At 34.0% G+C, this 116,595-nt stretch overlaps 7 protein-coding genes and 1 pseudogene across 8 annotated transcripts; 2 read left to right on the forward strand and 6 right to left on the reverse strand.

Moving 5' to 3' along the window:
• Window positions 1-1,329: 1,329 nt before the first annotated feature.
• Window positions 1,330-14,591, reverse strand: LOC138333443 (uncharacterized). Its single transcript, XM_069281821.1, has 2 exons — window positions 14,337-14,591; window positions 1,330-10,344 (listed from the first exon to the last, which is right to left on the reverse strand). The coding sequence occupies exon 2, from the start codon at window positions 9,870-9,872 to the stop codon at window positions 8,679-8,681; it is 1,194 nt and encodes a 397-aa protein (XP_069137922.1). The 5' UTR covers window positions 9,873-10,344; window positions 14,337-14,591; the 3' UTR covers window positions 1,330-8,678.
• Window positions 14,592-17,565: 2,974 nt separating this feature from the next.
• LOC138333444 (uncharacterized oxidoreductase MexAM1_META1p0182-like) lies at window positions 17,566-23,741 on the reverse strand. Its single transcript, XM_069281822.1, has 9 exons — window positions 23,585-23,741; window positions 21,885-22,024; window positions 21,151-21,243; window positions 20,526-20,664; window positions 20,213-20,253; window positions 19,837-19,906; window positions 19,260-19,296; window positions 18,579-18,630; window positions 17,566-17,925 (listed from the first exon to the last, which is right to left on the reverse strand). The coding sequence occupies exons 1-9, from the start codon at window positions 23,619-23,621 to the stop codon at window positions 17,728-17,730; spliced, it is 807 nt and encodes a 268-aa protein (XP_069137923.1). The 5' UTR covers window positions 23,622-23,741; the 3' UTR covers window positions 17,566-17,727.
• A 2,254-nt stretch (window positions 23,742-25,995) lies between these two features.
• LOC138333445 (3-oxoacyl-[acyl-carrier-protein] reductase FabG-like) lies at window positions 25,996-31,900 on the reverse strand. The gene is made up of 9 exons (XM_069281823.1): window positions 31,780-31,900; window positions 30,073-30,212; window positions 29,404-29,496; window positions 28,519-28,657; window positions 28,191-28,231; window positions 27,953-28,022; window positions 27,609-27,645; window positions 27,441-27,495; window positions 25,996-26,447 (listed from the first exon to the last, which is right to left on the reverse strand). Exons 1-9 carry the CDS (start codon window positions 31,814-31,816, stop codon window positions 26,250-26,252), a joined length of 810 nt encoding a protein of 269 aa, XP_069137924.1. The 5' UTR covers window positions 31,817-31,900; the 3' UTR covers window positions 25,996-26,249.
• An 11,345-nt stretch (window positions 31,901-43,245) lies between these two features.
• On the reverse strand, window positions 43,246-49,325 carry LOC138333446 (3-oxoacyl-[acyl-carrier-protein] reductase FabG-like). The gene is made up of 9 exons (XM_069281824.1): window positions 48,889-49,325; window positions 46,784-46,917; window positions 46,329-46,421; window positions 45,923-46,061; window positions 45,530-45,570; window positions 45,120-45,189; window positions 44,839-44,875; window positions 44,681-44,735; window positions 43,246-44,180 (listed from the first exon to the last, which is right to left on the reverse strand). The coding sequence occupies exons 1-9, from the start codon at window positions 48,923-48,925 to the stop codon at window positions 43,983-43,985; spliced, it is 804 nt and encodes a 267-aa protein (XP_069137925.1). The 5' UTR covers window positions 48,926-49,325; the 3' UTR covers window positions 43,246-43,982.
• A 1,114-nt stretch (window positions 49,326-50,439) lies between these two features.
• On the reverse strand, window positions 50,440-57,288 carry LOC138333447 (3-oxoacyl-[acyl-carrier-protein] reductase FabG-like). The gene is made up of 9 exons (XM_069281825.1): window positions 57,125-57,288; window positions 55,214-55,353; window positions 53,863-53,955; window positions 53,164-53,302; window positions 52,664-52,704; window positions 52,330-52,399; window positions 52,068-52,104; window positions 51,706-51,760; window positions 50,440-50,818 (listed from the first exon to the last, which is right to left on the reverse strand). Exons 1-9 carry the CDS (start codon window positions 57,159-57,161, stop codon window positions 50,621-50,623), a joined length of 810 nt encoding a protein of 269 aa, XP_069137926.1. The 5' UTR covers window positions 57,162-57,288; the 3' UTR covers window positions 50,440-50,620.
• Window positions 57,289-58,506: 1,218 nt separating this feature from the next.
• Window positions 58,507-65,370, reverse strand: LOC138333448 (3-oxoacyl-[acyl-carrier-protein] reductase FabG-like). Its single transcript, XM_069281827.1, has 9 exons — window positions 65,132-65,370; window positions 63,876-64,015; window positions 62,646-62,738; window positions 61,598-61,736; window positions 61,221-61,261; window positions 59,846-59,915; window positions 59,491-59,527; window positions 59,098-59,152; window positions 58,507-58,881 (listed from the first exon to the last, which is right to left on the reverse strand). Exons 1-9 carry the CDS (start codon window positions 65,166-65,168, stop codon window positions 58,696-58,698), a joined length of 798 nt encoding a protein of 265 aa, XP_069137928.1. The 5' UTR covers window positions 65,169-65,370; the 3' UTR covers window positions 58,507-58,695.
• A 3,537-nt stretch (window positions 65,371-68,907) lies between these two features.
• On the forward strand, window positions 68,908-76,840 carry LOC138333450 (long-chain fatty acid transport protein 6-like). 2 transcript variants are annotated; one of them, XM_069281828.1, is made up of 11 exons: window positions 68,908-69,044; window positions 69,215-69,591; window positions 69,920-70,030; window positions 70,462-70,680; window positions 71,584-71,742; window positions 72,318-72,442; window positions 72,827-73,018; window positions 74,582-74,693; window positions 75,186-75,381; window positions 75,749-75,846; window positions 76,114-76,840. In XM_069281828.1, exons 2-11 carry the CDS (start codon window positions 69,222-69,224, stop codon window positions 76,422-76,424), a joined length of 1,893 nt encoding a protein of 630 aa, XP_069137929.1. In that variant the 5' UTR covers window positions 68,908-69,044; window positions 69,215-69,221; the 3' UTR covers window positions 76,425-76,840. The 2 variants fall into 2 exon arrangements, with proteins under 2 accessions (XP_069137929.1, XP_069137930.1); XM_069281829.1 differs by having other exon boundaries at window positions 68,917-69,044; window positions 69,262-69,591.
• A 3,703-nt stretch (window positions 76,841-80,543) lies between these two features.
• LOC138332615 (long-chain fatty acid transport protein 2-like) lies at window positions 80,544-109,121 on the forward strand (annotated as a pseudogene).
• The last annotated feature ends 7,474 nt before the right edge of the window (window positions 109,122-116,595 follow it).

Consider the following 116,595-nt stretch of genomic DNA (forward strand, 5'->3'; position numbering starts at 1 on the left):
TTTTAATATCAATGCTCTTATTAATGTAATTAAGGATAATTTTGTAGTTCAAAAATATATATATAATAGTCAATGTGACCACTTTAAAGCCAATTTGAATTAGGCTGGAGGAAATGGAAACCTTTATTGGACAAATGAGTTTAAACTTTTAAGTGCATTATTACTGCTAACTTACTTTGTTTTTCCTTTCTCTTTTTTTGTGTTTTTATAGCTGACAAGCTCAATGATTCTTCAGAGCAGTCTTATATTAATAATAATATTTATAAACTATATTATTTAAAAACATTTAAATACATCATAAAACTCATCTCAACCATTCTAAATCGTAATATTTTACCCGGGGAGACCCTCGGACTCTCTCAACACCCAAAATCTCGCGCCTTCAGTCGCTCGCAAATTCATCAAAATGCATCGTAAAACTCGTCTCAGCCATTTTAAATCGTAATATTTTTTTCCGTGAGAGACTCCAAAACCCCTAAAACCCCAAAATTTTCGAACCTTCTGCGCTCGCAAGTTCATCAAAATGCATCGTAAATCTCATCTCAGCCATTTTCAAAATCGTAATATTTTTCCATGGGGAGACCCCCGGACCCCCCCAAACACCAAAATCTCTCATCTTCGGCGTTCGCAAAATCAAAAAAATACATCGTAAACTCATCTCAGCCATTGTAAATCGGAACATTATTTCCAGGGGGAGACCACAGAACCCCAAATACAAAAATCTCGCGCCTTCGGCGCTCGCACGGCAAATTGCGTATTCTTTAATTTCCTTTTACCTACGCCACTGTCTGTAAATGTTTTATGATGTATGAAAAAAGTACATAAAGTATACATGGAATATATAAGAATTAATTTCCGCCTGTAGGTGCTGGGCGAGGAGGGGGTTACAAAATATTGAGGGCTTTTGCCCTCCTCCCCCCTTTCGTTTCATCTTCCTACGCCCGTGTTATTATCATATACTAAACTAAACTTGTATGAACTTTGTGAGCGACGACGAATCAGAATTTGTTTGGATTAAAAAACATATAAAGTAGGCCTATTGATAATTATGGCAAGTCAGCATGACATTTATATCAATGTCGATCCTAAATTCAATGGCTATTACTGTAGAACAATGTATATGATATTTTGATTGCGATAAAAGATATTTCATATAGTTTATGAGATAGCTCATATAATTTTCACGTCTGATATTCCTCGTTCCAGTTTCTATGTTTGTAGATCTTTGCTCGGCGACGTGTCCCTGGTCCGTCTGGCCCTGGCTTTTGGTAAATTGGTTTTAAATTAAGTAATTTTACTCAAAAGATAACCCAAGATCAGTCAGAATTTGTATTCTGATAATAAATTTTATTAAGGATTAGGATTAACACAATTTCACAGGGTAGAAACTACATATATATCTTATCTCTATAACATGGACACTGTTGGCGATTGTTGGCGAATATTGGCGAAATTTGGCGAAATTTCCAAATTAGATAATATCTATATATTTACCGACTCCGATGATATGAGAGTACCGTTTTTATAAAACTAATACTTATATTGTAAGAAAATACTATGAAACTTTGGGATTGGAGAATAAAAATGGCGATTTGATCTAAAGGTTTGTTTACAAAGTGAATTTTATTGATTATTATAATTGTTCTTTATACAAGAACTCTAATAATCACCTTTTCGTCTCGTTCCATCTTTGTATTATACGGGGGTATGATCCGCACAAGGTATTGAAGGCTAACTTGAGAGATTCAAGTTATCTCTTGAGAGGAGTAAATCGCTCTGCTCGAAAATACCGCGGGTCGCAACTTTTATAGTAAAATTTTCCCGCCCCTAATTCTGATTGGTCAATTACAGAAATTGATGACGTAATTAAATTCGGAACACTTTAATAGTGATATGGATAAAATCCGAGAGATCCAAATGTAAAGTAAACAATAAGGCAGAGCAGATGCTCGCAGAGTTGCATAGAGATGTACGATGTTGAATATTAAGTAAAATATGATAAATTAAGCTATATTATTGGATGCGATAGTTACCTGGTACTCTCTGTGTTTAAATCATTCACTCCTCAGAACCGGTAAGTAAATTATATTAGATAAACGAAACAATAATCGCAAGTTACTTAGCCTAGCTCAACATTTACTTCAGTAAAATAACCACATAATACAACTATTCTAGTGAAATAACATCCTAAATAACTTTGCAAGAATGATGTATTATATTGAAATATAATTAGAAATTCTGTTATATCTATGTAAATGATGGAAAGGCATAGCCGTTACATAAGATATTTTATATGTTGATATATGTTGATATAAGATATCTAATATAATATATGATAGATATTATTTAAGCTTTGATGTAAAAAAAATTAAATTTATTTTTATTGACTTCTTTTGTTCAAAAAATATACGCAACACAACATGTACAGAAGATACATGAAATACAAATACAATTGATGTTACATTTGAAGAATTATTTCAAATAACATTTTAACGTACTTATGTGGATGTGGCGCAGTGGTAGAAGGCACAGGTATGTTTGGCTAGGCGATTGGGTGCCGTAGATCGTGAGTTCGAGACCCGGATAGTGCACGAGTCAATAAATTGTTATGCTTTGTTAAATTGTGTTTCTTTGATATCAAATATCTTATTAACATAGCATAATACATACACATATTAAAATACTCATCAAAAGTTGTTTCCCTTCCTACAGAGACTACTCTTGATATATATGGCATAAAAAACCTAGGACAGAGATCTTTCAAGAAATTTTAAAATGTTACTGTTTATATATTACAACAATTTTGTACAAAGTGTTTGTGGTTTACGCTTTAAATTACTATTGGATATTATAATCTTGTGAGCTTTCAGTTATAAAAATAAAATTTAATATGATTTTTTAGACATTTTTTTTTTAGATATTTACGGTTGTTTTTACTTTAAGCGGTATCAAATTTTCAATATGAAATTAGTATGTGGACTTTCTTGTTTGCCGAAAATAAAATCATGTTTTTCACTTCTAAGACCTAAATTATTAATAATTATAGAAATTATTAATTGTTCAATCAAATTTGATACATTTTCATAGTCCCAAAATATATGAGTGATTGTTTCTGGATATGTTTTACAGGATGTACATAGTTTTTTGTTTGATTCCTAATAGAAATGTTTTGATAGTTAGTATTCTGTGATCTATTCGGAATTGCAACCATTGAAGCTTGGAGCTAGTAGTAGCATTAAAAGGTTGTTTATAAATATTTCCCAATTCATCTCGATCATTTCAAAATTTTGATTCCATTTATTTGGAGCAGTAGGTATAACTTCATTTTTAATTAGAACAGTATATACATATATACGATGTTGAACAACTTTTCTTAAATTAAATTGAGGTTTATTGGTATGTTGGGAAGAGTGATACCCTGCTATTCTACAAAATTGGTCTGTGTATTATATATTTAACGAAATTCTTCTAGATTATGGATTTGCCATTTTTGAAAATGTTATAGATAAAATGAACACCCTTTTCCTACCAAGATGTCACAATTTTTTAACTTCATCGGTGTTGCGGATTCTCACAAAAGTTTGCAAACAAATTTTGCGATCTTTTCTTTTTTCTTATACCTAACTGACCTAACGTATCCCTGATACCGCCTTACATTTGGATTGCCGATGTGTACTCATCTCTGTCCCCTATTCGAGACACGTCATAGTCTATAAAGGGGTTAGTTTCTACTCCTTCTTAGCGCTCAACAGTATAATGATAACGGGTGAAATGTGATTGGTAAATAGAATAATCTACTCAACCAACAAACCAATCGGTGTCTTCCCACTCAGCCAACATATCCTATTTTAACATTAGGAGGAGGAACAATAGAGAACAATAGGGGCTAATTACAGGTAAGTTATAGGCTGTTTTAGAAAATGACTTACCTGTATGTAAAGGTTATTGCATGGCTTTTTTCAGTCAGACTGTCTTTTTGTTCGAGGTTGAGAAGCATGCAGTAAGTCGGTTATTGCATGATTTCTTGTCACTCGGGACTTATTACCCCCTCGCTTCGCTCGGGTGTAATAAATCCCTTATTACTCGAAAGCCATGCAATAACCTTTACGTGCTACACCTGTACCATAAGGTCATGGAAAGATCTATTATTATACACAAAACTTACAGATAGTTTATTTTTCATATCTTGATGCCAATATAAAAATCATTTTGTAGATCTATTTATATATGCTTTCTGAGCATTTAAATATAAAATTATAGTTAAATTAACAAAGGTATCTTTTCTCCCTTTAATTAGATGATAGAAACTTTTTTTAATACTGCTGTAATATAGTTATTTTTCATTAGCCTATTCTTATATGTAGGTTTTCATGTAAATGCAGTTACTGAGAAATTGTATGTTAAATACTAGTAAAACAATGATTATCTTATATAGAATTATATATTTTAGCCTATTACCAAAATATGGAAGAAACAAAAATAAAAAATAATGCTAAATGGAATATAAAACGGGGAACATATATATACTGCACTTTACATGTACATATAATGTCAAGAATACACATGGGAATCAAGAATACACATGGGAAACAACTAAGCACATAGTTTGATAACACGACAGTAAAATATAATTTTCTGAATCGTTTTTGTTTGATCATCTGAAATCATAGACGAATCTCTTAGATGTCATAATACCATTGAAACTATTAATGTCTTTTTTTCTGAAATGAATGATATCCCTTTGGTATAAATACTTCTAGTCTTGAGATGTTAAACAAATCTCTGTTAAGTCTGTATTATTTCAATGATTATCTAATTTATCCCTCAGTCTGGTGTATGTCAAAAGATTGTTACACCATTATTTACTGTATTCTCAAAATTTAAAACAAATATAAAAAACGTCAACTTCCTTCAACATAACTGAAAATTGAGGCAAAGCAGCATATATATATAGTTGGAGTGACGTTGGGATATACATGATATCCAAATACTGATGAGCTAAAGGTGTACATTTCTTTGCAAATATACATTGTAAATGTGTAAATGTGATATGCAATGTATCTGAAAATGACAACAGGTTTCATAACTTGAATAAATCAAAACCAAAAATCTGTCCTAAATAGGAAAACAAAAGAAAGCATATGTGCTCAAATATATTTGGGATTAATTAAAATATTAAAAATAACACACAAAAAAACAATGTAAATTACCGATAAATTAAATAACACAGAAAAAAAAACTTCATAATTATGAAGAAAAAAACAATAATCGTTTAAAATATGCAATGCACATTAACCTGCATCCTTATTTTGAGACATAGATTAAAACAAATAATTTCATTTTAACAAAACATATTACTTTAACTATACAGGTATATCATTTGGTACAGCCAAATTCACGCACCATTTTTTTAATTTATAATATCATAAGAAATATATTTTAATTTGATACAGCTAAATTCTGCTTCCCTTTTTACCTTTTCACCTGTAATCCACATAATTGATACAGACTCTATCCAACTTTTACACAGGTAAACTCAGGTAAAATTTATGTAGCAAAAATAACATGTTGGCTGAGTGGGAATGAACCAACCAATCAATCAATCTAACCAAATATGATCATCACTACAAATAGGAACACAGTTCTGTTTTCGGTCATCTCTTCTTCGATTGTTATTATTGAATATAACATAAATTGGTCCTTTTTCTTTTCTGCATCTAGTAAAGTTATTTAGTTGTTGGGGTAAGATAATTGTCCTGTCCCAAGAATACTTCAGCTTCCTTATCATTTCTAGCAGACTATAAACTCCAGTCTGTTCTGTGCAAGTTACAATCTCCCATTATTAGAAGAGGCTATATCTAACAGGGGAAAACTAAGTCTGGGTTACAAAATAATCAAACTTTTCCCATTTACTTTTGCATCATAAATTGACAACACTAACGACTTAGACTTAAAATGGAATTGACATTAATAATAAATTTACTCATTACAGACCTCCTCTTACCATCTCATCTGTTATCCCCTCTTCTTGGTATACGCGTATACGGTACTAGTGGATAATAATTTTGCAACTGTCAAACACCACAAATCACTGTTCCGTAATAGTTTTATAACTGTCGAAAACCAGTGTACTGTAATATTTTTAAAACTATCATACACCACTGTATTGTAATAACTTTTACAACGTTCACACACCAATGTATTGTAATTGTTTTACAACTGTCACACATCAATATACTGTAATAGTTTTACATTTGTCACACACCACTGTACTGTAATAGCTTTACAATAATTTTACAACTGTTGCACGCCACTGTACTGTAATAGTTTAAAACTGTCACACGCCACTTAACTGTAATAGTTTAACAGATGCCACACACCACTGTACTGTAATAGTTTTACAGCTGTCACATACCAATGTACTGTTATAGTTTTACAACTGTCACACACAGCTGTACTAAAATAGTTTTACAGCTGTCACATACCAATGTACTGTAATAGTTTGACAACTTTCACACACAACACTGTACTGTAATAGTTTTAAAACTGTCACACACATCTTTTTACAGTAATAGTTTTACATTTGTCACACAACACTGTACTCTAATAGTTTTATAATTGTCACACAGCACTGTACTGTGATAGTTGTACAACTGTCACACATCACCGTACTCTAATAACTGTACAACTGTCAAACACCACTGTACAGTAACAGATTTACAACTGTCGCACACCAATGTACTGTAATAGCTTTACTGCTGCCACATACCACTGTCCTGTAATAGTTTTACAACTTTCACACACACACCTCTTATTACAGCTGTCACATACAACTGTAAAATACAAGTGTTTGACGTTCACACAGTTATATACTGTATGACAAATTTATATTGATAGTTACTGATCTTTTACACCAAGTTAATATGGATACTTCCCATGGATCCTTCTTTCCGGTGCCAATATGTAAAGGAGAAACACCGAAAATTGTAGATTAGTCTATATAATGGACAATGCGAGGCCCGAAGGCATGACACTAAAACCTGGCACTAAAACATGGCACTCTGATGTACAGTACTAAATATGGTTATTGTGTAACTAACAGCTCAAGGTAAGACATTCAACCACCTTTAACACTAAGCATTTCAACATAATTGTATAATGTCTACTTTGGTCATGCATGCATTGCATGGAATTTTCATGAAATTCCATACCAATGTTATTACAAGAGATTTTTTGTGAGTTTGAATTTTCTTCATTTTGAGTGGAGCAGTACAAGAGGCAACATGGCAGACAGTGCAAATCAGATCTGACTAAAGTCAAACTATCTAAAATGATTATCAATTTCCATTAAGGGATCTCATTTTGTGATATTTTAATTTAACTGCTGTTTATGTCAGACCATTCACTTGGATATAACTTGTCGGATATTCACAACATATCGAGGGTTACTATGAAACGTATTTTTGAATATACAGCTCTACATTATGAAATGAAGAATATGATTGGTTCGTTTAAAAATCATAATATCAAGATTTAGTGAATTCTAAAGGAAACTACATTGAAATTAAGTGAAAACGGAAAAGTGAACAAAAGTAACTTAAACTTAATTTTTCAAATTTGTTCATTAGGCTTTGTGTGATTCTTGGATAAGGAATTATACCGAAAGTATTAAATTCAAGAAATGTGAATTCATGTGTTACGCGTATGTATTCAAGAAATAAATCAATTTAAAAACAGTAGTATTGTTGGGACAAGAAATATAATGATAACATTCAATTTTCAAAGAAGGAAAGTGCATGTTTCTTCTATTCCAAATCAAAACATTTTTGTAGAAATGCCTGTGCTGTCGAAATACATGTACTAAGAGTTTGGATTTTCAACCCAAGGAGTAATTTTTAGCGTTGTCGGCGATGTGATTGGATTTATGCCGATGACCATGAGTCAATATATAAAACAGAAAATATGTTATATTATGTATTATTGAAGTGTTGTATTACATTTATGATGAATTTAATTTGATTTATTTGTTATTTATCGGTCCAATTTTTACAATGCTATATTTAGTGTTACTCTCTACCTTTTAATGTACATTAGTTTACCTGGACCTGTAGATTAGTTGAAACTAATCTATAGCTACAGGTAAACTAATGTACAGTGAAAGGTGTAATAATCTACAGACAGAACAAGTACTTGAACAATAGTCTAAATAAAGCACGGGTGACAACAAAAGATGACATCATAGCCATGTTTTAACTTTGAAGTACCGCTATGGCACCGTCATGGAAGACGGTAGACAAACTTAACTAAACCCAATATGATTAAAACAAGATCTTCGAGACCAGAGCGTAATATATGGGTTTAATCAGATTGCATTAAACCATAACAAACAGTTAAATAGTGCGCTTCAGCATCTCCAACCGTTCTGCTATGTTGTGATATCTATTTATGGGCGTGGTGTCCGAGAGCTGAAGATGGTGTGACATATTACCATAGGTTCCGAGTTCGATCCCTTACAGAGGCAGTGATCAAATTTATCATAAATCCTGCACCATGTCACAGAGCTGTAAGCGACCTGAGGGTATTCGGCTTTAAGCACTACGCAATGCATTGTTCCATGCAAATGTGGTAAAGTTACTTATCACAATTATTTGCATCACAAATATTGCACAGAAGTGGTTTTATTGACTGTACTGTACTTCAAGCAATTCCTTATCCGCAACCCAAACGATGTCATCTTTGTCTATGCATACGCTGGGTCTTTCATTACATTGTATATGCGAATCATGGTCATCTTTGTCAACCCATACGCTGGGTCTTTCATTACGTCGCATATGCGTACGTCGCATATGCGATTCATGATGTATGCCTATCCGGAAATTCCCACCTCCGTTAAAGAGGAGAATTCTGTATTGTCTGTGTAAAGGTTTTTTGTGAACAATGAGGAGGTTACCTTCGCTGTCATACATTACATCCTGAGGACATAGAGGGGAATTAAGGTCATTGATATAATGTAGGTACTTGGCTTCGTCAGGTTCACATTTGAGGAGTTCTAATTCTGTGTTTTCTAGAAAGGTGATGTCGTTTCTACACACGAATAGTTTTATGAAATCGGCATTTAAGACAACAACATGTTTGTGTGAGTCATCAGCATCATTGGAATCAATCACTGCCACATTGTGAGTTACTGGACATTCAGCAACCCGGTGCGGTGTGGACACTTCTGGTTTTATCAAACTTGCAGCCATTGTAGTGAGCACCTGTTCACCTTTTGTAGTGAATTTGGAGAGTTGATTGGTCATCCCCACAATCACGTGGTCACTGCCTGTAATGCACATACATCTGGGTTTCTTTTTGGTTCTGAACATTTGGGCAAAATGTCTAAGCTCTGGTTCTTCCTTGTGTTTTAATTTATTTGTTAGCTGTGTGAAAATGCGGCGCGGCAAAATGTCTAATCCCAGCTTCATGACGTTTTTCTTTTTATCACAGATCCACAGGCTGTGTGATGTTGGTGATATGCAGATGTCAATTATTTTAGCCGTGTGAACAATTTTCTGTATCTTTTGTCCAGTTTTGTCCATGAGAGTTAACACCGACCCTTCTCTGATCCACATTAGACCATCAATGGTAGGGCGTATATCATCAACGTTAGATACAAACTCACAATATTCAAATACCTTAGTGTCTGATAATAATGTTTTCCGCGTCGCAAGTGTTTGTCCTTCACTGGACGTAGTAGCTTTCCCAAAGGCCACCTCCAGAAGAACATGATAACTGTTGTTTGGAGTGAAGGTAGCAGTAGTCAGGAAAGGTCTCACAGGAAAGCTGGGTACAGAGACGATCTCACAAGATTCATTATACAATTCCAATTCCATGCCAAAACGTTCTTGTTTTGGCCAACGTTGCTGTTGTTCGAGATGCCGTTCGTACGTCTCCAGGTCCGTTTTGTATTTCTCTATAAGCTTTGCGTTGTCAGTTTTAATATTCTGATAAAGTGATAGCGTATCCCGTCTTAAATCGTTAAGTTTCTGTTTTAATTTTTCTGTATGTTTCTCCACTTCGTGCGTCAGTTCATCAAATGAACTGGAGTTGTTTCTGAGAAGAGTGTCAGCGGAGCTGAGTTTTGTCTTGATTTTTACCGGATCATCTCTTACAATTGTGTGAAAAATGCTTTTAATGCGTTCATGCTTATGTAACAAGACAATGGTTCTCCATGTTTAACACAGGTAACGTTGGCATTAATAGGTATTTGACATGCAGCAGTTGCCATCTTAAAGATCCTTTGACTTTCATAAGTCTTTGAAGGTATTTAAGCTGTCCCTCTTTGTCATCAGCTAATCGTGTCACCTAAAATTATAAATGATATTGTTTCACAGAATTATCAAATTCCAACCTCGTTTTGTTTATCTATATTTAACACCAGCAGGATTTAATTTTGTAAATTCTCAAATATCAACAATTCTTTATTCGAAGCTTTACATTCAAGACATATTAGAACGCAGTGCATGGAATAACGGTTACTTTTATTTTATACTTATTTCGCAAGATAAAATGTTGCTTCATGTTTCCCCCCGACTAAAATGTTAGCTTAATGATAATGTACAAAACAGCATGTAAGTATTTTTTATAAAGAAACAAGTCATTGTTTATACTTCTTCTCCATTTTATATGTAACCACACAAATCATTACCAAAATGATAATAAATGAACCTGTACATACATCTGAAGCGTAAACACGATGCACGCATATTAATAGTATGCCATATGCTTTTCGCTTTTAGAGATCTTTAGTGTGGTTATTGCCAACGGATTATTTTTCTAGAAATCGTCATATGATAGTGGAAATTAACATCATGGAGAAGCAATGCGTGTCGAGAAAAGAAACAAATACGCTTTAATAGCTCTAAAATTCGTTTTTCACATAAAAATGTTGAAGTTTTATTGTTGAATATTTTTCACTAACTAATATTGACCAGAATATACAGGGAAATTAATTGGCTTTTTATTTTAATTGGCTTTTTATTTTATTACCCCCCCCACACACACACACACACACAGGAACAATAACAGAAGCAATAGCAATACTAATACGTGCGTTATCAAGATTTACACTACAATACTCCAAACAAGTTTTGTCCTCAAAAAGTTTGTTGAAAGACAATAATATGGGTGTACCAGTGATTTCTGTAGCTATCCGTCAATGCAACATGCAACATAAAAAAAATCCATTAACAAATATTCTGAATTATATTTTCTCCCACAATTCACAGGGATATCCCGTGGTTGCTAGGGAAAAAATAACTCTGTCTTACAAAGGGACAACTCACACGCGCTAGACAATAACGTGACGTCATCAATTCATGCGGCGTAACTGCGGCGGTCATTGTAGATGACGTCATTAATTTTTGACTTATAACGACGTTCCTGCGATAATGGCGCGATGCAAAAGCTGGATACCAAGTGGAATTTAATCATTTTTCTTCTTAGTTTGGGAGAAAAAGACTCAAACATGGGTCTTTGAAGTGGACAGGGATATCTCAACCCTCGTGAAAGATTTTGGCCGTCAACAATCGGCAAGCCTCGGGTTGAATGGCCAAAATCTTTCACTCGGGTTGAGATATCGCTGACCACTTTACAGACCCATGTAAGATTCTTACGTCTCCCCCTGGGAAGGGGGTCAAATCTACTATAGTTTATTTTGATAAAAACCCACATTTATTTGCTCAATTTTCATAGGAAATGAGTCAAACTTGGTTAGAATTATTAACATAATATCTGTATTGGTCGTGACCGACCTCCAGGGGCAAAGGGGCTGGGCAAAAAGGAATCAAAATGGCTAAAATTTCAAATATCGTCTTCGGAATTAACAGATATGATGGAACTGTGAGATACTCTTCATAGAGGTATTAAGGCCCTTTTCAAAAATGGTGAATTTCAAGGTCATGGGATCTTAGATTTTCCCCTGGGGAGGGGGTCAAATTTACTTAAGTTTATATAAGAAAAACACATTTATGAGCATTATTTCCTCAATTTTCATAGTAAATGAGTCAAATTTGGTTAGAATTATTAGCCTCAGATATAAAATTTTAACATTCCCATATCGGTCTTCGCTGACCCCAAGGTACCATTGAGCAGGTAAACAAGGACACATAATTTAAGGATAGCTTTAGCTGTTTATAAAGAATTCATATTTACGTCTAGTATAGCTGAATTGTTTTGTTTTTAAATAAGACTCACAACTTCCGTTAGTACCTTTCAAATGTTACCAAAACTCAGAATTGGTAGGTCAATGCCATTGAATCTAGATACTAAGAGATACTTACCAGGCGCGGATCCAAGGGGGGGCGGACCCGGCGTACGCCCCCCCCCCCCCCTAAAATAGGAGAGGAAAAAAAGAAAAGGGATAAAGAAGGGGAAAAGAAAGAGGGGAAGGAAGGAAAAGAAGGAAGAAAGAGAAAAAAAACAGGGAGAAAGGAAAAGGGGAATAGATCAAGAGTGAGAATTAGACAGAAAGCTCCGTTTCCTACCTTTACCGTTTGATGTTATCATTTTAAAATCTAAATGTATTCGACTTTGTGGTACATACATGCATGAACATACTTGTATCCAGGCACAATTTAATAATTATATTTTTTTTCGTGTAAGTTAAGGTTTTATCTCCATCGCTTAAAAGGTACAATGTAAATCCCTTCAAGTATTTACTTTTTCCTAAAAAAACGATAAAATCCCAATATATTAGATAAATTATTGTCATTAATATTCAATATTGACAGGTTATATCTCGATATCCTTAGCAATAAAAGAAAAGGGGGAGGGGTGGGTGGAAGGAATTGTAGATGGCCATGAGTCTTCGCTGGTTGACTATATGTCATGCCCTTCGTTCTTCAGGTTGTAAATGATATATTACACATTTTTGAATCAGCATTAAAGTCCTGTATTAAATCCGACTATCAATTCACAAATGTGTGCGTACTTTCAAAACGCCAGTTACAAGATCACTATTGACGTCGAATGCTTCTAGAAGCCTTTTATTTGTCCTAAGAAAATGTGTGTAAAGAAAAAAGTGGAAAATCAAACCAAATAGAGAACCAAATGCGACAGAAAATGAGAGCTTCTAGGGTTCTGGGTGCACCCCATGGCCAGATGCCTTCCTTTTTTGTATCAACAAAAACACATCTTAACGATAATGTTATAAGATAGGACAAACGATGTTAAAAAATTAATGCACATGACAAAAGGCTCCCTATTAGAAAACAAGATGATAGTAATGATTCCTGGCAGCGTCTGGCCATAGACAAGACCACTAGCCTTCTTTTCTTTCATTGTCCAATACACGAATTATGAATATTGTGTATGTTAGGGAAAATGAATTATCTAATCTGACAGATAATGTATAAAAGTAAAAGTTTATATCGTTAAAAAAGTTCACATACATTTTTATTAGTCCTATAAAAACCTTCAATAGGCGATCCCTAGCTGCAATATTGTAGCTCAAAAGACTTTTAGACTGAAAATGGTGTCTTCTTTAGAGCTACAGTTGTTCCCTATTACTGCTAATGGAGCAAAGTGATGATTATGCAAACCATTATAAAACGTTTGTTTTACATTTTATCGTACTTGTTTGATATAGCTTACCTACTAGGCAATAAAACCGAACTACATAAAATATCAAATTCTCATCGAGGCATTATTTTGTTTACATTATACATATGAAGGTCTTTCAGAAGGGAATTTATACGGCAAGTTCACAAAATGTGATTTTGACGTCTTGTGAGCGGTACGGTAGATAGTAAGCATGGTATTCATGTTTGTTTTGGACAAAAATAATATGTAAATGCATTTATATGCATAAAATAATCGGAAACCTTCAAAAAGTATGAAAAACTGTTCCCGGGTGAACTCCACTACGATACATAGGGACCAATTCGTACCCGGCCTAAAGGCATAGTAGGCTGGGTACGTACATATATATTCGTTCTAGGCGGCCCCCAGACCCCCATCCTTTTCTTTGCTTCGTGCCTCTATAAATGTTCAGATTTTAGGCAGTGCAATTCTGTAACTTTATAGGCAGCCCCCAGACCCCCACCCTTCTTCGCTTTATGTCCATATAAATATTAAGATTTTGATATTGCAATTCTGTAAGTAAAAAAAATTAAATCAAAACTTCAAATAAAAAATATGACACGAAAACCATAAATTAACATCCTTAAATGGCTTCAATTATTTTCTGGAAAATGTGCTCATGAAATCCTCAGAATGCAGGATTTTACACCATTTATTCGAGAGCTTCCTCGCCTGATTTGCTTGGTCCCACGCCCCCTGAATCCGCCCCTGCTTACCTTGTTTACATATTTCTCAAGACTTATAAATCAATCCAAGGACAACACTGTTGTTGCCATCTGGATAATCTAGCAGCTTTCGTAGAACCATGCCATCGACTATTGGTCTGAAATCGAAGCAGCGTATTTTCTGGTATTTAAACATTTCATGTTGACGAATTCGACTACACACCTTTCTGGCGTGGTAAACAACATATAACAAAACTAGAGAGACGTAACTTCCTTGTTCATGCGTGTTACCCAATGTACTTCCTAGTTGTCTGAATTTAAAGAGACACACGATCATTGGAATAAAGGAGTATTGTTAAAGTTGTGTAGATATAAAAGACGATCACACAAGACAAGATCGTTCACTTGTGGTCTACAGAAAAGTTTATTATTTATAATTTAGCTTTCATAAAATACCATTTTCACCTATGGTTTGATAGAAACCCTTAAATCTCGATAATTAGCCACAGCTTATATTTTTCTCTGTAAGGAATCCATGGTTTTTTTTTCAAAGTGGGTTTTATTTTTTTCTATGTAATCGACGTTAAAGGTAAGAAAGTGGAACTATCGATAGGTCATTCGTTTACAACATTGCTGTGTCCTTTTAGTGAAGAAACATAGAAAAGCTATGAATTTGTGTCTACGCAAAGGTCACAAAAGGTGTAAAAGTTTTTTTTGTTTAGAATTAAAAGTAGAAAAATAAAATTAGAGGTACTGTTATATGTGCTATAACAATGCAGATAAACCTTGTATTTTAAACATTCAGTAGATGTATCTGTGTCTTTGGGTAGATCATACAATTAATGAACCTTTGTATTCATAGTAAGATAAAACTACACGGTATGTGGACACAAATGTATTGCATCAGAAAAATCTGTACTTTTGGTGTACATACCCGTGACATATCAATGAGTCATTCCTTTGTTTACAATGGAGACCTAAGTAGGATAATTACGTTAACATGCAGCGCAAGGACGGAATTACAAAGTAATTTTTAATCGAGGGAGCAAAAAAAAAAGACATTTTGTATTGCATGAATAGGAATTTGGTCTTGGCATTTGTCAAAAGAATTTCATTATTCCTTCAGTTGCTATAATAAGGGGTTTCGATATTAGCGTAACATCCTACCATAACATGAATCTGTACTATAATATTTAACAATAGTCACACACCACTGTACTGTAATAGTTTAACAACTGCCACATCACTGTACTGTAATAGTTTTTCAACTGCCGCACCATTGTGCTGTAATAGTTTTACAACTGCCACACACCACTGTACTGTAAAAGTTTTTCATCTGCCACACCACAGTACGGTAATTTTAACAGCTATCATATACCACTGTTCTGTAATAGTTTTACAACCTTCACACACCACTGTTCTGTAATAGTTTTACAACTGTCACACCACAGTACTGTAACAGTTTAACAAATGCTACACACCACTGTTCTGTAATAGTTAAACAACTGCCACACACCACTGTTCTTAAATAGTTTTACAACTGTCACACCACTGTACTGTAATAGTTTTACAACTGCCACACACCACTGTACTGTAATAGTTTTTTCAACTGCTCACCACAGTACTGTAATAGTTTTACAGCTGTCACATACCACTCTTCTGTAATAGTTTCACAACTGTCATACCACAGTACTGTAATAGTTAAACAAATCCCACACACCACTGTTCTGTAATAGTTTTACAACCGCCACACCACTGTACTGTAATAGTTTTATAACTGTCACACACCTCTGTATTGTAATAGGTTAACAACTGCCACACCACAGTACTGTGATAGTTTTACAACTCTCACACACCACTGTACTGCAATAGTATTAAAACTGTCACACACATCTGTACTGTAATAGGTTTTCAACGTTCACACATCACTAACTACAATAGTTTTACAACTGTCACACACCATTAATAGTTGTTAACCTTGCAGGTAGGGAGTTAGATTTGAAATTCTATACCTTTTTATAAAAATATCTAAAACGCTCTACTGTAGTTAAATCTTTGTCGCGCCGAATTATTATTTTTGCGAGATGTAATCGGTCGCCAAATACAAGAACATAAATCGCTTGCGAAATTAACTTAGTTAACAGTAATTGGAATTGTTTGTTAATGATAACCCGACCAGAGTAGAGATATTTTATGTAGCCATTACGATAATAATTTCCATGTCTTATAATACATATGTATATTACTTGGACAAAATAATGAAACGCAGAATTGATGTTTAATATTAAACTGAAAATATATCACTGGTTCTGAACAGGATTTCTTACATACTAATATCCTCATGCTGCCATCTTGATAAATTTAACAGTCCTATAGATCATACTCAATGGTGTAGGTTACTTACAGGTTTGTGGTCTGGAATTGAAGCCAGCAGCTTGCTAATATCGAAAAACCCTTACTTCGGTCGGTTGGTTAAGTTTGCTTAACATTCTATTAACTATTAAGGTCATTTAAGGATGTTTGCTCCTGTTTGTTATATGTATCCGGGATGAGTGGGAGAATGCCTTCGGAGGCTGCTTTATATTTTGATTAGGGCTCCTTGCAATAGTGGAACTTTCCCCACTGAATCATGCTGCGAACGACACTAAAAAACACAATCCACTCGCTCAGATACTGACGACTGGCAAATCAGTCGTCCCACTGTCCCAAAAGTATGATAGTCAATCAATTGTAGAAATTGTAAACCAAGGGAATATCATCTAAAACAATTCTGACTGAAGAAAATGTCCAAAAACAAGGTAAAACGTTAGATGATTTCGAGAAGACGTACGATATGAAAATATCCCAATTTAAGGCGCCTTGTACAATTATATAATGGGGACAGGCATACACAATAAAGTATACGTAATCTAATAATCTTATGAGGAGAGTAAACATTGTAAGCCATTCCCTTTTCCATTAAAGCTGAATATCAATAAGAAAAAAACCCATTGTAATCGTTTTAAGTGAACCGCATTGTTTGTTAGATAGTGTGTTAATTAATAGCAAGACGATTCAGCGGACCAATTTAGCTCACCTATATATCATACACAGAAAGAGCGTTTATGTTAAAATTGTTTTTGGAATTTAAAGTGTATTTACAATGTTCTTTCTATTTTGTTCCTTTCATCATTTCCTGGTCGTTATTAAAGTAGTAAAAATACTAAGCTGTCTGTGTTTGATTTTTTTTGAGACAATGAAATGATACAAAGAATTTGCAATAGATTTAACAAAGAATGAATTCAAACGTCTGAGCATTTATTACATTTTAGTTGCTTTCACCGTGCCACAATCTGATACAGTTTGTACTGTCTTCAGACAAGGTCACACGTCACTGTTGATTTTGTATATCTATGTTTGAACAACAAGTCATACACTAACCATGTGTTTAAAGTAAAGTTTATCACAGTTTTGACTTCCGTGTGAACGCGTACCCGGCCCCGACACAGTGACGTCCGCCGTCAACATAGATGGCGTTACCGGTGGTGTAGGACGCCATGTCCGACGCCAGAAAAGCTATGGCGTTCGCCACTTCTTCTGGTTGTACAAGCCTTCCCATCGGGTGTGTTATAACCTCTGCTGCCAACAACTTCCTTTCAGCCTAATTAACAGATGGTAGCAAGACGATCAATTTGTTTAAATGACGTAGCATTCTTAAGAAACGTTAATGCAATTGCAGTCAAAACCTGGTTCCAGTTTCATGAACATCAATCGAAGTCCTAAACTGAAAAATTCCCCATAAGAAAGTATTCAAGAAGTTAATGGAAAAATTTAAACTTACTGAACTTTCCGTAATGTCTTTTTTTTCTTTTTTTTTTCTTTCGGGAATTTGAAGTTAGGGACTTCATCACTTGTGTTCGTAAAATTATGCTATTATCCGTCAAATAGTGATGAGAGAGGGAGAGAGAGAGGGAAAGAGAAGGAAGAGAGAGAAAGGGTCCATGATGTAGGGGATAAGGGAACATGCCCTGGACGGACGGAAGTCCGAAGTTTAAGAGAACCGGGCATAAAAATGGGTAAGGATAGGAATATGAAAAATGTAAAAACAACGCGAAGTACGAAATAAACTGTCATAGATAAATTCCATGTGTAAATGATGTTGTGTTACAGTATATTAATCAATAGACAAAAGCTGGCTGGAAATTATAAAGTATCTCCACAACAGGCCGTCGTAACTCGACTATGACCATGGTCCTTAATGGTAAAGTATTGTTTCATGTCTTGGATTAAGTGGAGAGGTTGAATGTTAGTTACCTCTGAATTTCCACTCCCTGCAACATAGAAGTTTGTGTGCGCGACCCCAGGTCTGAAAACACGAAAAAATAATTAAATGAGAACTATGTGAATACATTGATATGTAAGTTACAGAAGGCACGTAAATAGATAATATAGCGTCAGTGTCTTAAATATAAGTTGTATTTTGGCGAGAGTTAAGAAAGACAAAAGTGGCGACCCTCGGAAGTAAGTCGTCGAATCGGCGCACGTGCTGAATTCTAAAATGCAGCTGTTGTTCGTCAGTGCCGAATAAAGCAAAATATATGTGGTAGGTGTGTTCCGACAACACTAATGCTTGGTGCAGAATGAATGGTTTTATTTATCAATAAAAAGTGTAAAAATGTGGGTCTTACCTTACTTCATTTACACGTACACCATACCTTGATATGTAAGTTACTGAAGGAACGTAAATAGAGAATATAGGGTCAGTGTCTTAAAATATAAGTTGTATTTTGGCGAGAGTTAAGAAAGACAAAAGTGGCGACCCTCGGAAGTAAGTCGTCGAATCGGCGCACGTGCTGAATTCTAAAATGCAGCTGTTGTTCGTCAGTGCCGAATAAAGCAAAATATATGTGGTAGGTGTGTTCCGACAACACTAATGCTTGGTGCAGAATGAATGGTTTTATTTATCAATAAAAAGTGTAAAAATGTGGGTCTTACCTTACTTCATTTACACGTACACCATACCTAGCCAGTTCTAAAATATAAAACGTCACTTCAGAATTATTAACAATTATTACAATTATCTGCGAACCACCATGTGTAAACCTTCTCACAATAACTCAAATAAATATGTATGCTTGAGAATCCTATTGCATACTTAAAAGTTATTAATTTTATTTATTTTTATATCGCGTTTACATGTCTAGCGAGTTTTTTGCGTCAACTTATTTTCACGATGTACAGCCGAAACACTTCACTTGACATGTACTTGAAATGCTCTCACGACGATTATTTTTTGCGAATTATAGTCGCTCGCACAGTGCGCGAAATCTAATATATCACAATAATGAATTTGTTTACAACACATTTACTACCACGATTGCTGTTTCATTTCAGCTCCCTTTTTGTTTTATTATCATAAATATGACAAAGAAATCTCATTTTGACATGGAACGTTTTTTTAAAGTGAGCAATAAAGGTGGGTGGAATGAAGATAAGGAATATCCATATTGCCATGAGCTACCCAATTAAAAACGTCAGGCATGCATGCCATCAATGCTATGAAATACTCTACCTAAAGCAAGCGTTTTAGTGAACATCGACATTGCAGCCTTAGTCATTCCGTATACTCCACAGACACTGATCTGAATAAGATAGAAATATATAATCCCAACCATAAACAGACATTCCTCCCAAAAATTCGAATAATGTGCGTTTAGGATGATTTACGGGTATATTTGAGTGATAATTATTCTGCTGTGTTGCTGATATGAAATATCTGCAAATGGATCTCCATTGTATTTACGCTATAAAAGTATGCTAAATATCAGTAATTCACTAATAATTTGAAGAATTAAAATACACTGTCATAAACTCTGACTTAAATTAGCTGTTGACAAATAATAATTACAAAAAAGTTATCGTCTGAAAACATTATGACGCCATCTTACCGCTTCCTCTGATGCAATACTGGACAAATTCACAACATTTCCTGAAAGGAAACAAAATCGGGGTAAACCCGTAAAAAGAAAGACATATATTTGTGATTACTATGTTTATTGCCTGCCGTTTCAAATATTTCCATACAAATCGTTTTTGCTGACATTAAGAATGATATGAGGCTAAGGGTTTATGCAGGTTTCCTCATATGTAATATACTATGTATGACCATTGTCCTTTATATTGAAATTATAGATATTTGAACAGGAATCCAAGCCATGTTGATAGGTTAGAATCAGCATACTAGAGATAAGATAAGCCTACCTTTAGTTGCCTTTAGATGGGGTACGGCGAGCTGTGTCATATATAGCTGGGCTTTTACATTGAGATCCATTAAAGCATCATACATATCTGGCGGTGTGTTTACCAGAGTAGCGAATAGCCCTATACCAGCATTATTGATCTACAATCAAACATTATCACTTGTTAAAAAATCAGTTCAACATTAATCAATGCAAAGGAAGTTTTAATGGTTGTTCAGCTTTGCTTTTTCATCAATTTCATCATAGTTACACTTAAAAAATAATGCTTTAGAAACAACAGTGTTGCTAGAATGGCAATAGTACTACCGTTACATCTGAACCAGGTACACTTCTATCTTTTATACATTTTGAATGTAAGGTGCGTCGATAGAAAATAGTGCCATTTGCCAACGTTTCAACCATATGGACAAGTGTATCAAATCAAGTTATTATCCTAGCACTCAAAAGAAAAACTATCCCTTTCTTTTTACCGACGATAAGGGCGATAACATCGACTAAAATATGTCACGCCAAATAGTACTCGACGTTTTCTTCTATCAATAGGATGAAAATTAGTAAAAAGGTCCTATGGAGCGGTTAAAATAAGTTTATACTATTAAATAATATCTAATGATTATTTTTATTACCAGAACGTCCAGTCTTCCAAACTTATTGATGCACTTATCGATTATTTTCTTTCGATCATTTGCATTCGTTAAGTTAGCTTCTACGGCGATAACCTGAAACAAAGAACATATAAACCACTGTTAAGGTGTTGGATTAATTAACTTCCAAACATACATTGTCTTGGGCATTGTCATAAAAACCAGCGATGTTTAATCGTATAAAATAATTTGGTAATATACACTCTACATAGATAAACAAAAATAGCTCAAAAAACTATATCATCTCAGTATTAGTATTGCTTTACACACTTTATCATTGGGCGTTCTAAATATTATACATCTTCGATATTCTAAGGGTTACTATCACTGTCGTTATATTCACCCCTGGCATATGTCATTGCAAAACTTAAGATGGTTTATGAAGAAAAAAGACCAATTATACACTCGCAAAGATTATTGAGACATCAAACTTCAAAAACAGTCAACCGAAGTGTATTTTAATGATATAAATCACAGGACCAAAGTAGCTGTCTCATCTGTTGTCGCACACACGTCCTTCAGTTTTGATACCACTGTTGTGACTCCGAAGGGAATCATAACAGTGATAATAACCCTTGGGGTATCGAGGAGGAACAAGTATCATGCGAAAGGTCTTTGGTAAGCTAAGCCTTTTTTGTTTTACTTCAGGAGAAATTCTATGTTAATTATAGATTTTCAAAGTATATATTATGTTAGTTGCACCATTATAATCTTACGTCGTCACCGCCAAGTCCTTTTGTTATACACTCCCCAGCTACAGCTACTGCCCCGGCGAGGTTAAGGTCAGCTATTACCAACTTTGCTCCATACTTAGCAAAAAAGAGTGCTGTCGCTCTTCCAAATCCACTTCCGCCACCTTTTGTTTACAAATAGGATATTCAGGATTAGATCAACAAGATGTATATATTATGCATGAATTACCTATCAGAAAAAAGAGAAGTTTGTTTTTGAAATAGCCCTATTAGGATACTGTACAGCAGTTACACTTCGAGTGTAATTTATTTAGCTATATCGTGTTTTTATTGAAATCCGAGAATATTAAACAACAGCGAAATACTCACAACTTCATTAACGTACCTAAGAACGATAGTTAGAAGTAGTATAAGGTCTGCACAATTTAACCTTCGCGAGTATGCTCCGTTTAGGAATCAACGAAAAATTGACTAACAGTATGGAGAGTGGGGAAGTAGCATTGCCTGCCCACATTATCGCTCTCTTTCACAATAATTGATATTTAGATTTCGTAAAATTGGCAAATGATGTGGTTGATATACTAGTTGAGGTTAAACATGATTTTTGCTTAACTTTTGGAACACAATTCAACACACTAGAGACTTGTATATAGGAATGCTTAGCGTACGTGATATTGAATAATTCATATTTGTCACCCCTAATCCCATACACATGCCTGTCTTAGAGAATTGAATGTAACCCGAGATATCGATATGATGATATTAATACAAAATTAAACAACTCTGATTATTAACACGATATTAATTGAAAATTGCGTTTCCTGCACGTTTAAGAACCATTGCAATCTATTAAAGTTACTTCCCTTTGTTTCACTCCGTTAACCACGAACTAAAAGAAAGGGAAGTAACTCTAATGAACTAGATAAATGCCGGTCACTTCAGTTATTTGTTACTGCGTCAGCTAACCTCGATCTATTTTCTGACTCATGCATGTATTATCACCTCGATTTTTGCCGACCTCATATTAAGATATCAATGTAGATCCAAATCGAAGAATGGTCATTTCCTTAAAGGCCCACTACCTTTCCGCAGTAAAACATAAAGGTTTCGTTAAAACATTTATAACATCAGAAAATATATATCGGTGGCATAAGATGAGGTAACAACACCAAAAATATGCATGGTTTCTCCCGTAACAGAGGAGAGCCATTTCGCTGTTTTGCCGTCTGGCGCAGCGATAGTCAACTACCGCGCAGTATTTAGGACAACGGCGGGAAAATTAAAACGATCCGCGTTATGAAAATTAACATTTTATTTATTTTAATAAAATTGTTTAGAAGGTGATGATACGTGTAGTATTAACAGTGAGTTAATAACTTTTGTGACTCTTCAAAATTATCAATCTCGTTTTACATTCCCATTTTAATAATTATAAGCCGTTTCGGAAAGGTAGTAGGCCTTTAATGTTCTTTATGATATAGACAACAAGCTAACAATGTCTGAATCACAATAACGTTGTGTTAGCAGATCTGTTTACATGTGTATGGTAAATTAAGCTTACGTTTAGGCTTAATATTATCAATATCAGTACTATACTGTATAGAAACGGGTGTTATCGAAAGCAGATTCCCTTTGAAATGATTAAATTCGTTTTATCTGACAGTTATATACTCACATATAACAGTATTTAATTTTAGTGTCAATGACGGTATACTCATTATTACCTGTTATGATAGCGACCTTGCCCTTGAGGGAGTCCATGTCCTGTTTTACCTCTTCAGTTATTACGTACAGTCTGCTATCTCCCGCATACAAGTAGCCCACTCATGATATATACCGGATAATAACTTAAAACCTCACCTTGTTATCTTTTTCAAGAGTAGAGTTATTCAATGGTTGACATCGTGTGCATATACATAAGCTCACAAAGGCACAATTCAAACAAACTAGATAATATAGGTAACATATTTTAAAGACATGTACACCTGTGCTTCAGTTGGCATGTTGACCAGTAACATTCTTTTTGATTGATAAAATTTGTTTGTTTGATTAATAAACGTTCTATTAACAGCCAGGGTCATGTAAAGACGGCCTCCCATATGCGGTGCGTATTTTGTTTGGGGGACTGCGCGCTGTGGTATATTCGTTTTGTGTTTTATTGTAGAATGGAATAGTTGCCCTTTTTATAGTGCTATATCACTGAAGCATGCTGCCGAAAACACTAAGCAACAAACCCCACCCCGTCACATTATACTGACAACGGGCGAGCCAGTCATCCTACTCTGTTGAGCGTTAAGCAGGAGCAGAGACTATCACTTTTATAGACTTTGGTATGTCTTGGCCAGGGGACAGAATCCAGAGCCTACCTCACAGGGGCGAGCGCTAAACAGAAGGCCAAAAATGAGGCAGTGTCAAGGGAGTACAGGCATCTTTTTGTAATCAAAATCAATTTTGTGTACACAACAAAATTGAATTCTGTCATAACGAAATCATTTCTGTCATTTTTGTGGACAAAACTGAGTTTTGTTAGAAAAAAGTGAAAATTGAACACAAAATTCAATTTTGTGACCGAATCCAAATACCCATGGATATATGCAAATGAACTGTCTCATCACAATTTTGCAACGTGGCGTCTCATTGGATATAGTGACCGTTGGTATGGCACGGTGTTAAACCAATTGTCATTACATAATGGATAGACTACAAGAGCTTTTGAATGAAGGTCTGCCAATCGGTTAGCAGCTTACAAGTAAAGGTCAAACATGGACTCATTTGCATACTTAACTGACGAAAATGAATTCTGTCGAGACGAAATTTAATTCTGTCGAGACGAAACTGAATTCTGTCCACAAAAATGAAATTTGTCTTTAAAAAATGATTTTTGTCCAGTGAAAGATGATTTTGTTTAACAAAATCAAGTTTTGTCATTACGGAAATGAAGTTATTATAAAAAAATTGTAAGACGAAAGTGATTTTGTTACGACAGAATTCAACTGAATTTCGTCTTGACTTTTGTCCACTGAAAGATTGTTTGTATAACAAAACATATTTTTGTAATATGTTATAAATTTTGTTAATCTGAACTCATTTTTGTTGAACAGAATTCGTTTTTGTCTATACAAAATTTGATTTTCGGTACAAAATCACATGTGTCCTATTTGACGCCACGTAGGGAGACGTTAGGAAGAAGAAAGTTACTTAGAAAGAAGAGAAAAGATAAGATCTTAAATTTAGTCGCCTTTTACTATCATACAATAGGTGTAGCAGGTAAATGTTAACGCCCTACCTGCTAACGTATGAATATGCTCATCGGGATGAGATAAAATGTCAGTGTGTTCCACGAATAATTCATTTATGTTTAGTTCCGAGGCGAAGACGAGACAGAGTAATATAGTTAATTAGGACTATATTTCTGTTTATATCGATATTTCCTTATGTTCTTTGATAGATCGGGAGATACATAGATACAGTATTCTAATTTCTTGTTACATACTTTCTGAACACTTCTTTACTCAGAGTGTAATTCAATAGGTTTAGTCCGAGAGATATTCCGATACGTTTGTTTTCGCGGAAAATTTGAATATTAAAACGTATCGGAATATCTCTGACTAAACCCATTAAATTACACTGCAGGGGAAGTCACTCTAATCGCTCTCCACTAGGACGTTGCTTTCGATGTCACAAGTTAGAAAGCGCCGGTGATTTTGGATTAAAATACTGCGTTCGACTATATAGACATCGTGCATATGCTTTTGCATGGTATGTGTGCGAGTATAGATTATCGGAGGACTGATGCATGACTATGACTCTAGGAAAAAAGGTATCATATTGTGAAAAAATCAACTTTAATCGACGTTGGGGGTAATTTCTCAAATCTCGTATTTTCTGAAAAAAAATCACATGACTGTCATATATGCTCATCAGTCCATCCACCAAATACAAAAAAAATGTATGACAGCATCCATTTTCATTGAGTTGGCCCCCTGTGCTATATAATGCAGAATGAGCTTCCCTAATTTTCCATTTTTCTTTTTAATTTTAGATTTGTATTTAAATTCAAACTATATCTCACAATTTTATTTGTATTTTTTCTTTTACCATCTCCGTTATAAAATACAAAAAAACCCACCTTGAATTACTTTAATAGTTTAATTTGATTTATTTAATGTTTTTCAGATCACGGTATGATATTCGGAAAAGATCTCCAGGTTTTAACAAAGAAGAAATCCAAATTCATGAACATTTATTACATTTTCAGTCGCTTTCACCGTGTCACATTCGGACACATATGCTACTATCTTCAGACAAAGTCAAACATTCATGCTCATTTACAATGTAGTTTGAAAAACAACTCATACACTAACCATGCTTTTATTAAAACGAAGTTTATCACAGTTTTGACTTCCGTGTGAACGCGTACCCGGCCCCGACACAGTGACGTCCACCGTCAACATAGATGGCGTTTCCGGTGGTGTAGGACGCCATGTCCGACGCCAGAAAAGCTATGGCATTCCCCACTTCCTCTGGCTGTACAAGCCTTCCCATCGGGTGTGTTATAACCTCTGCTGCAAGTAGCTTTCTTTCCATCTAATAAACAAATGGTAGCAGTATATTAAACCAAGCTGGTTTTATCATTGAAATGTTTGTGTGAGTAACACGATCGATTTGTTAAAATGACGTATAATTTTACAGTAACATTTCTTATACGACAGTCAAGCCCTAGCATCGATTTCTCGAAACAAAAGTGCAGACTTAAGTTAAAAATTAAGTTTTTCTCCATATGTAACTTATATAATAATTTAAGACTAATGTCAGTTTTTACTCAAGAGATCATCAACTGGTCCCAGTTTCACGAACATTACTGATGTCATCAACTGATAATTCTCCATAGGTCTATTTTTCAGGCCCAAGGATTGTGAAACAGCCTTAGCTGAAGTTATTGCTTAGCCAATCAAAAATTACGTGTTTTTCCCTACGTCATCTGTAATTGGCTAATTCTTAACTAAAGACTGTTTTTGACTTAAGACTGTTTCATGAACTGGGGACCAGAAGTAAAGGAAAAAAGTTATTAAGTTTATGAACTTTCCGTCATGTCTGAAATGGTTTTTTTTCCTTTGAGAATTGGAAGCTGATATCTTCACATAATTTAAGGAATGTTAAGGAACTGGCCACATTAGATCTAAATCCAAACATAATGCTACTATTCCATCAAATTAACTCATGCACCTGAAACCAATAAATAATCTTAGCCACCTAAACACTGATATTTTTGCCATTATGTTCTCTACCACCTTCACCAAGTTTTGATTAAAACCTTTAACTTATAATAAGTAAAGTAAAAATAACATTAATTGTAAGTTCAAACCAGAAAGTTGTTGAATGAAAAGGGCGGTTACATTGTAAATCGGAACGAAATACGGGTAGATTAAAAGTACTCCGATAAACAATAGAAAATAACCTACTGAAAATTCTGAATTATATCCAAAACGGGCATTCGTTACTAGACTGTGACTATGGTATTTTAACAGGAAATGTTGTTTGATGTCAAGGTTTGTGTGGATGATTTAAAATGTTGCTTACCTGTGAATCTCCATTCCCGCCTGCGATATATAAGTTTGTGTGCGCGACCCCAGGTCTGAAAACACGAATGGTAATTTAATGAAAACTGTGTGAATATATATTAATGTGTACAGCAGGCACGAAACTTGTTTTATTTATCAATAAGAAGTGTAAAAATGTGGGACTTACCTTACTTCATTTACACGTACACCATACCTAGCCAGTTCTAAAATAAAAACCAACACATTCCGTCGTCACTTCAGAATTATAAACAATCTTCTGCATATGTACACATTCTCACAATAACTCAAATAAATATGCATGCTTGAAAATCTTATTGTATACTTTAAAGTATTTATTTTCGCGACAGCTTAATATCGCGTTACCATGTCTGGCGAATTTTTCACTTCAATTTATTTTTGCGATTTACGGTTGGAAAAACTTCCTTTGACATGTACTTGAAATGCTCTCGCATGTATGACCGTCATCTATGCTATAAAAAGACTAAGGTTTTATGTTATGTAATACTCTACCTAAAGCAAGAGTTTTGGTGAACATCGACACTGCAGCCTTTGTCATTCCGTAAACTCCACCAGCACTGATCTGAGCAAGATAAAGATATATCATTTAAACCAAAGATAGGATTTCCTCCAAAAGATTGAAAATTTGAAATTAGCGCTCAAACAAAAGTGAAAAACCGAATTTGTTGACAAATAATAATTCCATGCAAGTTATCGTCTGAAAACATTATGACGTAAGAAGAATCAAGACCGCTTCTTCTGCTGCAATACTGGATAGATTTATAACATTTCCTAAAATGATACGAAACCGAAATAAAAAAAAAACGAAAAAAGAAAGACACATATTTGTGAAATCTAATGTCGCATTCATAATGATTAATGTAAAAAATGGGGAATGATAGATTTGAATGAAGTTATAGAAGGATTTTTGTAGATGGTTGTGTCTTTATTTACATAGAGGGACACATGCATATCCCATACGTATCTATTTTGATGACATTCAGAATGAAATGGGAATTAAGGATAATGGGTTATGCAATATGTTATGTAATAGAAGCCGAATACCAGATACAGCTTACTTTTTGTTGCCTTTAGATGGGGCACGGCCAGCTGTGTTATATATAGGTGGGCTTTTACATTGAGATCCATCATAGCATCATACATATCGGGTGATGTTTTCATTAGAGGCGCAAATAGCCCTATACCAGCATTATTAATCTACAAACAAACAATAACACTTGTTAACAAGCTTTTGGTTTAAACATTACTTTATCAGCCCATTCAGGAAAAAATGGCGTCACCGTTTAACGACACTTCAGATTTGCTTAAGCAACGGCGTAATGATTTCAGTGGGGAAAAAAGAGTCCCAAAATGAATTTGGAGTTCTACATATATTATATTCAGTAATTTGAGTTATAGGAATTAATTGAATATATCTTTATGTTGTGGAGATATAAAACACATATCTGAGTGTACTCTCGCCATAAATCACTTCGTGGTGTATTTAGAGTACATTGATATTTCTTTGTAATATCTCCAAAACATACAAATATATTCAAGTTTTAAATGGTTGTCAGCAATGTTAATTTCATTAATGTCATTAAAGTTACACTTATGTTATTAATGCTTTAGAACCAACAGTGTTACTAATATTACAATCTGACTCAGGAACACTTCTATCTTTTATATATTTGGAATATTCAGTAAGGTATAGTGGCACTTGTCGACGTTTCGACCCTATAGACAGAGAAATCAAGTTATTATTTTAACACTCAAAAGGAAATCTTTTTCTTCAAACAGTTTCTTCATTATGATTATAGACCGTACGGTAGACACCGTCGGCTTCAATCTATTCAGTCAAATTGTGTTCGACGTTATCAATCAATAGGATAAAAATCAGTAATAAGGTCTTATCGAGCGGTTATAACAATATAAATAGTATCTTATGAGTTGTTTCCAAATACCAGAACATCCAGTCTTCCAAACTTATTGATGCACTTGTCGATTATTTTCTTTCGGTCATTTGCATTCGTTAAGTTAGCTTCTACGGCGAGAACCTGAAACGAAGAACATATAAAGCACTATTAAGGTGTTGGATTACTTTCAAAACATACATTGTCTTAGGCATTGTAATAAAACCTAGCGATTTTAATCATTTAAAATGGTTTGATACACTACTTCTACATAGGTAAAGGTAAGATTCACCACAATAGCAAAATCTCAGTAAGTCTAGTATTGTTTAACATAGATTATCATTAAGCGTCCTAAATATTATACAACCTCGATATTCCAATCGCTATATCCATCTCTAGATATATCGTTGCAAAACTTAAGGCAGTTCAGGAGGAAAAAAGTTCAATCACAGGCGTGCAGATAACACAGCGACGCCTATAATAACCACAGTCAAAAGACCAAACTTCTGCTATCTCATCTGTCGCATACAGATCCTTCAGTTTTACAATGGCATATTCCATGGGGAATTACAACAGTAACTCTTATTGAGTATTGAGGATGAACACATATCATGCAAAAATGTCTTTGATAAGCGAAGTCCTTTTTTTTTTGTTTTACTTCAGGAGATCGAAACTATTCTATGTTAATAATAGATTTTCAAAGTATATATTATGTCTTACGTCATTTTCGCCAAGTCCTTTTGTTATACACTCCCCAGCTACAGCTACTGCCCCGGCCAGGTTAAGGTCAGCTATCACCAGCTTTGCTCCATACTTAGCGAAAACGAGTGCTGTCGCTCTTCCTAATCCACTTCCGCCACCTTTTGTTCAAAAAGATTTGATGATATTCATGACTTACCCATCAGAAAGAAAAACAAGAAAAGTCTTTTAATTAAATGGCTCTACTAGGGTAGTTTATTTTAGCTATAATCGCGTTTTCACTGAAATCCACGAATATTAAACACTAGCGAAATATTCACCACTTCATTAATGTACCTAAGAACAATATTATTAATGGTCAAATTAATGTGTATTTGTCTATGTTGTGCCGTAAAGTCCGTTTATGTGCGTTACTCTTTCTACATGTGTTTGTCTAAATATAGTGTGTCCAGTCTATAACCTGTTCGTCCAGTTATGTTCGAGTATGCAAGTGTGTGGATAGCATGCATGTGTCTGTGAGTGCGTATACAAGGTGTGACATACAGGTAGAGCGTGCTGTTAGCCAGGAAGGACGAGACATATAGTACCTTGCGAGGTCAGTCCTTTAAGACATATTTTTACCGGTACCGGACATTGTTTCACTCTATATGGAGACATTATAGAAGAAGGTATGTACCTATGATATTTATCTATCACGCACGGTGTACAATTCACTCTCTAGCTGTCTATATTTGGTATGCTATAATCTGGCTTGTTTATTTGTAGGTTTTTTTTTCCCTCTGTCCACTTATAACATGTAATGAAGCACAGTGCACTCCCTTAACGAATGAATAGTGGAAGAGACTTCCATGAGTTGTTGTATCTATCCGTGACATTAAGTAGATTGTAGTATAGGGTCCGCACAATTTAACCTTCGTGAATATACTCCGTTTAGGAAACCACGAAATTTTAACCCTGCGATTAATATTTAGATTTCGTAAAATTGGCAAGTGATGGGGTTGAAATACTGGTTAGGGTTGAATATGATTTTTGTTCTTGACACTTGTACCTCAATTCAATGCACAAGTGACTTGCAGGAATACTTAGGGTAGAATTAAGAAATTCATACATGTCACTCTTAATCCCATACCCAAGCCTTTCTTAAAAGATTGAATGTATCCCAAAATATTGATATGAAATGAATACAAAATTAAACATAATTATTAACATGTCGCCTTTCCGACACGTTTAAACGTCGTTGTGAACTATTAGAGTTACTTCCCATTGTTTCACTCCGTTAGCCACGAACTGAAGGGAAGTAAATCTGATGACTTAGACATACTGCGTCAGCTATCACTTCGATCTACTTTCTCACCTATGCAGGTATTATTATTTAGTTATTCGATTGCCGGCCTCAATTAAAGACATCAATGTAGTTCCAAATAAAAAAAAATATCATCTCCTTATGTTGTCTATTATATAGACAACAAGCTAACCACGTATAAATCACAATATTGTTGCGAAAGCAGATCTGTATATGGGGTAACTGACTAAATTTAGGTAACGTTTATGCTTACATTATCATCATCAGTACTTACTGTATATAAACGGGTGTTATCGAAAGCAGATTCCCATTGAAATGATGTCTACACTGATATATGTCAAATAACGTTTTATCTGACACTTATACATACACACAACAGTATGTTACTGGTGTTTTAGTGACAGTGACTATATACTCATTATTACCTGTTATAATAGTGACCTTGCCCTTGAGGGAGTCCATGTCCTGCTTTACCTCTTCAGTTATTATTACGTGCAGTCTGCTAACTCCCTCTTGTAGACGATACTCTCATGATACACCGGTATACCGGATGTTTAAAAAGCTAACCTTTGCTATCTTTGTAAGGGTAGACTTGTGCAAGTTTACAAGAAATAATATTAGATAATGATGATTGGATCATGGATGTGCAATCCGAAATGAATAAGCTAGGATTGGGGTAGCCCGAGATACTCTGGCCCTGACACCAGACTTAACCATTACGACAGATAGATGTCTAGGTCTATCTGTCATAATGTCTAATGATGTCAGGGCCAGAGTATCTCTGGCTAGGATCGGGGTATTTGTGGAATAGTACTTATGAGAGTAATACTGTATATAAACTAATTGAGCAAAATATTTATGATGTATGTTCTCAAGAAATTTTATACAGAATACAAGATTCCTCAAAAGGAACTTTATATCAACTTCTCGTAGACAATTTTGGTTTGCAATTTTATTTAAAGAAACCCATTGATCAAAAGGGTAAAACCAGTATTACAAGTATACGATTAAGTAGTCATAAGTTAAATATTGAAAGTGGTAGGTTTCAAAATGTGGCACGACCAAGTAGAATCTGTACAGTTTGTTATACCAATGATATAGAAGATGAGTTTCATTTCATACTTAAATGTCATTTTTAAACCCAACTACGAGTTAGATATCTGGAACTTTATTATTTTTATCATTCAAGTGTGTTCAAACTTGTTCAATTTCTCAGTGTCAATAATGTAAAAGGTTTAAATAATCTCCGAAAATTCTTAAAACTTGCATTCAAGAAACGTCCTTAGTCTCTTATTACACCGTAATTGTATAGTATCTGATGTATAATAAGTGTGTACCAAGGTTTATGTTAATTGTATACAATCACTCTCCTGTACATGTTTAAATTATTTGATATGTATTAAAATTGTACTTTGTATCTTATAAGCCGCATGGCTTACGAAAATAAACAATTTGAAAAAAATGACTGCCTTTATATATTTTTTCAATTCTTTTATTAACTTATTATGTTATAAACAAGCATATACATTTACACAATATTTCAAACTCTAAAGAATACAGTTGACAAAAAACTTAAGCGGTGCGTATTTTCCAAAAAGAGTTATAATAGGAATTAAATGCACACAGTACAAACAGAATAACCAATATATGATACTTTGAATTAGATACTGACCTAGAGTTACAATATGGAGTTATATGTACTTAAGTTACACCTGTACAAATGTCAAAAAAGGAACAAGCGGACGAACGGACAGATGGAAGGGCACGAAAAATATCGGATAGAGAGCAGCACGTTGAAGACAAAACATTACAGTAATCGTGTAATTGCACAGTTCTACGCTTCTGATATAAATCTTCCCATCAAGTTCAATTCTTTCAGACTCTTTGAGTTTAAGAATTCGATAACTTTGTGAATTGATGGCTTGTGACAATAATATTTCTTTATTTCATCCTAATATCAGAATAAAAGTGACAGACAAGAAGAAAATGATATTCATCTTCAATATCTAATGAATTACAATATGGACAGTATCTGTAACACCTTTCTACATTCCTGTATCTTCCGGATTCTACAGCTAAATTATGCGCAAAAAGACGATATTTCGTAATGATAATTCTTCGTTGATTTGGTAATGATTTAGTCAAATAGAATTGCAAAGTCACCTTATCAACCATATATGCTTATAAAATCACATTTACTTGAGGCTTGTTTTAAATTAAATAAATTTTGATTGGCCTGATCTTCAGTTCTCTGTTTAATTAATTAGAGGCACAATGTAGATATCGCCGGGAGTTTGTCTCGTCCAAACATAACCAAATCTAGCTAGCTCAAATCATTTATGCTTTAGGAATACTAGCCGATTTTGCTTACGATGTTCCTTCTCGGTTTCCATGAAAAGAAAGTGTTATATACCTCAGATAAGATAAAATTATCAGATTTTAATACTTTAAACCAATATTTTAGCATTCTATACAGTTGTGCATTAGCTAGCGATTGACAACCAAGTTCAATGTATACCATAAATGTAGATTTCTTTACACCAAGTTTTTTTTTTTTTTTTTTTTTGCAAAATTCCAAATTATTTTTTTCAACCTCAACCGATTTATTAATTCCCCATATTTCACAGACATAGAAAAAAACCCACTATAAACATATGATTCAAAAAGGTACAACATAGTTTTGATATTCAAAAGCATATTATAACCTTTGGAGCGAAGAGAAAATAGAGTTTTTCGTCCCTGTTCAGACACATGTTTAGACATAATACTAAGTTTATTGTTGAATCGGAAGAGGGTGCCTAAATAACAAAATTGATCAATTACAGAAAGCAGTTCCCCATTGAAGGTCCAAGTTTCGTTTGCTTTAACTATACCGCAATTACGAAAAACGACAATCTTAGTTTTTTCTGTATTTACTATTAGTTTCCATTTATTTGCATATGTATTCAAACTGGTTAAAAACCATTGCAACCCTTCAAATGATTCAGAAAACAACACCAGATCGTCAGCGTATAGAAGAAGGAATAAACTCAATGCTCCAAACTCGTAACTAGGAACACCATTTCAATAAAGTTATTCTCAAAAAGGTTTCCATTTACTAAAACACAAGATTTAACAGTAGTATAAAGAGATTTGACCGTTGTCAAAAACTTTCCCGGGATGCCTACATGTATGTTGGACAGCCTGTACCAGAGAATTACTCTATCTACAAAGTCAAAAGCTTTACGAAAATCTACAAAACAACAATAAAGACGGTTTTTTAGACAAAGTTTTTGCAATTATAGTTTGTAAAGCGAAAATAGCATCAATTGTCTGAATCCGAATTGAGCGTCCGTTAAAATGCACGCCAATCCCCATTGTTCTCCCTCTACCTATTGTGTCTGTGAGTACTTTTCAGTACCTGGGTTCTAGGCCCAGTAAAGGACTTACCTGTAGCTCTATACTTGTGAGTACTTTTCTGTGTTAGTCTGCCATTACCCATCGTAAGAAGTACAAGGATTTTTGTTATGGGAAAAGATAATATGACTGTATGACCAAATTGTTTCATTATGAAGCCCTGTTCAACGATTGGAAGTGTAAAAGGAGTCAGGGGGGGGGGGGGGTAAGCAAAGATGCAAGATTTTGTATTTTTTTTATTTTACTTACCACTACACCCACCTCATTGCCTCCATCCTACCCCCTGCCCCACCACCTCAGGCATAGCCACTCATTCCCCTTCATCAACACCCACAGTCATTCTATAGCTATAAGTATTATACTCCATACAACTTCGTGGCCGTAATGGGATAGGATTGAGGTGGTGGCGTGCAGTTTTTGCAGTTTTGTTTCCATTTATGTTGACAGTCTACAAAACTTCATTAATTTCCAACTGTCATTTGTTGATATATTCCTGAAGAATTAAAACTTTTCTTCCTTACAATACTTTTAAGTTGCTTTTCAGCTATCATATGATATTTTAACCAAATTAACATCAATTAATGAAGCTTTTTGATGTTTATTTATACAAATGCAGTTTTTATTGCATTGCCTTTTTTTAAACAGGAGGTCCAAGGGGCCTTAACGATAACCTTTGGGTATTAACAAGGGGTTAATCAAAGATTCTAACTTATTTGACACCTGTGACGTTGAATGAAGGTAAAGGTCATTCATTTGAACAAACTTGGTAGCCCTTTATCCCGGTCTACCAGTCTACATATGCAAACGCCACAGAATCCGTAAACAATGTGACGTCATCGAAATGTGTCATATTGAACATTGTATAAACTATATATCTGTAACTTACATGACTATTAGACTATTAGTACTGCAACAATAAACCATGGGACGGTATTATCAAGGTATAAACTATGATACATATCGTGATACGTATCGTATCGTGTGACAAGTATCGCGATAGTATTGTATCGTGGAGAAGCGTATTGTTGCAGCACTAATGAATATACCAATAAGCAATAAAATGAAACGCAAGAAATATTATAGATGTTAGGCATCAAACAGCTCTAACTAGAACTGGGACTAGGGAGAGTAATGATGAGGATATAATATTTATCGATTGATTGAGATGACAGGCAAATTTAGCTATTGCAATTCTATTGTTATTTTTATTGGTCATGAAATCCTGATCGGCCATCAATGGGGAATAAAACCTTATTTATGGCAATGTAATCCCAATTGACTAGCTAATACAAACTACAATTACTTATTTCCAGTTTATGAATTTGACACGTGTCATGTCGTACATCTCATGCAGTGTTCGTTTCGAGTTACTACCCTTTGCTGTGTCAGTGACAATTCATCATCAAACACAATGACAATTGCGATTAATAACAATGTCAGTGTTTGTTTTTGATTGAATAGCATGGGGAAAAGTGACTTTTGATAACGACTGTTAGTCTGTTATCATATTAAACCTCTGCTAGTACTTCATTTTAGACCAGTTTAGTCCGTTTCAGTTAGTTCTAACTGGTGTTCGATGGTAGGAGCAAACAGAAGTTCACTCTAGCGGAGTGGTATAGTGTTGCTAGTATTGACCAGGGTTACAACTGGTTTTGCGAGGGGGGAAACACTATTGGGATAGTTTAACTAATGCAGACTATAATTGCAATAGTATTGCGATAGTATTGCATTCTGAATTCTATTCAATTCGGTCTATGAATTGGACGTTATGTCGTACATCTACTGCAGTCGTTTAGATTTATTTCCCTTTGCTAGTGTCAGTGACAATGGGACTAATTCACGTACCACGTGATACCTGATAATGGCGTTGAAATGACGTTGATATCATCTCTTGACGTCAATCACCAATAGCAACAATAGTCCCGCACACACCTTGACAGGTATCACATGGTACATGAATTTTAAAAGTCACACTCATGATCAAACACACTGACATTGAGCACAATGTCGGTGTTTGTTTTTGATTGAATAGCATGGGGGAAAAGTAACTTTTAATTGATAAAATACAAACCTCTGCGAGTACTTCATTTTAGTCCAGTTCAGTCCGTTTCTGGTAAATCTTGACTGGAGTTCAATTGTAGGATTACTATTGCAATACTTATAGTTTGACTAATGCATACTACTATTGCAATAGTATTGCATTCTGAATTCTATTAAATTCAGTCTATTAATTGGACTTCATGTCGTACATCTGGAGTAGTTTTGGTTTAGAGTTACTTGAATGCTTCCCTTTGCTAGTGTCAGTGACAATGGAACTAATTCACGTCCCATGTGATACCCGTTAACAATTCTGCGGGACTTGTATCTCTAGTGGTAATTGAACGTAACTCTTTGTGATCTTCCCGCTGAAATAACATTAGTGTGGGATTTCATCTTTTGAGGTCATTCCATCACCAATAGAAACATAAGTCCCCCACAAACGTTATCAGGTATCACGTGATATGTGAATTAGTCCCATTCATGATCAAACACTGACATTGAGAACAATGTCAGTGTTTGTTTTTGATTGAATAGCATAGGTGACAATGTGACTTTTGATAACGACTGTTTGTCTGTTATCGTATCAAACCTCTGCGAGTATTTCATTTTAGTCCAGATTCTACAATTATAACTATTGCAATACTATTTCTATGGGGGGAAAAGACTATTGGGATATTTTAAATATGCAGACTGCAATTGCAATAGCATTGTAATGATATTGCATTCTGAATTCTACTTAATTCCAGTCTATGAATTGGACGTCATGTCGTAAATCTGATGCAGTGTTCGTTTAGAGTTACTTCCATTTACTGTGTCAGTGACAATTCATCATCAAACACATTGACTATTGCGATTAAGAACAATATCAGTGTCTGTTTTTGATTGAATAGCATGGGGAAAAGGTGACTTTTGATAACGACTGTTAGTCTGTTATCGTATTAAACCTCTGCGAGTACTTCTTTTTAGTCCAGTTCAGTCCGTTTCAGGTAGTTCTAACTGGTGTTCAATGGTATGGGGACTATCCCCTACAATTTTAACTATTGCAATACTATTGTGTAACAGAGTGCAGGATTTATAATCAATTCAATCACTGCCTCTGCCAGGGTTTGAACACGGGACCTCTGAATTACTAGTGAGACTTTCAACCGATCGAGCTAAAGAGAAGTTCACTCTAGCGGAGTGGTATAGTGTTGCTAGTATTGACCAGGGTTACAACCGCTATTGCGAGGGGGAAACACACTATTGGGATAGTTTAACTAATGCAGACTACAATTGCAATAGTATTGCGATAGTATTGCATTCTGAATTCTATCTAATGCGGTCTATGAATTGGACATCATGTAGTACATCTAGTGCAGTCGTTTAGTGTTACTTCCCTTTGCTAGTGTCAGTGACAATGGGACAAATTCACATGATACCCGATAATGGCGTAGAGTTACTTGAATGCTTCCCTTTGCTATACTAATTCACGTACCATGTGATACCCGTTAACATTTGTGCGTGACTAGTAGCTTTAGTGGTAATTGAACGTAACTGTTTGTAATCTTCCCGCTAAAATAACGTTAGTGTTGAATATCATCTTTTGACATCATTCCATCACCAATAAAAACATAAGTCCCTCACAAACGTTATCAGGTATCACGTGGTATGTGAATTAGTCCCATTCATGATCAAACACACTGACATTGACTCAATGTCAGTGTTTGTTTTGAATTGAATAGCATACGGGACAAAGTGACTTTTGATAACAACTGTTTGTCTGTTGTCGTATCAAACCTCTGCGAGTATTTCATTTTAGTCCAGATTCTACAGTTATAACTATTGCAATACTATTTCTATTGGAGGAAAAGACTATTGAGATAGTTTAAATATGCAGACTGCAATTGCAATAGCATTGTAATGGTATTGCATTCTGAATTCTACTTACTTCCAGTCTATGAATTGGACGTCATGTTCTACATCTGATGCAGTGTTCGTTTAGAGTTACTTCCCTTCCCTTGTCAGTGACAAATTTCATCATCAAACACACTGACCATTGCGATTAAGAACAATGTCAGTGTTTGTTTTTGATTGAATAGCATGGGGAAAAGGTGACTTTTGATAACGATTGTTAGTTTGTTATCGTATTAAACCTCTGCGAGTACTTCTTTTTAGTCCAGTTCAGTCCGTTCATATAATTCTAACTGGTGTTCAATGGTAGGGGGGCTATCCCCTACAATTTTAACTATTGCAATACTATTGTATAACAGAGTGCAGGATTTATAATCAATTCAATCACTGCCTCAGACAGGGATCGAACACAGGACCACTGGATTACTAGTGAGACGTTCAACCGATCGAGCTAAAGAAAAGTTCTCTCTAGCGGAGTGGTATAGTGTTGCTAGTATTGACATGGGTTTCAACTGCTATTGCGAGTGGGGAAACACTATTGGGATAGTTTAACTAATGTAGACTACAATTGCAATAGTATTGAGATAGTTTTGTTTTCTGAATTCTATTTAATTCGGTCAATGAATTGGACGTCATGTCTTATATCTACTGCAGTCGTTTAGAGTTACTTCCCTTTGCTAGTGTCAGTGACAATGGGACTAATTCACACACCACGTGATACCCGATAATGGCGTTGAAATGACGTTAGCAAAGGGTATTATCTCTTGACGTCAATCACCAATAGCAACAATAGTCCCGCACACACCTTGTCAGGTATCACATGGTACATGAATTTAAAAGTCACATTCATGATCAAACACACTGACATTGAGAACAGTGTCGGTGTTTGTTTTTGATTGAATAGCATGTGGGAAAAGTAACTTTTAATTGATAGTCTGTTATCGTATCAAACCTCTGCGAGTACTTCATTTTAGTCCAGCTCAGGCCGTTTCTGTTGATCCTGAATGGCGTTCAATTGTAGGATTTCTATTGCAATGCTATTTCTATTGGGGAATCACTATTGGGATTGTTTAACAAATGCAGACAACTATTGCATTAGAATTGCATTCTGAATTGTATTGAGTTCAGTCCATGAATTGGACTTCATGTCGTACATCTGGAGTAGTTTTGGTTTAGAGTTACTTGAATGCTTCCCTTTGCTAGTGTCAGTGACAATGGAACTAATTCACTTGCCATGTGATACCCGCTTACATTTGTGCGTGACTAGTATCTCTAGTGGTAATTGAACGTAACCTTCTGTAATCGTCCCGCTGAAATAACGTTTGTGTGGTAAATCATCTTTTAACATCATTCCATCACCAATAGAAACATAAGTCCCCCACAAACGTTATCAGGTATCACGTGGTATGTGAAGTAGTCCCATTCATGATCAAACACACTGACATTGAGAACAATGTCAGTGTTTGTTTTGAATTGAATAGCATATGGGACAAAGTGACTTTTGATAACAACTGTTTGTCTGTTATCGTATTAAACCTCTGCGACTTTTTCATTTGTGTCCAGATCCTACAATTATAACTATTGCAATACTATTTCTATTGGGGTAAAGACTATTGGGATATTTTAAATATGCAGACTGCAATTGCAATAGCAATAGCATTGTAATGATATTGCATTCTGAATTCTACTTAATTCCAGTCTATGAATTGGACGTCATGTCGTAAATCTGATGCAGTGTTCGTTTAGAGTTACTTCCATTTACTGTGTCAGTGACAATTCATCATCAAACACATTGACTATTGCGATTAAGAACAATATCAGTGTCTGTTTTTGATTGAATAGCATGGGGAAAAGGTGACTTTTGATAACGATTGTTAGTTTGTTATCGTATTAAACCTCTGCGAGTACTTCTTTTTAGTCCAGTTCAGTCCGTTCATATAATTCTAACTGGTGTTCAATGGTAGGGGGGCTATCCCCTACAATTTTAACTATTGCAATACTATTGTGTAACAGAGTGCCGGATTTATAATAAATTCAATCACTGCCTCTGCCAGGGATCGAACACAGGACCACTAGATTACTAGTGAGACGTTCAACCGATCGAGCTAAAGAGAAGTTCTATCTAGCGGAGTGGTATAGTGTTGCTATTATTGACATAGGTTTCAACTGCGTTTGCAAGGGGGGAAAACACTATTGGGATAGTTTAACTAATGCACACTACAATTGCAATAGTATTGTGTTAGTATTATATTCTGAATTCTATTTAATTCGGTGAATGAATTGGACGTCATGTCGTACATCTACTGCAGTCGTTTAGAGTAACTTCCCTTTGCTAGTGTCAGTGACAATGGGACTAATTCACATGATACCCGATAATGGCGTTGAAATGACGTTAGCAAAGGGTATTATCTCTTGACGTCAATCACCAATAGCAACAATAGTCCCGCACACACCTTGTCAGGTATCACATGGTACATGAATTTAAAAGTCACATTCATGATCAAACACACTGACATTGAGAACAGTGTCGGTGTTTGTTTTTGATTGAATAGCATGTGGGAAAAGTAACTTTTAATTGATAGTCTGTTATCGTATCAAACCTCTGCGAGTACTTCATTTTAGTCCAGCTCAGGCCGTTTCTGTTGATCCTGAATGGCGTTCAATTGTAGGATTTCTATTGCAATGCTATTTCTATTGGGGAATCACTATTGGGATTGTTTAACAAATGCAGACAACTATTGCATTAGAATTGCATTCTGAATTGTATTGAGTTCAGTCCATGAATTGGACTTCATGTCGTACATCTGGAGTAGTTTTGGTTTAGAGTTACTTGAATGCTTCCCTTTGCTAGTGTCAGTGACAATGGAACTAATTCACTTGCCATGTGATACCCGCTTACATTTGTGCGTGACTAGTATCTCTAGTGGTAATTGAACGTAACCTTCTGTAATCGTCCCGCTGAAATAACGTTTGTGTGGTAAATCATCTTTTAACATCATTCCATCACCAATAGAAACATAAGTCCCCCACAAACGTTATCAGGTATCACGTGGTATGTGAAGTAGTCCCATTCATGATCAAACACACTGACATTGAGAACAATGTCAGTGTTTGTTTTGAATTGAATAGCATATGGGACAAAGTGACTTTTGATAACAACTGTTTGTCTGTTATCGTATTAAACCTCTGCGACTTTTTCATTTGTGTCCAGATCCTACAATTATAACTATTGCAATACTATTTCTATTGGGGTAAAGACTATTGGGATATTTTAAATATGCAGACTGCAATTGCAATAGCATTGTAATGATATTGCATTCTGAATTCTACTTAATTCCAGTCTATGAATTGGACGTCATGTCGTAAATCTGATGCAGTGTTCGTTTAGAGTTACTTCCATTTACTGTGTCAGTGACAATTCATCATCAAACACATTGACTATTGCGATTAAGAACAATATCAGTGTCTGTTTTTGATTGAATAGCATGGGGAAAAGGTGACTTTTGATAACGATTGTTAGTTTGTTATCGTATTAAACCTCTGCGAGTACTTCTTTTTAGTCCAGTTCAGTCCGTTCATATAATTCTAACTGGTGTTCAATGGTAGGGGGGCTATCCCCTACAATTTTAACTATTGTAATACTATTGTGTAACAGAGTGCCGGATTTATGATAAATTCAATCACTGCCTCTGCCAGGGATCGAACACAGGACCACTAGATTACTAGTGAGACGTTCAACCGATCGAGCTAAAGAGAAGTTCTATCTAGCGGAGTGGTATAGTGTTGCTATTATTGACATAGGTTTCAACTGCGTTTGCAAGGGGGGAAACACTATTGGGATAGTTTAACTAATGCACACTACAATTGCAATAGTATTGTGTTAGTATTATATTCTGAATTCTATTTAATTCGGTGAATGAATTGGACGTCATGTCGTACATCTACTGCAGTCGTTTAGAGTAACTTCCCTTTGCTAGTGTCAGTGACAATGGGACTAATTCACATGATACCCGATAATGGCGTTGAAATGACGTTAGCAAAGGGTATTATCTCTTGACGTCAATCACCAATAGGCAACAATAGTCCCGCACACACCTTTGTCAGGTATCACATGGTACATGAATTTAAAAGTCACATTCATGATCAAACACACTGACATTGAGAACAGTGTCGGTGTTTGTTTTTGATTGAATAGCATGTGGGAAAAGTAACTTTTAATTGATAGTCTGTTATCGTATCAAACCTCTGCGAGTACTTCATTTTAGTCCAGCTCAGCTCAAGTTTCTACCATCAATTACTTACCGATATAATCCTTCAAAACCACGAAAATGCTGTTGCCTCCTTTCATACTATTTACGCATTGTCATGTAAGGTTAAGATGTCCGGACATATTACTACAAACCGTCAACCTCTGGGTCGTCAGTTCGAATGACTTCCGTGTGAGGCAGGTGCCATGTAATGACCGCTAGTCAGTGCTTTTTAATCCTGGTACTCCTGTTTTCCTGTAACATTTAATACTCGCACGTTCTGAAATGACCTTGACGGTTAGTAGTCATACACATACCAAAAAGCTAAATCAGATTTGCATGTTTATAACTTTGTTTTATTGTTATCAAAAAGAAAACATTATATCAAAAACGAATATGTATAAAAAAATGCATTGATCAATGACATTTGTATCCCCATTCACTTCCATTGTAAATATTGTCATTGTACTCTATTCAAGAACATACTCACAACAATCAACATAGTTTATGATAAAGAAGGACAACAGAAAAATCTAAAGTGTTGTCTTAGTTTTTTGGTTTTTGTCTCGTCGTAAATCCAGATCCAGCACAATAGCGGCCACCATCAATATACATGGCGTTTCCGGTGATGTAGGAAGCCACATCCGAACTGGAAAAGCTATGGCGTTACCACCTCAACTGAGTTTGTATAAATATTTTCATGCGCTTCATTGCACACTTATATGCCATTTTGAGTGATACTATTTACAAGCACCATTTGCATTGCAAGGTCAAAAATGACTCAATATTTATTCTTTTGTAAAGTCGCATTTTGTCGTATAGTTTACCAAAAGCTACAAGCTATAAATAATTTACGAGTCAATAGAAATACCATAAGTTAGCCCTGATGCATACACACTTAGTATCTTCTTATTCATGTTCATATTCATCTAAGAAGCAATGCATAGGCATATGAATTATCACTGGTCTTAACAGGGTCTAAACCCTTAAAATACTCACAGTATTTAACAAAGTTTATAATAAAGACTGAGAACAGAAATATCTACATTATTGTCTTAATTTTGAGGCTTTTGCCTCTTAGCAAATCCAGGACCGACACAATGGCGTCCACCGTCAACATAGATGGCATTTCCCGTGATGAAAGACGCCATGTCCGACGCCAGAAATGCTATGGCGTTCGCCACCTCCTCTGGGTTTGCAATTCTCCCCATTGGATGTTTAGCACTCTCTGCTTCCCTCAACAACTGCAGATTCTGATAAAAAAGTACTAAACATTATTATCAGAGATAAATATTTTTAAAAATGGCTTATAGAGTTTGATCTAAAGATTTTTTGAGTTTATATTTCTTCACGATGTATCTGTTCGGTTCTTTTAAGTTTTCTATGGGGGCCTAGTATTCCCCCTTATTCTGTTAAGTTATTTAAGGCCCCGATTTCTCGAAACAAACTTAAGTCAAAAACTGACTTAGGTCTAAAGTTTTCATATAAGTCACATAAGGAGAAAAACTTCAGTTTTGACTTAAGTCTGTATTTTTGTTTCGAGAAATCGGAGCCTGTTGATGGCTAAGGGCCTAGTATTGCTGACTGATATAGGAAGGTCAGGCGGAGTATTGAATTTCTACATTCTTTTGTGAATTATTCTAATCTTCTATTTTAGATTTCAAAAGAATGTTATATGTATATGAACTTGTCAAATAATCTATACAATTTAATAGTCTCTGTTTGTAGAAATTAAAATACATGATTTTGTTACCTTAGAAAATCCACCGCCAAAGCCATCATAGAAGCTTGTATGTACAACTCCGGGCCTGCAAAACAGTAGCAAAAGGTCAAACTACCCAAGGTCACTTAAACTACTACCGAAGTCATAGTTTATTTAGAGCAAAAAGAATTTCGATCATATGCTCTTACCTTACTTCGTTAACCCTGATTCCGAACTCTGCCATTTCTAAAACAAAAAATATAACAAAATGTTAAATATGTTATTACATTGAAATCTGTCATATACGAATTGTAATATTTGTATGATACCTGTGACAAAGGCATATCGATATCTAAAGCTAAAATAATGGTATTTTACTCTTGAATAGTAGATTTATATAATAATTATAAATAATCATTAACTATCACAGTCAGAGTTACAAATACACAATTTTCATATTTTTTTCAAGGTGGTGTATCTCGAGCCATACCTAAAGCAAGAGTTTTGGTGAACATCTCCACTGCTGCCTTTGTCATACCGTAAACACCACAAACACTCGACTGACAAAACAAACAATCAACTGATAAAACCAACAATCAACTGATAAAACCAACAATCAATTCATAAAACCAACAATCAATTCATCAAACAAACAGTATTCTTACCAAACAAATAAACTCAGTAGGTGTAATATTTCGTGGTAACATGAAACTTTCTTTAAGTGGGATCGTTACAAAATAATAGAAAATGAAATATAATATTGAAAACAAAGATATGAATATAAGGATCAAGTCTAAGCGGCCATTTTCTTTAAAAACAGCAGAAAATATGCATGGTATTTTTTAAAGACAAACTACAAAGTTTAGTTTGAAAGATATAAATACACTGCCCCTTTCTTACCGGATCCTCAGCTACAATAGTTGCAAGATTCACAATATTTCCTGGAATAACAAGATACATTCATTTTATTGAATTTCATCATTTAAATCTAGATTATATCAAGGTTTAGTTATATCTTATATTTTTAACACTTGGTTGTTTTCTGTTTCAGGACTTATAACTTTAACGACCATTGTCGCTATAATGAAATGACACTGAAACGAAACAGAGATTGTCAGATCATATGTGTCGAGATGAAATCAGATAATATGTGTATGTCGTTACAATGTCTCATTTTAAGAGGACGGAAGCAATTCAACAAAATATATTGTATGTATTAAAAAAATATCATTATATCGCTCTTCAAAAGGGTCGGCACAGATATCTTCCAGGTTTGCTGTAGTTAGATTATACCTTTAGTTACTTTTAAGTAAGGTACAGACAGCTGTGCTATAGAGAGTTGAGTTTTTACATTGGCGTTCAGTAAAGCATCATACACATCGGGTGGCTTGGCAGGCAGAGGGGCTAATCGTCCCACACCAGCATTATTAACCTAAAACCAAATACAATATCACACTATCTCTACAGTTAATATCACAACAAGTAAACCTTAAACACTGCCATTTGTAAAAGTGTACACAAAAAACAATGAAAACAAATAATAATAATAAATATATAAAACAATGCGAGGTCGTGAAGAAACATGAAGAAACTTCATACCAATTTCTATTAGGAATAAAAGTACAACGTAAAATAACACATAGTCCCATTCAGTATTTTCAAAAGCAAGGTTACAATTTCTCTTCAACACTTTTCTTACCAAAATATCTAGCCTTCCAAACCTTGCAATACACTTATCAAACATGTTCTGTATATCGTCTTTTTTCGTGTTATTTACTTCCACTGCGAACACCTGTAAATGAATAGATCAGATCATCTGTTACATATAGAAATATTACACAAAGTACTCAAAAGAATATAGTACTGTATACACAGTATTTCGTTTCATAATAAAATTTATATATATTAAACATTGCGTTATGTTTATTTCCGATTCCACTGCACTGCATCGGGATACATACATATATATGCCAAAGATTTGTCATGTATTGGAATAGATATGGATATGCATAGTCTACCTGGTGTATGAGAGTTGATAACATAGCTTGCTGCTTAAGTATATGTGGTAATATTGCAGAGTTTAATCAATGGAATCTTATCAGTATTTGATAATTATACATATAAACTATATTTTTATTCCAGATCTAATCTTACGTCATCGCTCGTGAGTCCCGCCTTTTTACAGTCCTCCACCACAGTCTGTGCTCTAGCCATGTCATTATCTGCCAGTACCAACTTTGCTCCGTACTTAGCGAAAACAACGGCGATAGCTCTAGCTAACCCCCCACCTGTTGGCAAATGATCGTCAGAATTATAATTATATAAGGACGCCCAATGTAGGTCATGTGTTTATAACCTTGTGTGTTTTGGGAGTCTGTTGTATGCTACAAGGGCGATCACTCTACCTAATCATCCACCTGTTTGAAAATAGTAGTCACAACTTTGGTTATATAAGGTAGACAACTCTATCTGATTCACCATATATTTGTAAATGGTAAAGAGATGTTGTATGCGGACGACCTCCCCTAAAGGTCATGTATTGTTTAGTTGTCTATGTGTTTTTGGGAGTATAGCACGTGGAACGTTGCAAAATTCACGAAATAAAATAAATATTGAGAAATAAATATATGTTCAAACATATGCATATATATACAACGAACTTAAGCATATGATTTCCAGAAGAAAACAAAAACTAAACTGCACTAAAACATGATTAAAACAAGAAGTAAATAATAGGTCCTTAACAGTTGGGCACCTAAAACTCCAAATGTAGCATACCTAGTCCTGTTGACCATCATTGGTGTTAGCGCTATAAACCAGAATCACATTAATACTCATCCTTATTGACCTTTTAAAGGATGAGAGTGTTTACAGATACCGTAAATAATACTGGGGTATTCAGGTAAAAATAGATCCATGCAACCATTTCATATTAAAATTTGGTACATGATAAATTAAAAACATCCTTAGGCTAAACCAAAATAATATAGCAATGGTTTTAGAGTACGAATAGTCGAGTAGAATGAGATACTTGTGAGTTTGTTTGTTTAACGGCCTATTAACAGCCATGTAAGCGGTGTCTAGTGTCTATAAAGTGTGTGGTGCGTGTTTTGGGAGACTCCGGTATGTTCGTGTTGTGTCTTCTTGTTTAATTGAAGTGTTGCCCTTTTTATACTGCTATATCACTGAAGCATACCGCAGAAGGCACCAAGCAACACATCCCATCCGGTCACATAATACTGACAACGGGTTAACAAATCGTCCCAATCCCTTAATGCTGAGCGTCAAATGCCCAATATACGGGGTTTTTTGTGTAATCAACAAAGATTTACAAGTAAATTACCACGTTTTCTCCGCATTAAATGCTGACAAAGGCTAGGTAAGTTGTTACTGAGACGAACTGTGCGATTTCGAAAAAACAATTATAAAATCAGCAAATGTAGCCGACAATAAAAACAAACCGAAACGATACGAAGAATTCACGAAAGTCTCCTCTTCCGGAAAATATCACGTGACCCGATCGACTTCGCATGGGAAAAACAGAAATAAACATGTTATCGGCCATAGAAAATCTGTCGGCCTATATACGAAGCTCTTCGGTAATTGTCAGGTTTTGCAATGACGACTGTTTCAAGATGATATTTGACCGTTCGATATCATGTCTCACTGAATCATGCCATAGGCCTAATACACGTCTGTCATCTTTATTCTAGGTCACTGGTACAATGTTCGTTCATTGTATATGTTTTGTGATTACATAAAACAAAAACCTGAAAATGTACGTAAAAGAAAAGTGCTTCAGCTGTAGCAGAAACTACCACTTTTATAGACTTTGGTGTGTCTCTGCCAAGGAACAGAACCCAATGCCTACCTCTCCATGGGCGAGCTCTCAAGAGAAGGCCAAAAGTGAGGTGGTGTCAAGGGAGACGCTATAGGAAGAAAATGTTAGCTAGGAAGAAGAGAATAAGGTAAAATCCTTAATTTAGTCGTCATTTACTATCATGCAATAGGGACAGCAGGTACAATTCTAACTCCTCCTACACAAATAAAGATGAATTAATTAATATGTATGTTCACTATTAGAGAGGCGGAAATATATATTATACACGAACACACGGTTTCTACAAGGCATTCATGGTTATAACATGGTAATTTAACTCCTTTCTACGGTATCAATCAGTAGTAACCGAACAGTGTATCGTGTTGTGTACACAAGGAGGCGGACTAAACATTAGTTTTACATTGAGGAAACACATAACCTGAGATTATGGTGACTTTTTCCTTTAGAGATTCCATCCTTAGCTCCCTTTAATCATGCCTTGACCACATGTGTGCTCTGTATCAACAACTGGCTAGGTATATGTGTGTATATATTGTGAATGATAACGTAAATAGATTTTACTCAATTATAGCTTATCGCTATCCACAAAACTTTAGGGGTCACTATCAAGGTCATCATATCCACACATGGACTGTGTGTCATAGTAAAACTGAAGGTACCTGCTTCTGGATATTTTAACTGACCAATTTTACAGACAAACTTTTTTGAATATTTCAGAGGACCGACGTCCAACTTATATCACCATTAAGTAGTATTCTCAATCGCGTTCTTTTCATTTTCATCAAAATAACCAACAAACCTGACTCGTCTTATACACAAGTGATCGCAGTACAAAAAACCTTCAGTTATACTATTACATAAGCCATTGACATAGACAACATGACAGGAAGTCTTATCGAGTGTCGAGTTTAGGTTTTAATTCACCCTCCTCTTTGATCATCGCTCAATTAATACACTCAAAGTTGTGATAAAATAAAGACAATTTTAAATCCATCGAATTTGTTTGCACAATGAATGTTTTGTAATTTTATGACAATATTAATTACAGATTCAGCCCTATATTTTCCTGTCAAATATAGTGCAGACAGGAAGAATTGTACCTGTTGTCCCGTATCATGATCGTAAACAATGGTTTAATTTGGGATGTTTTCTATAATTCATAACCGAAAGTCTTCTTCACTCTTCAATGACAATGCATTAATTCTGTTTTTAAGTTGAGAGTTAATTGGTGGAAGTCTTATTGTTCTGTCCCAGATACTAGTTGTCCCTATGTATGTTTGTGTCCGGATGGTGTGTGCTTTTGATTGTCATTTGGCCTTATTTAGTATTTCTTCTTACTGAAAAGCACACGATATTGGTGTAGTGAATCATGTTATCTATACGTGTTTTCACAATTTATATGGACATGAAGAAATAATATGAAACGAAGCTATGGAAAGTTACGCGATAAAGGAATAAAAGAGCAATTTCATAAATCATACGTGACTGTTTTGCTTAATTCATTCATATCCAATACAAACGCATTTTCTCATTGACTGTGTCATAACTTGACGGCATTTCCTGTCCCTCGATGCATGAATGACGTCATTCCTGAGTCTGATACCATGAGAAAGATCGAGGCATTTTAATACTTGTCTTACTTCTATCTGGACCTGGTTGTTCAAAAGTTTTGAAATTTCTTATGATATTTCAAGATAAAGAATGGAATAGTCAGAATTCCATAAGTTGTTTTATCTTGATTTGAAAGTTGTCGTAAAACTGTGATTGGCCTAATTATCTTTCTAATAACTTCATCAGGGTGTAAAGATTTCACAATTCCTTGGGAAGGTGCTAAAGTTTTGTATGTGCTCAATATTCGTTTGTTGTCATAATTATCCGATGCATTGTTCAAAAGGAAATATGAACAAAAAGTGCGTGATTATATTCTTTTATGTTATTGCCATTAAAATATTACATCAAGAGCGTTAATAACAACGATACAAGAAGTCTCCACATACAGGTTAACAGGCCATTGTGTTTAAAAGTACAACACACTCACAAATCACATAGTTATAATAGATATAATGTTACATTATTCAATAAGACTGGCTAAAGCCAAAACATTATGCCATTGTTCAAAAGGAAAAATATTATCCATTATTGGTGTTGACTTATTTTTGTGGTTGTTGCCTCGTTGCGTACCCGGCCCCAACACAGTGACGTCCACCGTCAACATAGATGGCGTTTCCGGTTGTGTAGGACGCCATGTCCGACGCTAGAAAAGCTATGGCGTTCGCTACCTCTTCCGGTTTTGCAAGTCTTCCCAGGGGATGCTTAGCGTTCTCTGCTTCCATCAACAACTTCAATTTCTGATTAACAGACATAATATAACCGAGACATTTGTTGCCATTAAAAGATATATTAAATGTTTTAGCATATTAATAGACTGTTCCATTCGTGCTTGAAGCGTTAAGTCATATGAATACGGAGGTAACAGATCGACGTTTAGACCAACTGGAGATTTAGATAGTAATTAAGTTATCTATGTCTCTTGACCAACCTTTCAATTATTGCTTAGTGGCAAAATATAACGTCACAATCACTGGTGGGAAATTGTACTTTATCAACGTCGTTTTGGCATTTCGAAATTAACGTATATGTAGTGTAAAAATATAATTGTAGCATAATAATATCTACTTATTCGATATGCGTAGTTTTTTCCTTGAAATGTTCTAATCTCACATCTTTAATTTTAAAAGTATTTATCTGTATGGACATCTTAAATAAATCAGTGTGAGTAGGTAGCAACCATCACTTTTTCAACTACGAGTTCCGAAATTAGGCTTTTGTATTTGATTGATTTAATACATTCCTGATTCATATGGTAGTTTTCTAGTATCACAGCTCCAGTTGCCATGGCAACCATTCAAAATATGCATCAATCAAATGGGGAACTTAGTCATTTTCGTCTATTTTGATAGTCAAAGACAATAGAGTGCAACATTTAGAAGAGATACAAAGTTTGTTCATGGATGCCCTATATATTATTTCTAGATGAAAAAAATAAAATAAAAAAATTAACCTGATTTTCAAACTTGCTGGATTTATGCATATTTTGGATGGTTACCACATGGCACTACATCTGTATTGATACCAAACTGGCATACCAATTATTTGAGAGATGAATTTTTGAAAATTTGACGGATTTAGAGACCAAAAAGAGGCAAAACCATACATAGTCCTTAGAGTTAGTTACCTCAGGTTCTTTACCCAGAGAGGCGTCATAGAAGTTCGTATGCACAACTCCGGGTCTGTCAAATTAAATCAACAATCATTAGCATACGCACGATTACTTTTTCATTAATGTGTTGTTTCAAAACCGAAGAAATAATCATGAAATTGAGTAAGTAATGATCATGTAGTATGGAAATGAATCGCTGAATAGATCATCATTAAATGAAATAAATACACTTTAATGCATCTAATGTGTAATTAGATAAGTAGGGATCGAATAAGTTATTAGGAAATCGAACAAGTAAACAAGGAATCGAATACGTAACTCAATACGGAACTAGAAATCGACTTTATGGAGACAGCAATGCTATGATAATTTCCTACCTTACTTCGTTGACTCGGACTCCGAACTCTGCCATTTCTAAAAATAGAAAAATTACTACAAAGTAATATACGTGTTATTACCTAGCAACCTGTCACCAATAATATTTTCTACTACCTGTGACAAAGGAATATCTTACTTTTTTATTATGATATCCCATTCTCCTTATCAATATTCTATGTATTGTTAATCATCTTATTATTCTTTTTAAGTATAAAATCGAACAAATATTATATCATCATATATAATTTTCTAACCCCCTACCTAAAGCAAGCGTTTTGGTGAACATCGCTACTGCTGCTTTTGACATTCCGTAAACTCCACAAACTGTCATCTAATAACATGAAGGGTCAACTGATAAAACAAGCGGACAAATGATGAAATATATTTGATAAATTAAAAAATGAGTTAAATGTAAAGATATCATTTATCTTTAACTAATGCCAAACAACAATACGTGACAAGTTGAAAATTACCGTGAAACGTATAACCAATAGCATTCATAATTAATACAAACGTAACCATGAATTTGAGCTTTTCAAAAATAAACCCTTATATTCATAAAAAGAAAAAGGAAGTTCAAATAAATTTTCCTTACCGCTTCCTCGGCGACAATACTTGCAAGATTCACAATATTTCCTGAAGTGATATGATAAATTTAGCATAAAAAGTAATCGATATAAGCTTATAATCCAAATAACATTAAAATTTGCGTATATCTAATTAATTCCGTGTTTTACTTTAGGGTGTCTGCAGTCATCAACTAATATCAAAAGGAAAGATTAAGTGTATGCTGAAACTAAGCAGGTAATAATAAAAGGCTGAAGACACCAAGTATTAAAATACTTGCAGACTGACCACCAGTTATTAAGTTTTTCTTAGCAGAATTGTAAATACTAGATTTAATCCCCTTGGTTTGAAGTTTATAGTCTTAGTTTGTTTATAGAATGCTCCATGCTTATGAAATGAAAGCAATCCATAATGTATCAATGACCACATATATTATACACTACCTCATTCATTGTAATAAGTAACTTTGTTGGACACTCGGTCGGAGGAGAGACTACTCCCGACAGTGCTAGCAAACGATAATGATACCTTTGGTCGCCTTGAGGTGGGGTACGGCCAACTGTGTTATGTAGATTTGTGCTTTCACGTTGAGATCCATTAACGCGTCGTACATCTCCGGTGGTGTTTGTACGATGGGAGCGAATCGTCCAATACCGGCGTTATTAATCTACAACCCGACACACACACAACAGGTAACAATTGTTAATTAACTGAAATTGAATGCAGTAAAAACCTGCTAGAAAGAACACCTCTAAATAAATGACATCTGTCTATAAAGGACACATCTATTTACTTGTAAAGGATATCTGTCTATAAAGGACACTTGTATATAAGGGACACCTGTCTATAAAGGACATATTCATTAACCCAATTAAGTGCAATTTACTATATGATTGACCTCTGTATAAAGGACACCTGCCTACGAAGGACACTGTCCATAAAGGATACTCAGCATCCCCATTTTCTGCAATTTACTACATAATCAATCCTTGTATAAATACAATTTGTGTATAAAAGACAGTTGGTATTAGTACCTTTAATGCACTTTATTGAAAGGTTTGACCGTAGATTAAACCATGACATTTGAATTAGTGTTAATGTACAGTACTGTTAACAGAATTTATAATATATTTTCTGGTAATGAACATTAATGAAAATTAAGCTCAATATTCATGTTTCATTAAAACATGTTTGACTATGTTCAACAAGTAGGAATTAATAGCTTACCAAAACATCAAGCCTTCCGAATTTTGCTATGCACTCATCAATAATTTTCTTTCTATCCTCATCTTTCGTGATGTTTGCTTCCACGGCGAGCACCTGAAAAATGAGCCGTTTCATATATATTCTGTAAAAACTCAAATGAATGAATCCATATTTTGTACAAATGTCAAAAATACAAGATAATCATTTTTAATTCCAGTGTAGTATACTGGTTGTAACTATATAATATATACAGTAGATAGATGAGACCTTATACAAAAGCCATTCGCTGTTCGAATTGTTGACAATAACAATTATTTATTACATTATCCGCCCGATATCCAGTGATTTCGACCGTGTAATATTTTTGCATATGTCACTTGTGTAATATGACTTGGAGCGATTTTCATTTGCTGGAGATTCATTGTGACGTCAAACACAAACAATAAAATGACGTCAGGAAAAATGACGTGACGTCAGGATTACGAGGATAGTGGGACAAAATGTGGCCTCTGCTGAATTTTCGGATCACATTTTGACATCAAAGTCTTTGTTATGTAGGTATTCGTAGATATGTGATAAAAAGTATCTATAATTCGTGTGTTCATTTCATATGGGATTTTATGAAACTCGTCTCGAAGTTTTAACTTTTGCTCGCCAAGACTCGCAAAAATAAAAAACTTTTTAGACTCGTTTCATAAAATTTCATATGAAATGAACACTTATGTAAGATCCTATATATTTCATCAAATGGGGTGGAAGTATGATATGGTAAAGATATAACAGTTTCCATCTCACGAGAAGAAATATAACTGTAAGTTATCATAAACAAGGATTAATCAATATAATATTTGTCACATTTTTATGCCTCTGTACTAGGTACAGTATGTGTTTCGATCTGCCGCGATATCCAGTTACCTCTCCCATCCCCAACCCCCATTAAATATTTCTTGCTTACTTTCCGCACATGGCGCATAGATTTCGATGAAAAATTAACATTAAAACAAATGCGAAACATTGGTATTAAAAAGGTATTCCCGCAAATTTATGTTTTCGCTGTAAATGCTGTGTTCTGATTGATCAGTATTGAGTGAAAATATCCAAAGTGATCTTTTCACACGGTTGAAAAATAGCACAAATTGACATCAATTTTCACCATTAAAACTTATATTTCACTCTAAAAATATTTTCTATGTCAAATATTATCATATTGTATTAGATATGTAAAGTAAAATTAAATTCCAATCAATAATAGAATTTATCTTAAAGCCTCTTGTCATGAAATACAGCTTTTTGCAATAAAATAATCACCATTTCCTTTGTATCATAATGCACAATAGCACAACATTAAAAGTATATTATTATATAATCTTACGTCATCGCTCGTGAGTCCCGCCTTTTTACATTCCTCCACCACGGCCTCTGCTGCAGCGATGTTGAGATCGGCCAGAACCAACTTTGCTCCATACTTAGCGAACAGAAGAGCGGTAACTCTACCAAAGCCTGCTCCCCCGCCTGTTAGTATATGTAGTTAAACAGGTCATATAAGGACAACTTTACAAATGTTCCGTGTACTGTTGTTTGGTTTGATTTATTATATTTAATTTCCTATTAACAACCAGGCCCATTTAAGGACGGTCTCCGATTTGTGCAATGGGCTGCGGTGTGGAGATGTCTATATATTTTTGGTGGTGGTGGACATCGTCATATTTTGTATTTTTGTAATATTGCAACTCTTGCACTTTTTAAAGAGATATCTCATTGGTCAAAGCATGCAGCCAAAGACGCCAAGCAACACAACCTACCCGGTGACATTATATTAAAAACGGGCAAACCAGTCGTCCAACTCCCTTTTATGCTGAGCGCTAAACAGGAACAACCGAAGGACAAAAGTTAGGTAGTGTCAAGGGAGATACTAGGAAGAAGAAAATATTCGTCTTTCAATCAATAAAGGCAACTGGTACTAAAAGTGTGTTGCGGATATTGAAGTTCGTTTTGAGGCCTTACTTGTACTATAGTAGTAGATAATTATGATTCATTGACAATCTGATGATTAGCCATCAAAATTTTAAACATCAGCGATTAAACATCAGCGAGTATAAGTCGCGCCATGCCTGTATATATATATTATATTTTTGGTTCTTTCTTCAACTCTATTTCACTACATATTGTGATCCATTTTCAAAAAACATTATCATCATTTTCTAACGTTCTTTAGACTACGGTATAGTAAAAATTAATATGCAGCGAAAGATAATTTGCTTAAGATTTTTATTATCTTTTTCTATAAAGTGCAAATTATAAAAAGGCATTATTTAATAAAAATAAGATGACAAGTAGGCCAGTAATGTTTGCATGCACGGGAAATCAATTATCACTAGGGAAATAACCAAAAGGATAAGGTGATGACATTGCCTCGAGATAGGTTAGCATATACTTGAATTACTGACTGACTTGATATATATTATATTCAGATATATTCTAGATACTTTTTTAAAATATATGTATACGTTGTATATTCATGTACATGCATAAACTGTAACACATGCCGGGAACAAATCTTCACTTCGTCGAAAGAGTTCCGCTCTGGCGAATCAGAATTGGAAGATTTGCGTGACGCCATCAGTTCCATTGTTCTACGTTTTATGTTTTCAAATTGCACAAGTGGTCAGAAATCATTATGACACTGCAACGTTCAAAGTTAGGAAAGTAATGTTTAAAAGATTTTATTGGAGAAACGAAAAAGCTTATTATTATAAACCTTAAAACATTTCCTGTCGTTAATTTAAGAATAGGGGATATAAATATTCTTTGAATGAACGTCCTAGTGTAGAAGGATTTACTGATAAAACGGAGTACACAATACATTAGTTACATGTACATAGACTTGTGTGTAACATAAGACTGAAGACAGACTTGTGATTTCGACAAGGACGTATATGATTTGTCCAATGTTTACCTGGCTATTGTCACAGTCCTATTTACTGACATTGCTGTTTTCTTTACTAGGTAAAAGTACATCCCTGTTCTTTGTGATGTTTAACATCAGTTAGAGCGTCACACTAATCTAGGTTATATTAGAACATGGTAATCTACACCGTGAATAAATGAAACCATGTCACACTGAATACCTTAAACATCAGTACCCTATGTAGGAATGCGTGTATTTTTACGCCTACCCGACAGAATAAGCTTAGTGTGCAAACTAGCAAAGTTTGTTAACCGTGTATAAAATTGTGTACGTAAGGCGTACTTTACTTAACATGACATTAGAGAAACATTTTACCTGTGATAATAGTGACTTTGTCCTTAAGAGATTCCATCGCTTGTTTGTAATGTCTCCTCCGATTGTGTTCTCAGTATCAACGACCGACCGGGTGTGATATGTACACAGTGGGCGACAGTGTGAATAGATCTACAGAGCTATATCTTATCAGGGTCTCATGCTCGGGCCTTAATTCAGTCAAACCGTAGCACGGCTCAGTGATATATTATGTGTTAGGACCTTTAATAGGGTTTGACAAGTTGAAAACTATTTAAATCAATCAAATTTATTATTGAATTTTCATATGCTTTTATGATAGATAAAGAGAATCGTTAAAGGCGACTAGTGTTTGGAAGCATATTTTCTATTCCGTTAAAATTTATTCCATAGTCACATTTTACACTATCTTTCTTTTAGCTTGGAGTTTTGCAGCCCGTTGCAACTGTTGGTTATAAAGTTAGAGTATAGTAAGAAATTTTTCTTCACTGAAGCATTCCGCCATCAAGCAACAGTTTTACTGGCAATCTATTCATCTCACTTCCTTTACTCTCAACACTAAGCAGAAACAGAAAATGCCATTTGATAGTGTATGGCCTCAGCCAGTGGACAGAACCCAGAGTCTTTCCTCACAGTGATGAGCGCTCAACGCATGGTTAAAATGAGACAGAGGAGATGTTAAGAAGAAAATAGATTAGGAAGAATAGAAAGAAAATAATATTCCAAATTTAGTCACCATTTACGATCTCTTGCAATGTGGGGAAGCAGGCACAATTCCATCGACCTACTTACAGGATACGCATCAATGTGTCAGCTGTGTCCATACAGTGAGGAAAAAATATTATCCAACTAACCAGAGTAATTATATATTCGACATGAAGCTTAACCCGCTAATTATTCAAACTAAACCATTGCTAACAAAGTGAGAAAAAACTGCAAACCAAAAACCCACTCATTGTTATAATACCAAATGCACTATTGATATCCTTAATAAGACAACATGTTGTCGTTTACATGTTTTCACATATCCCCGTTAACGAAGGATTCATGAGTTTAAAATTCATTTGTGTCACAATAATAATTTTAAGAAACATTTAATATGTAGCTTAAATACAGACTTCATAGATTACGTGTATCGTCTCTTGTCAGACACGCCATACGAGAATTCTACTTATCCACCGGACACTGATATGATATCGCATACATCAACATGATAATACATATCAACATAATTTGATCAACCTATGATAATCATATTGGAGATCACGGGTTTGTTATGCCACAACGTCGCAAATGATTATAAATGTCATTTGTTCTTTATTCTCTCCTCCTTTCCTTTCTTTCTTTCTTTCTTTCTTTCTGTCTTTCTTCAGAAGACTTCGATAAATAATAAAATAACGCATCCAAAATTCTAAAATATTTATTAAACCTAATATCACTACAAACGTGGATAAAATTTGTTAACTTTAATGTGCTACCAACACACTCCTTACATGTAAGTCTGTGATTTCATCGCATCCTACCGCGTTTGGCCCGAGTGATCACCTCCGAGTATACATGGCATCGAACATAGACCTTTGGACAGGCGAGGAAATTTATTTGGACTTCAGATGAGGATTATATCTTGCCCCAACACAATGACGTCCTCCATCGACGTAAAAGAAGTTGCCGGTACTATAGGAAGACAGATCGCACGCAAGGAAAGCTACAGCTTTAGCGACCTCTTCAGGAAGTCCCAGTCGGCCCAGCGGATGTTCAGATATCACGCTCTTCATCACAGTCTACAATATTTTAACACGATTACAATTTATCCTGGAAAGACAGACTTACTAAATTTTATGACACTAAGTCATAAAATCATACAACGTCATATTTATGGGAGTGTTTATTTACTTTAGTTTAGAACTTGTTAAACATTGACGTTACAAACCAAAAAAGTGAAAGGAGTGGAACATTTACTTATAAAGTTCGGTAATGTCCATAGAAAATAAGCTCACCTCGACGTTTTGCCCAAAGTCAACATCATATAATCCAGTATGCATAGTTCCGGGACTGAAAACATTTAAGTGAAATGCTTATCCTATTTCAATGTACATTTAAAGTATAGCTTGTGTTAACCGAATGTCATCGAATCCAGCATGTTTGGCCGGTATAGGAAGATACAGGGTTTAATTAATAATAATAGTTAAGAAGGAAATTACACAATTAAGCTGGTGAATAGATTGGGATCAAGATTAGACAATAACCTAAACTGTACTAAATTGGAAAAGAGTATCGTTCTTATACACTCTAGGAAATAGTTTGCTCTGAGGTTTATGTATTTTTTTTTTAAATATTTATAGCATATTCATGATTCAAAAATGATACTAGTTCTGATGTGTTATCCATACCGTACTGAGTTAACCCGGACACCGAATTCCGCCAATTCTACAAAACGAAAAATCAAATATTTCATCTGGTATTGCTTTTTTTTATCATATACATTCTGATTATGAAACAAATAAAATACGCATTAGTTTGGATGGCCCTACATTAAAGGAAGAAATGTCATTTACCTTTTCATTTGACAACGAAAAACATGTGTATATACGTATAAAATAATTTCCTTAGTTGGGATTTAATTTATTTCAAGACCTAGAACATTACAGATCTCCTCATTTACACAAACATCTGGTGTCACTTTCTTGAAAAGTTAAAATAGAAATATACAAAATGTTATTTGCATCCAGCCATCATATAACATACCTAACGCTAGGACTTTGGTAACACAATCAATACCGGCTTTGGACACACAATAAACACCTGCCGCTGCTACCTGTGTAACATTACCATGGAAACGTAATTATCTGTCTAATTATAGCTGTTAATTAAGAAATAGATTTTATTAACACAGAACATAAACAATATATCTATTACATTCGATAAATTTCATTTTGTTTGCCTTTGTTATCGATGTAGTGAAATGAAATCGGCATAGAATGTCACGATAAGGATCTAAAATCAATCAAAACTTGATAAAACAAACGATAGAAAGAGAAAACTCTAATTTGTATATTAATAACATAGATATGATTGTTTTAATATTTAAATAAAGATTTTAAAGAAACATTTGGTCTTTTGAAATTCTTAGTTCTTTGGAACATATACCTTATATATATTCCCATAACTTTGTAAGACGATATGATTGAAAGACATTTGCTGACAAAGTCGCACAGCTGCATTTATAATCAAACTATGTTACATTTCCGTAAGCGATAATATAACAAGCATACTGAGCATTACTGAAGGAATACCGGTTCTCACAACTAAAGAATTGAAACAGGAAAAGCACACACGCTGATACATTGACCATGACCTTAAACCTCTGATGAACAAATTTGATTTTGTTCAAGATTTGTTTTTATTTCAAACTTATATGTTATGTTTGGGGATAATACAAGAAGAAAAAAGTAGGTAAGAGCTAAATATAGTAACAGTGATTTTGATCTTGACCCGATTTTGTTATAATTCGCGTGAGCGCTGTCGGACGAACAGACAGGTAGAAAACCTATAATAACACTGTCTTCGCCGGCAGGTACTTTAAAAGTATTGAAAGTCTTCATAGCCAATATGAATGCCAACTAGACAAAGGCAAATTCCACGAAGTTGGGTTTGCCTCAGTCCAGTTGGCATTCATAATGACTATGAATGCCAACTGAAAGACGTTCAATGCTTATATTTACATTTGGTAACAATTTTATGTTGAAATACCATTGGATTTTGCATCTATAATGAATTTATCATTCGTTATCGTCAAAGACGGAACATCCATTTGAACAGACGTTTTCCGTGATCACTGGCACGACAATTATGACATCACAATGATAATGACGTCATGATAAGCGATTGAAGTTTATAGTCTATATGACTGCCAACTGCGCTTGGTAAGGTTACAAAGTGGAAGTGCAGTGAAAATGTAAATATATGTAAAATCAAATAAGAAAAACTATTCAAAATAAATTCTTTTGTTAAAATGAATACAGCCTTCTACATTATGCAGTATTTCATTCATTAAGATATTTAAGAATAACAAAGTTAATGCAACAGAAAGCAAAAATGAATATATAAATAAATAGCTCACCGCCTCCTCTGCCACTATGCTGGAGAGATTCACTATCGTTCCTGAAATAAAATAAACATTCTCCTTATGACAAATTGAATGTAGCAGTTTATTTGTTTAAAAGGATCTATAATTTCAAACGTTTAATCACACCGGCATATATATGTGTAATCGACAGTAAATTGGACTATATCTTTATCATTTATGCAACATGAAAACTATATTTACATTACATTAGTATAGAAAAAAGTGTTTGAACTCGCTATAGTTTAATACAATTCATATTCTTGCCTCAGGTATTTGTTATTAAAAACATATTGTAGATACACTTATTTCTGGCCTCCATTAAGACATGTCTTGACCAAAAGTATTATCAATATTAAATGAAGTCCTATTACCTTTTGTCTTTTTGAGGTAAGGGACAGCCAGTTGTGTGAGGAATACCTGGGCCTTAAGGTTAACGTCCATTAAAAAGTCGTACATTTTGTCGTCAGCTTCCAACAAACCTTGTTTCCTATACACACCTGCATTATTTACCTGTCATACAACACACAGAAGATAAGTGACCTTTGCTATATGAACCGCAATTTTCTTTGAATTCTTTAACCTAATAACGTCACAGATGTATTTAATTTCTATCTTATAACCTTTTTATAATGATGGTATTTAAGCAGTCACCATAACAAATAAAACTTGTATTAAAACTATTAAGTTTAACGTGCAAACCTATCGCTGTATACATGCAAAGCCACAATTATCGCGTTGGTAGGGTGTTACAGTAATAAGTACTGCTCTCACTATACGATATCGTAAAATGCGACTATTTGGGATATTATCTTTTTTTCTTCTTCCAAACAAACTTTCTACTTCGTATCGTCTCCCTTGACGACGCATCACTTTTGGCCTCGTCCCTTTAAAGGCCCAATATCCGTATCTTTCTTAATTTTTTCTTGATTTAGGAGAATGTTGAAAAAAAATCCTGTTGTAAATCATGCAGAGACAGGACTAAATCGAAGTCAAGATGAGCAATAATGATTCGGAATTTGTGATAAAAATCAAATAAATGTTAAACATCGCTAGGTGGGTCCCAGTAAGTCAAACAAGCCGACTTTCAACAACTGCTGTACCAAAGTTATTAAAAATTTATTACAAACATTCTTTAATATATCTTAATTTCAACTACATTTACAAATACTAACAATATCGGAGCCGAATTTAACTTGAATTTTTGTTGATAGTTACGTATAGTGTGGCTTTAAGGAAGGTTCTGAGTAGTGTTACGTCGCACCATAGTCTATAAAAGTGATAGTTTCTATTTCGACTGAGATGATGACAATTCTCATTATTCAATCAAACACTGATTGCTAATTTCGGTTTGAGGTGAACTGTGATAATTCTAGTTTTTATATTTGTGTTTGCATGTAATGTACATGTAAATGAACTGACCAATATGTCTATCCGTCCAAATGCCTTCACACATTCATCTACTACATTCTTTCTGTCTGCGTCTTTAGTTATGTCACACTTGACTGCCAGCATCTAAAGAGAACCAAAAAAATTAAATGGTAAGATTGTCGCCTGCATCGCATGCAAAAGTAAGATAATCTCCCATAATACAATGTACATATGACATAAGTTAATGTAAAATTAACCACTGTACAAATTTGACGTTCCACCTTTGAATTGGCTAATTATCTATTATAGCCTGGTTGAGAGGGCATTATTGCCTCATAGTATTGTCGAGGGATGGAATAGTGCCCGAGCCAAAGATGAAGGCACTATCCCATCATGAGACAATACTATGAGGCAATAGTGCCCTTTCTACCAGGCCATAATGGGTTTAGTACATCACCCTGACATGAAACCGTTTATCATATCATCGTAATAGAAGTACGTCAAGCGATACCTCGCAACGCTATCTTCATTTCCACACCACGTTGTTACATTAAAAGTACAACATATGAATTGTCGCAGAAATATGGGATTTTATAAAAACAGGATTCAGCTTCATGAAAATTAAAAGTAGATCAATATAGAACATTAATGAACTGTCTTCTGTAGAAAAGCAACATTTGCTTCCATCCCCGCACACAACAGCCTGTCCGCCATCTTGACGTCTTGATCGAAGCGCAACGTTATAATGACGTCATGTAATGGTAACGTCACAATACATTCAAGTTCAATTTCGCGCCACTTCAATAGTGCCCGCTTCCCCGGGCACTATTGCAAATAGTACCCATGTGTGTAGCCAATCAGAATCCAGTATTCTATCACGTGATGTACTAATTAACTATATTTGTATCGTAGACTAATTAAAAGGATCAACTTGAATATATTTTAGAAATAAGGGTGACCATTATAAACTGTAAAGTGTTAAGTGTGGGAATGGTGCATATTCAATATTTATATCTCCTTAAGATATATTATTACAAATCAATCCTAAAGTATCCAGATAACGTTGAGGGGTAAAATTTATCCCATAACTATACATGTTTCACAATGGAAAAACCATGTGCATAAACAACAGTCACTTGTTGGGGAATCTATATATAGTTACTCTAATGAAGTGGATATTTTTACCACAAGGATATCTTGTGATAGGTCGAGGGAGGAGTGAAGTATTTATATATTGGATACAATACGTTTATTAGACATATTTACTCCTTGGTTGTTTACCTCGCTCTTTTTGCTTCCATTGTTAACACATTCTTTGGCGACCGCTTCGGCTCCAGGTAAATTCATATCTGCTAGGACCACTATCGCTCCATATTTGGCGAACAGAAGTGATGTACAGCGACCAAAACCAGACCCGGCTCCTGTAGGTTTCATTACGATATAACATAGTCACTTTGATATCCTTATTCATAATGTTCAAGCATATTCTTCAGCATTTTTATTCTTAAGACAATACAAAATACATGTACAATTTTAAGATTTCGACAAACAATATAGAAAATGAAGTCTATTTCTCTCAATTTTAGAACATTCTGATTAAAAGCCTGTTTTGTGCTAGTGCGTCCTCTAAATATTTGAATATACCACGACTACAGTCGTAATGAAATGGACCCAAAACGTCATGATTTTTTTTTCTTGGAATTACTGAAGCAGAATATTTGAGAAGTAGTGTCTCAAAAAATTCATTTTACCGCCTACATTTTTTTCAATGTAATTAAAAATGTACAAAATGTAGTGACGTTTAAATCTGTACATAATTTCAAGCGTTCTTAGTGTCAAATGTATGAGTAAAGCTTTGGTCATTGATCATATTATGACTCGGAATACCTCGGTAGTTTTGTGTCACGTTCTAAAGTTCCGAGTTATGATGTCATACCAAGAATTTCAAAGGCGACCTACTGATTGGCTAAGGCAAACGTGGCCCTGATCGCGATACCGTCAGATTCTCGGACATGGCAAGATAGACACGACGCCATTAACAGATGATTTCAATCGAACTGATTCTTAAAGGATTTGGCTATTTTACATTCAAGTCAAACATCAGTTAAATACACTGTGATATCCTAAATTCTGTTCCATGTTTATGACTTAACCATTCCTACATATAAGAAAGACTTGGTCTTAGTTCTGAGAGCAAATCAACAAATGAAGTTGAAACCCATCCAAATAGAGAAATGAATATCGAGTCCATAGAACGAATATTTTCATTCACACAATAGAGCGAGAAATTAACATAGAAATTATGCTGATGTTGTTCTAAAGCTATAGCCTAGTCTAAAGTTAACCCCTACTTAAAAAGATTACCATCAAGTTCGAATTCATAATTAAGATGATTTTTTGAAAAACGGGGCCTGCATTTCATATAGATCTAGGTATATTTAAAAAAAAAAAAAAAAAAAAAACATTTCCATCCGCATAATTTAGACGGCATGGAAAAAACATGAAGTTAATACCAAATAAATATTTTAATTTATTACCTGTTACAATAGCTACTTTATTCTTGAGTGACTCCATATTTTCTCTGTCCGATGAACACCTGTGATGCCGACTAGATATGTAGAACAACTGGTTCAAATGGCTATGTCGCGATGGCCTTGGTCGCTGGAGACATCTAAAGATAAGTTTTCTGATATAGAGAACCAGGAATTTCAGTCACTAACTTTCCGACCAGTCAACTTGACTGTTTGTTGGCCTTGACGCGTTGTAGAATATCTGAATCCCGTACTTGTTTTGTAAGCTAATCTATATACATGAAGTGACATTCGTTAGCAAAGATATATATTCAAGCACACTGCTTTAGGATGTACACCTCTGACAAATCGGTTTTTTCTGTATTAAACCTGAGCAAAAATTTATACAAACTCTATTACCCTTCCCACAAAAATGTTTCTGGTCAAATTTGGTTACATTCAATGCAAAACTCTATGACAAGTAGCGATTTTAAGGATTTACCTCTATTTCCTCTATTTGGATCCGCCCATCCTGCCCCAAGGAAGTCAGAGCCAAAATGTATACAAACTCTATTCCCTTCCCCCAAGGATGTTTCTTTCAAAATTTTGTTACATTCCTTGTAGAACTCTATGACTAGTAACGATTTAAAGGAAATGTTGTAGGACGAACAACGGACGCCGCGCCATGACATAAGCTCACCGGCCCTTCGGGCAAGATGAGTTAAAAATTTGGGATCCGTGTGCATACTGTTTTCGACCATTTAAATATTTGTTTGTCATTATTTTTGAGTACAAAATAAAAGTGGTCAAAATATTCTAAAGTATAGATATAAATTGACGAAAGTTTAAACTGATCAATTTTATTTGAAAACCTCAAATCTTTTTGGTATAGGTCGAAACGATACTGAAATCTCAGACGTGCTCATCCTTCAGCTGTGATGGCCTTAATGCAATTATGTAAAGATTTATTGACCATTGACTTATTGGTTAAGATTTACAAATTGCCAATATGGTCAACGATTGGGGTTTTTTTTAAAATGGTAATATGTACAACAATAATAATTTGTAACAAAACGTATTTACGTCTCACTAACGATTTTCAGTAATAAATGCATGCGTATATACGATCCTATTTATCATTCAAATGGTAATATACGCCTTATATAAATACTCTGAGAATTGCTATATTCACAATGGAACATGTTAACACAAGGAAGACAACGAAACAGATGATTTACATTATGTATTACACTGTCATTATCTTATCACAAAACATGTGACATCAGCTGATTCTAGTTCTGATAACCTTTTCGTTGATTTGATAAACATGGGAGCTTATTTTTGCCATGTATACCAGCTGTTACAAGCTACACAGAAATTGATTCCATTATAAAGTTTATAAAAACATTTTGAACCAAAGATGGCCCCGTATAGTGTAAGAATTTTAACTGATATTGCGACTAAATTTAAGATCTTAAATTTCCTTTCTTCGCAACAAGCTTTCTGCTTTCTATACGTCTCCCTACACCTCCATTTTGACCTTTGACCTCATGAGGAAGGCACTCTTTTCTGTCCCCTGGCCGAGACACAGCATAGTCTATAATCGCGGTAGTTCCTACTCCTATTCAGGGTTCAGCCAAAAAAAGGAATGGGACGACTGGTTTGCCATTGTCAGAATAATGTGACCGGGTGGGGGTTGATGCTTGGTTTCTTCGACGGCATGCTTCAGTGATATAGCACTACAAAAAGGGCTAGTGTTCCAATATACCAATCAGACGATTAAATTTGTTTAAATGGGAATATTAATTTATGAATTATATTCCTAGTATTCAGATTATATTTTTAGAAATCAAGAAAAAGCTTGAAGATGAGAAAATATGTGATAAATCTTTCTTATGCCAATTACTTTTCTAGAAAATGACAAATACTAACATTTACAAATTAATTTCTTGTATACAACCTTTTCGACCGATGTACCCTAAATTTGGTTTGTCATATTTCATTGAAAGTCACCTACTAACAAATATGTTTAGAACTGATTATCACGCTTAAAATATATATTACTTGGGTTTGATCATTTTTGTCAAACAGAACACGGTACTTTTTTGTAAATTTCTCTTTCACATCATGGGTGCTTTCTCATTGTAATAAGTGCCATATAGAACAGCCTCCTTACCTTGTAACTACGACTGACTAAGTACTTACGAAAGTGTAGATGCTAGAAGAACAGGAATGTGTGGTGGTCGCTCATTGTGGGTCAAATTCACCTGTTGCAGCGTGTCTCAAATTAAATAAAAGCAAACAACACACCCAACTGTACATAAACCAAAATGGATATTTTAATGATTGTATGAATATTATTTAAAATCATATTTTCTTAATCCCGCTTTTTTTTTTTTTTTAATCTTTTTTTAAGTTCTCAAATATTGTGCAAATTAAGTGTCACTTAACATTTAAAGGGTTTTTAACGCAAGTTTATATATAGTAATGCTTTGTCTATAATGTGGTATTATGAATTCCTGGCCGAAAAGACATGTACTGTACATAGATCGAGATATTGGACAAAGCATTGACCTATCTCAAAAGCTGTCCAGTCTGTGAGCTCACATCCACCTCTTTACATTAAAACTGATAACTTATTATGGAAATATCAGAAATATATTCCACTGTGTATCATATTTCATCAATTCTTTACAAACCATCAAATACAAAAGACATAAAACCATTATCAGTACTGCATTGTGTTAAATATTCATTAAAATGTACACGTATAACAACCCCTAAGGTGTTATCACAGTTATCAAAGTTATACTTTGTTATCATGAGACCATCTCTTGTAGAAGTATCTGTACACTAGGGAATGTATAGAAACCCCTAGCATACGAATATATATACTTCTAAGAATGAATCTCACTAACAAATGGGTATGTTCCCTCTATCTAGTGTTTATTTAAATTATTATGATACAACATCCAACAGGAATATGCCTCCACAAGCAATGCTTAATTATATCATAAATTCAATTTACTTTTGTCTACTTCATCTCTTCTTTATTTATGAATTAAAAATTAAGTTTATCAGCCTGAGAGAAATTTTCTTTTCTGGCTCAATTATAGCATATTATCTTTACTTCAAATAAGTTACATTAAAAAAAGGAAGAAAAAAAGATTAAAAATTAAAATTTGAGTTCATTCTTAATCAATTATCATTTTATAAAATCTTTAAAAGATATGTCGGATATTGTATAATTTTTATATAAATTAGATAATATACAAATGTAAGGTTTGGGAATTAAATGACCACACGAAGCACACTTGAGGTATTTAGAAAATTACACCCGGAAACTCCTTTCCAAATATATATTCAAAAAGCATTTAAACCATCCGGTGACATAACATCATATATGATAGTGATTTTGACCTAGAATGGTATGACGTGTGACGAACGCTTTCTATAGTTTATGTCCTTTTATCAGAAAAAAATCAGTACAAATTTAATTATATTTGATTTTGGCCTTGTTGAATTAGTTTATAGAATTTTAAGAATATTGTGTCATTTTCCACTACTTTTTTCTAAAGACAATAACAAAGTCGACCTGTAATTTCATGTCAAGTCACGTGATCACCTGTGTAACATGGAGGTTTCATTATGCATGAAAATCTTTGATTATGCACTGACAGCGCCAATGTCAGTAATCGTATATGTAATGGAGTGCAGGTTTTTTACATAACCATACTTACTGCCTCTTATCATATATATAATACTACACACCTACTTTAGTAAACCTGATATTCAAGTGACAATCATATATCTAGCACATACTGATATAATTGATCTGACAGTGGTACACGCCGGGTAAGATAATACAAATTTACGGTCCTTCACGATAACCAACCACATAAGATAATACCGGTGTTGCTATACAGGGGCTGAACCATAGGTATGTAACTCTATTCATTTATCAGAATTTATTTTCCTGTAATATTTGAGCTACAAGTATAATTGACATGTAAAGGTTCCTATACAAAAACAGAATACAATACTAAATTTGAAAACTCAAATGACTTGATAATATTTTGTTTCATTCCTTATAGGTTTCATTCCTTATAGCGAGGCAATGCCTACTAAAAAAGACCACGTTCTTTTTGGCGCAGCAGGAACCGTAGGTGGCGCCATTGTAGCATGGCGTACTTTGTTTCCGTGGATCGGGGATGACATGACTACAATGCTGGGGGTCAAGAAAATTGGGGACAAGATGAACTCTGACCTTAATAATGGTGTTTTCCTTATCGACAAGTTCGAGGAACATGTAAGAGCGCACCCAAAGAAGGTATTCCTGTATTTCGAAGACAAAGAATACAGCTATGAATTCATTGACGCAATGGCGAACAAAATGGCCAACATAATTCTTGGTTACGACCTGAAACCTGGTGATACTGTAGCCGCCATGATACAGAATGAGCCATCCTTTGTCTGGACGCTACTGGGTATGTATACCTTTAAAGGAGGAGTATCAAAGGAACCATTATATGGCTCTCCATTATAAGTGTGATAAAGATACTCTTTGTCATCTATTCTAATGATCGCGCTTTTGTGCTCATTGGAATTTCAGCAACCAAAGGATTAAAAAAAATAACGAATAAATCTATTGAATTCTACATAACGTATTATAGGTAATAAGTGCAAAATGGTAATTTATTTAAGCATGCAATTCAAAAACAATGTTCATTGTTAATTTGATTTTTTGTTTGTTTTTATCCAACCATATCTTTATTGTAGTATCATTTCCTCTTTTTATGATATTCATTTTATTAGGTCTACAAAAGATAGGTATGGTGGATGCCTTCATCAACTACCATCTGACAGCCGAGCCTCTTCTTCACTCTATCCGGGCTAGTCAGGCCAAGGCCGTCATTATCGGCTCGGGTATGGTGATAGCAGACGATAATATCATCTAAACATTATAAAACGTTTAGTACATTTTTGATAATAAACTATGATGTTTATAGTGGAAATATATGTCGTATTGTTCACCTGAATGAAAGTATTACTAATGTACAACAATTTATGTTCACTCATTATTGACCAATCAAAACACAGCCTTTTCAATGAAAACTCGGTTTCAAGGGAATTATTTTGTATTCTATGAATTTTCAAGTTATTTTCTCATTTTAAATTGTTGGAGCATAGATATAGTGGAAAATAGTTTGATGCAACGAACACGGGTTGAATCCTCAATTATTATGAAATACTCTTTTTCTATGAAAACATGAGATAAGCGAATAAATTACAATTATCATCATTCAGAGAACCATGTCGATATTCATTGTGAATTGTACATCCTAATCATTTTACAGGAGATGGAATGTTAGAATCTATAGAGGAAATCCGCCATAATTTACCAGCCAAACTGCCCATTATCGTGCAGGGACGTTTACCGTCCGAACTTCCTCCGGGATACCATTCATTAGATTACGCTTTGGAAAGGACACATCCTCTTCCGGTTTGTAAGACTCTACGCTCTCACGTGACTATGATGTCTCCGGTGTGTTATATCTACACGTCTGGTACAACAGGTAAACATCGAAAATGTCTTATAACAAAAGTAATAAATGAAACCAATACATGTCTGATGACGAAAAAAAAGTTAAAAATATTGTACAAGGAACAAAATAACAAATATCTGCTCTAAGGTTATAACAAAAATAATTAATTTCCGATGAAAGGATTACAGACTTTTGGTTTGAAAATGAAAGTCTACCATCAAAGTGATATGCACATGTACTCCTTCCTTTGTTTTTCGAGTAAGGAACATTTTTCGTATCGTAAAAATAGTTGTGTATGTTGAAATGTTAATATTGACGTCTGTTTATCTGTTTGCCACCGCCCCCTATAGTCTTGATGTATAATGTATGATAATGTATTAAAGATCCTCTCTGTTGCAAAGTCATTTTTTATAATTATTTCAAACATGTTTTTCAAAAATAGATATTTGGAAATAAGAGTTCATACCAAGTGTAAGAAATGCTCTTCACAAAATGGCCGCCAAATTGATCATTTCCAAAACATAGCTTATGCAAAATTATGCAAACAATAGAAGATTCATTTCTGACAACTTGCTACAAAAAGAGACAATTATGCATTGAAATCACAAACACTATTTCATTAATGTTGAAACTTTGCCAGATGCATTATGGGATCGTCATCATAACAGTCGCATTGCTTCTGATTATGTTTGATAATCAACGCTTTTTTGTCGTGAGTCGTGACTGAACGATTGTATGGTAGGTATTTAATTTAAGATATGTCTAATTAAATCTCCAATGTATAAACATACGTCTTTTACATTGAAAAATGCTATTATATTTTGTGAAATTTCGTCAATGTAGCTTAATTACCAAGTACACTTCCTTAATTTGACGATATGCTTTCACATTATTTTATCATTTAATACTTACAACTGTTTTGCTTTCATGTAGGTCTACCTAAGCCAGCCATATGCAACCAAGCGAAGGCAATCGCGTCATCAAAGATTTGGGCCTGTTTCGATTTCAATGCCAATGACATTTCGTACGCTGTAACGCCACTTTATCATAGTGGGGCGACAGTATTAGCACTTTTCAACACCATCGCGGTTGGTAAGCATAGTAGTACAAAGGAAAGACAAAATTAAAATTCAAGTATTCTATTATACATGTAGATAAGAAAGCGAGGTGGCCGAGTGGTGAAGAAGTCTCGGCGTTTTTGGAATCCCATATGAGACGGATATTTGGTATTGATAGTTGGTCGGTGTTTTTTTTTTTCGGATACTCCAACTTATCTCCTCCTCCTAAATATGACCCTGGCCAGCTGTTATGAAAATTTGCAATTTATTCATTTCCATTAAATTGTTCAGAAGCTGGTGATACATGTAGTATTAACGGTACATTAAAACCATTTGCGACCCTACAAAATGATCCATCTCAGTTTTAAATTCACATTTTAAATATCAAAAGTCGTTTGGGAAAGGTGTTGGACTTCTAAAGACACTGTCGGAATGTTTTCGGTGAAATGTTCAAACTGCTATGAACAGCTTCTTATTTGCTTAAATATCATGCTTTAAAATGCTTGAGGTGTGTAATATGGCGATCATTTTAAAATCATACTCGAAAGATCCCAGCTAAATCATTCAGTCTAACATCTGGACGCATTATCGTATTGTATTGTTACATAGGCTGTACAATGGTACTTTGCCGGAAGTTTTCCGCCCGCCATTACTGGGATGATTGCCGGAAGTACAAGGTTACCGTTGTTCATTATATCGGGGAGCTCTTTCGGTATATACTAAAGGTTCCAGAGGTAAGCACTAACTATTATTTGAATTGAAAGCCTGCTTTCTGTGGGGTTTTTTTTGACGAAATTTCTGCCATCTCCCATCTCAATACACAACAATGCGAAAAATGTCACCCGCCAATGCGACAAAATCGCGCTTCAATACGAAAGATTTCGCGTACTGTTGCGTTGGCGCCTCTGAAATCATGCCACGATACTTTTCACTTCGATTTCAAAATTCACCTAAATGCACGGCTTTACTCCTTCAACTGTATAATGATATCATGTTCCCATTATGACCATCTGACAATTTTGTAACTTCTTCCTTTTGCCTCCGTTTTATTGTTTTAGTATAATTTTGCATTTAGCAATAGTATCAAACAATTATAAACAGATAGATTTTGTCCACAGTCTCCATTGGACGGTGTCCACAACATTCGCGTTGCTATGGGTAACGGTCTGAGGATGGATATATGGAAGAAATTTCAGGACAGATTCAAGATCCCTGTCATTGTAGAACATTTCGGAGCTACCGAGGGAACATCAGTTACAATAAACCTTACTAATAAAGTGGGAGCCATCGGTAGATTATCACCATTCATGGTAAGATATTGGGCGTAACATCTTACGAATCCTTCCAGGGATGTCCCCTAGTCGTTGGTAAGATAATTAAGTAATGTCTTACCCATCCATTTGTTGGGTAGGTGTTGTCTCCATACCAAAACACATTAGAGTACTAGACGACAGTTTTCACTCCCTGCAAAGGCTCTGTGTTTAAAGAATGGTTCGTTCGAATAATGTTGGTATAAGTTTATCCAGTTTGCTACCTTCTGGTAAACTTTGGCACTATCCTTTAGTAAGATAGCCAGATACATGTAGATACCCCTAGCATACGAAAGCATACACGATATAATCATAAAGTTATATGTGCCGTAATTTTCACACTCACGAATCAAGATGGGCTTTTAATATGTTATTCAGCACCAAAATTTACCAACTTTTTGAAAATTACAGTGCTTTCAATGCATAGGTTTTGATTTTACATGTACAAATAAGAGCTGAAATTGATTTTTGGCAGTACTGTCAAAAATCATTTATTTACATCAATAGTGAAGTGAAATGAGTACATACGGCGAGACCATGAAGCCAAATTGTGGTCTACAATTTCATTACACATTTTCACAATGTTTTTAGTAATTGCAAAGTGACTTCTGCAGGTATGTTTTCATTTAAACATATTTAAGGCATAAAAACAACAATTTTACAGTACAAAATTTCTGTGTTATAACTAACGTTTATAAGTCATCTGAAGCCATTTGAATGATTTTTACAGCTTTATTCATCAAACCTTATGGTTTTTAATAAATTAATGATGAAAAAATAACATTTCAAAATTATCGCCCAGTTACGGCACATATAACTTTAACTCAAACATGATAATGTAACAACATGGACATAGGATACACAACGAATTCATCTTTAAATGTCACTGTTACATAAGTCATTAAACAAAACAAAAATAACATTTTACGTGATGTGTCTAGACTGATTCCCTTCCCTTAGTTCTCTACTCTCCGCCAGGTTGCGCTCGGCTGGCTAGGGTCCTCAGTGAAGCGTACGCAAGGGAGGTAACTGAGGCGGGAACCAGTCTAATGATGTGTCGAATACATGATTGATATGTATTCTTTACTCTTTCTTTTACAATAAGGACGAAATCATCATAAAAAAGCTTACAGATGAGCAAGGGTTGTATTCCTTGACTGGCTCGTTTTAACAACAGTTGAATGCAAATAGATATGTTTGCATTTTCGTCATAGCGCAGTTTTTTCATTTCGTTTATTTATTAATTCACTTATCGGTTAGTCGGAATCTTGTGAGCATCAATCACTTGTTCAAGTTGATGACATCAGAAAATCCTTTTAATGGTGCCGTGAACCACGGTGTGGGAGGAGCAGGGGATTGTAGTAGGGAAGGGGAGTAGGCGGACGGTATGGGTCTATATAACGACCCAATGACAATCTGATCTATTGTCACAGTTTGAAGCCAATGCAACCATAATTTAATTAAAGTATAGCTATGTAAAAATATAGCATGTTTTGATTCTCTTGTTCAGAGCTTGAAAGCATCATTCAATGATAAAACATGTTTTTGTGGTATATTTTATAGCGACTTGCATCTAAATACAAGCTGTATGTCCCAGTACGTGTGATACGGTACGACCGGGTCAAAGACGAACCCATCAGGGGGAAAGATGGCTTCTGTATCGACTGTGGCGCAGGTCTGTTATAAAGGGAATTCTGAGGATCTTGAATACATAGAAGGGATATTATGAGCGGGAAATGATTTTATAAATTTGAGAATGATAGAATTAAGTGTCTTTTTGCTCATAGTGATAAAAAATACTGACAGTTGAGGTACATTATATATCGAAATAGTTTGTCTATTTTTGGATGTTCGTCGTCAAAACAACGGTGTCGGTTGCCAAGACTTCCTTGAATTAAAGCAACGTGTCCACGGCTTTGTCCATATTACATGATATATATGTGTCATTCGTTTGCTCCCGCTTTGGAAAGGTCATTGTTTTAGTGTGCCGCTTGCTGTAAAATAAATTGGGACTTTAAAGAAATTAATTTAAATCTAATATCCTGATGCGTAGATAAAAATGTAAGTATTTTCCAGGAAAGCACAGATCTCACAATATTTTAACAAATGATTTTTGTGGAATGTTCAATGACTTTACAGGTTTATAGAAGATGTACTCTGTTTACAGGCGAAGAAGGACTGATTATATCTGGAGTACCGGAGACAATAACACAATTCTATGTAGGATCCAAGTCTATGAACGAGAAAAAATTCCTTCGAGATGTTTTTGAAAAAGGCGATGCCTTCTTCAACTTTGGTGACATAGTATTCGTCGATAAAGATCACTATCTGTACTTTCGCGATCGTCTCGGGGACACATTTCGGTTTGTATTTCATATCTTACAAACCATTTGTTGCTAGTAGTTCTGGTATCAAATTCAATGAAGTAAGGAGGGCTTTTACAGCTGTTGTTCTCGGTTGATTTGTAAATCACGTTACTGGGTAATGAAGTAGAATATAACATAGTTCGTTTTCCTATAATGTATCAGCCATCGGCTGTATTTATAGAATGCAATATTGAAATGGCTGTATCAGAAATTAGCGATGATAAAGGTATTTTGCTAGCACAGTTGTTATGTATTTGCATTGCCTATAGGAATTATTTTGTGGCAGTATTTCATTTTCCTAAATCCTAATATTGTGACATGTCAAAACATCATAACAAGGTTGTTCTTCTATTTGCTATCACAGCTGGAAGAGTGAGAACGTGTCCACTCGAGAGGTGGCGGAGGTGCTGAGTACACTGACGTTTATACAGGATGTTAACGTGTACGGCGTAGAAGTACCGGGTTAGTAAAACACAATATAGACCGCAAAACTGTTACCTCACGGGAAGTACCCGGCGCTGTGATTCATGAAGTTCGCAGACCACATTTTCGAAATATAAATATTTTACCGTGTATCCTATTCTACATCATTTCTGGATATTTTTCGTACATGTACATTCCAATAGCTTAGTAACTTTACTATCATATATTAAGATTTCTCAATAAAGATCGTGACCAGATAAACTGAATACACATGTAGCTTTGTTAATCATGAGCTTAATATTGTAGATAATGACGGAAGAGCTGGGATGGCCGCCATACTTTTGAAAGAAGACAAAACTGTATCGCCGGAAATTCTACGACAAATCTACCGAAAGTGTGAAAAGTCACTTCCAAAGTATGCTAGACCGATATTTCTGCGGTTCCAGACTGATTTCGAGGTCACTCAAACAATGAAACATAGGAAAGTAGACCTTGTCAAAGAAGGTTACAACCCAGAAAATACAAGTGATCCTATGTTCTGTATGGACGTGAAAAACAAAACATACTCTTCTCTGGACAACTTGTCATATCAGCAGGTCGTCAAATCGAGACTATAGTAACATACTTTTATCTTGAAACCTCGTCAAATCATGCCATGAAATCGAGACTGTTGGAGCATACGTCTGTACTTTACGTGTACAGCCATGGATACACTAGGTTCGAAAGAACATAGGTCATTGAACAAGAACGCTTTGAATGTTTGTGAAATGGTATTGATGAATTAAAATGCTGTTTGTTTGTAATTGAGAGCCGTCCTCAAAAAGTTAATTTTGTGTTTATGTACTACAGAGTTGTATGCCCTTGCGGATAGGTATTGATTGTTAAGTGATGTGTTTGCGAGTGTCAAGCCATACTTGTCAGGGAAAGCGACTTGAAATCTCACTCACAAAATCCTGGCTTAACAATAAATACCTAACCGCAATGGAGGTAACTTTAATATGTAACAATGAATAAAGATACTGTGGTTGTTGTCTGTACGGTATAGGTATGCAGTCAATGTAAAAATTAGACAATGGTAAATCAGCATCGTTCTTAGTTCTTAGAACGAAAGGAATTATTTAGAAGCAATATTTGACCGGAGTTATGTATGTGCTACCTTATGTACCCAGTTCGTGTAGACCAGCAAAACCTAATAATATTTATGTTTATGTTGTATAAAACGACAAATTGAAAAATTACTACTAAGATATGTTTTGGTTCGGGAATAATAGCATATAATTAGGATGATCAAATATAATTTTCCTGCTGATAAAAGAACATTGATTACATGTTTTCAATAATAAAAAACAAACACTATTGTGTAATAATAGTTTTTTATTGTCAATCGAACGTGTATCTCGAAGAGCACTTTGCTAATACCAGATATTTTGTTTAACTTTTAACTGCAATATTCTTTATGCTTTTAATTTCATTTCCTCAATCGATTTCCAGTTAGAATTACTTCATTAACTTTTAGCTTTTTATTGATCTTGATGATTAGTAATTTGATAATGGGAAATTATATATATCTGTTTGTCGTCCTCATTTTTGTTTTCCATGACATGAAATAATTTGGTTTAACCTTAATTTCCAGGATGTTCGGTACAAAAGGCGAGATTCCGTCATTACTATTTCAATGACAATTGATATAAACAAAAACAATAAACGAATATCTCATAACATACAATATCATATTGGCTTTTCCTAAGAAGCCGTAAGGATTCATCCTTGGTCCCAGGTGTACGTCGCGCTATCGCTAACTATTCCTGGGATAATAGGCTTTATTTGCTACGATATTATGAGGATCTGGAAAAAGTTAATAAAATTTATAACAAGAAATCCTAGAAAGATCTGGTGCTAACGATGGGCTATGTAAGTGACACAAAAAACAATGCACTCCAATTGTCAATTGTTAATTGATACTGGTTGTCATGTTGTGCTTGGATTTGTTCCAAAATGCATATTCAGATATCTGAATAAGCCTCACAAGTTTAATTTGAGAAAGCTTAAGACTTCCTCGATGAGAAAGCTATGAAATTTATGAAGACTGCCTATGTTGTTTCGTTTTCTTTTACAAAAAGATGACAAACAATCGGGACAAGAAAGATCTATAAATGAAATTTCATAAGAGCCCTTTGACACTTTCTGAGAGAAAGCCAAACTTCAATTATCAAAATTGTTGACATATTGAGTCCAAAATGCAATATGTACAACTACCATACATTGTTGCAAAGACAAGAGACTATGGACCTAGACAATATTGACAGGCCTTAGATACAAAAATCACTTTTATAATCAAATCAATATTTACTAGTTAAAACGTAATTTAGTGTATTGATAAACTTTTCTGGAATTACTTACAAAGCCAGTGAAAAGGACTATAGAGAGTAACCAACTAAATAATTTTACATAGACCACAATGTAAAGTTTTGTAATGTATTTTCAAAACAAAGGAATGTTAGTTACATGTAGCTATTGTTTTCTAAAATTAAAGTCAAAGTTCTCAAATAACACTAGACAGAAAAAAAGTTTGGGTCCTTCTGCTAAAACTCCAGCTAGGATAGCCATTTTGAAATAAGGTGCATTTTGCACTAAAATATCCTGCCTTTTTAAAAATATTTTAGCTATTTATTATCTAAATTGATATTTTGAACCTAAATTTCAATCTGAATTTCCAATTTCAAATCATTGTTATCTAGGATTAATAACAGTCAGAAAACATTTTTACTTTTGAAATCAACCAGCCAATCAGGGTCCTGGGCTCAATCTTGTATATACAGGGATAATTTCGAAGTTCTTTTTTAAAATTTAGTTGACTGTTCCCTATACGCATTACACTAGTGATTTGTGCAAAAATATAAAGGCGAGTTTACCAGATAAAAGATGAATTATATGATAAAGGTACATTTGTGATATTGCTATCGATTTTGACCTACATTGATAAGACGTGTGTAGAACTCGAACTATACTTAATCAATGCAACATTGGATTTTACAGTTTGGCATAGTTGAATCAGTTTATAGGATATAATTACACTACTTATTATTATTTTTATTTTTTTTTTATTTATTGTTTTTTTGTTTTGTTTTTTTTTTATAGTTTTTATTACAGACAAGAACTGAAATTTGAGATCATGTCGTGCAAACACTTGTGTAGCGTGTAGGTTTCAGTATGTACATCTAGGATTATACACAGACAGCAGCAGACAACATGGCAGTGAGAATAGTTTTGTAATGAAATATATTTTCATATAATATTCGTACTGCCTCCGAAAGAGATCGAACTCGGGACCTCTATAGCCGAAATTCGATCTAGGTTTATTGCGGATAATATCATTAGTGTCACATAGATTATGCTGCAAATTTAAAATTCAATGATTTATCTAATATAGAAAATAAAGCACCAGGATTTCATTTACAAAAAGCTTGCAATTATAAGTTTCATATTTTGAATAAAAACGTATTAATTAAAAATACACCTGGTATTCTTAGCAACGATTTAAAGCAAAAACAACACATATTTTCTAAATCTGATCAAACAGTGTTATCCTTGAAATGTGAGCAAGCTTTGAACACTAGCATCAAATATTTGTTTTATTTTCTAAAGTATTATTGAAGAACATCTTCTGATGTTGGTAATTACGTTCTGTGGTTTTGATAATAATTACTTAGGAAATATCGATTTGTTGAGAACTAAAGATTTAAATGACCAAAACCATCTTGTTTTACGAAATAAGGAATAAATTACGGTATTTGGATAGTGTCTGCTTCACGCACCATTGTCTTAAAAGTGATGACGTCATAATGACGTCAATGCTTTTCAGCAGAATCAAATTACTCCTTTTTATTGTCCATACAATACATGTTTTATGTACCAAAATATCGTTTTTCTTGCTCATGTATGTCAAAAGTAATACCATTTTGAAAGTGTTACATGATTTACGGAACACTCGATCTGTACTTCAGTAAACCTGACATTCAAGCGATATGCCTTCTATATTTCGTTCTGACAGTGGTACACGTTGGGTACGATAAAAAAATAACAGCTTAGTCACGACGCACAGAGCATATCAGTGTTGCTATAAAGGGACTGATCCTAGGTCACTTTGTTCTCTAAAGATAATTTTATTTGCTAAACTTTTTGAGCTGAAATAAAATTTAAAAAAAAAAAAAAAAAAAAAAAACATGTCGAGGTATTTTTTAGATAGTACAGAGCCCCCCTGGCTGACATGCCTCACACTTATTTCATTTCATTTTAACGAAACCTTATTTCGTTTTGACGAAATGATGTCAACTCGTTTTAACGAAATAATGTTATTTCGTTTTAACAAAATACTAATTCGTTTCATCGAAATGTTATTATATTTAATCGTATTAGTATTTCGTTTTATCGAAATGATATTATTTCGTTTTATCGAATGGTATTTCGTTTTATCGAAATGCTATTCCCTTTAATTGACAAATTATTTCGTTTTATTGAAATAGTATTTCGTTTTATCGAAAAAAAAAATCGTTTTATCGAACTAGTAGTTCGTTTTGTTTTTGCATTTGTTATTTTGTTTTATCGACTTATTATTTCGTATCGTCCATTGACGTTTGCCGCCCGAACTTCCTCCAGGATTCAACTCGTTATATTACGCATTGGAAACGACACGTTTGCTTCCGGTTTGTAAGACTCTACGCTCTTACATGATTTTGATGTCTCCGGTGTGTTACATCTACACTTCCGGTACAACAGGTAAATATCGGAATGTCTTATGAAAAAAAACGTCTGATGGAATAAATATCAAATGTCTGATGAAAAAATTATGAGTGTTTGGAGAAACATATTTTAAATGACTGGTGAAAAATAGGAAATGTTTGTTTGTTTGTTTGATTAATTAACGTCCTATTAACAGCTAAGGTCATGTAAGGACGGCCTCCCATGTATGCGGTGTGTTGTGTGTATGTTGTGCGAGGTGCATGTTTTGGGAGACTGTGGTATATTCATGTTGTGTCTTCTTGTATAGTGGAACTGTTGCCCAATGAAATTAATAACTAATGTCTGATAAAAACATTATGAATGACTGGTGAAATAAAAAGTTTTTGATTAAATAAATACCAAATGTTTGATGAAATAAATACCAAATGTCTGATGAAATGAATACCCAGTTTTTGATGAATGAAATACCAAATGGTTGATGAAATAAATACCAAGTGTTTGATGAAATAAATACCAAGTGTTTGATGAAATAAATACCAAAGGTTTGATAAAATAAATACCCAGTTTTTGATGAATGAAATACCAAGTGTTTCATGAGAACATTTAGAATATCTGGGGAGACTAATAATAAATGACTGGTAATCAAGGCTCATAATTAAAGTAAGAAATGTCTAATGATTGAATAAACTTATGTCCTGATTACAAATTTATGATGACAAAATTAATAAATAATCTGAAGAAATAAACTGTCAACAAATACCCTGAACGACTTACTGTGTGGTAGCTATTGGATTTTAAAAAATGGTTCCAGTTAAATCTCACGTGGTAAAAAGTCTTATATACGTCATATTGTATTGTTTACATAGAAAAATGCTATTTGGAATATATTTGTTACAAATTTCTTCAATGTAGCTAAGAATTATGACGATATGGTAGATTTGAAACTATTTTATTTATTCAATATTTACAACCTGCCTCTATTATTTTATTATTCAATATTTACAACAGCCATATGTAACCAAGCGAAGGCAATCGGATCATCAAATGCTTGGGCTTGTTTCGATTTCAATTTCAATGACATTTCGTACGCTGTAACGCTACTTTATCATAGTGGGGAGACGACATTAGCACTCTTCAACACCATCGCAGTTGGTAAGCATAGTTGTTATTTATCAACAACGTGGCCCTCATACAAAGGCAAGACAAAATTTAAGTTTGTTTTAAGTATTCTGATAATAGATTAGGATGCAAAGTGGTCGATGTTTTTTCTTCAGGTATTCTGGGTTACTGCCACCACTTTACCATTTTATTCCTTAAATGATCCTGGTTGTTAAAAGGACTAATCAAACCAATTGTTTTGAGTGAAGTATTTTATAGTTTGACAGTAGCCTCCTACATGCAGCAAGTCAAGACGTTTTTTTTTTGCATTTTCCTCAGTGTGTATATCGTTATTCCTATTGATAATATGACAGAAGGCAAGGCCTTTAAAGGGCGCAGCCAGATGTTTTAATATGAACTATGCACGGCATCGGAAGAGCGAAGCTCTACTCATTTAATCTATTTTTTATTTAATGTAGAAGACATAATTTAGAAATAAAAGGACACACTTTAAACTATAGAGGTATATGACCTAATGATTATCTAGCGTAAACTCAAACAAATACACTCAAAGATTCAGAATTTTCTGTGTCCATTCAAGACCTGGAGTGCCGCGTATGCGAATCCTATGATTTCGCTCCATTTGTTGACGTTATGTGACGTCATGATGCCTTGTGCTCATCTTCGCCTTGGTGGATATTTGACTGCATTCTATAGTTTTTAATTTTCAAAGTGTTATTATTCTTATTTAAAAATTATAAAAAAAATGTTTAATTACTCCTGTTATGCATTTGCATTAGTTTAATATATATTTACTGGGGAGAGCAGTACCGGAGCAATGCACAACTTTCCCATCTGTATGAAAAAATGGCGGTCGCAAACTGAAGCTGTCAGTGTGTAGGATTGAATTTTGAAGATTGTGTTTTTTCCTATATTTTTCTTCGGGCACGAAGTGCGAAGCACTTTTAAGGTAACACATACACGAAAATGTAGGAAAAAAACACAAGGGCTGCGCTCTTATTAGACTCCTAACACTGCGATATACAGTCGTTTTCATGCATTATATATTCCTATATTCATTAAAATTGAACACCTACAACTTTTCCGAAACAAAAGATAAAGAACAGTAATTTAAAACAATGGCCTTAGTTAAGGCTATAACAACAAACAAATACAAGTCCCGACATCCCATGTGGGTCAGTTGCCAGGTACTGACCGCCAGTCGGTGGGTTTTCTCTGGTTACTTTGGCTTTCCTCTACCATCAAACCCGACACGTCCTTACGTAACCCTGGCTATTTATAGGACATGAAAACTACACAACCATGTTAACAGGGAGAATTCATATTCGCTGTTTTGCAATATTGCTGTGATTTTCGACTATAGCGCGGTAACTAAGACGACAGCTGGAAAAATAACACGACCCGCGTTATTGTAATTAACATTAAATTGACATTATTATGAGATGATGATAAACGCAGTATTAACAGGAAGTAAACAGAAAAAACAAAGGGTTTCAAATGAGATTAATATATTATGTGATGTATCTGACAACAACAGTAAGTTAGAAAATGTCAAACATGGAAAATTACTTGGTGTTTGCATTGATGATACCCTTACTTGGGATAAACATGCCCAAGATGTTATAAAAAAGGTGAATTTTAAAATTCATCAATTATGTCGTATAAAGAAATGTTTACCAATTTCATCTAGAATAACGTTTTTATAATTGTTTCATTTTACCTTACCTTGATTATTGTTCAAATGTTTGGGGACATTGTAGCCAGCTGTACATAAGCAAACTTGAACGAATGCAAAAGAGAATACTTCGTATTATTTTAGACGAAGATTATACCGTATCAGGTGAGGAACTTCTTTGTAAATTAAAATGGCTACCTTTTAGCAAAAGAGTAAAATATAATGAGTGTATTCTTATGTTTAAAGTTATTAACAAATTATGTCCTAATTATTTAGATTGTAACAATTTAGTATCCAATATTCATGAAAAGAAGACTAGATCAGCCACTTCAGGGAAATACTTATTACCTAGATTTAAAACAGAAAAATTTAAGAGCTCATTTAAGTATAGTGGACCATCACTATGGAATGATCTACCAGAAAGTGTTTCTAAAAATACAAAACTTTCCAAATTCAAATACGAATGCAAAAAACACTTCCTACATGTATCCAATAATCACTGTTTCATTTGCTTCTTAATACCAATTTTTAGTAAACTCAGCACTTTTTGTTCTTTTATCGTCTTAATAAACTATCGTTAATTAATCAAACAAAATCAATTTTAATACATGCTATAATAGCATATATTCTGTCAATTTTTATTCTTTTGTCATATTGGCATATATGTATATTAGACACTAATTCATTAAGATGTGTTTTTATTTTTCCATATATTTATGCACCATGAGCTTTATGAGTGCCTTTTTAATTTTTACTATTTTCTGTGATAATCTGACTGTGATATCCATTATAATAATACATGCAACGCTGTAATATGTATGGTCTATGATATATTCCATGTTGTAAATATTGTATATTTTTATGTCGACCACTTGGAAGACGAGTCTGTGACTCAAAGTGTTATCGACTCTAAATAAAGTCTATTAACATTAAATTGACATTATTATGAGATGATGATAAACGCAGTATTAACGGTAAGCTAATAACTTTTGCAACGCGACATCATTTCTTTTTTACATTCCCATTAAAAAAAGCCGTTTCGGAATGGTATTTGACCTTCATCAAGGGATATTTTTGACAAATATGTTGAAACAAAATATTTGCTGAAGTATCATGCTTTAAGATACATCAATTGTGTTTCAAACCAATAATCTAGCATCTTAAAGTCCTTTACAAACTATTTATCTATATATGCATTTTACTCAATATTTACTGATCATTTAGTGTAATAGCAGGACTCCTCATTATGATGATTTATATTCTCAAATGTTGGCTGTTCAATGGTACTTTGCCGGAAGTTTTCCGCCCGCCATTACTGGGATGATTGCCGGAAGTACAAGGTTACCGTCGTTTATTATATCGGGGAGCTCTTCGGGTATATACTAAAGGTTCCAGAGGTATTTACCACTTAAACATGAATTTTGAATGAAAATTTGTTATCCAAATAAAACATTCCGATTGCCATCTGGAATCTCACAACACAAAAGTAAGACAAAAGAAGGAACCCGCTAATAGGAAAGTGCAAGAGCGCGTCTATGCGAAAGAACCATGTGTCAGTGCGACTGAAATATTCTGTTGCCGACCCAATTTTATTGCATTGTCGCATTGGAGAGCTGTCGCAACAATGGGAGATGGTATACTTTTCACCTCGATTTTGTCGATTTCAAAATTTAACTAAACGCAACTCCCTTTATGTATACAAAAAGTGTGTGTCTGTAGCAGTTATGTCCATTTGACAGCTTTCTCACTTCTTCCTATGCTTCCGTTTTATTATTTTTGTATGATCTACATTTGATGCAAAATATTATTTGACAACTAATTAAAAGTAAATTTTACACACAGACTCCTTTGTATGGCGTCCACAACAATCGCGTTGCTATGGGTAACGGCATGAGGATAAATTTCAGGACAGATTCAAGTTCCCTGTCATTGAAGAACATTTCGGAGCTACCGATGGAACATCACTTACCATAAACCTTACTACAAAGTGGGAGCCGTCGGTAGATTATCGCCGTTCATGGTAAGATATTGAGTCCTTCCAGGGTTGTCCCCTAGTCCTTGGTAAGATATTTTGTCATACCCCTCCACTTGTTGTGTAGCTGAACACAACACAGTGCTAGTTAGCATACAACTGCAAAGGATTTGTGCTTAAAAATGGTTCCAATAATGTAGGTTTAATGTAATCCAGTTGTCTACATTCTCGTAAAATTTGACACTATGCTTAAGTAGCAAACTGGATTCCACTATAAGGAAATATACACGATTTTAATCTGATCACAATCACGAAAATGTACCAACTCGTACTAGGTGAGATCGTATCCGTCTGCAAATGTCCCTGGTTTGTTGTTAATTCAGTAAGCAAAAACATAAGATTAACGTGATGTGATGAATTCGTTACCATGTATTCTATACTCATAATTATCATTAAGAACGAAATTATCATAGAAAAATATACATTTCAACAATTGCGTAAGGGTTATCTTTCTTTACCGATATGAATTTCAACAACTTTTTAATGGTACATGTAACATAAATGTTTTTTCTCTCATACCTACAGTTGTAATACTGGCTGGACGCAATTGCTCGAACAAGCTTAAATCAAAAATGAACTTAAGTCTAAAATTATTAGCATTGATTGCATAATAGAAATAATCTAAATTTTGACTTTTATTTCGAGAATTCGGGGCCAGGTCTCGGGCAATACACACATGTCGCCTGAGGTTGTATTGCATGGCTAGAGCGTCAACAATATTACTATTTACAATTTTAATATTGTTTTCAGAAATCAGGCTTGGTTAAATTTAACAGATGCAAACAACGGTATTTGCGTTGAAAATACCACGCAATTTTCATGTAAAGAGAACTGACTCTCCGTCGCTTTTTACCGAATATATTTCAAAATAATGGATAATCTTTGAAGTAAAATTGCAATAAAACATAAAGGAATAAAAGGAAAATACTCTTTCATAATGATGTTGATACGAAGGTATAGATATTCTAACCCCGGGATCACAAAATAGTGTAAAACCCTCGACACGCGTCGGGTATTACAACATTTTGTGAACCTCGGGTACACTTCACTATCCTCCATATCAATATATGAAAGAGTATTATTAAAGTATTATTAAAAGTATATTCGTCGTGGCATAGTCTATATTATAATTATTTAATCACGTTTATTGATACATTCATTCGTTGGCTGCGTTGGAATCGTGTAAACATCAATCAGATGTTCGACCTTGATGACAAAAGAAAATCCTTTGAATGGTGCCATGAACCGTTATGAAAGGAGCAGGAGATTGTAGTAGGTGGGGGAGCAGGGGATGGGTCTATTTAGCGACGGAATGAATGACAACCGATCTATTGTCACAGTATGGTCAATCTCTAATTTAAAGATGCTCCACCGCGACAAATAGTATTTTTGACTATAAAAACAGGAACAGACTTTATCTTTTGTCAGTTACAAAAGTATTACTTTACACCAGTACCACCATTGAGAAGTTTGAGCTTCTAATTTTACTTTTAAGTATGAAAAATAATTAATTGCATCCCGAAAAATATCCGTGCAATATCCTTTATTTCATAGCACCAAAGGCGAAATAAATTATTTTTGATTTTCTGTTTAATTCAACAACATGATCAAACACCAAATTGTTAAACTGAAGAATATCATTGATAAAACATTCGGCGGTGGAGCATCTTTAAGTATAGCTTTGTTGTGAAAATATGGCATTTTTCAACTTGCGTCTAAGTACAAGCTGTATGCCCCAGTACACGTGATACGGTATGAGAAAGTCAAAGAGGAACCCATCGGGGAGAAAGATGACATCTGTATCGGCTTTGGCGCAGGTCTGTTATAGAGGAAATTCTAAGGATTTATTGTACCAGCACAGGATAAAAAAGGATAAAGGGACCGAATGAAAGCCTCTATTTATTTAACTCTAATATTTTGATATACGCGTGGATAAAAATTATTAATATTTTGCACGTAAAGCACAGATCTCATAGTCTCCAACAAATGTTTTTGTAGAATTTACAGATATGTATAAAGCATACTCTATTTACAGGTGAAGAAGGACTGATTATATCTGGAGTACCGGAGACAACAACACAATTCTTTGTAGGATCCAATTCAATGAACGAGAAAAAAATCCTTCGAGATGTTTTTTGAAGAAGGACTGATTATATCTGGAGTACCGGAGACAACAACACAATTCTTTGTAGGATCCAAGTCAATGAACGAGAAAAAATCCTTCGAGATGTTTTTTGAAAAAGGCGACACCTTCTTCAACTTCGTCGATGAAGACCACTATCTTTGCTGTCGCAATCGTCTCGGGGACACATTTCGGTTCGTATTTCATACCTTACAAAACATATGTTGAAAGTTGTTCTGATATTATATATGATGACTTTTACTAGTGTTTTTTCTGGGATGATATTTGGTAATGCAGTATAATATGACATATAGCTCGTCTTCTTATAATGTATCATTTACTGACACCGTCGGTTGTATTCAATAAAATGCAAACTTGAAAAATAATGCATAATTGTTGAAATAATCGACATTGATTTTTTGACAAGGTTAAAGAAGTTTTGCTATCATAGTTCATCCAGTGATCTGTTCGTATATTTAACGCATTGTCAAAAGGAATTATTTTGTGGTAGTTTTTCATTTTTTATTTCTTAATCCTGATATTTTGACTTGTCAACATATCATAACAAGGTTATTCTTCTATTTGCTATCACAGCTGAAAGAGTGAGAACGTGTCCACTCGAGAGGTGGCGGAGGTGCTGAGTACACTGACGTTTATACAGGATGTTAACGTGTACGGCGTAGAAGTACCAGGTTAGTAAAACACAATATAGACCTCCTTCAAATTATTACTTAATGGAATGTACACATCGATGTGATCCTTACAAGTTCGCAAATTATATTGTAAAGAATAGATATGTTACCATCTAATAATTTACTATATTGCATCATTTCTTTTTCGTATATTTACTTTCCAATAACATCTTGATGATTTGTTATAGCCCAGTGAGATTTCTCAATTTAGATCGTGATCTGTTTTACGTTAGACTGAATACACATGTAGCATTGTTAGCTACTACCTAAATATTGTAGATAATGACGGAAGAGCTGGGGTGGCCGCCATTCCTTTTAAAGAAGACAAATCTGTATTATCGGAAGTTCTACAAAAAATCTACCGGAAGTGTCAAGGTCACTACCAAAGTATGCAAGACCGCTATTTCTGCGGTTCCAAACTGATTTCGAGGTCACTCAAACAATGAAGCATTAGAAAATAGACCTTGCCAAAGAAGGTTACAACCCTGAAGTTAAAAGTGATCCTGTGTTCTGTATCTATGGAGAAAACAAAACGTACTTTCGTCTAGTTACCTCTACATATCAGCAGGTCGTCGAAAGTAGACTATAGGAACACACTCTCATTTGTATACCTCGTCATATCAGAAGGTCGTCACATCGAGACTATAGGAACAAACTCTTATCTGCATTCCTCGTCATATCGACAGGTCGTCAAATTGAGACTATGAGCACTCTCTGATCTGGAAGCATGGTATCGAATTGAGACTGAAGGAACCATCAAATCATTTCCTGATACTTCTTTATATCAGTAAATCTTTATATCGATATCGAGACAATAGGAGCATACGACTGTACGTATACAAACATGGATAATCAGAATATTTGAAGAGAAATTTTCCAACTATTATTATCTGTTTAGATGATTTTCGATGAGATTAATGCCGCAATCAAAAAATAAAGTTACATTGCGGTGGATGTCTGTAGGGTAAAATTAACAATCAATGTATAATTACCCAATGATAATTAACGTGGTTTTAAGAACAAAAATTGGTTTAGTATCTATATCTGAACCATGAGTACTGATTGTGCTACCTTGCAATGGAGTATCTACATAGTCTTTGTTTACATCAGAAGACATAATGATAGTTATGTTCATGCAAATTTAAAAAGACAAATAATGAATTGCAATTTACTTAGCAAACGCTTTTTTTCTAATTGTTATGAACAATCAATCCACATCATCCATATCATTGTTAACTGAGTAGATAAATAATTTTCTCCCATACTTCACAGGGATATCCCGTGGTTGTTAGGGAAAAGATATCTCTATCTTACACAGGGGGGTGTAAGACAGCTCACACGCGCTAGACAATAACATGACGTCATCAATACATGCGGCGTAACTGCGGCGCGCATTGTAGATGACGTCATCAATTTTGACGCATAACGACGTTCCTGCGACAATGGCGCAATGAAAAAGCTGGAAACCAAGTGGAATTTCATCATATTTTCTACTAAGTATGGGAGAAAAAGCATCAAACATGGGTCTGTGAAGTGGACAGGTATATCTCAACCCTCGTGAAAGATTTTGGCCGTCAACCCTCGGAAAGCCTCGTGTTGCCCGGCCAAAATCTTTCACTCGGGTTGAGATATCCCTGCCCACTTGACATGTAAGATTCTATTAATCTTTATCAGCAATTTCCTCATTGTCAATTTAAATTATTTCAGTATTAAACATAAGTATTATTTTGATCTTTAAAATAAGTCGTTATAATCTAACATTAGAAATAAATCTTTGTCTTCCGAGATATAAACTTAACCATTTTTAACTATAGATTCATGAGTCGGGTGAAGAGGAACTGTATAGTTCCTGCAATAGAAATTTTTTATAATCTATTCCTTTCTATTCTTTTCCTTTTCCTGTTTTGCATATCTTTGTATATCTTGGTGATTCTTAATTTCAGTATATACTATACGCAAGGCGAGTTTCCGTAATGACGATTTCCATGACAACTGATACAAACAATAACAGATAAGACAAGATATCACAGTAGCATCTTTTCCTAACAAGCAATACTTTGCACTTGTTATGCTTCATAACACAATAGCTGCGAACAGGTTTCAAACTTTTTGTACTTTATAAGGTTTAGAAACAAACAACGAACCCCATACAAGTACATTGTGCTGACCGAGAAATTAGCCCCGAGCTTATCACAGCATGGAGGTTGTCACACAACGTTGGATTTATGAGCGGACATGAGATAGCGATGTTTACCCTGTCGACACCTGATGTGTTGAGGGAGTTTTATTGGGAGTGAACATCAACATTTCATTCACTTTTAAAATCATGGACTTTATCCTTAACCACCTGCAGTCTTGGTTTAAGCCTATTTAAGTGCAAGGTTATTTATACTTTTCCCCGTAAGAAGCATTTGATGTCAAAGAAGCTCACAGGCATTACACAATTGCTTTATGGTAAATACATGATAGATGATACACACTGCATTAATTCAGCTAAGCCTTGATATCATTCTCGCTAATTCATCGAGGTATGAAAAACTTAACAACAAAAACAAAACATTTTTCAATATTTTGTATTTAGTATTCATCATGATATACAAAACAAAACATCAACATATTTATCAATTACTATCATATAGTGTTATACCGCCTTGGAAAATAATGACCGAGGACGTAGAACGAGGTAATTAATTGTCTTAAATTCTACCAAGGCGACATAACCGAATCAAAGGTCATTAATTTCTATATTAAATATGCTTTGATTTTCAACTATTCTCCTTGGCTAATATATGGTCACGTGACGTTCGATATATAGCATATATCGACTAGACTCGTTGTTTCCTTACTTTGTGATCTTCAAATTTGGAGTTCTTCAGGGTGGCGCTAACACTTTTCTCGTAATTAACATGTACATTAGAAAATGTCAATGACGTTTGCCAAAGAAACTACATATCTGATATAAATATGATGAACCTTTTTTCGGTTCATATAGGTTATACTGCCCTGATAGACTCTAAAATAATGACCCCTCGATACGATCAAAGAACCTCAATAAAAACCCATAATTGATATATTTTATTTCATAGAATAGAGATATTGATCATTAGCATAGATTTTTTTGTAAATAAGCAACAAGATAGTAAATAAGATTTAAAAATAAGCGTTGAACATTATAAATATACTAATGTAAACCCAATAGAAACATAATTATCACAGTGTTAAAATAATTATTTGTTTATTCTATTTCTTGTAATTACATGTAGTTGATTACCATTAAAACCTGCCTTCATACTTGACTTAATTAATGTCCGTTGTTTGCGACATTTCAAATACATTAAATGAAAGACTAAGTTATATGTTTCAATCATGGAAAGGACTTAAAAAGTGCATCGATTGCCAAATATGAATTATGTGGAGACTTGTATGACGGCTTCAGGAAAGAGGTCAGACGCTCCAATAGATTGACCGATCTCTGCATCGCGGATGTCACCTGGACACAAATATAGAGAAGATACAATATCATAATCGGTCAGTGAGATAATTCATACAAGAAAGTGGTGGGTGAGTCCGATATACATGTATCGTGTCACAAAGAAAATCCTACAGTCGTAAATAGAAGACTCACAAAGATAAATATGTATGTTTGATGTCAAAAGCTGCATATAGTGGTGGTTCAGTAACCATAGAGTCGGCTATCAGTTGCCTCCTCGGAGTAAACTGTGGGAGAAGATGTGTCTATTTGGTCCAACTAGTATGATGGTACTTTAGGCAGGAGTATCGCGCTAATAAAAGGAGACAATCCCTATTGCAGTTTTTTCAAAGGACATACGCATCACCAGACATATATGACGGTCCGTCCAGTATATATTTAGCTTTTCGATATGACAACACAAATAAAATCATTCAGAAAAATTGATGTCGGTTTTCTGATAACGATCATACAAATGTATTCTGTGAATAAATATGCTGATAATGTTGTTACGATATGTACCACACTGTCGGAGATTGGTAATCTAATTTAATTCCCTGTACTGTTCGTTTAATATCAGTCGTGCTAATCAACATTTGGGCGATACTTTGTTCGTGTTAATCCTTTTATGATTGAGATTAGTATTTACTTTTTCTGTCTGCGTTCTATTCTTCACGATTAATTGTGATTGCTCAAAAATCTAAAATTATTTATCGGTAACCGCAATTCATGTAACATCAAGTAACCATAAATCAATTGGTCAACATAAAATAAGGATAAAATCAATACAACCCATCTGATATCAAAACACTAATGCAATGCATATTCAAAACAAAATATGTAAGAGATCAGGGGTAAATTCGCCGCGAGTGACATTTATTATTAGTAGTAGTATGAGTTGTTGTTAAATCACTGTTTTGTGTCGTAATCGGTGTGTTTGTGTGCCTTTAAAATTTTATAAATAAAATCGCCATTTTATGCAGAGTTATTTGTGCATTATACAACTGATATCGTAAACTTGAGAAGACAGTTTGGCTTTCTCATCACCCCAGCGAGGTAACTTCATTCACCAACCTACCTATACTTATATTTAGACATGCTTTCATCGTCACACATCTCAACAGGCATTAGGTAACTTTCACTTTTTTCACGTTCGTCAATGATACCACGTGCACATAGTTACGTCATTCATAATAAAATACAAATATATATTTCTCGAGGAGCTATAATTGAACATTTCCACTATGTAATTAAGAATGATACACACGTCTGTAGCCTTGTCAGTACTGAAGATGACTTTGCAATGTGTAGATGTAGTGCAGTTAATTGACCAATCAGAGGTGTCAATATGCTTTTTTCCTTCGCCCTACGTCATACACCAATCACGTATGTCGTCTCATACATCAGACGATAGCAATATCCCACACGGAAACCATAAAATCCAGCCTTCGATGTCACTGTTGTAGCGTAGTGATCGAGTTATGGCGACAAGCCGACATATTTATATGTTTTACAGGACAGGGGACTACTGTATAATTGAAAACTGATCGGTAATTTGTATATATATATATATATATAATGTTTAGACTTCCTACTTCTATATAAATATATATCTACGGTGCTCTAATATGTTTTGGGATGTTATAATGATAAGTTTGTGATATTCATTGATATTGTTTTGTTTCCTCTTCTTCCTTTAACAGATACCTATCAATGTTGATTTCATGTGGGTAAAAACGATATACACGATTTCACAAAGCAAACTGTATAAATATAGCAGTTTGAAATATCCCCTAACGTATCCCTTTTCCCTAGAATACTACCATGTAGCCGGTCATTTTCGAGGGGATGCCATTTTCGCGATTTCGCTATGATCGCTAAATTTAAATGTCAAGGAACGATTAAGTCAGATAAGCCCTGACAGCCAGAACGCGAAACTTCAAAACAGCTCAATTAAATTTGATTTTTTTTTATTAAATAAATTATAAAGGGGAACATAATTATACAAAGAAATATCCTATTTAAGTCAAACACGATATCATTGTTAAACACATTTCATATTTTCCTAGAATCGCAACTTTGATTAAGACAATTTTAAACAAACAATGAGCTAATTTTTCTTTTGTTTGGTGGTTGAGAGAGAATATAATTGAAGGTTGGTCGTTTGAATTCACAATAGTTACCTATCTCTATTTAACCCTGCTTAGTATAAAGCTTTGTTACCATGTCAATATTTATTACTATTCACTAAGCGTTTTTGTGATATCAAATGTTGCCAAAGAACAATTGATAAACACTAGGATTTGACACCATAAAGGTTTGACCCGATATTGACCTTGATTGTTTTCAATGTTTGGGTCGCTGATTTTTGTATCATTCTCACAGATTATTTCTTATTATGGCAAAACAGTTTTTAATCATGATCGCAAACTTTTTTGTGTCATTATAGAAGATTCTGTTTGTACTTTCATTGCAGACGTTATTACATCAGATTCGCAGATATGTTTGATATCATGAACACAGACTTTTTATATCACGATCGCAGATTGTTTATATCACAGTCACAATTTTTTTTAGATCATGATCGCAGATTTTTATATCATGATTTCGGATTTTTCGTATCATGATCGCAGATTTTTTATATCATGCCCGCTGTCTTTTTATATATTGATCGCAGATTTTTATATCATGATTTCGGATTTTTCGTATCATGATCGCAGATTTTTTATATCATGCCCGCTGTCTTTTTATATCATGATCGCAGATTTTTATATCATGATTTCGGATTTTTCGTATCATGATCGCAGATTTTTTATATCATGCCCGCTGTCTTTTTATATCATGATCGCAGATTTTTATATGATGATTTCGGATTTTTCGTATCATGATCGCAGATTTTTTATATCATGCCCGCTGTCTTTTTATATCATGATCGCAGATTTTTATATCATGATTTCGGATTTTTCGTATCATGATCGCAGATTTTTTATATCATGCCCGCTGTCTTTTTATATCATGATCGTAGATATTTTATATGCCGGTATCGTGATGATTTTTACAATGATTGCCAGTAAGTTAAACGTCAATTTTACGTTTCTGGGTAAACATCCCTGTAACCATGGTAACGTGCATTGATGATATATTTTTATAAGTGATTTAATTAAGATGTAACATCTTATCAGGTTCGAATCCCATGTTGTTCGATGGTTTTTTTTCTCCATGTCATCCTACTTTCCCCACAAACGAACCTGTCTCGTTTATAATTGACCTTGGTTGTTAAAAGGTCTTGAACCAATAAACTAAGCCCTACTCATACTTGTGCATGCATGTACAAAACTTTCAGCTGCATCGATCTGAAATTGCTTGAGAAAAACTGTTTTACGATACGTCATGAAAAAGCATAGTCAGACAGATTTCGATCGCATTTGTCAAATACCACTTTAAAGTCCATACTAATCTATTATAGTCCTTCAGTGCCGCATCGGACGACAAGTGTTCTACTTGTGGTGAGTTTGTGTAGGTGTACAAGTTTTGTGATGCTTTAGATAAAATATCAAAAGAGCAGTTGTACATTGTAATGTGTGAATTGTCATTTAAATATTAAATACGATGCGTTGGAGGTTAATGTGATTGTGCCTATCGAACGAAACATCTTTTATCAATTTCTGTGATCGCATCTATCAATTCTATTTGGAACACTAAATCTTATATCATTGAATATTAGATATAATTCTCAGCTATTTGAAGTGTCAGTTGTATTGAATTCACCGCCCACATTTTTACCATTTTTTTTCATTTATACTTTGAGTATAGGTGCATACATTGTAATACACCATAGCATGTTTTTTTCGGAACCCGGTGTCGTTTTTAATGCGTCGATTTTGAGATAACGCAAATTGACGGTAAATTGTGGCTTACTAAAAACACTAAAAACCCCTGAACAACCGAATTCAATAATGTCATAAGATTGAATATGAACGAACTATCGCAAGCTGTACTCTAACAGAACTTATTAAATATACAAAAGGATGAAATATTGATCTTATTAACCTTCTTATCATAAGCATACCTAAGGAATAATAAAGTTATGTTTTTCTACGAGACAGTTTGATATCATTTGACAGGTATTGCGTATGTTCCACGATAATTTGATGTAATGTGAGATTTCGTTAATATATTTTCAGTATTCAGTAGATTTGAAAAGGGAACTATTTTCTATCTCCCCACGCAATATGATTAAATCTTAATCATATATTCTTTGGAAATATCGGTTGAGTGCATTTTGATTGTGCTAGATGTCAAAGTATTGTGATCCCTGCTGTAAGTTTGACCATTAAACAGCGAGTTGAACTCCCTTAGCATTTCAAACATGACTGGTAGGAGACAGGCTTATAGGCTAGTATACCCATGGGGATACGTTGATTGATTATATTAATCATATTGAGAACATTTCGTTGTTTCTAGTAAATTTTGTTCACTAACTATAATATAATAATTTTATGATGAATATATAGATGATATAAGCGCACCAATGCCACATGCACCATGCATAATGTATCGGTATTGACATTATATAGACGCAGCCGGGATCAAACCCCACCCAGTATATCGCTCGTCGACTGCCGCTATGGAACAGACATCGGACAACAGACAGCATCAGCTACTGGAGTAACCGAACTCCTTCTCAGACACGCGAGCTACACACCACGTCTTCCAAAGGACCATAGTCGTCCCAGAGGAATTCATTCTGATTCACAAACAAGAAAACACATTCAACACAATGGGAACCAAGAATGCTGCACTTAAGGTAAGATCATATACCTTTATATTGTAACCTTTTGTCCTTTTGATAATTGTGCACCAAGAATGCTACTTCTGAAGGGATTTCTACCGCTATCTTACCTTTAAGTGTCACCTTGTCACACTTAAACTTTTTTGTCATAATAGGACAACTTAAGAGCTGCAATTAAAATAAAACAGGGTTTTATTTTCATTGTATGCTTTTTAAAAGCAATTTGACGTTTTTTTTCTCAATCGGAAAAAAGAGTCCATTCTCTTCTAGTATAAAGGGTTTTTATAAGCTAAACTGTTTTGTATATTGTCATAATTTTGATTGGCATTAGTTTAAATAGGCGGATGGTCCAATGTACATGTATGAGTATTTTCAATTAGTGAAAATATGTTAGAAAACTACATAATATGAAGACATTTTCTTTAGAATATAAACAGAAAATATTTAATTTGTCAAATTGACATTTCTTTGTTCTAAACGATTTTGGAGTGTCGAAATGAAACTAAAATTGGAACATGTATTTCTGCCGAAAATATTATCTTTAAAGTTATATGTGCCGTATTTTTCATAGTCACGGATCAAGAAGAGCTTTTAATGTGTTATTCAACTCCAAAAGTTACCAACATTTTGAGAATTACAATACTTTCAATGTAAAGATTTAAATTTTACAAATACAAAAGAGAGCTGAAAATGATTTTTGGCAGTACTGCCAAAAATCATTATATCAACATCTTTAGTGTAGTGAAATGAGTTCATACGGTCAGACCATGAAGCCATATTATTGTCCACAATTTCATTGCACATTTTTACAGTATTATTAATAATTGTAAAGTGATTTCTGAAGGTATGTTTCCATCTAAACGTGTATAAGGAATAAAAACAAGAATTTCACAGTGCATAACCTATGTGTTCCAACTAACGTTTATAAGGCATTATATATGTTGTCTATCCATTTGAATGATTTTCACAGCTTTATTCATTAAAACTTATGGTTTTAAATAGATAATTAGAAAAAAAAATAGCATGTCCAAATTTTCGGCTAGTTACGGCACATATAACTTTAAATAAATGCTTTATTGATATCCTATAATATCCTCAAATTTACAGAAAGTTATTAACATATTAATGGTTTTGAAACATAATATCATTATCTATTCCCCGTATGGTTTTTATTCCATTATCGATGTGGTATATTAATACTATTATATCATTATCTATTCCCCGTATGGTTTTTATTCCATTATCGATGTGGTATTAATATAATATATCATTATCTATTCCCGTATGTTTTTCATTATCGATGTGGTATTATATAATATATCATTATCTATTCCCCGTATGGTTTTTATTCCATTATCGATGTGGTATTAATATAATATATCATTATCTATTCCCCGTATGGTTTTTATTCCATTATCGATGTGGTATTAATATATAATCATTATCTATTCCTACGTGTGATATATCTATTCCCCGTATGGTTTTTATTCCATTATCGATGTGGTATTATAATATATCATTATCTATATGGTTTTTATCCATTATCGATGTGTATTAATATATATATCCCCTATGGTTTTTATTCCATTATCTATTTCCCCGTATGGTTTTTATTCCATTATCGATTGGTATTAATATATATATCATTATCTATTCCCGTATGGTTTTTATTCCATTATCGATGTGGTATTAATATAATATATCATTATCTATTCCCCGTATGGTTTTTATTCCATTATCGATGTGGTATTAATATAATATATCATTATCTATTCCCCGTATGGTTTTTATTCCATTATCGATGTGGTATTAATATAATATATCATTATCTATTCCCCGTATGGTTTTTATTCCATTATCGATGTGGTATTAATATAATATATCATTATCTATTCCCCGTATGGTTTTTATTCCATTATCGATGTGGTATTAATATAATATATCATTATCTATTCCCCGTATGGTTTTTATTCCATTATCGATGTGGTATTAATATAATATATCATTATCTATTCCCCGTATGGTTTTTATTCCATTATCGATGTGGTATTAATATGTGTTAACAACTTTTAGTATTTATTTTTTGTTTTTGTTCAGTTCAGAATTAGATACTGTCGCTATGTCCTCGTGAAGGAATAGCATTTTAAACATTCTACATTTTAGAATGAAATTATATCGAACGCTTCCAAAGGCATTTTTTCCCTAAGATATTTACTCTTGATATATAAGGTATTTGAATGCGTGGAATAGAAAAGTAGTTTTGGGACTTTTTCATGTCATGAATCCGCTCTGTAAGAAGTGCTATGTCATCATCTTACAATTTTAGTTCACATTTGCAATATTTTAGTTAAATAAAACCCACAAGAACATGTTACATACGAAATGATATTGAAAGAATACCACATCATTTTAATACGAACTTTTGAAAAATCTTTTGCTGAAATGTACTGTGAAGTTTCGTTTTACTCTACTTGATTTCTGACACATGTTCTTTTCCCGATATAGCTTCTAAGCTAGAGGTAAAATGTTGTACTGACATTTTAACTATAGACTGAAGCCCATTTGAAATATTAGCAATTTAAGACAGTGATCGTTCTATACGTCCCTGCCGTAATGCTGTGTACTTGCACTTTGATTAAATTTGAACATGAACAAATATAAACTCCTTCACAATTATTTGGAATACCGTAAGTGGCTTTCCCATATCATGACACTAGTGTGTTTCCTTGAAGTTAATCGTATAGCGCTTAGTGAAAGTGTTAAAATAAGTTAAAGTTTAAAGTTGATTTTTGCCTGTCGGTGCTAACATCGAATTACTGCAGTTTTTGTTGAAGCCCCTGTCCTTATTCTGCAGTCTTCTGTAATTTTAACACTGGCCGTCAGTAAGCCAAGAGAATTTAAATGTCGTTGCTAATTTGAGACCTAAATGGGACAGTTGCTTTACTCTTCGTAAGGAGTGTTTTCTGCTCCTCTTAACACGTCACGTCCTAACCTTACTTTTAATTACAAAACATGACAGACAAACCATGTAAACAAGCACAGTCTTACCGAAAGTTTTAATTTGTATATGGATAAATTGTCATAACAAATTAATGAATGAAGCTATCAATACAATATATACTTTATATCATTCTAACAAAGTGTTAAGTGATCCAAGCATCTAGAATCTAGAGTAAAATCATCACTAAGGGAGGCAATATCAGTGTTTTTACAAGCCTGACGTTTGCTGTTTCTTATAACTTAACTTTGGGGCTTGTTTAGGTCTGCCCATCGTGTACGTACTTATTAGAACGATTAAAAAATTACTGAGATAGCATTTTGACACGTGCTGTCTATAGATAATGATGATCAATAGAGAATAACTTTAATGCTATAGTAGTAAGTAGCAATACTTTTACTGAAGCCAGCAATGAAATGACTTAAAAAGCTAAAGTGTGCATATTTGTTAGGCCACACCAATTTGAAAAACAGTTCGTCGGGAATTCCCGTTCTAAAAATTGAAATTTCAGATAAATATATAAAAAAAAAATAATCTCGCTCCTGTTTTTCGAGTTCCAGATTTTATATTATTTTCTCATTTTGGTCTCACAAACGCTTGAATCGATAGGAAAAACGAAAGAGAAACAAAAATGGCGCGGGATGTAAACATGCGTTCGTTTGCCGCTTTCTACACTGTAACTTTATAGCCGAAGTAAAGCAAACGGAAAGATGAAAAACTCTGTTGTGAATGTTAATTCACGAACAGGGGACGTCCCTTACATGGCAACAGAATGTTGTGAAGATTGATCTTGCAATGTTTTGCTAGAGCTTCCGTCGTTGATAGTGATTGACGCAATGACGGTATTATTTTGGAAACATGATTAACATGCAATGCGTGCATGCATTCTTCGAAACCACCAGCTAAAGGTTGTATCGAAATAGCTTCACATCATATGGCGTTAATTGACTATGGTGAGTTAAGTATGAAATTTACGTGATCGGAAAAAAGCGTCATGACTCTATTTTAGGCCTAGAATTTTGTAGGAAATCAACGTTTGATATTGTGATGAACGCACGAATAAACAATTTCACTTCCTTCGAAGCTTTCTGGAGATAATTTAAAACGGATTTTTTTTCTGAAGTGTTATTTTTTTCTGAAGTGTTAATTGTTTGTGTTATTTTTTATTAAAATATAATATCAAAAAATTGTAGACCATTAAAGGGTGTTTTTTCATAATGTTTTAATATTGTTGTGATATTGTCTCAGTAAAACGAAACTTATATGAGAAACATCAATTATTATTGAATCATATGTTGGTAAAAATATCAGAATCATTTTGAGTCCATGCATGGACTACTAGGATAATGAAGCCTAAATTGGTTGTTACTATTTTTTTAAACTGAAACAACTTCAATTTCCAATGACTTGCATGATATTTATTTAATGGTGTTTAGCAATAAAACGTAAATTACCACCCCATCCTTAATATTTTTCCAAATTCATACTATTGAGATGCTATATTAAAACTAGTTATATTGACAATGTGAATGTTTTATGATGTGATCATACAAAATCGACAAGAAGTTTATCAACTACCTTTAGGTTACATTTCTACTTCTATTAAAAGCTGGCAAAACATTTCAAGAACATAAACCAAACAATCATCACTCAAATATAATGAACTGCGACATGTAAAATCCTACATATGTTAAATATAGCATTTTACAATCCGCTCTCTCCGATTTCTTCCAAAATGAGAAATAAAAATAAAATAAAAAATTCCCACTCTCTCGCTCCAATTTTTAATTTCAATTCCCGAAGAACTATTTTTCAAATTGGTGTGGCCTTATTTGCCAACTTTTGTTGCGAAATGGTGTAGTGGTTAAGCCGCTCACCTTCCACCCAGCCGGCCGGGGTTCGATCCCCGTAACGGACGTGAAAAGCTTAGGTGCCACCTGCCCGTTCACGTGGGTTTTCTCCAGGCACTTCAATTTCCTCTCACACTAAGATCCCTCGTGCGCTTACATCCGGGCTATCGAGAGTAAGTTACATGTTTCTAAAATCGATGTAAAATAAATAAAGTTATATTATTACATTTATATTATATTACTATTATATATTATATAATGTATATTATATATATATGTATGTATACATGTATATATATTATTTCTATGTAGAAATTAGTTGTTTCACAGTGTATATGCAAGAAATATAGGACAAGAGTATATTGTTATCGAGATTCCAGTTTTAATGAATCTTTATTATACTTTTGTAACTGTCAGACTACATAGTATCAAATTAGTTTTAAACAAAACGCAGGAATGTCAGTTGGAGCAGCAATGACCTTTTAGTTTCCATGCATGTGGAATTGACTCCAATTACATTAGGTTTTATAGCCGTTAATGAGTATTAATGGCCAACGAAAACATTACAACATCCTCACAAACGTGAACCGTGACGCTCCACGATAGCAACAACTTCTTGAATAACAATAAATTTACGCATTTTATTTCATTAAATAATGGAGTTGCTCTTTTGACTGTACAACCGATGTGAGTGAAAAGTGAGATTCCCTTGGGGATTATGTGATCCGAACTCATATACTGTGTATAATGTAAAATGAATCATTGCCACTGTAATTAAATTAACTGAAGCAATACGGTTATAGAGATAAGAAATGAAATTTTAGGATGCTTCCCCGTCATGATAAATTGACCTGCCCGTTTCATGTTTTACACGTTTGTCTTTAAACATATTAAATGAAATAATGCATGTGAGTTAATTGTATCGACAAAACCCACCAATAAAGGTTGTATTTAGTTTAATAACTATGCAATTTTATATTATATATATGAAATTTATGTATCGAATAAAAGCGCCAATTGCAAAGAAAATTTTGTTCATTACTCAAGATTTCGAACGATTTCGTTTTCAAAATAATCATTATACTTTTGTATCACTTCAACTTAAAGATCAAATTAGTTAATTAAAAAAAGTTTACAATCTTGATTTGGAGCAGCATCAAAACCTTTTATATTTCTTTCATTGGAATTGACTCAAGTGTTTAATTTTAAATGGGGATTAATGAGTAATTAATTATACAACATCCTCACAAAGTGAATTACGCACCACGATAGTTTTGAATAACAAATTTTTTACGTGTTTTTTATTTCATGTAAATAATGATTACAATAAAACGTAAATTACCACCCCATCCTTAATATTTTTCCAAATTCATACTATTGAGATGCTATATTAAAAACTAGTTATATTGACAATGTGAATGTTTTATGATGTGATCATACAAAATCGACAAGAAGTTTATCAACTACCTTTAGGTTACATTTCTACTTCTATTAAAAGCTAGCAAAACATTTCAAGAACATAAACCAAACAATCATCACTCAAATATAATGAACTGCGACATGTAAAATCCTACATATGTTAAAATATAGCATTTTACAATCCGCTCTCTCCGATTTCTTCCAAAATGAGAAATAAAAATAAAATAAAAAATTCCCACTCTCTCGCTCCAATTTTTAATTTCAATTCCCGAAGAACTATTTTTCAAATTGGTGTGGCCTTATTTGCCAACTTTTGTTGCGAAATGGTGTAGTGGTTAAGCCGCTCACCTTCCACCCAGCCGGCCGGGGTTCGATCCCCGTAACGGACGTGAAAAGCTTAGGTGCCACCTGCCCGTTCACGTGGGTTTTCTCCAGGCACTTCAATTTCCTCTCACACTAAGATCCCTCGTGCGCTTACATCCGGGCTATCGAGAGTAAGTTACATATTTCTAAAATCGATGTAAAATAAATAAAGTTATATTATTACATTTATATTATATTACTATTATATATTATATAATGTATATTATATATATATGTATGTATACATGTATATATATTATTTCTATGTAGAAATTAGTTGTTTCACAGTGTATGTGCAAGAAATATAGGACAAGAGTATATTGTTATCGAGATTCCAGTTTTAATGAATCTTTATTATACTTTTGTAACTGTCAGACTACATAGTATCAAATTAGTTTTAAACAAAACGCAGGAATGTCAGTTGGAGCAGCAATGACCTTTTAGTTTCCATGCATGTGGAATTGACTCCAATACATTAGGTTTTATAGCCGTTAATGAGTATTAATGGCCAACGAAAACATTACAACATCCTCACAAACGTGAACCGTGACGCTCCACGATAGCAACAACTTCTTGAATAACAATAAATTTACGCATTTTATTTCATTAAATAATGGAGTTGCTCTTTTGACTGTACAACCGATGTGAGTGAAAAGTGAGATTCCCTTGGGGATTATGTGATCCGAACTCATATACTGTGTATAATGTAAAATGAATCATTGCCACTGTAATTAAATTAACTGAAGCAATACGGTTATAGAGATAAGAAATGAAATTTTAGGAGAACGTCACTGGAAGCAAATGTGATGAATATTTAGAACAACAATAAATGTCCAGTAATTAAGTGGCGACTGTACAGGATGGCGCGAAATATAAAATTACATGGTAAATTATTGTAAATTAGTTGTAAAAAATATTGATGTTATATACATATAACATAGCCCCTCTCCCTCCCCCCTCTCTATTTCTCTCCTTCGCTCGCTCTCTTTTATCCTTCCTCCTCACTTTAATAATATTTGATACTATTATCTTATATTTAAATCCATCTTATGATGTAAATGTTCAATACATTGTAAATTGTAATGGAGATTTTTTTTATATGTTTGATATAACAAATCCGTTTGCTATTAATAACAATGAAATATGTTTAAACTTAAACTTATCAATACGTTAATGGTTTGCCAAATATAACCGAAAATAATTCTTCAATTTGTTATTTTAAATCTATGTTTTCAACCCCTTATCCATCGGTATGCCTCCGTTTACGTCAGCGGTTCCTTGGTCGTGTCAGATACATCATGATACATGTAGTTACCGAATAGAGTGCAGCACTCTGTAGTTTTATTGGTATCGACAAAACCCTATATAAAATCTATTTTTGTACGAAAGAAAATAAAAGTAACGAACATGGTTAATTGTACACAACTCTGATTTCCAAGACTTCGTCTTCAATAATATAACACTATATAAACTTATATCATACTAATTTAATTATTGTTTGGAGTACAAATGTTTATAAGGCAATAAAACTCTTTTGATTTTCTTTCATTTTTTTTTTTTTTTTTTTTTTACTTTTGTTTTACGTGTGTGTTTGTATGTGTATGTACGTATTTGTGTTCAAAACTTCGCTATCCTTTCTAAAAGATTCGATTGGTTTACATTAGTTGCCGTAATTTCCTGCGTATAACCCGTACCGGGGTATGGCAAGCAAAATCAGGCATTTTCTATGATTTTGTAAAATAAATTCCAGATTGCCTCGGCCCCACCGGAAGCTTTCCCGCGGGTTATACGATGAAGTATTCCATTAAAGTTTGTACTATATATTATTAATGACACATTCGTTGATATGTTATAGTACTCTCGGAGAGGAGAACATCGGTTTATTTAAGGACATGTAGTAAACCCATTAGCATTTCATTTGTTTGAAAGTATATGTAAAAATGCTTTAATATATTAAGAGTGTATTTCAGCTACTGAGTGTTCACCTGCCATTTTGTGTGTCTTAAAAATAGCTTACAAGGTATAGACTGCACATTTTTCCTATTTTCGTAATAATTTCCACAGATAACCCGCATCGACAGAAAGCCCGCATAAGACATCTTTTTATGTAAAAAAATCGTATAGCCCGCGGGCAATACGCAGGATATTACGATACACAGACAACAGAACTATCCTATTCTATTCCTGTCTATTAAAACTTGACATCATCCTACTCATCTTCTTTCTTAATTTCATTAATCATTTCTGTGCTTTAATTTTAAAATTTCCCCACATAATAATTTGTACGAGGTATTATACGAAATGTATCACTTTGTTTTAATTAGTATTAAAAACAATTTAGAATATCGAAAAAGAGAAATAATCAATATACGTTAAGTAAAATAGGCTTAAAAGATAGAGAGAAAATGTTATAGTTGATAAAGATGACTTAAGTCGTAAAAGCACAAATTTTTTGATATGTTGTAAAGTATCGTTCTACTAAAAACTAAACAGAAAATAAACAAAAATAGTGACAAAATAACACCCAGTCAAAGTGCCACTTGAACACGACTTTATCGAGGATTTGCTGTTGTTAAAGTGAAATATACAGCGAACCTATTTCAATTGATATTATATTGGCCATATTTGTAAATACAGTAATGTAATAAACTAAATATCAAAATTAATCGTCTGATGTACAACTATGCGGAGACGGAATTATGATGGTTGGATGTATTTCACCTAAGGCAGGATGATTGGTGCAGACATGGTCAATGTTAGAGATACCTCTGATAGCATCATTGTGTTATGGCACTCTGAAGGGAAGGCAGCCGCAACATAATTGATGCGCGGAAATTTATGATACAGTTTAAGTACTTGTCGTCTGCTTCGAAGAACTTGTTGATTTAATTTTATTAAAAATTATATAAAATTATATTAAATTACGAACATACAGTGTAAGCCTTCATATCATCTATATCATTTCGTTTAAAGGCCACCTACTTTTCTGAAAAAAATAAAGCTACTTAAAACAACGTAAGAAAATATGTATCAATTGCCTAAGATGAGGTTACAATACCAAATATATACAAAATGCAATCCATGATCTATATCAAAGGTGAAGTTTAGCCGTTTGGCGCATTGATAGTCAACTAACGCGCGATAATTAGGACGACGGCGGGAAAAATAATATGTCTCGCGGTATGAATATTAACATTTAATTCATTTTAATGATAGTGTTCAGAAGGTGATGATGGATATAGTATTAATGGTAAGCTAATTACGTTTGCATCTCCACAAAGTTATCAATCCCGTTTAACATTCCCATTATAAAAAATAAAAGCCGCTTTGGAAAGGAAGTTGGTCTTTGATGAAAATTGCTTAACATAGGTATGGAGTAATGTGTCATTTGGTAGATAAATAAGACAAAGCCAGCCACATGAACGATGCTAAGATACACGGTGTCAGTCGAATTAACATTCCGTATCTTATTGTTAAATGAAGCGTGACGTTTAGCGCACTTTCTCCCACGTTATGGATCGTATTCAGCGGTAATAACTGGGGTATATTTTGTTAATCTAAATTATCATTAATAATGCCAAACATTAAAAATTGTAGGAGACATTCACCCTACGTAAATGGCGATTCCAGCTCGTTGACAATTAAGGAAATCCCACTTACTACTTACACCCGGTAACATTAATGTCAATTAACACCCTCGGTGGATTTATAAATTATGCATAGTTTCCATGGATTTGTAAACATAAAGCAGTGGCACTGTAATAACCTCTATAGGACTTTATTATAATTAGAATAAACACATTTCTTTCAATGATGAGGTTTGAGAAAGGTCAAACTTGAAATTGACCCAGAATAGTAGAGCAGATATGATCTAATTAAACGCCTACTGATCTAATGGAAAATGTGACAACCTGTGTATTCTTATGTATCGACCATGCACGTGTTACTTTTTAAATATGTATCACAGGACCATGTATCGACCATGCTATCGTAATTCAATTTTACGAATGAACAATCTTCAGATTACGATTATTAAAATGATTCGTTTTTATTTTAGATATCAGTTGTATGTCTTATGTTGACCAACGCTTACGTCATCGAAGCCAGTTTTAAGCGTTCAATCTGGAACAGCAGGATTGTTGGTCTGAAAAGGTCGCTGGACAACATTGATCAGGACCCTCATAGAAAGAGCCTGGGCTATCTATTCCGAGGATGGCCTCCACGATATAACAGGAAGAGGAATAATTATAGTGAGTTTCATAACTAACCATGCACTCATTTGGTACAAAATATAATACCTATACATTGGTCATGTCACCAACTGAACTTTCGGTTAAACCATGCAGAGAGATTGACGAAACGCATAGAAAATGATGTATCCATATTTGGAATAAAAAGAGAAAAGTAAAAACTGTGTTCAATTTGTTGAAATATATTTCTATTGTTAATATAATTCTATCAAAGACCGACCGAGCGTTTGATATTGTAAATCTGCGACTAACATACTATCCTATTCGAAAAGTCATACATCTGTACATACTATCAGACGTGAGTTATAAGATAGTTCATACCCAATAAACCCCAAACATCTAAGTTATTTAACATTTATAGTAGTTCTACCATGACCTGACTATCAAATGTTAAAATTAATATTCACCTCATGATGTGATAGATCATTACGAATATTAATGTCGTACACTTAAATTTGTCAATGATATACGTATTTTAATAACTGCTCACCTTATAAGTAATGATAGATAAAACAATAACTGTCAATCACGATCTTGTTTTAGGAACACCGCCACCGCCAGAGACTGTGCTTGATGGCAACCAAATCGTACGATACGGTAGTATAATTAACATATTTATTATCATTTTTGATTTACGCATCTGACGTAGAAAAGATATTGCTTTTCTCTGTAGGGTCCTGACCCTTATTAAAGCATCTCAATGGAAAACCGGTGAATAACACACAAATCATGTGATATTTTTTTGTTTGCTAGAGGAAATATCACTAAGTTAATAAAGATTTTAAAGCAGATATTATTAATTTACCAAAAATACATAAATAAGATAAAATTTGTTTGCAAACATTTGTAAAAATCCGCTACGCGGATTCACACAGTTCGCAAACAAACTTTCTCTCATAACTCGATGAAATTAAAAAATAGTGACATCAATCTTTTAATGAGAATAATATTTAGGTTGTTTTAGCATTATTCTGATTATTCTCTTGAGTTTATCAATAATTTAATACAAATAATTCAGAGAGGTACTAATAAGCGCATGTTTAAAACAAATGTACAAGTTTACAATTCAGTTGCGGTGCATTGAAAACATGTATGACTTCATCATAATACTAGATGTTAATTTTTTCAGACTATGCAAAAATAACCTCAAACTTCTAACCCATGAAAATGTGTGTAACAAATGAAATGAAATTATTGATAAATATATTTAAGATTAAAATGTGGATTTTATAAAGAGTAGTTTCCCTTCAAAATTTGGTAAAATTATTCGTATATAGATATGTTCTTCAGCAGTAACAGGAAGCAATTGCATAGTTGTGGTTATGATGATATATACCTTTTACAACATGTGTCAGAATACATAACTGAAATGAACAGATTTTCTAAATTGTTACCGTTGTGTCTGCTTGGATGCTGCGATTACTATTATGCAATATTTATGTGATGCTGTGAAAACAGTATTCGTTGTTCATTTACCAGATTTGTTTGCATATGGCTTTGATAACTTTAACCTGATGACAAATGAGTTTTTGTCGCAATGAAAATTATTGAAACGAAACATCTGAATTACTTATAGCCTATTTACGTCAAAATTTATTAGCTATGATAATACTAAATCATCCCTACTGACTATCTTATATGACCATGTCTACTTTCAGATCTACTGGGATACTACTGAAGTCAGGACAAGCGGTACAACACAACCAACGCGATATCATACATAATAAACCATATTATTATATTAATATAATTTGTTTACATTTATTTAAGAATGCATTAAACATATAAAACAACATTTTTTTCATTATTTATGAAAGTCGTTCATCTTGCTTTGAAGCAAAATTTGATTTCAAATATTGAATATAGTGATGCGATCCTCTTCGCCGTAGGGGAGATTTCCCTTTAGCTCAGTTGGTAGGGCGGCAGACCAGTAAATACGGGGTTGGGCTTCGAGCCCGGCTGACGACACACTACTCTCGCACTGTACGTTGCACTTCCCTTGGTTTGTATTTTTTTATGTATTTGCATATTACAGAGCACAAATTACGTCGTTTTCTCAGAAAAGTATGACGTTATCCACTGAAACATGGACGTCACAATCAATACCTACCCGCAAGGGCAGATAACTCTGTAATATGCAAATACCGAATACAGAATGGCCTATCGACGTAATAAAAAACTTGCTGTTGCTACTTGTGACGGTTTGTCTTGATATGATGGACATTTGTGTATAGTAAACAAGGACTCATGATACCCCCGTCATTATTCTATTAATTTAAGAGCCTTCATTCGTAAGAATGTAACATACACTATTGCGATTGTTGATTTTTTTATATAATAAGTACAAATTGTAACTCATGTGAATCTTATTTCTAAAAATGTTTGTGTTGATGACGTACTTATGACGTCATAGTGTTACATTACATATATCAACGTATTAAAAACAGGAAAATATAGAATAATAAGTATAAAGCTATTTTTGAAAAGATTGAAATAAGGATTAAAGCCACAATATACGTAACTTTCGACAAAAAGTCAAGTTAGATTCGACCCCGATATTGTTACTATTTGTAGATGTTGTTGAAATTAAGTTGTAAAAAAAGAATATTTATAATGGTTTCTTGATAACTTTGGTACACCATTTGTTGAAAGTCGATATTTGTAAACATGCCTTATGGTAGTCACACGACGTTCTCGGCAACGACGTTACTATGTCGGCTAACTTCGGCTTGTGTGACTAAATGGGACCCACCTAACGATGTTCAATACTTATTTGATTTTTTTATCAAAATTTTTCGAATCATTATCGCTCATCTTGACTTCGATTTAGTCCTGTTTCTGCTTAATTTACATCAGAATTGTTCCAACATTCTTCTAAATCATAAAAAATAGGAGAGATACTGATATTGGGATTTTAAAAGATGAGCAAATGTAAACACAATATGAGAATACAATGAGAGCATAATATATACGATTCTTTTTTGTTATTGTAATGAGACGTTATACGTAAGTGTGACACTAATCTCGGTCACATTGTTGAGTATTCTGTATTTGCATATTATAAAGTTATCTCCCTTGCCGGTAGGTAGTCATCGTGACGTCATTTCTTTATAAGCACAAATTACGTCGTTCCTTATGAAAAAACTATGACCTTTATGCTCACAATTATACTACATAACAAGCAATACTATCCGTAAGGACAGCTAACTCTGTAATATACACATGCAGAATCCGTATCCAATGAATTTTGTTGTCATTGTTCTGATATACGCTACTGGTCATATTTCTGTATAATATTTTGAATCATTTTCAAAATCCATGACGTTATGTACATTTTTGTAATTGCTCGTATGATGACGCCAAAATCGTAGCGGCTACAATAACCTTAGTGGTCCAGCTGTCTCTACATTTGATAACTTGCTATCAATATCTTGGTTGTTGAATCTAACCTGAATGATTACTTCCAGGATTCTGAACGTGAACAGCGTTTAACATGGCTTTATCCGATACTTTTGAAATTGAACTTCTTAGTATCAGAACGTGAAATAACAAGACAGTCTTGATCAGCAATATATATGTGTGGGCAGATAAAGGCAAAATTGATCTAGAAATCAAACTGCAGAATTTAAATGCAAAGGTGCAGACAAATTGATGAGCCATCATGAAAGATGGCAATGCGTGCAGTCATGTTAGTACAAGGTTCACCCAACCATAGGAAGTGGTACGGCCTCGTGAAATACGTATTCTTATCAGTAATCTACATTGTCCTGCAATAACTGTATTTAGAACTCAATCAATACTCACAATCAATACTCAAAAGCCATATCATATACTTGTCGCAATGTTTGCGGATTTTTTTTTATTGAGGTTCGAAACAATCAGCTAATAAGTAAGTGGTATTCTATATTTCTTTTACATTTCTTAAGAAATCAGTGTTATACCATTAAACATTACCTTGATTTAACAGTGACACAAACATCAACAATGTTGTTCAGAGTACGCATGTACTAAATGCGAGAAATCCTACCATATACAATGTACAACATTTATTGATGAAAATACTATAAATATGAAGATAAACGATACTTTAACATTAAGGTAAGATATTTTGAAATATTTTCAATATGGTACGCATAAAGTGGCATGCAAAAGTGATAATAATAGAGGAAGCCTATCAAAACGTGTGCACTTACAACATCTAGTTTACATCTACTACAAAACATATGAAAAAAGTCAACATGATATTCTGATAAAATAATTCAAATAAAAAAAAAACCGCTACGGAACAAGATACTTAACAAAATATCAGCATCATTTACAAGTGAGCCCACAAATTCTCATTTGTGCATTTAACTTCATTGTTATTTCACTGTAAACAAAACGTAATTTATTGTCACCTTGGTGACCTAATGGCATGCTCATTATAAGGTGCCATAATGTATTACATGTGTCTGTATAAGTGGGAATACATTTACTAATATTTATCACCTTAGATCTATACGTAGAACTAAGCCTTTGTCCTTATCACATCTGTACTCATTTAAATGATGTTATTCGAAAAACTATCATTAGAAGTCGTTTTATTACACACCTATAAGTTCATAGTAACCCGAAAGGTCACCAGCGATAACTGTTATGTCTATCACAGCAAATGTCAACTGCATAAATATATCTTAATATATCTAAAAGAAAAACAAACACCTTTGAACTTGAGAATTAATGTATATTTCGTACGCAACAAAAGTAATTAAATTGTTTTTAAGTTGAATTTAGAAACAGATTTGACATCTTTCGAGTGTGATTTCATTTTTCTTTAATGTTTCATAAAAATAGAAAACAATTAACTTCATGTTTGATGGTTATACGTTTCCGACTTTACACATTAGTATGCTGGAGGGTATGTGATCTAGGTGGTATTTAGGGAAAGGAAATTCGGGAGTTAGAGGAAAGACATCATACCATTATGAAGCTACACATCGCCATACCAATAGTCTGCCTGGCCTGTCTAGGACAAGGTTAGTTAACTTCTATTGATGAATTCCAAAGCCAATTCTATCTAGATGTGTACACATAGAAATGTTTTTAGTTAAAAATCTGTAATTGATTTTCACTCGAACTAGTCAAATTATAGACTTTTAATACCACATACGATATGGAGCGAAAAGAAAACATTTTATGTTAAAAATTTGGATTAGAGGTCAAATATATTTTATACCACACAAATACAATAAGGATAATATAATTTTATTTTTATATGTTTGTTGTTAAATGTTCATAGCTATTTCAGATACACATCTTAATATTTGGTTAATCTGATGTCTTTGTTAATCTGTAACTATTTGATATTGTATAAATCATCTTTTTAGTAAATGTTTAAGATTATCTGATCGTTAGAGACATGAAATATGATTTTCAATGCGTTTTTATATGTCTTTTATGTAACCTTATCAAAACATTAAACGATGCAATAGACGTAATTATTTTTACGTTTTGATTATACATCTGCTATTGCAACAAAATAAAAAGGATCATTCATGTGTGATTTATAAAGTAAGCGATGTTGTTTCCATAATCAAAAGTTTGCATCTAAAAGTAAATTCAATGCTTACAAATGCATTTCGAGGAGTTTGTGTATTTTCTCAGTCAGTCGAAGTTATACTAATACAGTATCATGTATTTGTATCGTAATTCAATAGTGTACACCACCGGTGAAGTAACCATATCCTCAGTAAGTTTCGCCCAGGAACTTGTAAACCAAAAGCAATGCACGATAATTATTTATAAATATTTTGATGAACTCTTTATCAAAATTTTAAAATAACGTAACCATTCAATGTTTCTAGTCCTGTCTCAAAGCAGCAACAACGACCAATCAACCTTCCAAAGTAGTAATGTACATAATTCAAATCTTATCCAATGGCCCGGTCAACAAATGTCAGCGACAAATTTTGAAATGGGTCCAAATGGAGTACAATTAGGCCAAAATAGAGGTTTCCAAGATGAAAGTCAAGGGGCACCTTGGCAAGGAGGTGGAACGAATTTCAACTTACAAGGAGGACCTAACTGGGGTATGTTTATTGTCTCCTTCCTTCGTTTGCAGTGGTCATTCTTATGTCACCATTTTTACCATTGTACCTTCATTTTGTTCTTGCTCGGAGTAATGATTATCTTTTAAAAATGGATACTTTTTGAAAATTCAGATTTTAAGTGAAATCATTTTGATTTTTTCTTCGTTTTTGTTGATTTTAAAGTAGTGTTTCGTTGCAACTTTCTCTTATGGAAGGTAGAATGAATGAGTTACCATCATGGAGATACTAATACCGATTTTTAGCGGAAGTTAGATTTTCCTCTCAAATGGTAACTTGCGACAAAAGCAAAATACTTTTCATCGTTTTATTTTCTCCGTTATATTACTAATTGGCTAGAAAGATGTATTTCTCGTTCTACGCTAAGACTGAAATGCTGTAAGAATACTCACACAGAAGGAATTCTCTTTTTCTTACCAAATTCGACGTTTTAACAGGTTGGCCACAATGGTATCCTTCATGGCAAACGGGTTCTACTCTCGGTTCCTGGTTTAATACAGGTACAGCTAGCCCTGTAGCCTTCTTTATTATTGAAGCAATGTATAAATCATAATTATATCATTGCAACAAAGCATTTTTTGTGTTAATAACAATGTGTCATTTTTGTCGTATTGTTATTTTAACATGTGCGTTTTTAAATATCCATGCTATATTCACAATATTTACATCAGTAAGACGGTCGACTTTATAGCCTATTGGTATTATTAACATGACTAACTGTGATGTTTGCTATTGACTTATTTATCATCCTTATGTTATGTCTATGTTTTACAGCAATATTCAAAACGTTCTAAACGGTCTAGGGCTTCGACACTTTATAATATACAAATTATTAGCCACCAATTACTTTATAAAATTAATTAAAAGTCCACTTCCTTTCCGAAACGACTTTATATTTTTGAATTGGGAATGTAAGACGAGATTGATATTTTGTAGAGTTACAAAGGTCATTAGCTTATTGTTAATACTACACTTATCATCACCTTTGGAAAATGTTGTTAAAATAATTCAAACGTTAATTTCATACCGCTGATCGTATAATGTTTTCTGCCGTTGTCCTAATTACCGTGCGTTAACAGCTGTCACAGCGCCGGACGACAAACCAGCGAAATTCACTTTATATAACTGTCAACATATTTTACTCAAGCAAACTTTGTTTGGTGTTATGACCTCATCTCAAACTATCTTATAGGATTATCGGTTTTTAAGCTTAATTTTTGTTTCGAAAATGAAGTGGGCCTTATCACAATTAACCATTTAATTTCGATAATAACCAAATTATGTTGATTGTTATTAGATCAATACCACAGCGTTCCGTTGCTTTATCTGAGTAGGAACCTGGTCATAGTAACGTTATATAAAAAAAACTACCCTTAAACTGAGGAGGTTCTACCTCCTGCATTCCAACTTTTCATAATTGCGTCCGTCAAATAGAGGTTTGTTTAGATCAGTAAGCACTTTGAAAGTAACGCTATCAATCGATAACTATCTACATTTTGTTTCTCTCTAAAATCACTATCGCTTTTGCTATTTTTCAATGAGAGGAATAACATCGTATAGCTGGTAATTTTTGCTGATTAAAAAATCGTATAAGTATAGGTTTGTGTGTATGGGACTAATTCATTGTTCCGCGAAATCGCAAAAATACGGCATTGATGGCAGTTGGCATCTGGTTATATATATGGCATAGTGTTACATGTTTAATATTTAAGTTCGCATCTGTCCGAACTGAAATTAATTATGTTTTCAGTATGTAAATGTCGTGGTGAAACCATTTCATTAGAGGTCAAATCAAATAAAAAAATTTGAAATAGAGATGAAAGACTTGATAGTTTATGTTAAAACAAAGTTAGTAAAGAGCAGTTATTTTCCCCGACGTATCGAGTTCCTTACAAAACATATATGGTAGTTATATGACATTACAATGGAGCCTAACCTAAATCATCACTCTCTGTAACACAATAAAAGGAAAACTATGATACCATCACATTTTGATGGATGAAAAAATTAGTTGTATACTTTAAATTTATTCCTCAAAACTTTATCATTGTAGGGGGACCAGACAATCAGCCGTGGCAGATTAACAACTTTTCCCCAAATGGAGGTAAATAAATATAAAATCATTTTGTAGAATGGAACACATACACTTTATCTTCGTATAAAATTATGTAAGACGTGTTTGATAAATACTAATATGTTATATATGATGTCATTTTAACTGACTTTCTAATTTTTTTTAAATGTTATTTTCAAAATTACTTAGCATGGTTCTACATTCAAACAGTTGTCCTGTCCTGTCATCAAGGATATATATGAGAATCAGATTTAGATTTATCTTATACTATAAAGATAATATTGAAGAATATAATAGAACTATAGATATTGTATTCCAAGTAGCATTTCCAATATCATTACTATTAACCAGAGTATTTTCGCGTATAATTTTTTTCAACGTATTCACAAATTAACAAATTCCTGATCACGGTTTCTTACCTTCAATCGTGCATTTATGTTTTATATTCAATTATATTCGGGTAAAATTCGAATTCGCATTCGAGTTCTTTCACCAAATTTCGAAAAAATGTAAAAAAAAAAAATGCGAAAATAATGTACATGGATGGTGTAATTATCTATATCTATGCATTATTAATAATCGAAATATTATTCATAATTAAACAATGTAAACGAATGTTAAATTAAAAAATTTGAACAATTCCAGGACAAGGTTTTCAGTGGTGGCAGCAATCCCAGGGACCAAACGGCGGTAAGTTACGGTTTTATTATCACTGCCATCAAAGGCGATCATAATTATCTATTTGAATGGTAAAGTTCTTCCGTATGTTCAGTTGCGTCTATGATTTATATATTCAGTTTTTCATCTTATATAAATGTCTTGGTAAACAAATACACTGAAATTTTCTTTATAAGAAGGATGGATTTATTTATTTATACCTATTCTTTTTATAAAATGTATTCATGCAATTCTGCTCTTTTAGGTAACTTCCAGCAGAGTAGTTTTAACCACATGATGGGCCCACAGCAATGGAATAATAACAATAATAATAACGGACCTTTCGGTAGGTAATATTGTGTGTGTATCGTGGTATCGCAAATAACAATGCCATATTACCCTTAGAATTAATGTTTCAGTCACCGATCTTGTTCTGTCTGATGCCATATA

This window comes from Argopecten irradians, chromosome 10, assembly GCF_041381155.1.
Source record: "Argopecten irradians isolate NY chromosome 10, Ai_NY, whole genome shotgun sequence".
Taxonomy (NCBI): Eukaryota; Metazoa; Mollusca; class Bivalvia; order Pectinida; family Pectinidae; genus Argopecten; species Argopecten irradians.

What these genes read in the sequence shown, in the direction of transcription:
- LOC138333444 (XM_069281822.1), bottom strand. Translation starts at nt 23,621, where the DNA reads ATGGACTCCCTCAAGGGCAAGGTCGCTATCATAACAG. An exon ending in AAGGACTTGGCGGTGACGAC is followed by an intron (nt 21,244 to 21,884) that starts GTAAGATTATAA and finishes TCTTTGTTTCAG; the next exon opens with GTTATCGCCGTAGAAGCTAA. An exon ending in TTGGAAGACTGGACGTTCTG is followed by an intron (nt 20,665 to 21,150) that starts GTAATAAAAATA and finishes GTTTGATTGTAG; the next exon opens with ATCAATAATGCTGGTATAGG.
- LOC138333443 (XM_069281821.1), bottom strand. Translation starts at nt 9,872, where the DNA reads ATGGAATTGGAATTGTATAATGAATCTTGTGAGATCGTCTCTGTACCC.
- LOC138333446 (XM_069281824.1), bottom strand. Translation starts at nt 48,925, where the DNA reads ATGGAATCTCTAAAGGAAAAAGTCACCATAATCTCAG. An exon ending in ATCAGGGTTAACGAAGTAAG is followed by an intron (nt 44,736 to 44,838) that starts GTAAGAGCATAT and finishes ACTGTTTTGCAG; the next exon opens with GCCCGGAGTTGTACATACAA. An exon ending in TTGGCGGTGGATTTTCTAAG is followed by an intron (nt 44,181 to 44,680) that starts GTAACAAAATCA and finishes CTTTTTTATCAG; the next exon opens with AATCTGCAGTTGTTGAGGGA.
- LOC138333450 (XM_069281828.1), top strand. Translation starts at nt 69,222, where the DNA reads ATGCCTACTAAAAAAGACCACGTTCTTTTTGGCGCAGCAGGAACCGTA. An exon ending in CTGTATCGACTGTGGCGCAG is followed by an intron (nt 74,694 to 75,185) that starts GTCTGTTATAAA and finishes CTCTGTTTACAG; the next exon opens with GCGAAGAAGGACTGATTATA. An exon ending in GTACGGCGTAGAAGTACCGG is followed by an intron (nt 75,847 to 76,113) that starts GTTAGTAAAACA and finishes TTAATATTGTAG; the next exon opens with ATAATGACGGAAGAGCTGGG.
- LOC138333445 (XM_069281823.1), bottom strand. Translation starts at nt 31,816, where the DNA reads ATGGACTCCCTCAAGGGCAAGGTCACTATTATAACAG. An exon ending in AAGGACTTGGCGAAAATGAC is followed by an intron (nt 29,497 to 30,072) that starts GTAAGACATAAT and finishes TCTTCGTTTCAG; the next exon opens with GTTCTCGCCGTAGAAGCTAA. An exon ending in GTATTGCAGCAGAAGAAGCG is followed by an intron (nt 28,023 to 28,190) that starts GTCTTGATTCTT and finishes TATCTTGCTCAG; the next exon opens with ATCAGTGCTGGTGGAGTTTA.
- LOC138333447 (XM_069281825.1), bottom strand. Translation starts at nt 57,161, where the DNA reads ATGGAATCTCTTAAGGACAAAGTCACTATTATCACAG. An exon ending in CGGGACTCACGAGCGATGAC is followed by an intron (nt 53,956 to 55,213) that starts GTAAGATTATAT and finishes CTCATTTTTCAG; the next exon opens with GTGCTCGCCGTGGAAGCAAA. An exon ending in GTCCGAGTCAACGAAGTAAG is followed by an intron (nt 51,761 to 52,067) that starts GTAGGAAATTAT and finishes TTAATTTGACAG; the next exon opens with ACCCGGAGTTGTGCATACGA.
- LOC138333448 (XM_069281827.1), bottom strand. Translation starts at nt 65,168, where the DNA reads ATGGAGTCACTCAAGAATAAAGTAGCTATTGTAACAG. An exon ending in TTGGACGGATAGACATATTG is followed by an intron (nt 61,737 to 62,645) that starts GTCAGTTCATTT and finishes GTTGTATGACAG; the next exon opens with GTAAATAATGCAGGTGTGTA. An exon ending in ACTTTGGGCAAAACGTCGAG is followed by an intron (nt 58,882 to 59,097) that starts GTGAGCTTATTT and finishes AAAATATTGTAG; the next exon opens with ACTGTGATGAAGAGCGTGAT.